The sequence below is a fragment of the Bombina bombina genome, chromosome 9, assembly GCF_027579735.1.
Source record: "Bombina bombina isolate aBomBom1 chromosome 9, aBomBom1.pri, whole genome shotgun sequence".
NCBI lineage: Eukaryota > Metazoa > Chordata > Amphibia > Anura > Bombinatoridae > Bombina > Bombina bombina.
In genome coordinates, this window is record NC_069507.1 from 65,948,823 (window position 1) to 66,053,510 (window position 104,688).

General features: G+C 37.4%; 1 protein-coding gene across 3 annotated transcripts; it reads right to left on the reverse strand.

Annotated features, from left to right (window-relative positions):
• Positions 1-5,373: 5,373 nt before the first annotated feature.
• On the reverse strand, positions 5,374-85,474 carry TMEM273 (transmembrane protein 273). Of its 3 annotated transcripts, none has more exons than XM_053692185.1 (5): positions 84,987-85,473; positions 35,786-35,821; positions 20,910-21,020; positions 20,125-20,151; positions 5,374-8,387 (listed from the first exon to the last, which is right to left on the reverse strand). In XM_053692185.1, exons 1-5 carry the CDS (start codon positions 85,108-85,110, stop codon positions 8,365-8,367), a joined length of 321 nt encoding a protein of 106 aa, XP_053548160.1. In that variant the 5' UTR covers positions 85,111-85,473; the 3' UTR covers positions 5,374-8,364. The 3 variants fall into 3 exon arrangements, with proteins under 3 accessions (XP_053548160.1, XP_053548162.1, XP_053548161.1); XM_053692187.1 differs by lacking the exon at positions 84,987-85,473 and adding an exon at positions 70,497-70,637; XM_053692186.1 differs by lacking the exon at positions 35,786-35,821 and having other exon boundaries at positions 84,987-85,474.
• Between the last annotated feature and the right edge of the window lie 19,214 nt (positions 85,475-104,688).

Consider the following 104,688-nt stretch of genomic DNA (forward strand, 5'->3'; position numbering starts at 1 on the left):
ACATAGTGCAGAATTATATAACATTAGCTTAGCTCCAGATTTAAAAAGTGAATAGTTAAAAAGCTATCACGCAAAGAAAACAGAACGCCGCTCCTGGCTCTAGTGAGCAGGTCTGTTTTCTTCTGCTAAGCGTATCACGGGCACGCTGTCTATTCACAGCGCGCTCGATTGCGCTATTAAAATCAATGTAGCTCGCTCCCGCTCTGGTCTGGTAGCGGGAGGGAGCTACATTGATTTTAATAGCGCGATCAGGCCGGCTGTGATTAGACAGCTTGCCCGCAATGCGCTTAGCAGAAGAAAACAGACCCGCTCAGTAGAGCTAAGAGCGGCGTTCTATTTTCTTTGCGTGATATCTTTTTAACTATTCACTTTTGAAATCTGGAGCTAAGCTAATGTTAAATAATTCTGCACTATGTGCAGAACTATATAACATTATTTCCTAGGTTTACTGGCCCTTTAAGATACAATCAAATCTCCTTGGTCTGTGCCATAAATTACAAGAAAAGAAAGGGTGCTTAACCCTTGAGCTTCCTGCTTCCTTTAAAAAGTGAGCGAACTTTTTGTAAAACAGCATCTAAGTGGAAGCTTCCATGACTAACATGGGGGTACCCAGTACTGCTCAAAACTCTTCCAAAAACACAAATGGAAGCACTTTTCTTCGTTAGTGAGCTTTAAAGGGGCATGGCAGTCAAAAAATAAACTTTTATAATTCAGTTAGAGAATGCAATTTTAAAGGGACAGTCAACACCAGAATTGTTGTTGTTTTAAAAGATAGATAACCCATTAATTACCAATTCCCCAGTTTTGCATAACTAACACAGTTATAATTATACACGTTTTACTTCTGTAATTACCTTGCATCTAAGCCTCAGCAGACTGCCCCTTATTTCAGTTCTTTTGACAGACTTGCAGTTTAGCCAATCAGAGCTGTCTCCATGGTAAATTCACGTGCGTGATCTCAATGTTATCTATATGAAACACGTGAACTAATGCCCTCTAGTGGTGAAAAACTATCAAAATGCATTTAGATTAGAGGCGGCCTTCAAGGTCTAAGAAATTAGCATATGAGCCTCCTAGGTTTAGCTTTCAACTAAGAATACCAAGAGAACAAAGCAAAATGGAAAGCTGTTTAAAATGACATGCCCTATTTGAAACATGAAAGTTTTTTTTGGACTTGACTGTCCCTTTAAGATTTTTTTCAATTTGCTTCTGTTATCACAATAACTTCATTCTCTTGGTATCTTTTGTTAAAAGGCATACATAGGTAGGCTCAGGAGCAGCAATGCACTACTGTGAGCTAGCTGCTCGTTGGTGTTTAAGCACATACGACTCATCATCAGCTCAACAAATGTGTTCAGCTAGTATTGAGACTCTGGAAATGACTATAGAGAGACATTAAAGTAAAACATTTTAATCTATGCATCAGAAATAATTCACTACACTGTAACATATCTGCACAAATGTAATTTTGTAAGGAAAATATAGCTTGTTTTGCAGGCCTGGGATACACCCATTAAAATGACTATTGAATGTTATTAATGTTACTTCCTTTGCTGTAGCCAATTAGGAATAGATATAAATGAACTTGTGTACATATCAGCCAATCATTGTGCAGTATATAGAAGTGTCAGTGTTCTGCATTCTACAGCGTGCTCTCCTCTTTATGTGGGGGAGTGGAAACAATTAGATTAAAGTAAAGACAGGCAAAATAAATAATAAAGTAGATAGGAAAGTTCCTTTTTTTATTGAAATGATACATAATTAAATAATGCAGGGCCTATCACAATGGTTTAGAAAAAAAACATTAAATGATTTATCTATAAATATCCCCATAGAATCCCCGTAGACTTTAATGGTATTTATCTGTTGATAATTATTAGATATACGTTTTTCTGAAGGATTGTGAATGACCCCTTTATGGGAAATGGAATTTTAAGGTCAATCACAATTCTTAGAAAAAAATATCTAATGGTTTTTATTAGAAAAATACCATTTAAAGGGACATGAAACCCAAAAATTTTCTTTCATGATTCAGATAGAGAATACAATTTTAAACAACTTTCTTATTTACTTCTATTATCTAATTTGTTTAATTATCTTGGTATCATTTGTTGAAGAAGCAGCAATGCACTACTGGTTTCTAACAGAACACATGGGTGAGCCAATGACAATCAACATATATATGCAGCCACCAATCAGCAGCTAGAACCTAGGTTCTTTGCTGCTCCTGAGCTTTCTTAGATAAACCTTTCAGCAAAGGATAACAAAAGAAGGAAGCAAATTAAACAATAGAAGTAAATTGGAAAGTTGTTTCAAATTGTATTCTCTATCTGAATCAGGAAAGAAAAATTTTGGGTTTCATGTCCCTTTAAGTATATGAGGATTGCTGTAGATAAATCATTTGATACATTTTTCTAGAGAATTGAGATTGACCTCTTTGAGTCTAATGTCCCTTTAACTATAGGGTTGATCACAATCATTCAGAAAATGTATCTAATGTTTTTCAACAGAAAATCACCATGAAATGGGGATATTTGTAGATAAAACAGTTGATAAGTTTTAGATATAACAAAGAGGTTGATCACAATCCTTTAGAAAAATGTATCGTGTATTTAAATAATATTTGTAGATAAATCAGTTAATAAGTTTTACATATAACAAAGAGGTTGATCACAATCCTTTAGAAAAACGTATCAAATTATTTATCTACAAAAATCCCTGTAGACTTTAATGGTTATTTCTGTTGAAAACCCTTAGATACGTTTTTCTAAAGGATTGTGATCATCCCCAAAATTAGATCATTTTCTTTATGTACTTGTTTGTCCCTTTCATTTGTTTTTATGTTGAGATTTTCTACATACTAATTTTCTAACACATTTAAGCTGTTTGCTTTTATTTCAAGAGAACCATACAAGCACTCTATTTGTGACACAGATTAGAGTCATGAAGAGGTTAATGGGCTTGTTTCATATGTTCACAGCTGCAATAGCACTTAAAGCAAGAGGAATGCCTTGTCCAGCCTGCTCATTAAAACGACTTGGCCCATTTTACATATCATACAATACAATATATAATTGTAGAGATTACAAATTTAAATGTGCTGCTATGCAAAAAAGGGACATTATACACTAGATTTTTATTTTCATAAATGTTTTGTAGATGATCCATTTATATAGCCCATCTAGGAGTGTTTGTAAAAATGTATAGTTTTGCTTATTTTAAAATAACATTGTGCTGATTTTCAGACTCCTATCCAAGCCCCAATGATTTAGATGTATACTGATGTATTCAGACTCCAGCTTGTTCCTGTTTGTATAATGGGTCTTTTCATATGCAGGGGAGTGGGGAGGGCTGAGGGTCTGCTCTAAACTTTTTTCAATGGGTGTCCTATTATTATTATTCTTCTTAATTTATAAAGCACCAACAGATTCCACAGCGCTGTCCATGGGTACAAAAATAAAAGTACAGTACAATACAATATAAAAGACACCAGACAAAGTTTAACAAACAAATACAGGGGGGATTGAGGGCTCTGTTCCCATGGGAACTTACAATCTAGATGGGTAGGAGGATGGGAAACAGGAGGTGGGGACTGAAAAGGTGGGAATTATGTTAGTGTGGAGTTATTTGAGGGCAGCTATTTGGCAAGTGAAATTAATTTGTTACTGATTTAGAAATAGGCTTCCCTGAACAAAAAGGTAAATAGCTTATTTTTTTATTTTGTTACACATAAATACAATACAGTATATCAGTTGCATTCTCAATCGCCTAGATTACAAGTCGTGCGCTGACTGCAGCGCACGTGCGATATGGCTTTTCTTTAGGCTCCCTCGAGCGTCTTCAGCCTCGCTAGCCTCACCAGTTCTAATGTTATTAAATAGTATTTAATAACATAAGGACTGGTGAGGCTAGCGAGACTGAAGATGCTCAAGGGAGCCTTAAGAAGAAACATATTGCACGTGCGCTGCAGTTTGTGCGGAACTTGTATTCTAGCTGAAAGTTTATAGCAATGTTATACATAAAAAACTTTCTCTATGGCAGCATAGTTTGTAACTATGTATAACAGTGTTATAAACATTGTTGCAAACACTGCTGCCAGATGGCTAAATTCATGTCCAAACTCCTGAGCTCACCTAGGATAACGTTTTAACAAAGAATACCAAGAGAACTTAGCAAAATTGATAATAGAAGTAAATTGGAAAGTTGTTTAAAATCACATGCTCTACCTGAATCATGAACATTTAATTTTGATTTCACTGTCCTTTTAGCATTATCTATATGTTGTGCATCTGGCCAGCTGTCTAGTCACAGCCCAGCCCGACCGCGCCATTACACTCAGTACAGCTCGCTCCCGCTGTCAGACAGAGCAGGAGCGAGCTGTACTGAGTGTAATGGCGCGGTCGGGCCGGGCTGTGACTAGACAGCTGGCCAGATGCGCTCAGTGTAAAAAACAGACCCGCTCAGTAGAGAACAGATAGCGGGTCTTGAAAACACTATTTTTTAATAAAAGTTCACAGGCAATATTAGGTTGTATAAAGCTAGCACTAATATAATGTTATATAATTCTGCACTATGTGCAGAATTATATAACATTATTTTCTAGGATTACTGGCCCTTTAAATGTCAAAGAAATTGCTCTCTAAAGACTCTAAACAATTGAAATACAGCCTGTGTGGGTTTTTATTATTGTCCTAATGTACACCTTTCATACATATACAAAACATTTTATTCTTTACATTTTCAGTTAACAATATAAAACAAGTTTACAATATCACATAATAATAAGGTTGTTTTTATTTAAGCCCAAATTTATAGTGGGCCACAATAATGATCCCACTTATGATTCACAGCTCTCTCTGTAAAACATGAAATCCTTTTCAAGCACATGATAGTGTTATATATCTACATATAAAAATCTTCTGGGCAGAGAATGTAATGAATAATATAAACAAGTATCCCCTAAATTGAAAATCAGTTTTTCTGTGTTGTCAAAGCAGGTGAATGTGAAAGGGATTCCAAAATATTCATGTGTTTAATACTGTAAGTATAAGTTTATTTAGCGACACTCATAAACATCTATTGCTTTTGTGCTTTGTCCCATACTACCTAGAAAGGCCACAAAGAAAATCTGTAACACACAAATGCTGCATATCTGATGGTTGCATTAGGTAATTGTAACATTTTTAAACCTAGGTTACAGATTTTTCTTTAGGCTTCTCTAGGGAGCACAAAAGTTGGAACAAAAGCAAGAGGTATGTAATGTCATATTATCTAAGAATTCAATATTCAAAATATTTTATTTTCACCATATTGTATTAAATATGGCATAATATTCAAAATTACCCCAAGGACAATAAAAACCACCATACCACATCGATTTGAAATTCTTTATTCCCAATTTACCCCAAAGAATGCTAAAATACCATTGCACAGACCAGAAACTAATAATTATTTTATAATAAAAGCAACAGTGGAATTTCCAAACTAACAAAATAATGTTCATCATTGGGAGGTACCAAGACAAATTAACAAATGTGGTGGCTGTATAGACTTAACAAACATGCAAAATAAAAAAATATTAAATGGAATAATGTTTTACATAAAATACAGTGTTTTATATCTGTGTTCAGTTACTTAAAACCATTTAGTACAGATAGTTTCTTTAGCTGGCAAGGCATCCAACCATGTACCGTATATTATTATTATTATTATTATTCTTTATTTATAAAGCGCCAACAGATTCCGCAGCGCTGTTCATAGGTAACAAAGATAAAAGGACAGTACAATATGAGACACCAGACAAAATTTAACAAACAAATACAGGAGGAATTGGGAGCCCTGTTCCCGTGGGAACTTACAATCTAAATGGGTAGGAGGGTGAGAAACAGGAGGTGGGGACTGCAAAGGTGGGAGTGATGTTAGTGTGAAGTTAGATGAGGGCAACTATTAGGCAAGTGGAATTCATTAGTTACTGATTTGGTTATAGGCTTCCCTGAACAAGAAGGTCTTTAGGGAGCGTTTAAAGGAGGAGAGGTTGGGGGAAAGTCTGACAGCACGAGGAAGTGCGTTCCAGAGGGTTGGTGCCGCACGAGAGAAGTCCTGTAGTCTAGCATGAGAGGAGGTGATGGTAGAAGAGGCAAGGAGTAGATCGTTGTTGGATCTTAGGGGACGGGCTGGAGTATATTTGTTGATGAGTGAGGACAGGTATGGGGGGGCTGCATTGGTAAGGGCTTTGTAGGTCAAAGTGAGAATTTTGAATTTAATTCTGCTGTGAATGGGGAGCCAGTGAAGGGACTCACAGAGGGGTGCGGCAGATACAGAGCGTCGGGAGAGGTGGATTAGCCTAGCAGAGGCATTTAGGATGGATTGAAGAGGGGAGAGGTGGGAGAGAAGGAGGCCAGTTAGTAGGTTATTACAGTAGTCAAGTCGGGAGATTACAAGGGAATGGATTAGCTGTTTAGTAGTTTCAGCGCTCAGAAAAGGACGGATTTTGGAGATATTGCGTAGGTGGTTGCGACAGGATGAAGAGAGCGATTGGATGTGGGGTATGAAGGACAGATTGGAGTCAAGTGTAACTCCAAGGCAGCGGACTTGTATATGTAAAATATCATGAATCTCAGGGTCTTATATGAAAAAGGTCACAGCTCACTGGATGTTTAGTTAATAATCTTGGATCTTAGCTTTTCTTTCATGATCAACCTAAATAATTTGCACTGGTAATTAATTCCTTCCACAATCAGCCATATGTATTAAGTGATCCGGTAATAATCAAAAGGGCTATTCTCAGATGATTAATTGAGTCCTACAAACTGAAATTCAATTAAAAGTTAGAAGTACTTGAGTTTAGAATTATACAAACAGCCAATAGAGCAAACAAAATGTTATTGTTTACTAAACTAATGTACTTTACTCTCTAAGTCCTAATATTGATTTCTACTGTAGTCTTCTTACACATAGCCCTGTACAATTCTATAACCATTATGTTCTGTCCCAATTGGTCTTCCAATGATCTTCTGTGCTTGTTAACTGGCCTTTAGGTCTAATCTCACTTATTTATCTAGATATGTCTTTTACCTTCAACATGTCCACTGCCACGTTGTTCCAGCCTCTCACATTTTCTACTTTACTTTTGTCTCAACTACTCCTCATTATCTTTAGTATACAAATTTAAAAGATAATCTACTGTGTTGGTAAAGGCGCTATATATTCTAGATGATGGACCCTTTACTCTTTATCTGTGAAATATTTTTTTATCAATTTAACACGTAACTATGAAAACTTTAGTATAGTGTTGATCAACATTTTACATACATAATATAACAAAAAGATAATAATTATGTATCAAGGTTTAAGTTAGTGATTAGCTTCCCAAACATTTGCAATAATTTATTTTCCCCCTATTTTACTCTGATGGTATCTCTAAATGTTCCCAATTAAAACCATAACACTTTTATCTTTTATGTTCTTCCCATTTTAGCAATTGTATGTGGTGGTCCTTTGTATTACCAAACGTTGTGAATGTATAATTCCTTAACAACTCTCCTGCTAGAGTTTATAAACATTTTAGTATTGTTGACAATAATGTGGTAGGAAGTTCCTTACAGAGAGGATTTATCTGTGTTCAAATACAATATCCAAAGACCATTATGCCTCAAAATATAGCTAATATTTTGGTTACTTTTTTTTCTATAACACAATATCAAATGCTTATTTTATTGTGATTGTATTTTAATTTTTTTATGGGAACTAAGGATGGTAAAGACTGCCTTTTAAAGTCCTTTATATTTAAATACATTTCTTCTATCATTATTGGTTTGCTCTTAGGATCTGTGGATGATTACATTTCCTAATGGCCTGACTGTAACTTCTACAAATATTTGTTGATCTGTATTAATATTTATTAGTTGTGCTTCTGATTGCTTACTTATGTGTATTATAAAAATAGTTAAATTATTATTTGCAGAATCTATGAAATTAATTTGTGTTAGAGAACAGTTTAGGTTAAGGTTACTTGTGGGATGGAATGCAATTGAAATTTATCAAGTCACATTGGTTTTAATAGTTCCTATGTATATTTTTTTTTGCAGATGATTTACTAAACCTCACCCAACTTTCTATATTTTTGGAACTCATTTTCATGGAATAACATTGAAGCTGGTAAAGTTGGTGAGGCCACTACGTAGGATTAAGCTTCTTACTCATAAAAATGTTTTAACCATACTAAGCACTGGGTACCACTGGATACCACTATCCATTTCTCGATAAGACACCTAGAAGCTGATCCATGTCTATAGTGGAAATTGCAATGTCCAATATTCAGTGAAGTTCTCTCCTTATCCATCATCTTTTCTCACTGTCAGGATGCTAATGTCTCCTCATGTCCATTTCTGAAATACAAAATGACAGTTGTAGCAATTTTCTATTATATTGACTCATTTAAAAAAACAGATTTCACCTCTTAGTGTGAATGGTCACTTACACTTTCTTGTGTAAAAGCTGAAGAAAATAACCCAAAAACTCATTAATACGACATAACGCTCCCGGAAGGATTTAACCTAAGTCTGCTATATAAATGAAGCAAGAAAAGTACCACAGATAAAGTTATTTTTTGGGGTTCACCATAGGAATAATAAAAACAAATTATGTTTCATGTTCCTGTAATTATGGGTGCCCCCATTTTTTTAACCTTTGTTACACGGCAGGTATCTGAAGGAGAGTTATTGCACATGTGCAAACACATCAGCACTGGAATACAGGGAAAGAGATTTCAAAATGGCTGCACAAATGACTAGAGGGTGGCGGGGAATAACCTCAATAATATGCTTTTAATATGTATTTAGAGTTTTATTTCTCGTTAATATACATAAGATTTATAATATTCAAGGGCTAGTTCTATAGTTTTTATTAATGACCTTGGACCTTATTCTCTAAACCTCTCTGGTCATGTGACATTATCTCAAAAGATCCATCAGTGCTTTGAAATACAGGACAAATTTATATTGAGAGATGTGTATCTACCAAAAAGAGGCATCACATGTGTTAAAGTAACCAATACAAATTCAAGTTTATTGGAACTATGAGATCATAATTAAAGCGACAAAAAACATAAAATTGAAATGTTACAGGATAAGGATGCAAAATTAATAATGAATGCAAATAGCAAAACTGTTTTACTATGCACAATTAAGCTTTTTCATACTTATGATATATTTTATATCTCAAAGTGTTTTTGTCCCTTTAAAGTCCCCTTTTAACACCTGAATTTGAATTGTATTTGCGATAAAACATGTTATATTATCAGTGCTGGGTGCTACCAGCTGTATGTTTTCTCCCCTGCGATATTCTCCATTCCAGATAGCTTAATTACTTTCTAGAGGAGGCAACTCGACCACTCTCCGGGAGCTCTAGTATTTGTCCAAACCCCAACTCCTATAAATATTTCCTTTTTTCACAGAGTACCTATTATTATTATCATCTATTTGAAGAGCGCTAACAGATTCTGCTAATAAAACTGTGAAATGCATAGTATAACTTTCGAGAAAAATGTGTGGGGACTTTATAACTACTTAATCAGCTTCTTATTCATCCTTTGAGATAACAATTGCGATTGGGGTCTCCTCTTACGCTAGCATTTGGTTCATTTCATTCTTGTTTTTTTTCTTTGCAGCAAAACAGATACACTCAAAGTGGACTTGAAATCTAAGGAGGATAAATTACTGCTATCTTGTTACCTTTCTTGATTAGGATTCAGCTGAATACTTCATTGTGCTCAGGGACAGAACTACCGGTGGTGCAGAAGTTGCGACTGCGACCGGGCCCGGCAGGTCCAACCCTCAGGGGGGCTCCAGCTTCATCAGTATAACAATAATTTTTTTTTTTAACAAAAAATTTTTCCACATTTTTTTCCCTCCAACAAACTTGTTTTTTTCACATTTCGCACCTGGGTGACACCCTCCAGAAATACATGTAGAGATGCATAGATTTTTTTTTATTAGAGAGGCCAGCATTTGTGAACATTAGAGGGACTGGGGACTGCTAGCCTAAACCTGCCTGCCTATCTGTGCTCACTGCTCAGTGACGTGTGGAGCAGTGGAGTCACTCACTGCTGTGCTGTCTCTCTAAACGTGAACTGGGAAATCATGAGGGGGGTGCCTGGCACCTGACCGCATGACTGTCTGACACTGTCTCTAAAATGAAGGAGCCACGTATGATGCCCACCAGACCGGTACGGTTACGGTACACTAAGTGCACACTAAAGAGGTAGGAGGGGAGGGTGGGCAGGGGTCCGGGGGTGGACAGAGTGCAGAGGTGATTGGCCATAAGAAGCGGTAGGCACGCTGCCCAGGGCTGTGCACTGACAGACTTGGAACAGAGTCAGAGAGCAGAATTTTCATAGTTTGCGCGCCTAAACCTTTTCTTCAGTGGTTTATTTTAGAGTGCTCTGTTTATGTTTCATTTGATGCTCTGCTGAGCCAGGGAGCAGCTCTAGGCATGAGCTTTATAATTAAGGCAGTGCAGTTTACATATTTTGTATGTGTGTGTGTCTGAGTTTTTGTGTGTGTGTGTCTGAGTGTTTTTGTGTGTGTGTGTGTCTCAGTGTTTTTGTGTGTGTGTTTCTGTGTGTGTGCCTGAGTGTGTTTCCGAGTGTTTGTGTGTGCATCTGAGTGTGCTTTTAAGTGTGTCTGAGTTTTTGTGTGTGTGTGTGTCTCATTGTTTTTGTGTGTGTGTGTGTCTCAGTGTTTTTGTGTGTGTGTTTCTGTGTGTGTGCCTGAGTGTGTTTCCGAGTGTTTGTGTGTGCATCTGAGTGTGCTTTTAAGTGTGTCTGAGTGTTTGTATGTGTGTGTGTCTGTGTTTTTGTGTGTGTCTGCTTTCTGGGGGGGGTGACACCATAACTTACCGCACCGGGTGACACCAACCCTAGTGACGCCACTGAACAGTATTAAATCAAAGCGTTGCCACAGGTTACCACGGCAACACTCTGAAACATTTGCTGCTGAGCGGGAAAGGAGGAGGCAGGAGCTGTCTACGCGAATGCAGCAGTAACCTCCCAGGGACTGTGAAGTGGAAGGAAGAGGTAAGTCCAGGGCCGGCTTAATGATGGGACCAAGTGGGTTCATCGGTCCCAGGCGACACTTCAGTCTGTCATATCTGATCAGACTGCTCCTGTCCTCTCTTGAAGCAGGCAGCCCAACGCCTGTTCTCAATAGAACACACATTCCTTTTAAAAATATTCACAGATCAGAACGTCACCGGAGTTATTTATTTGCAACCAAAAACTTAGAAGAACATTATTTGCAGAGGCAACCTGACTGTGAATTTGTGCTCCTTAAAGGGACAGTCAACACCAGAATTTTTGTTGCCCCTGCAAACTGCCCCCTTATTTCAGTTCTTTTGACAGACTTGCATTTTAGCCAATCAGTGCTCACTCCTCAGTAAATTCACATGCGTGAGCTCAATGTTATCTATATCAAACACATGAACTAATGCCCTCTACTGGCGAAAAACCATTCCAATTAGAGGCGGCCTTCAAGGTCTAAGAAATTAGCATATGAACCTCCTAGGTTTAGCTTTCAACTAAGAATACCAAAAGAACAAAGCAAGAGGAAGGGAAGGAAGAGGAGGAGTCTGTGATTCAAGCAGGTCTGCTCCCCTGCAGCTTCCAGAGGCGGTTGTTCGCGCCAGGAACCCTTACTCCCTAAGGGAAAAAGACACTGCGGCCGGTTTTCTGTTTTAGATCCTGGTAAAGCCTTCCACAGCGTGAGTTGCCATATACGCTGAATAAGACCTTTTTTTTACCCGGAGCTTGCTGAAAGCTGTGAGAGCAAGCTCCCCAAAAGGGTAAATGAACTATCTTTGATAACCCCCCTGTTTTCCCTGCGATGGAGATAGGGGTAGACAGCCAAGACTCTCAGTAACAAACACCACTGAACTTGACAATTCTCCCTCTCCTACCCTGACTCTTACACTATGCGGTGTTCAGCTGAATTTCCTCCTCAATAGAAGCCCAGATTTTACCTGTCTGCTCTCCCCACCCACCGGTGCTGCGAGTGGGGATTAGACAGTGCGGCGGGCTCAAAGGGGTGCACCAACAGGGAACTGCCTTGTGTAACGGCTGGATCCTTCTTACCGCTGCCTTGGAAAGGAGTACACAGTCGCCTGCGCTGTGACAGAGAGGCCGCAAACGCCGGTATTGTCCGCTGTAGAGGAGGGACGCTCAAACGCATCTAGCCAGCAGCAAGTAACCGGCAGTCCCTGGAGAAGTCCCCCACCCGCCTCAAATTTTTACACCTGATCAGGTCCAACTACCTGGGCCCTCTTCTTGGCGGAAGACAAGCTCTCATCTAAGGAGTGACCCTGCCTGCCTGTCCTCCCCACCCACCGGTGCTGCGTGTGGGGAAGTGACGGTGCATTCGTGGGGTCACGCTGTTTGGTAACGCTTGAAAGGGGTTCTGCTTCCCTACACTGGACCTGCGAGGAGGAGCTCCTGGCCGCATACATATTTGAGAAGCGGTGTCCGCCGGAGATTCCCTGCAGCAGCGGTGAGAGTCTGAGCTGTGGGCCTCAAGGACAAAGACCAGACCAGCCTCGCGTAATATCCTTCACTGCTACAACACCCCATGGATGCAAGCGGTGCTCAAGGAGCTATCTCGCTGGAGGGGTGAGTGTCTGGTAAAGACTTTCTGTGTAATATTTTTACTTTGCGCTCTGCAACTTTCAGCCAGCTTGGGGGACATTGAGTATATGCTGGCACATAGCTAAAAAGTACTGTCTCTACCTCTAAATAAACTCCTCTCGAAGGACTGCACCATAATACCCCCCAAACTCAGCTTGGGACTTTTTTTGCTGGCTGAGAAAACCCATAGGGCTAAGGTTATCAAGAAAGGAAATAAATGGGAAGAGGATATAGAGCTAGATAAAAGCCCAAGGGTCTAACAGAGGCTGCTAAAGGAATCCTGAATCTCTCTGATTGCTGTTTGCTTTTTTTTCTTTTTTGGTTCTTCTGTTCTTTTCTCTTCTTCCCTCTCCTGGGTATTCTCTGGGTATATGAATACATATTTGTGGATATCTCATTATCCTGTTTGCTTCATGCTTATGTTACCCAAATAATGCCCTATAGGGGTTTGAAAGTGTGATTTTTCAATGTGTGACTACTCTAACCTTTTAACTATTATGTTATACCAAACCAAAGAGTAACACTGATTGCATAGCTAAATGACAAGTTGATACATTTATCCTGTTAATATTTGTTTCATTGTTATAGACAAGATTGTTACTTTTTATCTCTGTTTTGCACTATACCTCACAAGGGAATTAAGAGTAGATCAATTAGTGCAAGGTAGAGCACACTTAAAATTAATCAGATAAAGTAGACAGTTCTTTGGTCCTATAGACAGTGATATATTTTTTCTGTTTTTGACTTTTCAGAAGGTATTTAGCTTAAACTTAAGAGGCCAGAAGCAAGACCTGCATTAGTCAGTAGGACCAACTGATTTTCTGTGCTGTGGTTCACTGCTTAACTTTGTTTTCTGTAGATGCAATTGTGTGTATGTTACATATGAGATCCACATATAGATTATAGGGTATTCTTTTAGTATACATGGTTCAATGGTTTTACTCCTTCTTACAATAGATTTTCCCACAAAAGAAAAAGGGGAAAAAAGTCTCTTAAATCCACGGGCTCATTTTAAAGAGTATACTTTCGATATTCAAGGCAGAGAACAAAATTATTGATCAAGCAGGGTTTGCATCGCTCAGCGTTGGTTTTTATACCACCCTTTCTAATCGCCATTTCCTGGTCTTCCTATTAATTTAATCACAGGGGTTTTCTTTTTTATATATTTTTTTTTTCTCTCCTCACTTGAGCACTGTCACATTCACATTCCGTCCCTCTTTCAATTCTCCTTTTTTTTTTTTTCTCCCTCTTAGTCTCACTATACCCCAATCCGGGGCTTGATCTCTAACTACTCACAGTATTTAAGCACACTTTGAATCACATTTTTTCATTTTATGGACAAATTTTTCACACCCAAACACAATCCAGGCATGGCGACCAAGAATAGGGAACGCAAGAATAAGAATGCATCGGATGCTTCAGCAGAAAATACCAATGAAGGCACCCCATCAAAAACCCAAAAGATCATGGTATCACAGGATAATCAAGAGTTGGTAGCGAGTATTCTAGAAGCTATTTCACCAAAATTTGAGTCATTAAAGAAAGAAATCAAACAAGACCTCATATCTCTCACAGCAGAAATTAGACAATTTTCTGCAAGATTACAGGAAGTAGAACAGCGAGTTTCTGACTTGGAAGATACCACAAATACATACATCCCCATGATAGAAAGTAATCAAAATGAGATATTGAAATTACAAGATAAGATTGATGATCTAGAGAATAGATCCAGGAGGAATAATCTTAGAATAATCAGATTTCCTGACCCGTTTAAACAAGAAGACCTTATAAATACTGTAACCAAAATATTACCTACTTTGCTAAAAATTCCTCCAACCCACCCACCTATCTTGATTGAAAAAGCCCACCGCTTGGGGAGAGCCACAGAAAATCTAATCAATACAAATCGACCTAGGCCAATCATAACAAGGTTTTTAAACTTTCAAGATAAAATGTTATACCTACAGCATTATCGCAAAAATCAACCAATCATGTTTGAAGGTAACAAAATTCTCCTTTTCCAGGATTTCTCAATTGAGACCTCCAGGAAGAGGAAAGAGCTCTCCCCAATTTGCGGAAAATTGATCAAAGAAGGTTGGCAAGCCACGGTTATATACCCTGCTAGGCTCAAGCTAATTTACAAGGAGCAAACTTATTTTTTTGACTCTGCTGAAGAAGCAGCGAAAAAATTAGCTGAATATGGGATTAAATATTAGTATCATGGCTGGTAACTCAAATCGTTTGTAACTAAAATGTTTTACTACTTCCTGTTTCTTATCCACTCACAAGTTTTTGGTGGTTCAGGGAGCATGGTAGTTGATTATTCAAAATGACTTTGAGGCACAGGTAATATGAGTGATTGTATTTATTCAATAGGTTCATCAGCTAATTAATACAATACTGTCTCTCACAGGCATCATTGAAGGCCCAATTATTTAATATTCAATAATCGCTTAGTCTTGCTAGAATGTATAAATTGTGGCAATTTACACCCAGTTATAGCTTGACATGAATGTCTCTTGTAATTAAAAACTGGGTCTGAGAGTAAGTGAAATTATTATGCTGCAATCTTTTGGGCCTTTGTCTCTTTCTCTATTTTCATATGCAACTCCCGTGTTAGTTAATAAAACCAGCTTATCTATATCTCTTCTGGGTTAACCAATTTATCAATGTATTAGAAAATATGAGGTCGAATGTAATTATTTTTGATAGGCCTGAATTCCTCTGTGAGGCTTTAGGCATGACTTTGTAATCTCATCGAATTGTATGATGTTATTTCTTTTCTATGTTATGTATTGTGCATTTAACCTCAATAAAAAAAAAAAAAATTAAAAAAAAAAAAAAAAGAGAACAAAGCAAAATTGGTTATAAAAGTAAATTGGAAAGTTGTTTAAAATTACAGGCCCTATTTGAATCATGAAAGTTTTTTTGGACTTGACTGGCCCTTTAATATTTCTTCCCAAACATGTATGGAGAGAAAAAATTTCTGTAAGCTAACTATTAGAGTTGTTCTCCAATCAGTGCTCTAGCTACAACAAAAGTGCCATATGGAGAGAGCGCTTATTGGACAACAATTCAAACCCTTAACTCACAGAAAAATGGACTTTTGAAGTGGGTCGTGAAGCGCGGGGTATCTGAATTTCATATCTATATTAAAAAGTAATTTATAGTGCATCTTTGATACAACTGATTAATTAAACTCCATCTAAAATATTGCTAACATTCTGGATCTGTTTTTATAAAGGGGAGAGTTTACCATCACTTTAAGTATATATAAGTGCAACTTTTGCTACCTTGGGTAGTTTTGTATTTAGTTATTTTCCCTAACAATCGGCCAGATTACTTGTTCTGCGTTATGAGCGGCTTGGTAATAACTTGCAAGTTATTTCCACCGCTCACCTTTAATAGCGCTGCTATTACAGGTTTTCCAAAAATCTGCGTTGAGCTCCATGCCGCACACAAATACCATCGCTGCTTTGAGCATAAATGATTTCCCCATAGACATCAATGGAGAGAGCCAGCTAAAAAAAGCCTAACACTTGCAATAAAGGAGCGTAAAGCTCTGTAACGCAACCCCATTGATTCCTATGGGGAAAGAAAATGTATGTTTAAACCTAACACCCTAACATAAACCCCGTCTAAACACACCTAATATGCTGCTCCCAACATCGCCAATGCCTACATTACACTTATTAACCCCTAATCTGCCACCCCCGACATCGCCGACACCTACATTACACTTATTAACCCCTAAACCTCTGGCCTCCCACATCACTAACACTAAATAAATATATTAACCCCTAAACCTAACCCTAAAGTCTAACCCTAACTTTAATATAATTAAAATAAATCTAAATAAAACTTACTATCATTACCTAACTAATTCCTATTTAAAACTAAATACTTTACCTGTAAAATAAACCCTAAGATAGCTACAATATAACTAATAGTTACTTTGTAGCTATCTTAGGTTTAATTTTTATCTCACAGCTAAGTTTGAAGTTATTTTAACTAGGTAAACTAGTTAGTAAATAGTTATTAACTATTTACTATCTAGTTAAAATAAATACAAATTTACCTGTAAAATAAAACCTAACCTGAGTTACACTAACACCTAACATTACACTAAAATTAAAATAAAATTACATTAATTAAATAGAATTAAGTAAATTGCAAAAAAAAAAATAAACACTAAATTACACAAAATAAAAAATAAATGATCAAATATTTAAACTAATTACACCTAATCTAATAGCCCTATCAAAATAAAAAAAGCCCCCACAAAATAAAAAAAACCTAGCCTAAACTAAACTGCCAATAGCCCTTAAAAGGGCCTTTTTGCGGGGCATTGCCCGAAAGAAATCAGCTCTTTTACCTGTAAAAAAAAATACAAACAACCCCCCAACAGTAAAACCCACTACCCACACAACCAAACCCCCCAAATAAAATCTTATCTAAAAAACCTAAGCTCCCCATTACCCTGTAAAGGGCATTTGGATGGGCATTGACCTAAAAAGAGCATTTAGCTCTTTTTCTGTGCCTAAACCCTAATCTAAAAATAAAACCCACCCAATAAACCCTTAATAAAATCTAACACTATCCCCCGAAGATCCACTTACAGTTTTTGAAGACCAGACATCCATCCTCATCAAGCCGGGAGAAGTCTTCATCCAAGCGGGCAGATGTCCTCAACGAAGCCGGGAGAAGTCTTCATCCAAGCGGCAAGAAGTCGTCCTCCAGGTGGGCAGAAGTCTTCATCCAGATGGCATCTTCTATCTTCATCCTTCCGAGGCGGAGCGGCTCCATCTTCAAGACATCTGGCGCGGAGCATCCTCTTTCACTGGATCTTGAAGAATGAAAGTTCCTTTAAATGACGTCATCCAAGATGGCGTCCCTAGAATTCTGATTGGCTGATAGAATTCTATCAGCCAATCGGAATTAAAGGGTAAAAAATCCTATTGGCTGATGCAATCAGCCAATAGAATTGAGCTTCAATCCTATTGATTTATTGGATCAGCCAATAGGATTTTTTACCCTTTAATTCTGATTGGCTGATAGAATTCTATCAGTCAATCGGAATTCAAGGGATACCATCTTGGATGACGTCATTTAAAGGAACCTTCATTCTTCAAGATCCAGTGCAAGGAGAGGATGCTCCATGCTGGATGTCTTGAAGATGGAGCCACTCTGCGTCAGAAGGATGAAGATGCTGTCTGGATGAAGACTTCTGCCCACCTGGAGGATGACTTCTTGCCGCTTGGATGAATACTTCTCCCGGCTTCGTTGAGGACTTCTGCCCGCTTGGATGAAGACTTCTCCCGGCTTCGTTGAGGACTTCTGCCCGCTTGGATGAAGACTTCTCCCGGCTTGATGAGGATGGTTGTCCGGTCTTCAAAAACTGTAAGTGGATCTTTGGGGGTTAGTGTTAGGTTTTATTAAGGGTTTATTGGGTGGGTTTTATTTTTAGCTTAGGGTTTTGGGCACAGACAAAGAGCTAAATGCCATTTTAAGGGTAATGCCCATCCAAATGCCCTTTTCAGGGCAATGGGGAGCTTAGGTTTTTTAGATAGGATTTTATTTGGGGAGTTTGGTTGTGTGGGTGGTGGGTTTTACTGTTGGGGGGTTGTTTGTATTTTGTTTTACAGGTAAAAGAGCCGATTTCTTTGGGGCAATGCATCGCAAAAGGCCCTATAAGGGCTATTGGCAGTTTAGTTTAGGCTAGGGTTTTTTTTTTATTTTGGGGGGGCTTTTTTATTTTGATAGGGCTATTAGATTAGGTGTAATTAGTTTAAATATTTGATAATTTCTTTTTTATTTTGTATAATTTAGTTAATTGTATTTAATTAATGTAATTTATTTAATTTTAGTGTAAAGTTAGGTGTTAGTGTGAGGCAGGTTAGGTTTTATTTTACAGGTAAATTTGTATTTATTTTTACTAGATAGTTAGTAAATAGTTAATAACTATTTACTAACTAGTCTACCTAGTTAAAATAAATACAAACTTAGCTGTGAAATAAAAATAAAACCTAAGATAGCTACAATGTAACTATTAGCCTTGAGGGAGATCTGGGGGAGATCTGGGGGCTCCCACCCTCTCCTGCCCGGCGATCGTGCCTGTAGAGTGACAGGCATCGCCGGGGCATCCTATTTTGCATGGTGACACAGCGCAACTTTATTTATACTTAACAATGTTAAATATAGGAGCAGGGGGCATGCTGCTTAGAAGCCTGTATCTCAGGCATCTAAGCAGCTACAGACCCCCAAGACCCACCATTGGAAAGGTAATCGCCTAACCTTCCTTTCCATCAGTGTAAGTCTTGAAAAAGAAAAAAAAAAGTAAAAAAATTTTGTTCAAAAAATAAAAAAATAAAAATAAAAAAAAATTAAAAAATCTTAGCATCCAGGTGGGAAAGTGCTTAGCACTCAAAGGGTTAAAGTTAGGGGTGTTAGGGTTAGACTTAGGGTTGGGGTTAATAACTTTAGTATAGTGGCGGCGGTGACGTTGGGGGCGGCAGATTAGGGGTTAATAATATTTAACTAGTGTTGGCGATGCGGGAGTGCCGTGGTTTAGGGGTTAATTAAATAATAATAAATATAATGTAGGTTGTGGAGATGTTAGGGGCGGCAGATTAGGGGTTAATATTATTTAACTAGTGTTTGCGAGGCGGGAGTGCGTCGGTTTAGGGGTTAATATGTTTATTATAGTGGCGGCGATGTCCGGAGCGGCAGATTAGGGGTTAATATTTTTATTATAGTGTTTGCGATGCGGGAGGGCCTCGGTTTAGGGGTTAATAGGTTGTTTATGGGTGTTAGTGTACTTTGTAACACTTTAGTTATGAGTTTTATGCTACAGCTTTGTAGCGCAAAACCTATAACTACTGACTTTAGATGGCGGTACGAATCTTGTAGTTATTGGCTGTACCGCTCACTATTTGGCCTCCCAGGCAAAACTCGTAATACTGGCGCTATAGAAGTCCCATTGAAAAAGGACTTTTTGAAAGATGTGGCAGTTACGTTGCGTTAAGGCCAAAAAAGTGTGCGGTACAGCTATACCTACAAGACTCGTAATAGCAGCGGTAGTGAAAAAGCAGCGTTATGAGGCTTTTTCACTCATAACCCAAAACTCGTAATCTAGCCAAATTAGAGGCAGCTGCAATATACCTTTTGGACACTCATATAAAATTATAGATAACACTGTTTATCTCTGGCTGCCAGAAAACAGCTACCATATTTTAACTGTTGACTTGTCTTTTATCATGGGCCAGTCACAATATTCGCTACAGGGTTACCAATAACTAATGGCTCTGTCACAAATAATTGCAACGTTATTAAGTTCTTGCCCAGGACTGATTCCTTGCTACTTTCATAATTAAATAAGTTATCTTCTGAGGAACTTCGTCACCTTAGTACAGTATGTAACAATTTATAATGCACACAAAGATCTGTCTTACCTGCTCGTCTGTTAAATGACTCAGAATCTAGAATGGGAACAAGGAATACATTAATGTTAAAACTGGCCTTGCTGCAAATAATGTAATTTATTTTAGAAGCGTTATTATGTAGAAATAGTAGTATTTTTTTTTGAGAAACAAATACAGCATGTTTCAGTATTTACATATATCTGTGGACTATTTAACAGAAAGACATTGTATGGAGAGCGCTAATATTTAGTTTTGTATTGTGACAGCCAAGGGTTAATAAAACAATGATTTTACTGTAGAACAGAGCCTACCGATGACATTTAAGATGTGGCCAACAAGACAGAGACATGGAAGTTGGTAGAAATTCTTGTTGCAGAAAGCAGCTAACACTTAGGGCTAGATTTATGAAGCCACTACGGCAGCCCTACGGCAGCAAGTTCTCACTAGAACTTGCTCGCCGTGATTTATCAATCAGCGGTCACAAGACCGCTGCTTCCCTAAGCTGTTCGCCACCTCTAAACTGGCGAAATTCAATCTCTTCGGTCGAGTCCGACCGAGGAGATTGACAGCTCCTGCCCGCGTGTGATTGGCTGTGCGCGGGCAGGGGGCGGGATTGCACGCGAGCTCAAAATTGCGCTCGTGTGCAATGCCAAATACCTGTGGGTAATTTCGCCCGACCACAGGCGAACTGAGGCGTATAGAGGCGCTTATACGCGCCCCTGTACGCCTCAGCTATAATAAATATAGCCCTAAGGAATGTCGGTGTAATGGAATAAAGTAAAATGTAATTAAAGAAAAAGCAAAGCTGCCCTCACCTGCAAAGTTATTGTCCAGCATGTGTTTCTTTATCATGTACAGTTTAAGAGCAATAAAAGAAACTGCTAATATTGCCCCGACACAAGCTCCGATTACTGCATATTTTATTTCTGTAAAACAAAGATAGAAAGAATACAGTGGCATCAACACATCCAGTACAGTATAGAATCTAGATGTGTATATGTGTAGTACGTCTTAACAGAGCTGTCTCTCATGACATTCAAAGTAGGGATTCTACTCTACTGATGCTATTTTTTTGTACATGTTTGTGAGTATTCCAATACAATTTGGAATAATTCTATAACAGGCATATGTTCAATACAATCGGAAATGGCCACTGACACCCTTTTAGATTATAGTTTAATATATGGGGGCCGATTAATCATCGGTCTGTCCGACATGATTCGCTCAACGGATCATATCCGACAGACATTGATGAATGCCGACAGCATACGCTGTCGGCATTTATCATTGCACAATCAGTTCTTGTGAACTGCTTGTGCAATGTCGCCCCCTGCAGATTCGCAGCTGATTGGCCGTTAGCAGGGGGTGTCAATCAGCCCGATCATATAGGATCAGGCAGATGGATGTCCGCAGCCTCAGAGCAGGCTGACCAGTTATGGAGCAGCGGTCTTAAGACCGTTGCTTCATGACCGCTGTTTTGGGCGAGCCTGAAGGCTCGCACGGAAACAGGTGCATAAAGCTCCATTCGGAGCTTGATAATTCAGCCCCATAGTCTAAAAATTTTTAACCTATATTTTTCACTGTTGTATAGTCTTTCAGTAGTGGGTGGGATAGGAATGTACATGTGTATATGTATTTAGTAGACATATACTGTATGTGATATACGTGATATCTTACACAGCAAATTAAATCTGTAGGAAACCTGAGGGGAAAAAAGCACAACCACAACATCGTGAAATAGTGTTTAGAAATAATTTTCTTACAATTTTTATTTTTATTTCACATTCACATTTTTTTTCACAGGTTACAGTAATTTCATCTTTTATAAACAGGATTTCAATCTACAATTGTGTCTTTATGATTGGAAATTATGAGTTGCTGTTCCTTCTTGTTTATTGGCAACTGAAACCATTTTAATGGCATTTAAAAGTAAACTGAAGATCCAAATATGTTGTTTGAATAATCCTTTGTTTACAATATGTAGAACCTTGTGTTGTCATATTCTTACAGTAAAAGATATTTACCATCCAAATTTTGGGGTCGATCACAATCCTGTAAAAAACATATCAAATAATGTATCTACAAAGTTCCCCATAAACTTTAATGGTGCTTTTCTGTTGATAGCTTTTCTAAAGGATTATGATTTACCCCCTTGTTTTGTACACTGAGGTTTAGAACTTTTGTAGATGTTTGAAACCTTGGGGCCGATTTATGATGGCCCAAATGGGGCCATATCCCCTGTTTCCGCGCGAACCTTCAGGCTCACCGGAATCCGCAGTTAAGAAGCAGCGGTCTTAAAACCTCTGCTCCTTAACTGTATCTGCCGCCTCTTAGCGGCGTACAGCAATCAACCCGATCTAATACGAGGGCTTTATAAGTCAGAGGGAGAATTTTGTGTTTAATCCTGGAGGCAAGAAGAAGTCAGTGAAGGGATTGGCAGAGAGGTGCGGCAGATGAAGAGCGACGTGTAAGGAAGATGAGCAGAGGCATTCATTATGGATGGTAAAGGAGCTAGGCGGCAGCTAGGGAGACCAGAGAGGATAGTGTTGCAGTTGTCGAGGTGGGAAAGGATGAGAGAGTGGATTAAAATCTTAGTTGTGTCTTGTGTAAGGAAATGTCTGATTTTATCGATGTTTTTAAGGTGGAAGCGGCAGGCTTTAGCCGAGGACTGAATGTGAGGAGTGAAAGATCTGAGTCAAGTGTGACCCCAAGACATCGGGCATATGAGGTTGGGGTAATGATGGAGTTATAAACAGTTATAGAGACATGGGGTGTGGAGATTTTGGAAGAAGTGGGGGGGGGGGAGCTCAGTTTTGGAGAGATTTAGCTTGAGGTAGTGAGAGGACATCCAAGATGAGATATGAGAGAGACAGTTAGTGACACGGGTTAGCAAGGAAGGAGATAGTTCTGCTTCAGAGAGGTAGATTTGGGTATCGTTGGCATACAGATGATAGTGAAACCCGTGGGACTTTATTAAGGAACCTAATGAGGAAGTATAGATTGAGAAGAGAAGGGGACCGAGGACAGAGCCTTGCAGTACCCCAACAGAAAGAGGTAATGGGGCAGAGGATGCCCCAGAGAAGGCTTCACTAAAGGTACGGTTAGATAGGAAGAAAACGAAGAGAGATCCGTGTCGCAGATGCCGAAGGATTGGAGGGTATGGAGCAAAAGAGGGTGGTCGACAGTATCAAAGGCTGCAGACAGATCAAGGAGGATAAGTAGAGAGAAGTGGCCTTTGGATTTTGCTGTAAGTAGGTCGTTGGTAACCTTAATAATTGCTGTCTCTGTTGAGTGAAGGGGCAAAATCCAGATTGCAGTGGCTCAAGGAGAGAGTTTAATGTAAGGAAATGGGATAGACGTGCATATACTAGTTTTTCAAGAAGCTTGAGGCAAGAGGGAGTAGGGAAATAGGGCAGTAGTAGGATAGGGAGGTTGGATCGAGAGAAATTTTTTGAGGATAGGTGTGACTAATGCATGTTTAAGATATTTTGGAACTATACCAGTGCTGAGGGAGAGGTTGAAGATATGTGTGAGTATAGGGGCAAGGGTAGAAGAGAGGGAGGGGAGTAGTTTTGAGGGGATGGGGTTGAGGGGACAGGTAGTGAGGTGAGAGGATAGTATAAGGGCAGAAATGTCTTCCTCTGTAACAGGGGCAAAAAAGTTAAATTTATGGCTAGGTGGGTTTTGGATGATTGTGAGCTTTTGAGGGGGTGGGTGACCATTAGTGTGTTGAGAGCTGATTTCCTTTCTGATGGAGTCGATTTTGTTGTTGAAGTAGCTTGCAAAATCTTGAGTTGAGAGAAAAGTTGTGGTGGGAGGTAGGGGTAGGCAGAGAAGAGTATTAAATGTGGAGAACAGACGTTTTGGGTTTGAAGAAAGAGTAGAGATAAGAGTGGAGAAGTAATGTTGCTTATATAGATTAAGGGCAGAATAGAAGAGTTCAAGATGAATTTATAGTGAAGAAAGTCAGCAGAACTCCGAGATTTCCTCCAGTGTCACTCAGCAGTACGGGAACATCTACGCAGATGCCATGTCAGAGGAAAAACGTATCAAATAGTTTTCAACCGAAAAACAATATTAAAGTCTATGGGGATTTTTGTAGATAAATAATTTGAAAAGCTTTTCTAAAGAATTGTGATCAACTCCAAAGTGTACGGAGAGTTTTGTAAATAGATCTTTTGATAAACTTTTTTACAGGATTGTGATCAACCCTGTAAGGGATTGGAAACTTTTCATGATTCCATACACAAATAATTAATCAAAAAATTAGGGCAGGATTAGAAATGGTGCGCCAACATTAGTGCATGCGCAAAATAAGAATATTACAGGCTCTTTAATTTGTGCATGCATTACAAGTTGAAAGTAAACCGGAATGCAAGAGCACAATTGGGTTTAGGGCGACTGAAAGTGTTGGGGATAAAAAAATAGAAAATACATAAATATATACTGTTACACTCATGTAAACACTATCGGCTAAAAATAATTTCATAAATATTAATAAAAAATATTTATAAGAGTCAAAAGGTAAATGGTTATGTATTTGACTGCAAAAAAAGAAAAATATATATACAGTGGGCTCTATTTATCATTCATTTTAGAATTACGACTTTCAATTCTCCTATGAACTCGCCGCATCTCGCCCTTGCAAAGGCGCACATGTGCGCCAATATTTATCATTAAACCAGTAGTATTTTATCGCTGATTTCCATTGTCGAGATGCGGCGGATTATTGATAAATCTTGCCGCAATTTTTTAAAATGCGCCTTATTTATCATTAAAACAGCTTTCAATGTCGATTATTTCGAGCCAATAATGTTAATATCATTTTTTTTTATTTTATTTTTATCCTTTGTTTTTTAATAACTAATATAATACTTTTCTAAATTTTTTAATCCATTTGAATATTATACTTTTTTTAAAAAATTTTAAATCCATTTTAATATAACCTGCCATTACATCAATATTGACTGCATTACTTCCTCAATATTTAATTGACAAATATTCAATATTGTGTTTTTAAAATATTGATTTTTAAAATATATATATATATATATATATATATATATATATTTATATATATATATGTGCATGTATATTTTTTTAGCTCATAGCTGACATGATCCAAGCCCCCTTGGCATGACCCACATGACTATTTCAAAAGTGTTTCTAGGGACAGTAAACTATTGCCATTGTACCTTTATTAATATTAATACAATTTTACATTTCTTTTCTGGTGAAATTTCTTTTTTGTAAATAATCTTATTTTAAACTAAACATAGTAGTTCATATGCTAATTTCATGGCTGCCTCTTATCACAGGCTTTTGAAATATCTTTTCAAAAGAGTTTGAAATTACACGTTGGCCATATAGATAACACTCTGTTCAGGCACTGGGGTTACTACACAATGCTAATGCAAGAGAATAGATAAGAATCAGTCATAGTCATGTCATCAGTGAGCTGGAAGAAGTCCAAGGTAACCACAGATTTAAAAAAAAGTGTATTAATATAACTGAGTTGTTAATGCTAAACATTAAACTCACAAATAAAGTGAATATCAATCTTTTGCAAACAATAAAAAAATAGATAGTAGACTGTCCCTTATTCAATCTCATACATTGTTATATTGATTTCAGTGTTATGTTTATAATAATTTATCTGGACACCAATACACGGTTAAACATAAATATTTATTTTTTATCACAAAAATAAAAAAAAAATTGGTCACATTATGAAAAATCAAAATGTATTGTTACATTTTTTCTATTTTAAGGCGCATTTCATGCAAACTTGAATAGTTTTCTTTAAGTCCTTTTTCAGCTTTCTTTAATACCTCCAATAACTGTTTCTTGTTAATCAATATGTTTTGATCTTCAGGTACTGTATAAAATAAAGAATAAGGTTATTCTTATGTATTTTTAAATCCATATATAAACACATGTCTGATATACTCACCCCAGTCATAATTAATGGTATCAGAGGAATCATTTGAACTATTTTCCTCATGGACCTCTCTGTCCACCTCTTCTTCTTGCATCACTGTGTAAAATGAAATTTTATATTTTACTCCCCTTTTGTATATTAAAAATAATTCATTATCCTTTTTTTTTTATTTCTCTCTCTCTCTCTCTCTCTCTCTCTCTATCTATATATATATATATATATATATATATATATATATATATATATATATATATATATATATATATAATATTCGGTACAATATATATATAGTACAATATTCTGTTATTACTAGAATTTTTTTAATATATTATTACTTACTATCTTCTAAATCGTCTTCCTGCACAAGCACTTGTTCTATTTCATAATCTTGTACCACTTCTTCTCTCTCCTCATTAATAATATTTCCCTCTCCATCTTGACGGTAATTCTCAACCTGAATTTCTGCATCATCTAAATGTATAACAAAACAAAGGTTTACATTTTAAATGACATTATTTTTTTATTATAAATGCAATAAAAAGTAATAAAATTAAGTTAACCTTCCAAATTCGGATTCTGAAGTTCTTCTTCCTCATTTGACTCATTTTCAATAATAGGCCTTGCCCTACGTTGTTGCCTTCTTATTGCTTAAACACAAAAAATGTTCATTTTATTTCCAACATTGTATGGATCTATATATATATAAATTATTACAATTTATAAATACCTGGGTTATCATTTCCCTCCCTGTCCATAAACACCCTTGGCAAGGGGTCAGATTCTCTACCAGAACTTGAGGAATTGTCATCAATTGGACAGAGATATCTCGGTGCTCTACGGTTTTTAACTATTTAAAAATGTAAACAAATTAGTTGCACTTTTCAGATTATATAATGTAAAATCATATTTAATCCACAATTTAATAGAAAAGAAAAATTATTAATTTGTACATATCTTTTTGAAAAAGACCATATTTCCAATGTTAGAAATAGATTAGATAATCTTTCAAAAATTTTATTTTATTTTATCTAATCGCCTTAATAATAGGATGTGCACAACATACTTTCACACATTCATTTCTTTTACAAACATCAAAACAAAGTTGGCTTATAATTCAGTATAAATAGATAAAAGAAAGAATCAGACATATTTTAAAAACGTGTCATTCTTCAAGGAAGACAGTGTCTACTGTTGAATCCAAAGATTTACATCACTATCTCTTTTTAAACTTGTAAAGTTGAGAACCCAAACAATGTAAGTTAATTAACTTTAGAAACAACACTCAAGATAACTGTGAAAGTAAAATTCTATTAAAATGTGTTAGCCAATCACAATAGACAAATGTACAGCCATAAATCACCAGACTCTGAGCATATCTAGAAATTCTTTTCTCTAAGTGATTTCAAGAGATACAATAAAATTATATAACACAATTAAATTTGATAGTTTTATAAAATAAATGTGTTTTCCAATGCACGTTATGAAATTGTTAAAAATTCAAATGTTATACATACATTTCTGTGTAACATACATTTTAAAAATTAAATCTGGATTATGTCAAAGTCTTACATTTGCGCAGGTAACACCGGATAAGTGTCCTCAATTTAGATTGTCTCCTGTACAAATCATTGTAGCGTTTTAGGCATTGCTTTCTCATTCTCCTCTGTCCAGATATACGCCTCACTCTTCTTACCATTTCACAGAGAATATTATTTCTCCTATCCTGGTCCAAGGTGTAAATTCCCCTTCTTTTTTTTGGAAAATATTTTTCCATTGTATATGAAATTATCAATAGTTCACCTATAGAGAATTTCCTAGATCTTGCCATCTTGCTGTGCTGATTTCTATTTCTAGGGTGTAGCCAAGTAACGGAACTTATTTCAATATAAAAATGCGCAATTACAAGTAATAAAATAATCCAATATTTTAAATCAATATTGATATAGATTTGTATTTGTAAAAGTTTCAATCTATGTTTCAATATGTATTATAAATTTTTAGTAACTTTTAGTTACATCCTAAGCTTTATAATCTTTATTGTATCAATTGTCTCTAATAGTTTCTAAGCAAACATTAACTTTTTACGGTATTGCAACAAATGTATTTTTTTATGCTAGTATCCAGCAAATATAACAATTGTTACTTTTACAGACAAAACTAACATGTAATAAGAATTTATATAAATATTTATTCAAATTACAATATTTACACATAACCAAACACATGACCGTTATTCATTTTAAATTTTTTTTATTTTTAAATACTAATGCGACATAGGGATCTTTCCAGAAAAATAAAGTGCACACCCTTTTTTCTCAACCTTCATGCACAAATTCTTTAAATTAGCTTGTAACGTTAATTTAAGTTTAGTTAAATTGTGGATACCATTTTGCGCACTTTAACTACTCATTTTTAAGATGGCATCATTGCAAGCAGGAAAGACAAAAAGTGGGAGAAGTGTGATGTTCACCCATCGTCAAAATTGTATTTTGGTGGAACAAGTGGTGGAACATTATGAGGAGATCATCGGCTACCAGGCAAGAACTGTTAACCCACAGAGAAAGCGGGCAATATGGACCCAAATTAGCACATCTGTGTCTTCAGAAGGTAGCTTTCCGAAGGATGTAAGGGTTAGCGACATCAGAAAGAACATAAAAAATGTAAGGGTTAGCGACATCAGAAAGAACATAAAAAAAAGGTATGCCAAGCAAAACAATCGGCTAAAGCAACAGGTGGAGGACCAGGATACAGGGCGGAATTGACTGATTTCGAACAAATTCTCTATGCCAGGATGGGGGATGCAGTTGTGGTCGGCCTGGATGTTCCTGGAGACACAATGGACTTTAGAGGTAAACATTTTTTTAAATTATTTATTTGTTTTGTTGGGGGGGGGTGTTCTTACATTTGTAGGTATATTGTGAATTGATAAATTTTTATTTATATTTACAGAACAACATGAGGATGTCTGTGTGGAAGAGGAGGTAAATGCACAGGAGGACCAACCTTTTGTTCATGAAACCACGTCTCAGGAACCTCAAGCTTCAACTTCCCAAACAAATAGAGATCGAGAAGAAAGCGCATGTAAGCAATATAAAAAATAAATTATGTGTATATCATATCGTGAGTTTGTCAGAGGCTTTTCAAGTGCTGTAGAGATAGAAAGATGGATAACACAGGAGGGAAGAGAGATAGAAAGGAGGGGATAGAGATAGAAGGTGAGAGAGATAGAGATCTCAAAAGAGAGGTGTGGGTGATGGAGAAAAAAAGAAAATGGTAGATAGAGAGAGAAAAGAGACTTTGCAGTGTTTGGAGATTGAGATTGCAAAACATAGGGTTAGAGGGGTGGGTGATGTATAGAGCAATGGGTGTGACTACTGTAATACCAGAAATTGCCCTTTTGAACGGGCATAATGAAAAGCAATATTAAGCCCAAATAAATAACCAAACAAAATATATATTCTTAACAAAATTATATAAATATAATGAACCTTGTAAAGGAATTTAATTTGTAATCAAGCAAACAATGTTTGTATGGGTATTGAAATTCTTCGATGTTTGTATGGGTATTGAAATTCTTCGATGTTTGTATGGGTATTGAAAATATTTTATTTTGATATACATATTTTTATTTTGCGAGATTAAGGTTAATCACTATTGTTCAAAACAAATTTGTTGTTCAATGATTGGAAATCTTTTCAAAGAACTGTTAAGTTATGTAAATTTTGAGTATCAACAATAATGTTTTGATACAAACCAATTAAATTTCGTTTGTCAATCAACCAAAAATTAATTTAAACTAGTTTGACCTCAACGATAATTTACATTTTTCCAAGGCGATAGGATTTTAACGTAAAAAAAACACAATAAATTTAAATGATCAATTTGTTAAAAGTTTTATTGATTTTATGTTTTTGGATTCTATCATTCCTATCAAATTACATGGTGCTTGATGCATAAATACCCTAGATTTGTTATCAATCAAAAATATTTTTGAATGAACGCATGTGTACATAGAAATCTCAAAAATTGAAAATATAGTTTGTTAACCCTTTTATTTCTCAACAGGTGTTAGAGCATTGCTTCAAACTATGCAAGATAGTTCAATTGCATTATATGATGGTATGTATGGAAATTGTAAATTTTAAAGGTTAGATATGGTTGTTTTTATTTTATTTAATTTTTTTTTAATTTTATTTTTGTTTTTGAAGAAGAACAGGTCGAATTGACACTGCAACCACTAGTCGAGGACACCATCAATCAAGACGATGATGATGATGAGACACAAATACATGGTCACACACAGGAGGGACCAACACCACCTGATTTAAATACACCTGCTGCGAGTCCAATGGTCAACGAATCTGACATTGAGGAAACAGCCGAAGAAGTCAGACAACCTCCAATTACAGAGCGAACCAATGACATACAGGCACTGACAGATATGGAATCCTCATTTAGACATGAACAAAGTGCATTTTTTAAGGAACTCATTGAATTACAGAAACAAAGGAACAATATTCTGAAACGTGATTCAGAAATAAAAAGTGAATATTATAATTTTTTTTAGAAATTATGAATCGTAGATCTCAGAATTGATACACAGAATCCCAAAAATTAAGTGTATATATTTTCTGGTTTTTCTATTTTGTTGTGCTTTACATTTATTTTCGCTTTGTTTGTTTGACAAGTTTGTATTATTAATATTTATATATATTTTTGATAAATAAGCAAAAGTTTTATTTTTTCAAATGGGTGGAGTTAACTTCAATATCAAAGACTTATGTACATTTCTTATAAAAGAATTCAAACTCAGGGTGATGACATGTATTCTGAAAAAAAATAAAAATAAATATTAGTAATTCAAATACAGAAAATTTAATAAAATAATACACAATGCTAAATAGTTTGCAATAATACTTACATGAAAAATATCTTTCAATAATTTCCAATCGATTTTGTACACCTGCCCTTGTAGTGTGTCTGCCTATAATGTCTTGAGGGATATAAGTGTCATCTGTGGGATCATTGGGACACTCCTCCTCTAAATTGCCTTGGGAAATTGCAATGTTGTGCAACATGCATGCAACTAGAATTTTATCATTACATTTTTCTGGCGAATATTGAAGTGCTCCTCCTCCAGACCTATCCAAAACTCTGAAACGCATTTTTAAAACCCCAAAAGTTCTTTCGATAGCACTTCTTGTGCTACAGTGGGATTCATTAAATTTAATTTCTCCTCGGGTATGTGCCATGGGAACAGGTGTCAACAGCCTAGTTCGGCACGGATAACCACTATCACCTATTTTTTAAAATGAAAAATTGATTAGAGATTATAAATAATATCAACATTACAATTAATCATAATTCATATATATATTTATGACATGTGATATGTAAAAAGTGCAAATCCCAAAAAACATAAAAAAAATACAGAGAACTGATTGCATTATAATTAGATTATATGAAAATAAGTTCATATTTACCTAATAGCCAACCGTGTGGCATGTTGCCCTGTTCAAAAGCAGAAAATAGTGCAGATTGTTTTAGGATGTGGAAATCATGACATGATCCAGGAAACCCAGATCGAACAGCCCAAATTCTAAGGTTTGCATCACACACAGCCTGTATGTTTAGGGAATGAAAGCTTTTCCTGTTCCTATATTGCTCCTCCCTTAGGGATGGTGGTCTAAGAGCAATATGGGTGCAATCTATAGCACCAAGAACATTGGGCATACCGGCTACTTGGTAAAAGGTGGACTTCACTGTATGCCATTCATGCACATTCCTAGGAACATAAATAAATGTTGAAAGATGTTTTAGAATTGCTTTTAAAACAATAGTTAAATGGCGGCAAAATGAAGGCTGACTCATGCCCACAACATCACTGGATACAGCCTGAAAAGATCCGGTTGCCAAAAAATGTAAAACTGCGAGTAATTTCAAAAGTCCAGGTATTGCCCTTGTTCTTCTGGTTCGGGGATCAATGTCATTTTTAATCAGAGAATATAGATTCAGTATGCTTTCTCGGTTTATCCTGAATTTGCGCTTAATTTCACGATCGGATAATGCCTCAAGTCCACAACGGGGCAAAAACAATCGAGGAACTCTTTGCCGTCTCCGGAACATATTTCCATCATTTTCACGATTTTCATGGGACTGAGCAAGAGAAATAGCGGCCAAAATAAAAAAAAACTCCATCTTCTATGAATAAAATATGGGAGTAAATTCAAAGTTCTCCTACTTGGTTATGGAGTATTTTCACGGTCGGATTTATAGGAGAATTATAGGTTCTCCTTTGGCACAAAATAATGATAAATATGATTTTCGGCGATTCGTTGAGAGTATTTCTAAAAATACGACTGAAATCCATTGTTTTTTGGCTGTATTTGGCGCACCTGTGCGCCTTGGCGAGAGCGAAAAACTGGTCGCATTTTTAGGTCGTATTACAGCTTATTTTGGGCGCAAAAGTAGGAGAATTATGATGATAAATAGAGCCCAGTATGTCTAAATAATAATTCTGTAATAATATTTAATGTGTTTTATTGTGTACTAGGCAATAAACCTGCCCAGAGGGCAGTCTATGTTTAAAAAATACAAACCCCCAAGATAATTTTACTAAAAATAAAAAATGTAAAATTACAAAAAAAAATAAACAAAGCTATCCAAAATAAAAAGTTAAACCTAAACTAGGACTCCTATAAAAATAAAAAATCCCACCCAAAATAAAAACACCCCCTAATCTAGTACTAAACTAGCAATAGCCCTTAAAAGGGCCTTTTGTAGGGCATTGCCCTAAGTTAAACAGCTTTCACATAAAAAAATACCAATTACCCCTTAACAGTAAAACCCCCGACCCAACCAACCCCCACAAAATAAAAAACCTAACACTAAAAAAACTAAACTACTCATTGCCCCTATTTTTTTTTTATTTTTTTTAAGATTAGGGATTTAATGGGCTGTAAAAGAGCTGAATGCCCTTAAATAAGATTTCAGTAGCTCACATCCTATTGGCTGATTTCAAAATTTCAGTCAATAGGAATGCAAGGTACCCCAATAAATATGGGGTACCTTGCATTCAATCTTCAGTGTGCGATGGACGATCGCATGAAGAGGAGCCTCCACACAGCTGAGGACCATCACCACTGAGGACCGCCGATGAGAACCGTTGCGGAGTATCCATGCATCGGTGAAGCCAGCTCCGCACCTCCGCTCTGCGCTGCCCTCGCTCTAGATGAAGATAGAAGATGATGGAGCCGCCTGGAAGAAGACCTTCTCCACCGGACTTCAGAAACAGTAAGTACCTATTTGGGGCTTAGTTTTAGGATTTTTTTTTATTCTGTATTTATTTTTTATTTTTAAGATTAGGGATTTTATTAGGGTGTAAAAGAGCTGAATGCCCTTTTAAGGGCAATGCCCATACAAATGCCCCTTTAAGGGCAATGGGTAGTTTAGGTTTTTTTAGCGTTTATTTTTTTTTATTTTGGGGGGTTTGGTGGGTTGGGGGTTTTTACTGTTAGGGGGGACTTAGTATTTTTTAAATGTAAGAGAGCTGTTTAACTTAGGGCAATGCCCTATAAAAGGCCCTTTTAAGGGCTATTAGTAGTTTAGTTTAGATTAAGGGGTGTTTTTATTTTGGGGGCTTTTTTATTTTCATAAGCAATAGGTTTAATTTTTTTAATTTTTGATCATTTTTATTTTTTTCTGTAATGTTAGACTTTTTCATTTTTTGTAATGTTAGATTAATTTTTTGTAATTTAATGTTGTGATTTTTTATTTTAAGTGTAATTTTGTAGTAATTGTGGTTAATTTAGGGGGTGTTAGGTTACGGGGCTTAGTAATTAAATTAGTTATTTGCATTGTGGGGTTTGACGGTTTAGAAGTTAATAGGTTAATTAGGTTTATTGCGATGTGGGGGTTTGGCGGTTTAGGGGTTAATAGGTTAATTGCGGGTTTAGTGGTTAATAGTATAACTAGTTAATTTAGGGTTTGGCGGTTCAGGAGTTAATATTGTAATTTATTTAGTTGCCGTTGTGGGGGTTTGGCGGTGTAATTGTTAGGTAGTTTCTGTTGTGGGAGTTTAGCGATTTAAGGGTTAATTTTTTTTCTTAGTTATTCGTGCGGGCAGTTAGTTTTTTTTCTTAATACTTCATGCGGGCGGTTAGTTTTTTTTAATACTTCATGCGAGCGGTTAGTTTTTTTTTAATACTTCATGCGGGCGGTTTTGTTTTTTTTTAAATTTTATTTCTTGCGGGCGGTTACGTGATTTTTAGTTATTTTTAAGGCTTTGTTTGCCTACGCTGCATCCGCTGCATCCATGTGGATTCCGAAAATGACAGGGTGGTGAAAGAATCCACCACTCTGCCATTTTCGGAATCCACCGGGATGCAGCTTTGCTGCATCCAGGTGGATTCTTTTGGTTGCGCGCACAGCCAACATTCCTTTGAGGATGCATGCGCAACTGGCCACGGCGACGGATGTGTTACAAAGGCGATTATAGTATAGATTTGCTATACATAATTCCCATTCCAATGTTCTTCACATACAGGAATATGTTACTTTTATTGTAAATAAATACATAAATAAATATATATATACTGTATATAATATATATATGTATAATGGTATATTCCTATAGATATATCGATATAGGTATATATTTTACATTAATATTATCAAATATATATATATAGAAATATATATTTAATAATAAAAAGTACATTTTTTTCTATTTGAATAACATAGGAGTGTAAAATATGCATAACGAGATACAGGTTTTAATCTTTTAGGTCTAATGCTGTGTCGAGTTAGCGCATAAGAAAACTTAGTTATCTTAAGGTTCATTATTGAAATATAAAGGGCCAGATTACAAGTGGAGCACAAAATACACTTTGTAATACCAGCGCACGCAAATGTGCACTGGTATTACGAGTTAGGTGCAATGCGAATGCAACCTGGCGCTTCACATTGCATGTAAGCATTGCGCTCCCAAGAGAGCGCTTCCATAGGCTCCAATAGGAGCCTCGTTCTCATGCCGTAAGTAATTTTAATCGACCCCTATGTGTCTCTACAGATCTTTGTTGCTAAATCATTTGATAAGATTTTCTTAAAGAGACAGTCAACACCAGAGTTTTTGTTGTTTAAAAGATAGATAATCCCTTTATTACCCATTCCCCAGTTTTGCATAACCAACACTGTTATAGAAATATACTTTTTACCTCTGTGATTACCTTGTATCTATGCTTCTGCAAACTGCCCCCTTATTTAAGTTCTTTTGACAGACTTGCATTTTAGCCAATCAGTGCTCACTCCAGGCTTACTTTACGTGCATGACTGTTATCTGTATGAAAACACATGAACTAATACCCTCTAGTGGTCAAAATGCATTCAGATTAGAGGCAGTCTTCAAGGTCTAAGAAATTAGCATATGAACCTCCTAGGTTTAGCTTTCAACTAAGAACACAAAGAGAACAAAGCAAAATTGGTGATAAAAGTAAATTGGAAAGTTGTTTAAAATTACATTCCCTATTTAAATCATGAAAGGTTTTTTTGGACTTGACTGTCCCTTTAAGGATAGTAATGAACCCCTACATCTTATATACTTTGCAGAGCTACAATCTCTAAGAATATTTTTCACTAACTGACTCATCTGAACTTGACAGAGTGATAACCTTCAAAAGGAACAGTTCCTGCTCTATTGGATGTGTTTTTTAAAAAGTATACAATATTGTGTGATCTTAGCTGTACACTTACCTGGCTCATCTTCTTTTCCCTCTGCCCACACATGGCCTAGAGAAACATGAAAAAGAAACATAACTTTTACATGTTAGAGTCACACATGATATTAAATATGTATGTGTTAAAGGGAAATGATTCAAACACAGGGGCTGATTTATTATAGTGTGAGCGGACATGATTTGCTGTAGGGGATCATGTCTGCCGCACATCGATACATACCAACAGCATACGCTATCGGCATTTATCATTGCAGAAGCATTTCACTAGAAATGCTTGTGCAATGCTGCCCCCTGCACATTTGCTGCCAATCAGCCTCTAGCAGGGAGTGTCAATCAATATACGATCGGGGCGGATTGCTGTCCGCTGCCACCTCAGAGTTAGCGGACGAGTTAAAGGGACTCTGAACCCAAATGTTTTCTTTCGTGATTCAAATAGAGCATGCAATTTTAAGCAACTTTCTAATTTACCCCTTTTATCAAATTTTCTTCATTCTCTTGGTATCTTTATTTGAAAAGCAAGAATGTAAGTTTTTGGTGAACAATCTGGGTTGTTCTTGTTGATAAATTCACCCACCAATATTCAAGTTCTGAACCAAAAAAATAGCTTAGATACCTTCTTTTTCAAATAAAGATAGCAAGAGAATGAAGAAAAAATGATAATATTAGTAAATTAGAAAGTTGCTTAAAATTGCATGCTCTATCTGAATCACGAAAGAAAAAAAATTGGGTTTGGTGTCCCTTTAAGGAGCAGTGGTCTTAAGACAAACAGCTGCATACAGCTCCAAAAGGAGCTTGATGAATTTTTCCCAAAGTATACAATTTAAAAAAAATCCAATTTACTTTGTTATTATGGTATACTTTGTTGAACTCAAAACAACTCAAAAATATCTGCTTTATGAAAGCAAATTAATTATGGAATTTTCTCTTGGCTTTTAAATTGATTCTGTTTATTCTTTCAAAGTGTGTCAGGAAAGAAGAGTTTTTACTTACCAATAAACATCTTTCTTTATACTGAGTAATGTCATTTTCAAGCTAAACCTAAATCCTTGGTATAAGTGAGAGCAACTTAGAACTTTACAGCGTAAAAAGAAATGATTGACCATTTTACCTTCACACAATATGTCCCTCATGCAGTAGTCAAATTAAACTATTACTGCACATAGCAGTTCACACATGCGCACACTCTAATATATATTGATGGGTTTGAAGAGAAGTAGAAACATGTTTTCCCAATAAGTATTGACCAGGCCTGGCTCTATTTAAAGGGACAGTAAAGTAAAAAAAAATCTTTCATGATTTAAATAGGGCTTGTAATTTTAAACAACTTTCCAATTTACTTTTATTACCAATTTTGCTTTGATCTCTTGGTATTCTTAGTTGAATGCTAAATCTAGGAGGTTCATGTGCTAATTTCTTAGACCTTGAAGACTGCCTATAATTTGAAAGCATTTTGACAGTTTTTCATCACTAGAGGGCGTTAGTTCATGTGTTTCATATAGATAACATTGAGCTCAGGCACGTGAAGCTCCTAGGAGTCAGCACTGATTGGCTAAAAATGCAAGTCTGTCAAAAGAACTGAAATAAGGGGGCAGTTTGCAGAGGCATAGATACAAGGTAATCACAGATGTAAAAAGTATATTATTATAACTGTGTTGGTTATGCAAAATTGGGGAATGGGTAATAAAGGGATTATCTACCTTTTTAAACAACAAAAATTCTGGTGTTTACTGTCCCTTTAACTTCTAAAATCAGACAGGATTGGGTGCATTCAGTATGGCAGTAGGCAGACAAATGTCAGTAGCTAAAACATACAATCCCAGCTAAACTAACTTCAGCTGAACCCAGTTGATAATTACCCACAGGTAACTTGGTTTTCTAAAGTTTCTGACTTGTTTCCTAGGGACAGGAGACTTCTGCAGATTACAGGAAATGTATGAAAAATGTCTCTCTCAAAAACGGTTATAAAACAATTAAAAAATGTATATAAATTTCTTAAAACTAGGTTAATTCTAGGGAGCATTCCAGGATTTCCTCAAACCAATTTAACTGAAGAACCAAAGCTGCCACTTTAAAAGGACAGTAAATTCAAAAATGATTTTTCATGATTCAGATAGAGCATGCATTTTTAAACAACTTTACAATTTACTTATATTATCTAATTTGCTTTGCTCTCTCATGGGATACTTTGTTGAAAAGCATACCTAGGTAGTCTCATTAACAGCAATGCACTATTGGCAGCTGGCTGTTGGTTGGGGGCTGCACATATATACCTATTATATTTGGCTCATCTGAGGTGCTGAAGAGGATAGCTATACATGGCTGGTTAAATACATTTGTGGTTGTATAGATCAATATTTTCACATATGTTTTAAATGGTACAGCTATCTATATGATACATAATTCTGCACACAGTCCAGAATTATGTAACATTTTTTACTTTTTTTGTTTGTTTGCCAGCTCTACATAGATAGACCTTAGAAAATGAGGGTGACTTTCATAAGCTATTTGCTATATATTTTTATCAGTGGTTTAAAATACTATCTTTATAAGTGGAGAAAAAAATATCAATATAAACTACCATATTCTCTGTTAATTAAAGGGTGAGAAATTCTCCTTGTACTAGTGCTCACTAACAGAACTGACAGATCAGTTACAATATGGGTAGACTGAGACCAGCTGAGCTTAAAGGAACGGTAAATACAGTAGATTTGCACAATCAACAAATGCATGCTAAAAATATAATGCAATAGCACTTAATCTGAACTTCAAACGAGAAGTAGATTTTTTTTCTGAAGAATTTTAGTTATGCCTTTTTGCACTCCCCCTCTATCATGTGACAGCCATTAGCCAATCACAAATGCATACACGTTTATTATGTGAATTCTTGCACATGCTCAGTAGGAGCTGGTAACTCAAAAAGTGTAAATATAAAAAGACTGTGCACATTTTGTTAATGGAAGTAAATTAGAAAGCTGTTTAAAATATCATGCTCTATCTGAATCATGTAAGTTTAATTTTGTCTTGAGTGTCCCTTTAAAACTAAAGTAAACGTGAAGTGTAGTCTCTCATTCCCACAATATTATTCTAGCAGCTAAGCACAGTTCTCTGCCCATTCAGCACAAAATGCTTGACTGATTACTAGTTTTGCAAGTTTTTATTAAACTCACTTCCTTCCTTTTTTTTACAACCTTACACAGGAAGAAGAATTAGCAAATAGTTCTAAATATATTTTTTTAAGTAATCCAGAAAAAACAAATTATGTCAATTAGCACAGCAGTTATTAGCATACAGGAATATATTTAAGTATTTGTTTAGAAATACAGAAGACACAATTTAATTAAAACATTTTTTTTAAATAGTGCTTTTTTGTAGCTAGTTGATAATTAATGTGAGAATCAGTATGAATTAACGTCAGCATTCGACAAGCCAAGATGTTAATGGCTTCAATGTAAACTAAGTGAAAATGAATATTTTACAGGTTCCAGCTCTTATTGACTTCAATGGGAACTGAAACCAACCTAACAGCTGTTGTGAGATTGGAGCAAAATATCTGCATGAGCATCCAAAAGTCATATAACATTTCTACAGCCATTTTAATGACTCTCCAAAATAATTACTGACTTCAAGGTAAATTTGGATATTTTGGGATTGACTGATTTATATTTTTGCAAGTGTTTATAAAACCCTCTTCCATTTCAAGATAGCTTCTTACAGGGGGAAAAGTATTACCAAATATTAGTTATAAATATATATTTTTAGAAATCCTAGTAATACGCTCTTCGTACAAGTTGAACGTAAGAAGTTATTGCTCTCCCCATAGGCTTCTATAGGGTGCGCTACAAAACCCTGTACAACCTTTCACGCTTGCTCTAACCAGAAGGTGCGCTAAGCCAAAGTGGAAAAAAACAAACTTTAACCAATTCCCCTAAGAAGCTGCTAAAATTCACTGAACTCCAAAATGGGTGAAACAAAAATGGTGAATACACAATAAATAGGTGGTGCTAAATATCTAAAAGTGGTTACTGTATATAAAATTAATAATACAAATGCAAACAAACAGTGGATGGCACTCAATTAAAAAAATCTAATCTCTGTACATAAAATATATATGAAAATGTATTAAAGCAATAACAATATTACAAATACATATGACACCGGTGTCACTAAAAAGTATTTAAAGAGCACATATTAAAAAATGTCCAAAAGTGTTTGCTATGTTAAACTATTTGGTCTTTTGTTGAGGTTTTGTATATTCGTAAATGTGTATGAGTATCATCCGTTAGAGATGTTTTCTTATGGTCATGTGACTTGGTGGTTCTATAGTTGAACAGATACACAACTTTAAATTGAAAAGTGATCTAAAAAAATGTTGTACATTAAAAGATCTTATCCAAATGTAGGTGCAAAACAAAGAATACATTTTGCTGTTCATAAATAGCAATTTCTTACATCAGTCCACCAAAACTAGATATATGACAATGGTTTGGGTGTAGGTGCTCACAATGGTGCAAAAGAAGATAATGTCTATTTTAAACACATTAACGGGTTGAACTGCTCCTTTGTTTATTTCCATAAAGCATACTCTGAATCTCTCAAAAGATATACAGTATGCACAACATAGGCCTCAGTCTGTGCTAAATTCTCAAAAAGCTACACAGCGGTTATAATGGTACACGCTGACCAGTATCTAGTCTGTCCAGCTCAAAGATAGAGGTAAGAGAATAAAAGTATCTCTTAAAAAAAGGTGTCTATTATAAATTTGTCGGTCTATGCTAGAATCCCAAGCAGCTCTACAGCGGTTACACAAGTACACACCGACTCATCTCCAAACCGCTGTGCTGTCAATCGGCTAGATTACGAGTTTTGCGGTAAGAGGGGTGCATTGCTAACTTGCACGTTATTGTCACCGCTCACTTACCTACAGGGCTGGTATTACAGGTTTTTATAAACCCTGCGTTAAAAGACAAGAAGTGAGCGTAGAGCAAAATTGAGCTCCATACCGCACTCCAATACCAGCGCTGCTTAAGTCAGTGGTGAGATGGTTGTACGTGCTCGTGCACGATTTCCCCATAGGCATCAATAGGTAGAGCCGGCTGAGAAAAAGCCTAACACCTGCATTAAAGCAGCGTAAAGCTCAGTAACGCAGCCCCATTGATTCCTATGGGGAAACACATTTTATGATTACACCTAACACCCTAACATGAACCCCGAGTCTAAACACCCCTAATCTTACACTTATTAACCCCTAATCTGCCACCCCTGACATCGCCGACACCTACATTATACTTATTAACCCCTAATCTGCCGCTCCGGACATCGCCGCCACTATAATAAACATATTAACCCCTAAACCGCCTCACTCCCACCTTGCAAACACTAGTTAAATATTATTAACCCCTAATCTGCCGCCCCTAACATCGCTGCCACCTACCTACATTTATTAACCCCTAATCTGCCGCCCCCAACGTCGCCGCCACTATACTAAATTTATTAACCCCTAAACCTAAGTCTAACCCTAACACCACCTAACTTAAATATAATTAAAATAAATCTAAAGAAAACCTACTATTAATAACTAAATTATTCCTATTTAAAACAAAATACTTACCTGTAAAATAAACCCTAAGCTAGCTACAATATAACTAATAGTTACATTGTAGCTAGCTTAGGGTTTATTTTTATTTTACAGGCTAGTTTGTATTTATTTTAACTAGGTAGAATAGTTACTAAATAGTTAACTATTTAATAACTACCTAGCTAAAATAAATACAAATTTACCTGTAAAATAAAACCTAACCTAAGTTATACTAACACCTAACACTACACTACAATTACATAAATTACCTAAATTAAATACAATTAACTAAATTAAATACAAATACCTAAATTACAAAAAATAACAAACACTAAATTACACAAAATAAAAAACAAATTACAAGATATTTAAACTAATTACACGTAATCTAATAGCCCTATCAAAATAAAAAAAGTCCCCCCAAAATAAAAAAAAACCCTAGCCTAAACTAAACTACCAATAGCACTTAAAAGGGCCTTTTGCAGGGCATTGCCCCAAAGAAATCAGCTCTTTTACCTGTAAAAAAAAATACAAACACCCCCCCAACAGTAAAACCCACCACCCACACAAACAACCCCCTAAAAAAAACCTAAGCTCCCCATTGCCCTGAAAAGGGCATTTGGATGGGCATTGCCCTTAAAAGGGCATTTATCTCTATTGCAGCCCAAAGCCCTAACCTAAAAATAAAACCCACTCAATAAACCCTTAACAAAACCTAACACTAACTCCTGAAGATCCACTTACAGTTTTGAAGAGCCGACATCCATCCTCAACGAAGCCGGGAGAAGTCCTCAACAAAGCCTGGAGAAGTCTTCATCCAAGCTGGTAGAAGTGGTCCTCCCGACGGGCAGAAGTCTTCATCCAGACAGCATCTTCTATCTTCATCCATCCGGCGCGGAGCGGGTCCATCTTCAAGATATCCGGCGTGGAGTATCCTCTTCTTCCGAAAGATGAACTACAAACAGCTGGGCTTGTAGGCTTACATACTATGGGGTTTTAGGGGATAGCAGTGGAGATAGGAAGGTTAGTGTAGGTTGTAAGCATCCCTGAATAGTAGAGTCTTCAGGGAGCACTTGAAGCTTTTAAAACTAGGGGAGATTCTTGTGGAGCAAGACAGAGAGTTCCACAAGATGGGAACCAATCTGGAGAATCTTGTAGACGGGAATGTGAGGAGGTAACAAGAGAGAAGGAGAGTAGGAGATCATGAGCAGAGCAAAGGGGACGGGAGGGAAAGTATCTGGGGACAAGGTCTGAGATGTAGGGGGGAGCAGTGCAATTGAGGGCTTTGTGTGTCAGAGTGAGAATTTTGTGTTTAATCCTTAGAGGCAAGAGGAAGCCAGTGAAGGGATTGGCAGAGAGGTGCGGCAGATGAAGAGCGACGTGCAAGGAAGATGAGGCAGCAGCTAGGGAGACCAGAGAGGATAGAGTTGCAGTAGTCGAGGTGGGAAAGGATGAGACAGTAGATTAAAATCTTTGTTGTGTCTTATGTAAGGAAATGTCTAATTTTAGCAATGTTTTTAAGGTGGAAGTGGCAGGCTTTAGCCAAGGACTGAATGTGAGGAGTGAAAGGAAGATCTGAATCCAGTGTGACCCCAAGACATCGGGCATGTGAGGTTGGGGTAATGATGGAGTTATCAACAGTTATAGAGACATGGGGGGTGGAGATATTCGATGAAGGGAGGAAAATAAGGAGCTCAGGTTTGGAGAGATTTAGCTTGAGGTAGTGAGAGGACATCCAAGATGAGATATGAGAGAGACAGTTAGTGACACGGGTTAGCGAGGAAGGAGATAGTTCTGGTGCAGAGAGGTAGATTTGGGTATCGTCTGCATACAAATGATAATCAATCCCGTGGGACTTTATTAAGGAACCTAGTGAGGACGTGTAGATTGAGGAGAGAAGGGGACCGAGGACAGAGCCTTGCAGTACCCCGACCGAAAGAGGTAACGGGGCAGAGGATGCCCCAGAGAAGGCTACACTAAAGGTACAGTTAGATAGATAGGAAGAGAACCAAGAGAGAGCTGTGTCACAGATGCCAAAGAATTGGAGGGTATGGAGTTCTGATGAGGAGAGCAGTCACCATGGCCCTGGTGTGTAGTGTGCGCACCAGTAAATATTTGTTTATAATGCAAACAAAAGTGGCTCAAAAGGGTGGTCGACAGTATCAAAGGCTGCAGACAGATCAAGGAGGATAAGTAGAGAGAAGTGGCCTTTTGATTTTTCTGTAAGTAGGTCATTGGTAACCTTAACAATTGCTGTCTCAGTTAAGTGAAGGGGGCGACATCCAGATTGCAGTGGGTCAAGGATGGAGTTTAGTGTAAGGAAATGGGATAGACGTGCATATACTAGCTTTTCAAGAAGCTTTGAGGCAAGAGGTAGTAGGGAAATAGGGCGGTAGTTGGATGGGGAGGTTGGATCGAAAGAAGGTTTTTTGAGGATAGATGTGACTAATGCATGCTTAAGAGATGTGGGAACTATACCAGTGCTAAGGGAGAGGTTGAAGATGTGTGTGAGTATAGCGGTAAGGGTAGAAGAGAAGGAGGGGAGTAGTTGTGAGGGGATGGGGTCCAGGGGACAGGTAGTGAGGTGAGAGGATAGTATAAGGGATGAAACGTCATCCTCTGTAACAGGGGCAAAAGAGCTAAATGTATGGCTATGTGGGTTTTGGATGATTGTGAGTTTTTGAAGGGGAGGATGACTGGTAGTATGTTGAGAGCTGATTTCATTTCTGATGGAATCGATTTTGTTGTTGAAGTAGCTGGCAAAATCTTGGGCTGAGAGAAAAGTTGTGGTGGGCGGAGAAGAGTATTGAATGTGGAGAACAGACGTCTAGGGTTTGAAGAAAGAGTAGAGATAAGAGTGGAGAAGTTGCTTATATAGATTAAGGGCAGAATAGTAAGAGTTCAACATCAACTTAGAGTGAAGAAAGTCAGCAGAACTCCGAGATTTCCTCCAGTGTCGCTCAGCAGTACGGGAACATCTGCGTAGGTATCATGTTAGAGGAGTATGCCAGGGCTGAGGATGAGTGTATGTTTTCCGAGTTATGGTAGGTGGGGCCAGGTTATCAAGGACCGATGTATGGTTGGAGTTATAGTGGCAGATGGATTCATCAAGGCAGGGAAAAGGAGGGGATGGAAGAGAGAAGAGGTACGAGAGACCTAGCGAGCTGTTGCTGATCTAATGACTTGATTCTTCTGTGAAGTTTAGTGTGAGGGGTAGAAGGAGGGATATTTGTAGGGAGGGAGGTGATGGTACAAGTGAGGAGGTGGTGGTCAGAAAGAGGAAAAGGTGAGTTTGTGAAGTTTGAGATAGTGCATTGATAATTGAAAATCAGATCAAGTGAGTGACCATCTTTGTGAGTGGGAGAGTCAGTCCATTATGACAGGCCGAAAGAGGAAGTGAGTTGCAGAAGCTGTTTTGCAGAGGAGGCTGTGGGATTATTAACAGGGAGGTTGAAGTCACAGAGAATGAGGGCAGGGGTATCCGAGGAAAGGAAGTAAGGTAGCCAGGCGCCAAAGTGATCTAGAAATTGAGTTGCGGAGCCAGGGGGCGGTATATGACTGCAACACGTATAGAGAGGGGAGAGAATAAGCTAATCATGTGTCTTTCAAATGAAGAAAATGTGAGGGAACAGAAGGGCTGTATTTGTTGAAAGGTTCAACGAGAGGAAAGTAAAATACCAACACCACCTCCTTGTCTATTGTCAGACCTAGGAGTGTGGCTGAAGTGGAGACCCCCATGAACAGTGCAGCAGAGGAAGCAGTGTCTGAAGGAGAGAGCCCCGTTTCTGTGACAGCCAGAAGATTGAGAGAGTGGGAGATAAAGAGGTCATGGATAGAAGTGAGTTTGTTGCAAACAGAGCGAGAGTTCCATAGTGCACAAGTGAAGGGGGTGGTGGCTCCAGATGCAAGAGGAATAAGATTAAGGTTACCAGAGTTTTGTTTTTGAAGTCTATTGAAGGGCACACATGGGTGTGCAGGGCAAGGAAGTTAAGATACAAGAAGAAAGGGCACCTCCTAGTGTAGCCAATATAGAACTGGGCAAATATAATCAAATATAAATTTTATACTCACAAATTGTGAAGGCAAAGGTAATGCCAAGGTAAGCGGTCTGGGAACTCAGCAGTGTCCCAGTTGACTGTGCACCAAATGCCCGGGCAGCACCTGCTAATGAATTATTGTTGTAATCTGTAAAAATGGAAAAAAATACAGAGGGCGACTCCTAGTGCAGATCAGTTAGCGATGAAATCACCCACTCACAACTCCCTTTAGAAGGATACTCACACAGTGGAAAGCACACTATAGTGCTAATGCAGCTTGCTGGGTATATTGCAGTGGCCCAGCGCACATACACACTCTGGCAATGTACAATTCCAAGGTTTCTTTCGGTTTTCAAATGAAAAAATAGGAGACTTCAGTAGATAAAAATAACTTTATATAAAAATCAATAAATGGACAGATAAAATCAGTCAGTAAAACACGCTACGCGTTTCTCAGAGCTAACCACTCTGTTTCCTCAGGCAACTAAGGAAGTTGTGGGGGACCAGGATTGGGGGATATGTCGTCAGCAGCTAGTATGAGCAAGAGGGAGAGTGACATGAGATGAAATGCGGATTTGCAGTAGTGAGACTGTTTTTGTGATGAGTTGCAAGGGGGAGAGAGAGTCGTTAGGAATGTGTGAAGTTCATGAATACAAAAGTAAGGTGAGGTTAAGAGAGATGGGCTAATAAGCAGTGCAGGTGGTGAGGGTTTGGCGATTTTCTCAGTGTCTGCAATGTTTGAAGTTTGGTGCCTTTCTCAGAGGGCCGGAGGAGGTAATCACTGTTTATTTTTTGGCTTATTTAAGAGGGTGTTTCACATTATTTGTTTGTTCTGAAGAAGGGGAGAAATATCCCCCAAAATATCAATTAAACTTGGAACTTTTGAAAAATCCTGAGACTTCACTGTTTATTGTCCTGTATATATATGTATATATATATATATATATATATATATATATATATATATATATATACGGACGGACCTGTATACACTAAGGACATTGTTTTCCATGTTGGTTCCTTAAAGGGACAGTATTCGCCAATTTTCATTTAACTGCATGTAATAGACACTATTATAAGGAATAATATGCACAGATACTGATATAAAAATCCAGTATAAAACTGTTTAAAAACTTACTTAGAAGCTTCCAGTTTAGCACTGTTACAAAGATTTAGCTGGAACACCCACTGCAAGTGGTTCTATAGCAAAAACAGCAGACACTCCCCCCTCCCCCTTCCTCTGCATATGAAAAGACTCTTTATACAAACAGGAGCAAGCTGGAGTAGGTATACATCAGTATTCTCCTAAAACTTTGGGGCTTGGTTAGGAGTCTGAAAATCAACGCAATATTATTTAAAAACAAGCAAAACTATACATTTTTTTAAAAACAAACAACTGTATAGGCTATATAAATGGACCATCTACAAAACATTTAAGTAAAGAAAAATCTAGTGTATAATGTTCCTTTAAATCTCACTCACTAGTGCTCAACCCGGAGTGACTTAAAAATCTTTGTTACTTTGTTTTTAATTTGTTTTAAGAAGTGTATACATTGTGTTGTACAATTTTTTTATAAAAATAAATAATTATTTAGAAGTTGACCCTGTGCTACTGGGTTATTAAAACCCCCCAAAAATCTCTGTAGTATGTGAGTATTATATTGCTACTATTGAAGACATAAATTAGTTGTACAGTGTTACACTATGAACTGTATCTGTTTTCTTTTAAAGCCATCAAATTAAAGTCTATTTGAGAGCTTTAGCGCTGCAGAATCTGTTGGCGCTCTACAAATACCTGATGATAATAATAATAATGATAATCTTTATTCTGGATTTGCTTCCCTCAATACAATATATGTATTTTGATTTAAAGGTGTTTGTTTGTTTACTTTTTATTTTATACACTTTACTGATTTTTCAATCACACATTCACTTTATTTTTATTGTGTTAACTTTTTTTGCTTTCATATTTAATAAAGTTTTATACTGTGTATTTACTGTAAATATTTCACATTCCAATGTTCTACGCATAGCATAGCGTAGTATATCTCAATACCTATATCTAATTATATATATATATATATATTTATATATATTGCAGCAAAAATATATCAGATATATAAAGATAGATAGATAAAAAAAATATAACATATTTTGCTATGTCAAGAACATTGAAATGTGAAATATTAATATTTTTATCTCGTGTTAGACCACTTGAGAATATGTGATCGGAGTTCACACGTGAGTAGGGTGTTAGACCCCCCACACACACACACTTTTTTTGCTCCTTGAGTTCTATGGGGGAATACATTAACGCGGTTGTGATATTCTAACTTCAGCATTTTGAGCGAATAGTGCTAGCGCGCAAGGGAAAACTATTTAATTTCAGCTTGTAATATGAGCGCTACCTAATGCACACAAAAAGCTTACTTCTAGCGCAGTAAGCTCGTGAGTGCAAGCGATAAATACCGCTCCTCTCATAATCTTATCCTACATAGGAAATGTAGAAAACACTGCGTGTGCATAAGGGAGAGCTCACTTCATCTTAAGTTTGATAAAAACATAGCAAAGTTTTTGTAGAATAATATTTTAACATTTAAATTATATTGTAAACCAGGGTGGATAAAAAAGTTGATAACAATCAATAATTTTTTTTATTTTTTTTTAAAAACGGTATGTTTCCAGCAAAGGATAACAAGATAATGAAGCAAATAGGCAATAGAGTTTCCAGCAAAGGATAACAAGATAATGAAGCAAATAGGCAATAGAGTTTCCAGCAAAGGATAACAAGATAATGAAGCCAATAGGCAACAGAAGTACACTAGAAAGTTCTTTAAAAGTGCATGCTCTGTCTGAGTCATGCAAGTATATTTTAACTTTATTGTCCCTTAAATCCCATTGTTGCCCTGCAGTTCTGTGTAAACAGAATCAGCCCCTTAATAAGTTTCAAGAAGCTCAATGAATAGAAGACTGTTTGGAGTAGAATAGATCTGGACAAGGACCTACGTGTGAGAAGGGAGGGGCTGATTAGTGGCTAAATGCAGGCACCAATCAGTAAGCTCTGTCCAGGGTTCTTAACCCAAAATGGGCTGGCTCGTAAGCTTACATTCCTGCTAGGTGAAATAAAGATAGCAAAAGAACGAAGAAAAATTCATAATAGGATTAAATTAGAAAGTTGCTTAAAGGGACATTAAACACTAAATACACGCTAGATAGAATGAAGCATTCAAAGAAAAGATTAGTCCATGACTAACATGTAGATGTATTTTTTAAAGTTTCCTTAGTTTTTTAAAAAGTGACAAAATAAGTGTAAAGTTTTAGTGTGTCTAAAACACTGGGAGCTGCCATGTTGTAACTTGTGTTACCTTCTCGGCTGTAGCCAATTAGTGTCAGTTATAAATAGGTCACTAGAGTGTGCAGCCAATGGTTATGCTTTATTTAACAGTGTTCTGCACTTCCATTTCTAACAGGAACTGAAAAGCTCACAATTTCAGAATGGAATTACAGGCAAAGAGGACAAAATAAATAATGAAAGTATATTGCAGAGTTGTTTTATTATATACAATTTATCATATTATATTACCATCTCAAAGTGTTTAATGTCCCTTTAAAACCGCATGCTCTATCTGAGTCATGAAAGAAAAAATTTGGGTTCAGTTTCCCTTTAATGTAATGATTATTTCTTTACTTAAATCAAAACTATTTAAATTGTTATTATTAAGGCAGTGATTATTTATTCTCATTTTAATAAAGTACAGCTGAAAAGTTGATTAAATATGAATGATTAAACTAGAGATAGTTCACCTCCCAATCATTTTATAATTATCCATGTATTTTTTAACCTCTCCCTATCCATGATTTGCAAAGAGCACTCTACATATAAACAATAATTAGCTTGCAAATAACTTGTATCTTTAACTTTAGCTACAGTTATAAAGGGGATGTCTAGCAGTTTCCCACTACACTATACTAGAAGTGCCACAGCTTGACACCTTAGTTGTCACATGATAAGATAGTAGTTTTTAATCAGTCAGACGCAGGGTTTAGAGTAATAAATGTAAGAGGGCTCTTAACCTCTGCCTCTATGTCAACCAACGATACATCCACTTATGTAAAAGAATCTCTTCTTTCATCTTTCAAATGAGAGGTAACAAGAATATTTAATCAATTAGACATTAATTTAGAGACATAAAATGAATGGGTATTAAAGAGGCAGTCTCATACCCATTACTTTTATTTCTCTAAATTATATGTTAACTATCCATCCATCTATCTATCTATCTATCTATCTATCTATCTATCTATTTATCTATCTATCTATCTATCTATCTATCTATCTATCTATCTCTCTATCTATCTCTCTATCTATCTATCTATCTATCTATCTATCTATCTATCTATCTATCTATCATATATATATTCATATAAAGGGTCATGTGTTCCATAAAATCTGCTTTGTACTTTGTGTACTGGTTTATTTTTGGTATATAAGGTGTGCAGTGCAGTACGCCCTATATACTAAAAATAAACCAGTACGGGGGGACTTCCAGGCGGCGGCCATGACTGGTCGCACTTCTGTGAGCTGCTCCAGCTTCCCTGAGCTTACCACCAAATATAGCCATCTACATGAAGCATCTAATACTAAAGTTGGCATATCTGAAACCTACTATTGAAAGGCTACCTAGCGAGATCATCTTTACCAAGATTGCTGTTAGCTGCAGAGCCCGGAGCTACTTTGAAGGCCAGAACATCGACCACGTGAAATACCCCCCCGGCAGGTTGCTTTACAGCTCCTGTCGTTAGTCTGCACTATAAGTGTATTTGTAATCTCCTATCTAATGTGCTCACCTGCGATCTATTTAAGAGATCACTATGGACAAGACAAGTTCTAATGCTGTTTTACAAGCACTGTGTGAACTCCTCTCCGATCACCATGCGGCCTTGGAAGAAGAGCTGATAGCAGCATATAATTTCGGAGCCTTCATAGCGCCTCAACAAACCACCTCGGCCAGGTCTATTTCAGTGACACAGCTAGATGATAGTGCTCTGGGGCCCCAGCACTATAAACTTACCCTAGCTGGGACGCATAACCCACTCATTACCGCAGGATCTACTGTTGGAGAGGAGGCCTCCGCAGATGTAAAGCCCACACAGCCTACCGTCGGTTATACAGCCGCTGCAAATTACGGCAAAGGGAATGCAGGTGAGACCCAGTCAGCTTCTCTTTTCATCGGGGAACATGCACACAAGAGAGCCCCCGCAAAATGACCACCCCTTGATCGTAGAGGTAAAGGGACACAACCACGGAGACCAGTAGTGACTATACAATTTAGGAAAAGCCCCGGTCTCACTGATGTGCGGCTGTTTAATTGGGACACTGCTCGGACACAGAAACATTGTCTTGCTGCCATGACATATGAAGGGCTTAGACTTTGGGCTACATGGCGAGCAACTAATAAAAATGACTATGCCAGGGAGATCCGCACAGGAGTTGGTTGAGCTGAAGTGTTTAATCAGTACCACGCTAAATATTGTATTTACAGTTACCCAGCTTTGCTTGCAAGTTTTACTTCTATTATTCCTAGTGTTTATAATGTGTGGGGCAATCTGAATTTCTCAGTGGTTCTCTATGTTGTTTTACTTCTGCCTGCATATAAGTCATAGTCTTTTCTCATACTTGTTCTCTAGCATACAAGGGTATGCCTCTCCTCATAAACTTTAACTACTGACATTGTGGCATTAACCTCAAAGTATATGTTTACTCAATGCTTACTTTATTGTATTATACACTTGTTGTGCGGTGGTGCATAGCCTGCGGCCGGGGTCGTACCATAATCAGCTTTTATACTTAGCGGAACAGGCCGAGTAATTCTGGGTCTAAGTTGAGGTTGTCCATATAGGTAACCTCTAAAGATATTGTTATTAATATGGCTGATCCCCGATATCCACAGTTAAGCACAGATTTTAAGTTTGGGAGATCATATCAAAAACCCTTTTTCTCTTTTCCCACCTTGCTCATGCTAAACTGTTACATAAAAAGTCCTGAGATTACTCTTTTTTTTTCTCTCTAAGTGGGTCAGCACAGAAAATTTATATTACATCATATAATACCATTATTCTATCAAGTTGGTAACAAATATTCTAAAACTTAACCTATCTGTTCAAATATTTTACCTACTGTTACCCCCTTAACTATGCCTTGTTACTACAAAACATTCAAATTACTATACGGTAAAATCTTCAGTTATCAGTTATAACATTCTACTACTTTATTAAAAAAAGAGGTTCTCATTTAAAGATCCAAAAGTGGTCTTTTACATTTGAAATAGCCCCCTATATATGATTATATACCACTGGTTGAGGTCCAAGAGTGGCCTCTGTTATCATCTAGGGAGCATACAGAGTACTAGGCATTGTACTTTCACAACGTTATATTGAATTTATTTATTTTTTCAGGTATGCATTGTGTCTCTATTCAAACCTATGTTATAATCTACCTGTTATTTTTTTTTATTGTGATGCTTTGTTTATTATATTCTATGTATGCCTTATTCTGAACCCCAATAAAAATATTATAAAAAAATAAATAAAATAAAATAAAATAAACCAGTACACAAAGCAGATTCTATGGAGCACATGACACTTTATATATATATATATATATATATATATATATATATATATATATATATATATATATATATACATATATATATATATATATATATACATATATATATATATATATATATATATATATATTAGATATATTAGATATAATTAGATAGAAATGATATAGTGATGTTTAGAGTAAATCTAATTGGGTATATTTATCTATATGTTCAGAATATTTTATATTTTTCACACTTTGCCGGCACATGCCCATGCCACAAACAGAAATCTTCTTATGAACGGTTTAAACTAGGGGTGGCAAACATGTGGCACATTTGTGTGGCCCTTCTGTTAAAGGACACAAGTGGGAAGGAGGCAGCAATGAGGACTGAGACAGGACACAATAAATATTTACCATGATATCAAACCCACCGAAACCAATGAAATTGGGGTATTTTGTTTTTTAAAGGGAAAGGTGCCCTCTTACACCAATGAAACAATGGGTTCTCTTGGTTTCTAAAGATAATATATATCCACTGGCATCAAAGTGACTTTTTACATATAAAGCTATACTTGCTGATACCAATGAAAAAAAGGAGCTGTTATTGACACCAATAAAAAGTCATCATTTGTAGTGTTGGAACTTTGAGATTGGCAGGCTGGTTTCTAATAATAGGGTTGGTCATAATCCTTTAGAAAAATTGTATCTGTATCTATAGAAAATCACTAATAAAGTTCAAGGGTATTTTTGTAGATAAATGATTTGATAAGCTTTTCTACATGATTGTGATCAACAATAACATTTGATCCAAACTCAGGGGTTAATCACAATCCGTTAGAAAAGTGTATCAAATTATTTAAAGTATTGTGTTTGACCCCACAGTCTCAATCACTGGCCTATTCATTTACCAAATAAAGGGACTGACCACAATCCATTAGAAAAATGTATTAAATCATTTATCTACAAAAATACCCATGCATTTTAATAAGGAATTTATTAGACAAGTTTTTCTAAAATATTGTGATTGATACCATAGTTTGTAATTGGCTTCACTGAGCAGTGACTTGCATAGGAATGTATGGCTGGCAAAGTTTTATCACTTGACCATCTAGGAAAATGTCCCTCTAAGACAGGGATGTGGAACCTTGGCACTCCTGATTTTTCAGAACTACATTACCCATGATGCTTAGGCAATCTGAAGTTCAAGTTAGCATCATGGGAAATGTAGTGGGAAATGTAGTTCTGAAATATCTGGAGGGCCAAGGTTCCTCAACCCTGATCTAAGATCAGGCAGGCAGTTGTCTATGATGAATAATGAGAAAAATTGTAAATCAATCAGTTGATAAGTTACATCATTTATCAATTCCCTGTGGAATAATTTTAATTTTTATCCAATTTCCCCTAAAGTAGCACAATTATTTTATGTAATTTAGCCTTTGTATTCAGCTTCCATATGGATTAACATTACACTATTTGAATGCTCTATAAATTCTACATTTTATATTTACTTTATTGTATCTGGGCATTTTCAAGATTATTTCCGTATTTTGTAATAGATGATTGGAGACATAAAATGTGTACCGCATATTTTATGCTAGTAGATAAGTATTGTTTATGGCATTTCAAATTAATTCTATTCACAGTCCCTGATTAAAGCAAATATGCCTAAGGGGCCGAATTATCAAGCTCCGAATGTAGCTTGATGCCCCTGTTTCCACGCCCGGAAACAGCAGTTATGAAGCAGCGGTCTAAAGACTGCTGCTCCATAACTGGTCTGCTGCCTCTGAGGCTGCGGCCTGCAATCCACCGATCATATGCGATCGGCTGATTGACACCCCCTGATAGCGGCCGATTGCTGCAGGGGGTGGCACTGCACAAGCAGTTCTGGTGAACTGCTTGTGCAATGTTAAATGCCGACAGCGTATGCTGTCAGCTGTCGGCATTCAATGATGTCTGTCAGACATAATACGCAACAGCGTACCATGTAGGACAGACATTGATAAATAGGCCCCTAAATGTGAACTATAAATAGGCCCCTAAATGTTAACTATAAATAAAGGTAAGTATTGTAGCTACATGTGAACCTTTCACCTGTAGCTTTGAAAAATGTACGTTTAGTTAATGAAAACTAATGTAAATGTTTAATGAAAATTAGATTTTCATTTCCTTTTAAACAAAACAAAAACCAAATAGTGCAGCCAACGAATATTTGAGAAAAAAAAATGAATTTCCATGAATATCTGAAATGAAAATTTTGTCGGAAAATGTTTTTTTCTTCACTGCACATCTCTACTTGATAAAGCCCCGTAGTGGTCTTTTGCACATTTTTGTAACTATTTGAAGACTATTTGGAAACATTCTATTATATTGAAAATGTGCAAGACACTTTGAGATGGTCACAGGAGACATTTTTTTACAATACTTACATTTTACACTATTTCTGGTTTGCATGATCTGACAACAGGAAGAAGATTACGAGTTACTATTACATGGACTTATGATATCTTCTTATACTGGATTTTAATGATACTGGACCCGCTCCATTGTAATATTTGTGACCGGGTTTTTACAGGGAACTCCCTTCATTATTATAAAATTTGCTTTGTTCTGTTATCCTTTGTTGAAAAGTAGGCCCAGGAGCAGAAATGCACTACTGGGAGCTAGCTGAACAAATCTGTTGAGCCAATATGTGTAGCCAACAATTGCCAGATAGCGCCCAGCAGTACACTGCTGCTCCTGAGCTTACCTACTAGGTATGCTCTTCAACAAAAGATACCAAGAGATCAAAGTAAATCTGAATCATGAAAGTTTAATTTTGACTTTACTGCCTCTTTAGGGCCAGATTACAAGTGGAGCGCAAAATATTGCTTACACGAGCATGATATTTGCTCTCCACTCAGTAATACCAGTACTGGTATTACAAGTTGAGCATAATGCTTAATTGCAGGGAAGCTTAAAGCTCACGAAATTGTGCTTTCATAGGCTCTAATGAGAGCCTTGTTTTCATGCCGTGAGACACGGCATGAGAATTTAGCACAGAAAAGGGGGGATAAGTTGCGCACCAATGGGCAGTAGATTTTAAATATATATGTATATTACTATATTCATATATATTTATGTGTTAAAGGGCCAATAAACCAATCAAATCTAGAGCACTATGTGCAGAATTATATAACATTATTTAGTAGGTTTACTGGCCCTTTAATATGTGTATATACAAATATTAACACATAAATATATATGTATATAAGCATTTACATACCGGGTATATATTCATTGGGAACACACAGTTCCCATAGACCACAATGTAAAGGCACCGAACACCGAACACCCACCGATTTTACCCCTAGAAACTGCTCTGTGCAGTATTTTGTTATAAAAAAATAAAAGACTCTTTATTTTGGGTCCAATTGGGGCACTTTTAGAAAATTAACCACTTGTAATGGCTGGTTATTTATCGTACACCCGCAAACAGGCAAATTAACGCTCCACTTGTAATCTGTTCCTCAATGTTTATATTTTAAGGTCACATGCAGGCAAACTAGAATCAGTTACGAACAGTGTTCAGTTTTTCAAGCAATTTGCATTTTTGATTAAAATTAAAACAAATTTTTACAAATTTGCCGGATTAATCAGTATATGCTATCAGTCCTATAACCAAAAATGGAGTTTCAACTTTCAAATATTAGGAAAGATGAAGATAAGAAAAAACAAAGAGTTGGAATAAAGGTTAAGCTGGGACACCCACTGAAAGGGGCCGCAAAGCAAAAAGAGCAAACACTCCCTCCCCTGCATATGAAAAGACCCTATACACAACCAGGAGCAAGCTGGAGTAAGAAGACATCAGTATACATCTAAAACTTTGGGGCTTGGTTAAGAGTTGGAAAATCAGCACAATGCTATTTAAAAACAAGCAAAACTATATTTTTTATGTTTTTAAACCCTCTATGGACTTTACAAATGGATCATCTACAAAAGATTTATGCAAAGAAAAATCTAATGTATAATGTCCCTTTAAAGGGATATGAAAAACAAAATATTTTCTTTCTTGATTCAGATAAAGCATGCAATTGTAAGCAACTTTCTAATTTACTCCTATTATAAATTTTTCATTTAGCCACCAATCAGCAACAGCTACCCAGGTGCTGAACCAAAAATGGGCTGGCACCTAAGCTTTACATTCCTGCCTTTTCAAATTAGGATATCAAGAGAATGAAGAAAAATTGACAATAAGAGTAAATTAGAAAGTTTCTTACAATTGCATGCTCTATCCGAATCATGAAAGAAAAAAAATTGGGTTTAATATCCCTTTAAGAGCCAGCCCATTTCTGGGGCACTATATGGCAGCGGTTTTGCAAGAATGTTATCTATTTGCAAGAGCACTAGAGGGCAGCACTATTTCCTGCCGTGTAGTGTTCCAGATGCCTACCTAGGTATCACTTCAACAATCAAATTTGCAGCAAGCAAACTGGAAACTTTTTTAAAATTGTATGTTCTGCCTGAGATCCTCCATTCTCTATTATATGTTGGGGACATTTCTTGTTAGAAACCCAACACCAGGAAAAGAAATTCAAGAAAGCAGATCCCCCCAGCTGAACATATCACCCCCAAGGAGAAACTGAAACCCCAAAAATGGGAGGAGGATAAAGAGGGGGAGGGAAGGAAGGAAAAAAAAAAAAAGAAGAAGAAAAAGAGAGATTTAGAGGCCTACTTATCAAGCCGTCAACCGCAAATACGCTAGAATTCCGCAGCGTAATTGTGGAAAGCTTGATTCCCCTTAGTTATCAAAGCCTACAGACCGACAAAAGTTGAAATCTGTGACGTAACATACGATCCGCCGGTCTCAGTCCAACACAGATCAATGCTTACGTCATTACAGATGTTCTGAATGCAAATTCGGCACTATCTGACTACTTTTGCTAGTTAACAAATTTCTAACAGGTACGCTCGCCACTATTCTGGCCCAGTGTACCTGCTTTTCAATACGCCGCCTTGGAGGCGGCGGATGCCATAGGAATCAATGGGAGTCTGAAAGCAGCGAAAGCTCATGTTCGCTGCTGCCCGATATCCCATTGATTCCTATGGGAGAATAAAAGTTACGTTTATACCTAACACCCTAACATAACCCCCGAGTCTAAACACTCCTAATCTGCCGCCCCCTACACCGCCACCACCTACATTATACTTATTAACCCCTAATCTGCCGCTCGACACCACCGCCACCTACATTATACTTATTAACCCCTAATCTACCACCCGCCACCGCCGCCACCTACATAAAGTTATTAACCCCTATCCCGCTGCTCACGGACCCCGCCGCCACCTACATAAAGTTATTAACCCCTATCCCGCCGCTCACAGACTCCGCTGTCACCTACATAAAGTTATTAACCCCTATCCCGCCGCTAATGGACCCCGCCGCCACCTACATAAAGTTATTAACCCCTATCCCGCCGCTCACGGACCCCGCCACCACCTACATAAAGTTATTAACCCCTATCCCGCCGCTCCCGGAGCCCACCGCAACTAAATAAATGTATTAACCCCTTAACCCCTGGCCTCCCACATCACTAGCACTTACTAAACCTATTAACCCCTAAACCGCCAGCCCCCACATCGCCATAAACTAAATTAACCTATTAACCCCTAAACCTAACAAACCCTTAACTTTACATTAAATATTAACTCATCCCTATCTTATAATACATTTAAACTTACCTTTAGATTTAAATTAAACTATATTAAACTATTAATTAATCTACCCTAACTGTTATACTAAAATTACATTAAACTATATTAAACTATTAATTAATTAATCTACCCTAACTATTATACTAAATTACATTAAACTATATTAAACTAATAATTAATCTACCCTAACTGTTATACTAAAACTACATTAAACTACAAATTAAATTAACTATATTATATATTTAAGCATCTAACCCTACTCAAATAAATTAAATCTGCAATAAAAAATTACAGTTACAAAAAACTAACAACTAAGTTACAAAAAATAACAAACACTAAGTTACAAAAAAATAAATAAACACTAAGTTACACAAAATAAAAAATAAATTATCAAAGATTTAAACTAATTACACCTAATCTAAGAGCCCTATGAAAATAAAAAGCCCCGCAAAATAAAAAACCCTAACCTACAATAAACTACCAATGGCCCTTAAAAGGGCCTTTTGCGGGGCATTGCCCCAAAGAAATCAGCTCTTTTACCTGTAAATAAAAAATACAATTACCCCCCAACAGTAAAACCCACCACCCACACAACCAACCCCCCAAATAAAAACCTAAGCTCTCCATTGCCCTGAAAAAGGCATTTAGCTCTATTGCTGCCAAAACCCTAACCTAAAAATAAAACCCACCCAATAAACCCTTAAAAAATCCTAACACTAACCCCCGAAGATCCACTTACAGTTTCTGAAGAGCCGACATCCATCCTCAACGAAGCGGCAGAGGTCCTCATCGAAGCCAGCAGAAGTCTTCATCCAAGCAGCCAAAGTCTTCATCCAAGCCCGCAGAAGTCTTCACCCAGACGGCATCTTCTATCTTCATCCATCCGACGTGGAGCAGCTCCATCTTCAAGACATCCGACGCAGAGCATCCTCTTCTTACGACGTCTTCTTTGGAATGAAGGTTCCTTTAAATGACGTCATCCAAGATGGTGTCCCTTAGATTCCGATTGGCTGATAGAATTCTATCAGCCAATCGGAATTAAGGTTGAAAAAATCATATTGGCTGTTGCAGTCAGCCAATAGGATTGAGCTTTCATCCTATTGGCTGATCCAATCAGCCAATAGAATTTAGCTCACATTCTATTGGCTATTCCAATCAGCCAACAGAATGCGAGCTCAATCCTATTGGCTGATTGAATCTTTGGTAGTTTATTGTAGGTTAGGGCTTTTTATTGGGGGGGGGGGGCTTTTTTATTTTCATACGGCTCTTAGATTAGGTATAATTAGTTTAAATCTTTGATAATTTGTTTTTTAGTTTGTGTAAGTTAGTGTTTATTTTTTTTGTAACTTAGTGTTTGTTATTTTTTGTAACTTAGTTGTTAGTTTTTTGTAACTTTGTAATTTTTTATTGTAGATTTTAATTATTTGAGTAGGGTTAGGTGTTTAAATATATAATATAGTTAATTTAATTTGTAGTTTAATGTAGTTTTAATATAACAGTTAGGGTAGATTAATTATTAGTTTAATATAGTTTAATGTAATTTAGTATAATAGTTAGGGTAGATTAATTAATAGTTTAATATAGTTTAATGTAATTTTAGTATAACAGTTAGGGTAGATTAATAGTTTAATATAGTTTAATTTAAATCTAAAGGTAAGTTTAAATGCATTATACGATAGGGATGAGTTAATATTTAATGTAAAGTTAAGGGGTTGTTAGGTTTAGGGGTTAATAGCTGAATTTAGTTTATGGCGATGTGGGGGGCTGGCAGTTTAGGGGTTAATAGATTTAGTAAGTGGTAGTGATGTTGGAGGCCAGATATTTAGGGGTTAAAACCTTTAGTTAGTTGCGGCGGGGGCCGGGAGCGGCGGGATAGTGGTTAATAACTTTATTAGATTTGCGGTGGGGTCAGGAATGGCGGTTTAGGGGTTAATAACTTTATTAGAGTTGTGGTGGGGTCAAGGAGCGGCGGTTTAGGGGTTAATAGCTTTATTAGAGTTGCGGTGGGCTCTGGGAGCGGCGGTTTAGGGGTTAATAACTTTATTTAGTTGCGGCGGGGTCCAGGAGCGGCGGAATAGGGGTTAAACATTTTAGTATAGCGGTGTTTAGTGACAGTATACAAATAAAGCTGTGAAAAAGCTGAATAGCAGCGAGATCGATGACTGTTAGTTAACAACAGTCCGCTGCTCATCGCCCTGTACTTGGCGCACAGCTTTTTGACAGCTTTTTTGTTAAATATGGAGAACGTATTCAGGTCCGCGGCAGGGATGTTAGGCGATGTCAGGCGAGCATATTGGTGCCGTCGAATGCAAGTAAGTTGACGGCTTAATAAATCATTTGAGAAAAATTGTCAAGGCCCAGGGTATGCCATCTCTGGAAAGGTGCGGATTGCAATCCCGCTTGAAATTTGGGATTACCCAGAAATGGCATGTAATCAGAAACACTACAATACCTGGTTAATAACCTGCCTATCTTCCACTAGGCCTGTAAGGGGCACATCAATGTTTGAAATCTTTTTTACTTCCTGAGGTATTGATCTAGGATTACAATGTATTAAAGCCACAGGGAGGAAAGCTTATATTTTTTTAAGTTCATTATCAGTAACGTAATCTTTGTTTAGAATCCAATCGACCACAATTCGAGCAAGAAAGGCCAGATTATATAGCCGTAGGTCAGGTAGTGAAAAAAAACCATATTTTCTAGGTAAAGAAAGTTTCATTAGGGAAATCCTAGGGTTTTTATTCTGCCATATAAAATTTCTCAGCATACTATTAACTTTTTCAATATCCTTTCCCTTAAGTATTATTGAGGTATTCTGCAAAACATAGAGTAATTTCGGGAGAAGAATAATTTTAAACACAGCAATAATATGATCTGAAATTGAGAGCGGAAGATTCTACTACGTTTTCAAACTATCCTTGATTTCTCTCAAGACTGGCAATTAGACGAGATCATAATTCCAAGATATCTAAAAGATTCTGAAACTCTAAAAGGTATATCTAGTGGAGAATCTAAGTTTTTTCCTGACCCAGAGGAGTTCAGATTTTGAAGCATTAATCCTATAACAGGAAAAGGACCCGAACTGTTTTATGATTGAAATAAGTTTAGGTATATTAATATGAGTATTGGAAATATAAAGGAGAATATCGTCGGTGTAACGCAATTTTAAGCTCCTTTTAACCTTCTTTTATACCTTCCATTTGATGTCTGATCATAATTGCCAAAGGTTCAATAGAAATATCAAAAAGTAGAGGAGAGAAAGGGCACCCCTGTCGTGTTCCTCTTTCCAGTAATATCTCAGAGGATAATATATTATTAACAATTATCTTTGTATACAGCTTGTTATAAAGATTCTCCACAAATTTAAGCAGATTACCTCTGAAACCAAACTGAGAGAGAGAAAATAACAAGTGATCATAATGAACTGAATCAAACGCTTTTTCAGCATCAATTGAAATAATTGCTAGATCTAGAGAATTCCCACCCCTCTCCTCTGCTCTGTCCTTTCAATGGACTTGAAATAATCTATTGTAACTAAAACTTCCCTGATTTTAGCTGACGAGTTCTGTTTCTGCAGAAACCCTGCTTGATCTTTATGAATTATTTCGGAGAGTACAGATTGTAGCCTCTTAGCTACAATAGAGGTAAGAATCTTATAGTCTGAATTTAACAATGCTATAGGTCTATATGACTCTCTTTTGGTAGGATCCTTCCATGCCTTAAAGATTTAAGTGGTATAAGATGCAATAAAGTAGGGGGAGACTGAATTGCCATCAACATATATATAATTGAAAAACTTACTTAAGAATGGGACAATAAATGGTGTAAGAATTTTATAAAAATTCATTAGGTAACGCATCTGGTCCTGATGCTTTATTTAATGGGAGATCCTGAATAACTTTCAAAATTTCTGTCTCAGAGATTGGGGAGTTCTCAGCTGCAACTTGTTCAGGATTAAGCAAAGGATAAGTAATTTTACTCCAGAATTCGTCAGACTGAGTTTCTGAAGGAAAAGGTCTCTTGAAAATAATCTGAAAAAATATTTGAGATGACTTTTGAATTTGTATGGGTTTTCCCTTCATGATACAACATATTAATCAGTGGGGATCTTCTCTCCCTTTTTACCAAGTTTGCCAGTAACTTCCCGGCTTTATTGCCATATCGATATAGTCTCGTCTGGAGTTTTAACTCCTTCTGTGTCTCTTGGTAAACTAAAAACGTATCCCTTTAATTTTTTTATCTAGAATACTTGGCCCAGTTTTCCAAGGAACTATCAAGCAAATAGAGATTATATGAGTTAATTACAGTACTGCCTTTGCAGCTTCCCAAAAAGTATCCGGACGATTAACATAAGCTTAATTAAAATAAGCATATTTTTTAAATTTAGATTTAAGCCAATTTTTTAATTTCAGATCATTTGCAAGCCACGTGGGGAAGAAGAAGCGAGAGGCCCTAGGTCTAAATTCATTAAGTTGGAATTCTAATGTGATAGGACTATGATCTGATATACAGATGGGGAGAATTCTAGCTTTAACTCACATTTTACAGAGCCTTTCATCAATAAGAAATAAGTCTATCCTAGATAGTGTTTTATGGGCTCTGGATAAACAGGTAAAGTCTCTTGTATCCAGATTCTGTAATCTCCATATATCCTTGATCATCAGATTTTGATAAAAAAAAATCTTCTTAAACATCTTAGTCTCCAGACTATCTCGCTTCCCCTTCCCCAGCGTGGGCTTCTGTCTTAACCTATCTAAAGGATAGTGTGGTGCCATGTTGAAATCCCCCCTAGGATCACATATCCTTCAGACTCTGTGAGAATTTTTGATTGTAATGTATCCCAAAATATTGGGTCGAACACATTAGGAGCATATATATTACAGAGTGTGTATAAAATGCCAGCTACTTTAAATTTATCTACCTTGTCATTTTTTTAAGGACAACACCAATATGAACCCAAATAAACCCATATTGGCCCCCAAGCCATGAACCAGAACTTGGAGAAAAACTGGAGGATGAAAGAGCAAAGATTCTTCGATCAGCTATTATCCTGATTTTAAAATTCAGCTACAATTTTTTCTGCTTCCTTAGCAGATTCAAAAGAGTACACTTCACTATAACCTTTAACTTAGCAGGGTAAATTAACGTAGCGCGATAACCCCATTTAATACGTTTTGTGCAGATTGGAGACAGTTCCTTCCTTTTCCCTGCAGAAAAATCCTGAAACAAAAGTATATTTAATGCCCCCAATGAAATAGCTTGATTCTTATGGTAATATTGGAACATGATGACTTTGTCTTGAAAATTTAACAATTTAGCTATAATTGGTCTTACTCTCGTATTTCCTTTAACATTGCTTACTTGCCTGCCCAGCCTATGTGCTCTTTCCACCATAATTGGTGGATGAGAAGAAGGAAGTCCTAGAAGTTAAACTAGCGTTCCAGAAATAAATTTATCTAGATCTTCATACTGCTTTCCCTCTGGAACCCCAATTATTCTCAGAATATTTCTCCTAGAACGATTTTCTAGGTCCTCAATTTTAAATTGAATTTTGGACAATATTATATCATTAGCCTCAAGTTTAGAACTATGAATTGCGCTAATATCTTCTAGATCTGACACTCTCTGTTCAGCTTCTTGGAGCCTATTTGAAAATTGTCTAAATTCATTGGTTAAGGATAAAATATCCTGTTTAAGAGAGTCGAATCTAGGCGCCAGGGCCTCTGAGATGCTAGCTACCAATGCTTGGGTATCCGGTAATTCCATTGATATTAGAGGGGTTAATAGAGGCTGGATGAATATCCACCTGAGTCTCTATGCTGTTCTTGTTCTTTCTGTCTCTGTGTCTAGCCGCCATAGCTGGAGAGGGGGTTTTAGCGTGTGTGCTAAGAAATTTATCCATGTGATATGAACACGTGAAGAAGATGCGGAATAAGGATCCCCAACCAAAAAGTGCAGAAGTGACAAGGAGGTAGGGGAATTAACCCCTGCCTTGGTAGTGATAAGTGCAAAAAATGATTACGTGAAGTAGGAGAGAATAAAAAAAAAAGGGGGGGAAGGAGAAAAAAGGGAAAAGAGTGGGGGAACGAGTGCTTAAAGTGAAGGGTGTAATAAGAGAAGGGAAGGGTGATTTACAATAATTTTAAGACCAGCTATAGAGAATAAATTAACTAGGACCTCGAGATAGAAATTACTCTTATAAGTTTAACACTCAGGGCTGGTTGAAAAAGGCTCTAAAAAAGTTTATTACCAAAATTGATTCTTTCTAGATGGGACCCTCTATCCAAGTATAGGACCTATCTGGAACCTTAGTTATTAGGCCATATTACTCAGATCTAGACTCATGATCTCACTGCTGGGTATTTATTCCTTAAAGCCTATGCCTATATGTGTATGCTTATATGCATCACCCCACAACAGGGTTAATGGCACATATATTCAGCAAAATTTTGAACCACAGTTTAACCTTTTAAGCTTTTTGAAGACACAGTATATTCAAAACACATAAATCAAAGGGAGTAACAATTGCTTTACAGCTCCAATAGTTTTGTTAAGAACCAATACCTGCTAATAATATACCATTGTGCATAAAAAAACCCTCTAATACTCTAAATATAAACAGTATAGTAGTGTAGAATCTGAAAAAACTCAATCAGAATATAAGACCTTCTTCTAAATTCTGAAGCAAGGCCCTATCAATCTTGTCCCTAGGAGCTTAGCATGTTATAGCCATGATTTTTAATACCCTATTGAGTGGGCCTATTCAGCAAAAGAAAATTGTAAGACTTCCGCTCTACATTCAGTTTCCCCTTCCCTTCTATCCCTTTTAACTTAATTTTGCATATGTACAAGTATATGAAAAAAGGAGGAGACACAGTGTTCTCAGTTCCTAAGTCATTAGATAAGATTTAACAGAGTATACACTATGTAGTAGCTCCCCTGGGACCTGAGCGTCTTTACCTTTAAACACAACAGTGCTTTGCATATAGAGCAGAAAGAGTTTATTTTGCCGATATAAATAAGCAGAAGCAATGTCCTCTGGTTTTTTTATCTTTTTGCACTAGACACAGTCAAATGATAAAGCAAAGCAGGTAGCAGCGTCCGAGAGAATTAATAGCACATGCAATTAGTAGAAAGAATATAGTTCTCTTCTATTCAAGCTGCCTTTCTCCAGGGTCTGGAAGGGGATCAGCATATAAAGCTCAGCAGGGGAGTACCGCTCTCCTTAAAGCAACCTTTTACATCCCTTAGCGAGGACCCTGTCCTGAAGGAGCTGGATATTTCCTGAGCCTTTTCATTTATTTCCCCTCAAGATAGAATATTTTTAGTAGTCTAAAGGACTGTGCAACAACTCTTCCCCAGAGACTGGGCGATTACACCTTTATAGCAAACAGTAACTTATACCACACAGCTCTGTGCGCTAGAAATGTCAGGGCTTCAGATTCCACACGCCCTCTATGCCGACAGAGAAAAAAAACAGTTTCTATCTTGGCTAGGTATTCTTTCCAGGGATCCAAGACATATGACCAGCTTCCAGTCGCAGGATAAACAGTCGCCTCTTGCCTGACAAATGAGCAGAGCCTCCGCATGCAGCACCGGTGTGCGGAAGGTTGCGACTGTACACCTGTTCCTCCCTCCTCCGTATCAGCAGGAAGCATAGCCCCGGAAAATCAGCATCGCCGAACAGCGTCCCATCCACCCCCTCACGCAGCACCAGTGGGAGGGGGGGCACCCAAACTCTCGCTCCTTCACTCCGACAGAGGAGAACTTTGTATAGCTGAGGGGGTCAAAGCAATGCGGTGCGCTGTAATTACACCATTGAGGAACCGGTATCGAGATTGCCTTCCGATAATCAGCCACCCAGGACAAGGGTTTCGGCGCGAAATTGCCGACCAATGACTAGTATGGGAGTTTCTGAGAGACAGTGTTCACAGCATGTCCTGCATCCGGTCTCCTCCCCCGGAACCACCTAGAACTAACAATTTTAAACAACTTTTCAGTTTACTTCTATAATCAATTTGCTTATTTTTTTAGTATCTTTTCTTGGAGGAGAAGCAATGCACTTTTGAGAGTTAGATGAACACATCTGGTGAGCCATTGACAAGAGGCATATATGTGCAGCCATCTGAGCCTATCTAGGTATGCTTTTCAACAAAGGATACCAAGAGAATCCAGCAAATTAGATGATAGAAGTAAATGTGAACGTTGTTTAAAATTACATGCTCCATCTGAATCATGAAAGTTTAATTTTGACTTTACTGTCCCTTTAAATAAAAAAAGAACAAAAAAACAAGATTTTTAAAATAAATTAGGAATATACAACATTTGCTATCATTATGTGTGGAACGTTTCAAATTAAAGGGACACTGGATAAACACACTGATAATGCTGTCCAATTCAGAAATCATTATCTTCCAAAAACAAGCAGAAGATTTTAATAAATCCCTATCACCTAGATTACGAGTTTTGCGTTAGAGGCTGTGGGGTGCTAACAAGCAGTTTTGTCTCACCGCTCACTTTCCTACAGCGCTGGTATTACGAGTTTTCAGAAACTCGTCGTTAAAAGACAAGAAGTGAGCCTTGAGCAAAATTTTGCTCATTACCGCACTCCAATACCAGTGATGCTTAACTCAGCGGTGAGCTGGTGTAACGTGCTCGTGCACAATTTCCCCATTGGAATTAACGGGGAGAGCCGGCTGAAAAAAAGTCTAACACCTGCAAAAAAGCAGCATAAAACTCACTAACGCAGCCCCATTGATTCCTATGGGGAAATAAAATTTATGTCTATACCTAACACCCTAACATGAACCCCGAGTCTAAACACCCCTAATCTTACACTTATTAACCCCTAATCTGCCGTCCCCGACATCGCAGACACCTACATTATATTATTAACCCCTAATCTGCCGCTCCGGACACCGCCACCACCTACATTATATTTATGAACCCCTAATCTGCTGACCCCAATATTGCCGAGACCTACATTATATTTATTAACCCCTAATCTGCCTTCCCCAATGTCGCCGCAACCTACCTACACTTATTAACCCCTAATCTGCCGCCCCAACGTTGCCGCCACTATAATAAACATATTAACCCCTAAACCGCCGCACTCCCGCCTCGCAGACATTAGTTAAATATTATTAACCCCTAATCTGCCGGCCCTAACATCGCCGCCACCTACCTACATTTATTAACCCCTAATCTGCCGCCCCCAACATCGCCGCCACTATATTAAAGTTATTAACCCGTAAACCTAAGTCTAACCCTAAACCTAACACCCACTAACTTAAATATAATTTAAATAAATCTAAATAAATATTCCTATCATTAACTAAATAATTCCTATTTAAAACTAAATACCTACCTGTAAAATAAACCCTAAGATAGCTACAATATAACTAATAAGTACATTGTAACTATCTTATGATTTATTTTTATTTTACAGGCAAGTTTGTATTTATTTTAACTAGGTAGAATAGTTATTAAATAGTTATTAACTATTTAATAACTACCTAGCTAAAATAAATACAAATTTACCTGTAAAATAAAACCTAACCTAAGTTACACTAACACCTAACACTACACTACAATTAAATAAATTAACTAAATTAAATACAATTACCTAAATTAAATTAAATTAGCTAAAGTACAACCCCCCCACTAAATTACAGAAAATAATAAACAAATTACAGAAATTTAAACTAATTAATTAACTAATAGCCCTGTTAAAATAACAAAAGCCCCCCCAAAATAAAAAAACCCTAGCCTAAACTAAACTACCAATAGCCCTTAAAAGGGCCTTTTTGCAGGGCATTGCCCCAAAGTAATCAGCTCTTTTACCTGAAAAAAAAAATACAAACAACCCCCCCAACAGTAAAACCCACCATGTCTTCATCCAAGCCGGGCGAAGTGGTCCTCCAGACGGGCAGAAATCTTCATCCAAGCCGGGCAGAAGTGGTCCTCCAGACGGGCAGAAGTCTTCATCCAAGCCGGGCAGAAATGGTCCTCCAGACGGGCAGAAGTCTTCATCCAGGCGGCATTTTCTAACTTCTGCCCGTCTGGAGGACCACTTCTCCCTGGCTTGGATGAAGACTTCTGCCCGTCTGGAGGACCACTTCGCCCAGCTTGGATGAAGATGTCTCTCGGTAAGTCGATCTTCAGGGGGTTAGTGTTAGGTTTTTTTAATGGTGTATTGGGTGGGTTTTATTTTTTAGATTAGGGTTTGTGCTTGCAAAAGAGCTAACTGCCCTTTTAAGGGCAATGCCCATCCAAATGCCCTTTTCAGGGCAATGGGGAGCTTAGGTTTTTTTAGATAGTATTTTATTTGGGGGGTTGGTTGTGTGGGTGGTGGGTTTTACTGTTGGGGGGGTTGTTTGTATTATTTTTTTTAGGTAAAACAGCTGATTACTTTGGGGCAATGCCCTGCAAAAGGCCCTTTTAAGGGCTATTGGTAGTTTAGTTTAGGCTAGGGTTTTTTTTATTTTTGGGGGGGGGGGCTTTTTTATTTTAATAGGGCTATTAGATTAGGTGTAATTAGTTTACATTTCTGTAATTTGTTTATTATTTTCTATAATTTAGTGGGGGTTTTTTTTTGTACTTTAGCTAATTTAATTTAATTTTGGTAATTGTATTTAATTTAGTTAATTTATTTAATTGTAGTGTAGTGTTAGGTGTTAGTGTAACTTAGGTTAGGTTTTATTTTACAGGTACATTTGTATTTATTTTAGCTAAGTAGTTATTAGATAGTTAATAACTATTTAATAACTATTCTACCTAGTTAAAATAAATTTGCCTGTAAAATAAAAATAAATCCTAAACTAGATGCAATGTAACTATTAGTTATATTGTAGCTAGCTTAAGGTTTATTTTACAGGTAAGTATTTAGTTTTAAATAGGAATTATTTAGTTAATGATAGGAATATTTATTTAGATTTATTTAAATTATAGTTAAAGGGACATTAAACCCAAATTTTTTCTTTCATGATTCAGATAGAGAATACAATTTTAAACAACTTTCTAATTTACTTCTATTATCTAATTTGCTTCGTTCTCTTGATATTCTTTCCTGAAAAGCATATCTAGATAGGCACAGTAGCTTCTGATTGGTGGCTGCACAAAGATGCCTCATGTGATTGGCTCATCCATGTGCATTGCTATTTCTTTTACTAAGGATATCTAAAGAATGAAGCAAATTAGGTAATAGAAGTAAATTGGAATGTTGTTTAAAAATGTATTCTCTGTCTGAATAATGTAATAAACTTTTTGGGTTTAATGTCCCTTTAAGTTAGTAGGTGTTAGGTTTAGGGTTAGACTTAAGTTTAGGGGTTAATAACTTTAATATAGTGGAGGCGACGTTGGGGGCGACAGATTAGGGATTAATAAATGTAGGTAGGTGGCGGCAATGTTAGGGCCGGCAGATTAGGGGTTAATAATATTTAACTAATGTTTTGCGAGGCGGGAGTGCGGTGGTTTAGGGGTTAATATGTGTATCATAATGGCGGCAATGTTGGGGACGGCAGATTAGGGGTTAATAAGTGTAGGTAGGTTGCGGCGACATTGGGGAAGGCAGATTAGGGGTTAATAAATATAATGTAGGTGTCGGCGATATTGGGGTCAGCAGATTAGGGGTTCATAAATATAATGTAGGTGGTGGCGGTGTCCGGAGCGGCAGATTAGGGGTTACAATATTTATTTCAGTATTTGCGATGCGGGGGGCCTCGGTTTAGGGGTTAATAGGTAGTTTATGGGTGTTAGTGTACTTTTTAGCACTTTAGTTATGAGTTTTATGCTACTACTGACTTTTAAATGCGTTAGGACTCTTGACAGGGTAGGGTATACTGCTCACTTTTTGGCCTCCCAGGACAGACTCGTAATACCGGCGCTATGGAAGTCCCATAGAAAAAAAGACTTTACGAAGTTTACGTAAGTCGTTTTGCGGTAAGGCCAAACAAGTGTGCGGTGACCCTAAACCTGCAAGACTCATAATACCAGCAGGAGTAAAAAAGCAGCGTTAGGACCTCTTAACGCTGCTTTTTTACTCTAACGCACAACTCGTAATCTAGCCGTATGTGTTTAACACCCTGCAAGTGAGTTAAACACATAGGTAAATTCAGATTCATAGCAGTTAGTACACTACTGGGACACAGCTGAACACATCTGGTGAGCCAATTATAAAATGCATATGTGCATAGCCACTAGCTAGCTCCCAGAAGTACATTGCTGCTTCTGAGCTTGCCTACGTATAAAGGATAGCAAGAGAATGAAGCACATTTGATAAAAGAAGTAATCTAAAAAGTCTTATAAAACTGTATTCTCTATCTTTTTTTACTTTCATGTTCTTTTCAGAGGCAAAACTGTAAGATAAACAAGGAAAAAGCTGAGCTGCTGTTTGCCATAAAGCAGATTAGCATTACAAACTAAACATTCTGAAATATTAGCATAAGAATAACAGACTAGATAAAAAGACAAAAGCAGAATTAGTATCGGAAACAGTATCATGGCTATTAAAGAGAGACATATTCATGTTGCAGAGGCAATAAAAGCCAACTCAAATAATACTCATAAAATGTTGGATATGAAAAAGGAAAAATACATAAAATTCTTGATCAGACTAAAGCCCATTTATTTGGATGTGCCTAAAAGGTTATGTCCACTGTAATAACTATAATTGCAGTCTTGTTGCTTAGGGTAATGGCAGGAAGTAAAATAATTTAGAAAGAGATTAAAATGAAACTAATCGTAAACAGCATGTGAAACAAACAAGTTAAAAACCTAATGAAGAGAACCCTTTTTCCCAGAAGACACTCACCTATAGAACAAATGGTAACTGTGAGTGTCAGAAGTCTCCAATTCTGCTGCGAGCCCATGCTGGTACTGCTGTTGTGATACAGTGCACCGAGGTCCGGGAGTCACTAGATGCAGCCAAAAGACTCTGCTGAGTTGTGCAGCATGATTGTGAAACTGTCAGGCACTTCCTTACAGATAACCTGCAGTTCCTAATCGTGTAAACTTTATTCGTGGTTGAAAATAAAACCAATTTCTTTACACATTATGCTTTTCTGCCCCACCATAGTTTCTTCTGCAGTTTTTTACTTATCACACTTCAGTTCTCTATCAAAATAGGCTGTTGCTTTGCCCCGTGCCTTAAAAAAAAACAAAAAACACTAAACAATCTTGTCTGTGTTTCTTTATTGATCTCTGCTTCACAGAGGCTGATTCTCTAAACCTCTCTGGTCTGGAAAGATTATCTGAGAAGTCTTGTCAATGTTGCCAGGTCCCTCAAAGAATTTTATAAAGGCAAATTTTAGCCTGAGAGTTGTTTATCTTGCTAAGTAGAATTTTGGATGTGAAGGAGAGATACCAAGCAGTGGAACTACCATTGGTGCAGCAGGTGCATTGGCACCAGGGCCAAAGTGCTGGGGGGGGCATTGCAGCCAGTCTATACATAGGGGTGTGCAGAATGTGTACAATCCTAATTCAGGGAGCCTTGTATTAGTGCAGGTTGCAGGGCTATCTATTAGTCTATCTATCTATCTGTCTGCTGTTTATCTATCTATCGATTGAGCTATCTATCCTCAAAATCATTATGCAGCGCAGTATGTGTACTATTACTATAGCTTACCAGGCCTCTCAACTGTGCCTGTTTGAGAAGGACAGTCCTTATTTTGAGCTCTGTACCGCAGTCCCTCTGAGACAGTCATATGACCCTATTTTTAGAATTTCCCTTAGCCCCACCCACTGAGCACCCAGACATGCCCATGAACTACTCAGACACACCCACTAACCAACCAGACACACCCACAATTCTGCCCAGACACACCCACTGACTACAATCCAGTCCACTAAAACCTATAATCCCACCCCTCCCTACACAGCTGCACCCACAACCTCCTGTGTCCCTGGTACACAGACATACATGTTGGGAGGTATGACTTAGTACTGAGTTACCGTTGATGGGGCCCAAAAAAGTTTTTTACACCAGGGCGCTCTTTTGAGTAAGTCCACTACTGAGAGAGAACTATATTAAAATATAGGGTTCAATTACAATTCTTCAGTAAGACTGATATAATTTACCTACAAAATTCTCAGTAGACTTTAATGGCGTTTTCCTGTTGAAAATCATTAGAACAGGATTTTGATCAACCCGTAATGCTAAAAGGAAACCCCAAAGATTTTGTGTGATTTTTTTCTCCATGCCTGCAACAAGTTTTTTGATAACAGGATCACAATGACATCACCTTGCAATTTCCCATTTGTAACATCCTGCCCTATTTTAATGTGTCTCTGTGGAATGGACACTCTTCCACAGTAGATGGCCTCTGGAGAAATCCAACATTCCATCCTCCGAGAACTGAAACCTTCTGATTGGTGCAATGTGTCATGTGCTCACTTGCTAGCCAAGTATATGCACAGGGGAATATACCCCACTCTGACACAGCATAAGCTCCCATATCGGCACTGTATTATGTATCATGTGACAATTGCAATGTTAAAAAAGTCTAAGCAGAATATTTTTAGCTAGTATGCTGTTACAATTATAATTTTATTTGTACTATATATATATATACTATACACACACACACACACACACACTTCTGAGCCCTTTCCAGTTAAATACCTTTAAACAAAATATGATCTTTAATCATTTTCAATATGTTTTGAATAGAAATACTTTAAGTCCCAATGTTCTTCACATAGAAAAAATGTCCATTTTATTTTAATATATACAGTATATATATATATATATATATATATATATATATATATATATATATATATATATATATATATATATATATATATATATATATAAATAAAATATATGTGTGTATACATTAGCTATATAGATATACAGGTAACTATATATTTTTTAAAATAATAATCACAAATATATATATATTTATATTTATCTATGTGAAGAACATTGGAATTTAAAATATTCATAAGTACCTTTGGCTTTAGCGCAATAGGTCTTAGAGGTTGGGTTAGTGTGTGCACGATACACGTTAGATATTTTTTTTAACAGTGCGCTCTATTGTAGTCTATCAGGCGAATGCGTTTACATGGCTGCGATATCTAAAGTTAGCAGACTTCAGGTTTCATTGCACTCTAAGGGGCCAATTTATCAAAGCGTCAATCTAGGCGCATTCGCTGGAGTCAATACGCTCGCCAGACATCGCTGCCACAAATCTACATTTGATTGCTTTATTTATCAACAGGTCTGTCAAAAACACGTGCGTTAAGTCTGGCGCAATTATCATCGGACTGTTGATAAATAAGAGTCATCAATGTCGCGGATATCCTTATGTATCAAATGATCTACCCTGAATGTTTATCAAATGAAGACATTTTAGCCTTCTTATTCCAAATTTATTTAAACCATTGTACATATATATTTCTATCTATCTTACTATCTATCTATCTATTATCTATCTATTCTCAAAATAATTATGCGGTGCAGCATGTGTATTATTACTATAGCTTGCCAGACCTCTCAACTGTCCCTATTTGAGAGGGACAGTCCTTGATTCTGAGCTCTGTCCCGCAGTCCCTCTGAGACAGTTATATTACCCTATTTTTGGAATTTTCCTTAACCCCACCCACAGAGCACCCAGACATGCCCATGAACTACCCAGACACACCCACTGTCCACCCAGACACACCCACAGTTCTGTTGAGACACACCCACTGATCACCTAGGCTCACCCACAATCCAGTCCACTAAAACCCATAATCCCACCCCTCCCTACACAGCTGCAAACACAACCTCCTGAGTCCCTGGTACCCAGACACTCATGTTGGGAGGTATAAATAATTACTGAGTTATCATTGATGGGGCCCAAAATAAAAAAAATTGCACCAGGGCCCTCTGTTGAGCAATTCCACTATCAAGAGACAACTATATTAAATTATAGAGTTCAATTACAATTCTTCAGTAAAACCTCAAATAATTTACCTACAAAACTCTCAGTAGACTTTAATGGCATTTCCTATTGAAAATCATTAGAATTTTTTTAAAAGGATTGTGATCAACCTCATAATGCTAAAAGGAAACCCCAAAGTTTTTGTGTGATTTTTTTCTCCATGCCTGCAACAAGTTTTTGATCCAGGCTCACATTGAGATCATCTTGCAATTTCCCATTTGTAACATCCTGCCCTATTTTAATGTGTCTCTGTGGAATGGAAACTCTTCCACAGTAGATGGCCTCTGGAGGAATCCAACATTCCATCCTCGGAGCACTGAAATCTTCTGATTGGTGCATGGTGTCATGTGCTCACTTGCTAGCCAAGTATATGCACAGAGATTATACCCCACTCTGACACAGCATAAGCTCCCATATCGGCACTGTATTATATATAGTGTGACAAATGCAATGTTAAAAATAAGTCTAAGCAGAATATTTTTAGCTAGTATGCTGTTACCATTATAATTTTATTTGTACTGTTGCTTATCCACGTTTAACATTCATTAGTCACAATGTGCCGCACTGTACTCATGTTAAATATCTTGCTGAAATCACACTTGCTTTCATGTCTCCCAATAAAAAGGAAATTAGTTTTAACACTAATGGTTTAAAAACACAAAGGGCTAGATTACAAGTGGCATGCTAATGATACAGCACACACAGCAACCTGTTTAATTTGAACACAAAACTTTGATATTACAAGTCCATGGTAAAGCACGCAAACCAGAGAAGCATTAGTGCAGCCGACTTCGCTCAAGTGCAACCTATACTTTCAATGGATATATCACAAATGTGCTAATCTGCGCTCATATTACAAGTTGAAAGTTATAGGTGGTGTAGTGTTGTGCTTACTTCCTGGTTTGGTTAGATGGCACATTGAGGCTTCCATACAAAGATGATGTCATCAAGTGGGCTGTGTTTAGAATCAGAACAGTTTAGAGAAGCCATCTTGTGACAGTGTGATGCAGTTAAAAAGTACAAGTAACAAGGACTGAACCTCAGGATTAGACAAGTGCTGCTAATAATAATAAGTGTAGTGTCAGCTACAGATCACTGCAGAGGATACAGCATCAGCCAGTCAGGAAGAGTAAGAACTGTCAGTTACACATTATAAGTTATATTGCAGTTATACAGTTAACAGTTATACAGTTATAAATTACCCTGGATTAATATAGTGCTGCATACACAGTGTACAGGACTGCTAATATAAGGTGTGCAGCAGCCATTCATTATAAAGGACTTTATATGTGTATCTATCCATATTACTGTGTGCAAATCTACAGGAGCCACCTTGTTATGTAATCCAGTAAATATAGTGCCAGTTTACATTTAGAAGTTGCAAGTGCATCATTCATATAAAGAGTTAATGTTTGCTATGTAAGGACATTACATCTGGCGACGAGTACTACCACAAACTCAAGCTATAATGGCTGTATTTGGAGCATTGAAAGAATTTGACCCTGACACAGATAAATGGGTTTCCTGGACTGAAAGGCTACAGCAGTATTTACTTGCCAATGACACTGGAGATACTAAGTCTGTTGCTGTCTGTCTGACAACTATTGGTGCTAAAACATATGATATTCTAAAAGATCTGCTACACCCAGAAAAGCCAGCCACCAATTCTTTGTCTGAAATAATACAGATCTTAACACAATATTTTCAACCACGGCCATTAGAGATTGCTGAGCAGTTCAAGTTTTATAGCAGGCGCCAAGGGGTACAAGAGACTGTATCTACATTTGCAATCAGTTTAAAGAAATTGGCTAGCACCTGTGCTTTTGGGGATTATCTGCATATGACCCTTAGAGATCAGTTCATTATGGGTATCAGTACAGAATCTATTCAAAGTTGACTTTTGACAGAGGAGAGCCTGACCTTCCATAAAGCACTAGATATTGCTTCTGTTTTGGAACAGGCCACACGAGACACTAGTTTATTGCAAAAGCATTCCCACACTAAGGAAGAACAGGTATTTTTCTCCAATGTGAAGCAACAGACTAAACCAGCCAGTAAATATTCAGCAAAGGCAGTATCGCCTATTAACTGTTACAGATGTAGAGCACAGAATCATGTAGCTTCTGAATGCAGATTTAAAAATGCTCATTGTCATGGCTGTGGTAAAATAGGACACTTAAAGAAGGCTTGCAGAGGATCTCAGCAGAGTGTCTCAAGCAAAACACAAATTCCAGTATTGCTGAAAACCACTACCTTGAAGCTACAAACATACTCAAGAGAAGTTTTGACGCCACTGGGTTGTGCATCTGTATCTGTTTGTACAAACAGTAAAACTGCCAATCTTACACTATATATACTAAAATCAGGTGGCCCACCTCTTTATGGAAGGGACTGGATACGGGCCCTTGGCATGCCTGCCTCAGAAACAGTGAAGTTATTCATATTGGAGTTGATCGTGCCCTGTGGATTCAGAACATTAAGACCAAATATGCCCCGGTGTTTGAAAATGTTCTGGGAAAAGTTAAGAACAAAAGGGTACGGTTACAGTTAAAACCTGGAGCTAGGCCAAAGTTTTTCAAAGCATGAACTGTGCCATTTACTTTAAGGGCAGGAGTTGATGCTGAACGGAGGTGGTTAGAAGAGTTAAAGATTATAACCCCAGTGCATCGTAGTGAGTGGGCTTCTCCTATTGTACCGGTAAGAAAGAAAGATGGACAGATCTGAATATGTGGAGACTTTAGGATGGTATTGAATGAACAGTTAGCAGTGGATAAGTATCCATTACCCAGGACAGAAGAGATTTTTGCTAACTTAGCTGGGGGACAACATTTCACAAAGATTGGTTTAAAAAATGCTTACCTTCAACTTGAAGTACATCCAGATTCCCACAAGTTACTTACCATCAATACTCACCGTGGTTTATTTCAATATAATCGTATGGTCTTTGGCATTGCTCCTGCACCAGCCATCTGGCAACGCACCATGGAAGAACTGTTAAATGGACTACATCATGTCCAATGCCTTTTAGATGACATTTTAATCACTGGCAGAATGGAGGAAGAACATCGACACAATATAGAGAGGGTACTGCAGCGGCTAATGACCTACGGGTTGAAGGTCAACTTGGAGAAGTGTGCTTTCATGCGTGACAAATTAGGATTTTGTGGCCATGTTATAGATTGTCATGGTCTACACACTGCTGATGACAAAGTCAAGGCCTTGAAAGAAGCTCCTATACCACAGAATGCATCACAACTACGATCATACCTTGGTCTCCTTAACTATTACCACCATTTTCTTCCCCAGCTAGCCCATACGTTACACCCACTACATCAGCTTCTTGAGACAAATCGACCCTGGTTGTGGAGCAGTGAATGAAATCAAGCCTTCCAGGAATCCGAGAACCTACTCCTGTGTTCCCACATGTTAATGCACTATGATCTTCAGAAACCACTCATGATAGCATGTGATGCTTTGCCTTATGGTTTATAGGCTGTCTTGTCACACACAATGCCAGATGGGACAGACCGACCGGTAGTCTTTGCTTCCCGTTCTCTAACGTTGGCAGAGAAGAACTATTCCCAATTAGACAATGAAGCATTGGCCATTGTATGGGCTGTTAAGAAGTTCCATAACTATATTTATGGTAGACAATTTACTCTTTTTACTGACCATAAGCCACTGCTGACCATCTTTAATCCAAGGAAAGGAATTTCAACCACTACAGTGGCTAGATTGCAAAGATATGCTCTAACTTTGGGAGCATATCATTACTCCATAAAATACCGGGCCCATGATTCCCATGGCAATGCTGATGCCATGCCCAGGCTCCTACTAATTAATTCCTCACTAGTTGTTCAAGAAAGCCTTCCAAGTATGTGTTTTACAGGTATAGTACATGCCAAACAAATTGCAAAGGAGACAGCTTTTGATACTGAATTACAACTTCTAGCAAAGTATTTGAGAGATGGCTGGCCAAGAACTGGCTGTGATGTGCAGCGAGCATACATACTACAAGAAAAATAACACACTCAGAAATGGATGTATTTTATGGGGTGAGAGAGTTATGGTTCCTAACGGGCTATGGCAAGCTACGTTAAAACTCCTTCATGAAGGACACCCAGGCATTGTCAGAATGAAAGAGAAGGCTAGAGGTCATGTTTGGTGGCCAGCCATTGATAAGGACATTGAGAACTATGTTATGGAATGCAAAGGGTGTGTTCAAGCTCAAGGACAGCTTCTATGAGGAGCTGTAGAACCATTGGACTGGCCTACTACTCCTTGGGAGAGACTACATTTGGACTTTGCCGGTCCTATTGATGGAATCTCATACTTAATCATAATTGATGCACAATCTAAGTGGCCAGAAGTAATTCCAATGACAAGGACTACAACTACTGAAGTCATATCAGCATTAGAAAGACTGTTTTCAGTATTTGGGTTTGCCAAGAAAACTGGTCACAGACAATGGCCCCCAGTTTGTGTCACAAGACTTCCAGAATTTTTTACATACGAATGGAATTCACCATCATCGGACAGCACCATATCACCCAGCCACCAATGGGCAAGTAGAGAGATTTGTCCAAACCTTTAAAAGGGCACTGAAAGCTCTAAAAGCAGAGAAGCAGGTTAATACTTAAAACATTTTACACTTTTTGCAACAATATAGGGTTACTTAACACCCCACCATGGGAGTTGCCCCAGCTCAACTATTGTTTGGCAGGAAGATCCGTACAAAGCTGGATTTAATCACACTTGATGTAGCAGAAACAGTCTGCATCATGCAAGATAAAATGAGAGTGGGAAAACCTTCACAAACCTACACAGAAGGAGACTTTGTTTGGTATAGGGTGTACCATACAGAGGAAAAATGGGCACCAGGTGTTGTTGCCCAGGTTGAGGGCCCAAAGATGTATGTGATAACCACTCAATCAGGTGTCTGTTGCCGCCATGTGAACCAACTATGACCACGGCTAGAGAGGAGAGAACAGGCTCTTGAGGACCATCACATACAAATGCAATCAGACAATGACTTTGATATCTGGGATGGTGTTTGGCATGATCCAAACACAGGCTCTGACTCAGCTACAGAAGGTAACTCAGAAATACCAGCCTCAATAGAAGAACCTTGTAATGATGAGTCAGGAAATTCTATCCAGGACCACAATAGTCATGCTCGTACTCCCAGACAACGAATACCTGGGGCTCGATCCAATATGCAGCGTCGCCCGCAAAAGCCGGCGACACCGGTTTTTACACTGTTTTGGTATCACATATACGGCGTAACATACAAGTTACGCGTATATATATCACCCGTCGCCTGCAATTTTTACTCCCATAAGCTAACAAAGAACTGCGTCGCAAATCGGTATCCAATATCCAGCGCAGGGACTTACGTGGCAAAAATTGAGAAATCTTACTCCATTTTCACCTCACCATAAAAGGCAGCCATAGCAAGCCTTGCGCTGAGTATGGGAGCACCGTAACTCCCGAAAATGCCTGCAAAAATAAACTAACACCTAACGCATGCGCAATGTCTATCTACCTGTCAACCACTATCCCCCATCGTAATAACTATTAAAGTCTATTAACCCCATATATCCGCCATCAAACCCACACTGCAAGTAATAACTAAATTATTAACCCCTAAATCCGCCAACCCCAACATTGCAAACTACCTATTAAAACTATTAACCCTTAATCTGTCATTAACCCACAACGCAATAAACTTATCCAAGTATTAACCTCTAAATCGCCATAGCCCACAACGCAATAAACTTATCCAAGCATTAACCTCTAAACCGCCATAGCCCACAACGCAATAAACCTATTCAAGTATTAACCTCTAAACCGACATAGCCCACAATGCAATACACCTATTAAAGTATTAACCTCTAAACCGCCATAGCCCACAACGCAATAAACCTAACCCCTAACCTAACCCCCCCTAACCTAACCCCCCTAACCTAACACCGCCTAACCTAACACCCCCTAAATGAACCAAAATTACCTAATTTTCAAAATACTAAAGTTACTCTTAAATTACAAAAAAATAACACTACTTTAAAAATACAAATAAACTAAGTATAAATTAAAGGGCCAGTCTAATAACAATTCTGGAGTAGACTGTCCCTTTAAAATAGAATTACAGAAAATAAAAAAATCTAAGATTACAGAAAATAATAAAGAAAATTAAAACATTTAAAAAAAATTATACCTAATCCCTATGAAAATAAAAAAGCCCCCCAAAATAAAAACACCCCCTAATCTAATAAACTACCAGTAGCTCTTAAAAGGGCTTTTTGCAGGGCATTGCCCCAAGATAATCAGTTCTTTTTGTAAAAAATACACAAAGCCCCCCCAACAGTAAAAAACCCCTCCCACCAAACCCCCCCAAAAAAAACCTAACACTAAAAACCCTAAACTACCCATTGCCCTGAAAAGGGCATTTGTTGGGCATTGCCCTTAAAAGGGCATTCAGCTCTATTGCTGCCCACCCTATCTAAATAAAATAACCCCCCCCCCCAAAAAAACCTAAGTATAACCCCCAAGTGGTCCTCACCTGTCCTGAAGACAGGCGGAGTAGGTCCTGTTCCAGGCAGTGAAGTCTTCTTCCAAGTGGCGACCTCTTCTTCTTCCAGGAACCAGCCGACGCGGAGTGGAGGGTGGAGTTGAAGACCGATGACCGCGGAGCTGAAGACCGGCGAGCCTGGAAGTGAATACCGGCGACTTAAGCAGAGCTGGTATTGGAGTGCGGTATGGAGCTCAATTTTGCTCTGCGCTAACATCTTGCCTTTTAACGCCGGGTTTACAAAAACCTGTAATACCAGCGCTTTAGGGAAGTGAGCAGTGACAATAACGTGCAAATTAGCACCGCACCCCTCATAACGCAAAACTCGTAATCTAGCCGTATGATTCCTTGCTGAGAAGATAGGGGTGGCCATTTTTATCTTGATGCAATTACAATCAGATATCTTCTTTGTTTATCTGAAGCACTTTTTAGATTATTAGTTGTCACGTGAAAAATGGCCCTGTACTTAACAAATGCCAGCCCTGTTTCACTGATCACTATCCATATTCTTAAAACTTAAAAAACACATTTAAAGGCCCATTTTTAACTTTTCAAATACACAGCTAAAATTACTTAATAAACTTATTTTCCCTATTGTTACGCTGAAATTACCCCTGCCATATTGCATGACATAAGGAAGCTCTCCATCACCAAAAATATACTAATTCTGCAGGCTCAGTCAATAAAACTTAGAATAACTAATAATAATAAGCACTTAATAAATGGAGCCCCAAGTGTAAAGAATAGATATGTGCATGATCGAAAAATTTGTTTCGGTTCAGTTAGGATCGATTCAGAGGTTTTCGAATTTAGTTTCGGATCGATTCGGATTCGGAAAACTTTGAATGAATTTGTTTCGGATTCGTTTCGGATTCATTTGGATTCGAAAAAATTCGGCTGGATTTGGTTCTGAAATTCGGAATTTCGGTATGTGTGCTGTGTATTAGACTAGTATTATGTACTGTATATTAGGTGTAACCCATAGCAGAGTCATATAACCTAATATACTGTACAATACTAGTGTAATCCATGTCCATCCGAATTTACCGAATAAATCCAAACTAATTCGGATTTATTCGGTAAATTCGGCAGTATTTTAATTCGGAAATTCGGTTCGATCCAAATCTCCGAATTTGCCGAATTTTCCGAATTTCCGTATCGAACCGAACCGAATTGCACGTCTAGTAAAGAACAATATATTATGTCATTTAGACAATACATGTTATAATACAGCTTATACTGTACATGTAACCTAAAGGTAGTTTTATATCATTTTTATACACAGCACCCTCAGACAGACAGTACAGTAATCAGACAGGTAATATTTATATTATATAATACAGCTTATACTGTACATGTAACCTAAAGGTAGTTTTATATCATTGTTATACACAGTACCCTCAGACAGACAGCACAGTACAGTAATCAGACAGGTAATATTTATATGTAATAATACAGATTATACATGTAACCTAAAGGTAGTTTTATATCATTTTATACACAGCACCCTCAGACAGACAGTACAGTACTGTAATCAGACAGGTAATACTTATATTATATAATACAGCTTATACATGTAACCTAAAGGTAGTTTTATATCATTGTTATACACAGCACCCTCAGACAGACAGTACAGTACTGTAATCAGACAGGTAATACTTATATTATATAATACAGCTTATACATGTAACCTAAAAGTAGTTTTATATCATTGTTATACACAGCACCCTCAGACAGACAGTACTGTAATCAGACAGGTAATATTTATATTATATAATACAGCTTATACATATAACCTAAAGGTAGTTTTATATCATTGTTATACACAGCACCCTCAGACAGTACTGTAATCAGACAGATAATATTTATATAATATAATACAGCTTATACATGTGACCTAAAGGTAGTTTTATATCACTTTTATACACAGCACCCTCAGACAGACAGACAGTGCTGTAATCAGACAGGTAATATTTATATTATATAATACAGCTTATACATGTAACCTAAAGGTAGTTTTATATCATTTTTATACACGGCACCCTCAGACAGACAGTACAGTAATCAGACAGGTAATATTTATATTATATAATACAGCTTATACATGTAACCTAAAGGTAGTTTTATATCATTGTTATACACAGCACCCTCAGACAGACAGTACTGTAATCAGACAGGTAATATTTATATTATATAATACAGCTTATACATGTAACCTAAAGGTAGTTTTATATCATTTTTATACACAGCACCCTCAGACAGACAGTACAGTACTGTAATCAGACAGGTAATATTTATATTATATAATACAGCTTATACATGTAACTTAAAGGTAGTTTTATATCATTTTTATACATAGCACCCTCAGACAGACAGTACTGTAATCAGACAGGTAATATTTATATTATATAATACAGCTTATACATGTAACCTAAAGGTAGTTTTATATCATTTTATACACAGCACCCTCAGACAGACAGTATAGTACTGTAATCAGAAAGGTAATATTTATATTATATAATACAGCTTAAACATGTAACCTAAAGGAAGTTTTATATCATTTGTATACACAGCACCCTCTGACAGAGAGTACAGTACTGTAATCAGACAGTAATATTTATATTATATAATACAGCTTATACATGTAACCTAAAGGTAGTTTTATATCATTTTTATATACAGCACCCCCAGACAGACATTACAGAACTGTAATCAGACAGGTAATATTTATAGGTTATAGAATACAGCTTATACATGTAACCTAAAGGTAGCTTTATATCAAATGTATGCACAGCACCCTCAGACAGACAGTACAGTAATCAGACAGGTAATATTTATATTATATAATACAGCTTATACATGTAACCTAAAGGTAGTTTTTTATCATTGTTATACACAGCACCCCCAGACAGACAATACTGTAATCAGACAGGTAATATTTATATTATATAATACAGCTTATACATGTAACCTAAAGGTAGTTTTATATCATTGTTCTACACAGCACCCTCAGACAGTACAGTACTGTAATCAGACCGGTAATATTTATATTATATAATACAGCTTATACATGTAACCTAAAGGTAGTTTTATATCATTTTTATACGCAGCACCCTTAGACAGACAGTACAGTAATCAGACAAGTAATATTTATATTATATAATACAGCTTATACATGTAACCTAAAGGTAGTTTTATATCATTGTTATACACAGCACCCTCAGACAGACAGTACTGTAACCAGTCAGGTAATATTTATATTATATAATACAGCTTATACATGTAACGTAAAGGTAGTTTTATATCATTTTTATACACAGCACCCTCAGACAGACAGTACAGTAATCAGACAGGTAATATTTATATTATATAATACAGCTTATACATGTAACGTAAAGGTAGTTTTATATCATTTTTATACACAGCACCCTCAGACAGACAGTACTGTAATCAGTCAGGTAATATTTATATTATATAATACAGCTTATACATGTAACGTAAAGGTAGTTTTATATCATTTTTATACACAGCACCCTCAGACAGTACAGTACTGTAATCAGACAGGTAATATTTATATTATATAATACAGCTTATACATATAACCTAAAGGTAGTTTTATATCATTTTTATACACAGCACCCCCAGACTGACAGTACTGTAATCAGACAGGTAATATTTATATTATATAATACAGCTTATACATGTAACCTAAAGGTAGTTTTATATCATTGTTATACACAGCACCCTCAGACAGTACAGTACTGTAATCATACAGGTAATATTTATATTATATAATACAGCTTATACATGTAACCTAAAGGTAGTTTTATATCATTGTTATACACAGCACCCTCAGACAGTACAGTATTGTAATCAGACAGGTAATATTTATATTATATAATACAGCTTATACATGTAACCTAAAGGTAGTTTTATATCATTTTTATACACAGCACCCTCCGACAGTACAGTACTGTAATCAGACAGGTAATATTTATATTATATAATACAGCTTATACATGTAACCTAAAGGTAGTTTTATATCATTGTTATACACAGCACCCTCAGACAGACAGTACAGTACTGCAATCAGACAGGTAATATTTATATTATATAATACAGCTTATACATGTAACCTAAAGGTAGTTTTATATCATTGCTATACACAGCACCCTCAGACAGTACAGTACTGTAATCAGACAGGTAATATTTATATTATATAATACAGCTTATACATGTAACCTAAAGGTAATTTTATATCATTGTTATACACAGCACCCTCAGACAGTACAGTACTGTAATCAGACAGGTAATATTTATATTATATAATACAGCTTATACATGTAACCTTAAGGTAGTTTTATATCAGACAGCACAGTACTGTACCCTCAGACAGTACAGTACTGTAATCAGACAGGTAATATTTATATTATATTATACTAAAGGTAGTTTTATATAATTTTAATAATTTTGTAGACATAGTAAACTCACAAATATAGTAGAGTATTGTAATCACAAAGGTAATAGTTGCTGTTTTAAATACATATAGACTATTATTTTCATTTTAAATCACAAAAACCAAACCAAAGACGTAGGCAGAGAAGATTGTGACCTACAGGCAGGAAAAAAAATCATAATTTTTGATAATTATTTTAAAATGTTTGGGTTTTAAGTATAAGTTTGGATTTTGGAATTCCGGATTTGGGGATTTGTACCTGTTTTGATAAACAATATGCATAACATATGCATAACATTAAGCTATTAATGCATGTAAAAGACATCAGTTTGGCATGTAGCCACTCACCTATAGAACAAATGGTAGCTGTGAGTGACAGGAGTGTCCAGGTCTGCTGCAAGACCATGCTGGTTCTGCTGTTGTCACACTGAGTGCACAGAGGTCTGGGTGACACTAGATGCTGCCAAAACATTCAGACTCTGCTGAGATGAGCATCATCATGGGACTGCCTGGCACTTTTGTACAGATAACTTGCAGTTCCTTTATCTTGTAATTGTGATTCTTAGCTGAGAATAAAATCTGGCATTGTGGTTTTCTACTATCTCATAGTTTTATTCTGTCATTTTCCACTCATCATACTACAGTCTTCCTGTGTTGTCTATCAAAACTGTCTGTTGCTTTTACTGTTTGTTTCTGAATCACCCAGCAATCCTCTCCTCTGTGACACAGGGCTCCTAAATGAACTCTAATGCACAGTGAAATCACCTAACAATTTTACTTTTTTTTTAATATCCTGCCCTCTACTGATTCATCTCTGTGGGCACAAAAGTATAATCCTGCACGTTCATGGTTGTTCCTCTGAGAAGAATGCAACAGAGACAAAAGGTTGAGTTGTGTTAGTATTATAATGTGTTTAACAAGCTTGTGCCAGATGTTCAGCCAAATAGGGTGAAATGTGTATGGTATTTTAAGGAACCTATAAGTGCTAAAAAGAAAATGCTCTTGTGTGACAGTAAAAGCTATCAATGAAACAGTGACATATAATAAAAGTATTTTGCTAATAGCATATTGTAGAAATGCTTATTTTCAAAATAGAAACTTGCATTTCAGTTTTGGTTTGGATGTCCCATTAGTAAACATGCTGGCTTTGTTTACTTTAAAAAACATACGGCTAGATTACGAATTTTGCGTTATGAGTAAAAAAGCAGCGTTAAGCGTCATAACGCTGCTTTTTTACTACCGCTGGTATTACGAGTCTTGCAGATTTAGGGGCACCGCACACATTTTTGGCCTTACCGCAAATCAACTTACGCAAATTGCGTATAGTCTTTTTTCTATGGGACTTCCATAGCGCCGGTATTATGAGCATGTCCTGGGAGGCCAAAAAGTAAGCGGTACAGCCTATCCCGTCAAGATTTGTACCACATTTTAAAGTCAGTAGTTATGAGTTTTACACTACAAAGCTGTAGCATAAAACTCATAACTAAAGTGCTAAAAAGTACACTAACACCCATAAATTACCTATTAACCCCTAAACCGCCGTACTCCCGCCTAGCAAACACTAGTTAAATATTATTAACCCCTAATCTGCTGTCCCTAACATCGCCACCACCTACCTACATTTATTTACCCCTAATCTCCCATCCCTAACGTCGCCGCCACTATATTAAATTTATTAACCCCTAAATCTAACTCTAACCCTAACCCTAACACACCCTAACTTGAATATAATTAAAATAAATCTAAATAAAACCAACTATTAATAACTAAATAATTCCTAATTAAAAATACTTACCTGTAAAATAAATCCTAAGCTAGCTACAATATAACTAATAGTTACATTGTTTATCTATCTTAGGGTTTATTTTTATTTTACAGGCAAGTTTGTATTTATTTTAACTAGGTAGAATAGTTACTAAATATTTATTACCTGTTTAATAACTACCTAGCTAAAATAAATACAAATTTAACTGTAAAATAAAACCTAAGTTACACTAACACCTAACACTACACTACAATTAAATAAATTACCTAAATTAAATACAATTAAATACAATTAAATAAATTAAATACAATTAGCTAAATTACCAAAAAATGAAAAACAAATTACAAGATCTTTAAACTAATTACACCTAATCTAATAGCCCAATCAAAATAAAAAGCCCCCCCCCCAAATAAAAAAGAACCCTAGCCTAAACTAAACTACCAATATCCCTTAAAATTGCCTTTTGCAGGGCATTGCCCCAAAGAAATCAGCTCTTTTACCTGTAAAACAAAATACAAACAACCTCCCAAACAGTAAAACACACCACCCACACAACCAACTCCCCAAATAAAACCCTAACTAAAAAGATCTAAGCTCCCCATTGCCCTGAAAAGGGCATTTGGATGGGCATTGCCCTTAAAAGGGCATTTAGCTCTATTGCGGCCCAAACCCCTAATCTAAAAATAAAACCCACCCAATACACCCTTAAAAAATCCTAACACTAATCCCCTGAAGATCCACTTACAGTTTTGAAGAGCCGACATCCATCCTCAACGAAGCCGGGAGAAGTCTTCATCCAAGCGGCAAGATGTCCTCAATGAAGCCGGCAGAAGTGGTCCTCCAGATGGGCAGAAGTCTTCACCCAGACGGCATCTTCTATCTTCATCCTTCCGACGTGGAGCGGGTCCATCTTAAAGACATCCGGCGTGGAGCATCTTCTTCAATCGATGGCTTCTTGCTGAATGAAGGTTCCTTTAAATGACGTCATTCAAGATGGCGTCCCTTAGATTTCGATTGGCTGATAGAATTCTATCAGCCAATCGGAATTAAGGTAGAAAAAATCCTATTGGCTGATGCAATCAGCCAATAGGATTGAACTTCAATCCTATTGGCTGTTCCAATCAGCCAATAGGATTGAGCTCATATTCTATTGGCTGTTCAAATCAGATTAAAAAAATATTGCATAAAAAAAGTTATAAGGGGTCAAGATATGAGGTCTCAGGTGTTAGAGAGAAAAAAGGCATGCAAAGGGATTTAACATAGAGATACTTACATATACATGTCTAAATATATATATGTATGCACAGTATATATGTTTATATGTGTGTACATATGTATTTATGTGTATATATGTATTTACAGACATTTATAAATATTGAAATATATATATGTGCTGTCACAGATACTGGGCTCCAGAGGTTAAACTCCTACCCCCTACCGACCCTCTTGTTTCTCAGCAGTTTTGGGCTCCTCAGAGCAACCTCGATCTCCCAGAGCTTTGGTTTTCCTTGTTTTCATCTGTCAACCTGATCTTGAAAGAGCTGGTCTCTGACTGACCTATTCCTCTCTGGCCGGCCGGGCTCCTGGAAATACCGACTGGCCACCGCATCCAGCATGCTCTGGGCACCTTTACCTCCAGCTGTTTCAGAGGCCCATTGTCCCAGAGCTCCGCTCTCTTGGGGATTGGAACCCCTTGGGGCGGGCAAGAGATGGGACAGTTGCCGGAGGTGAGCTTCATCTACCACCCAACTCAATAATAAATTAACTTCACTTACCTAACATTTCCCTCATCTAACTCTGTATTAACATCTTTCCAAATCTTGCAGTCCTCACCTCCTGTTTCTCAACCTCCTACCCTTCTAGATTGTAAGTTCCCACTGGAATAGGGCCCTCAATCCCGCCTGTATGTGTTTGTAAATTTTGTCCTGTCTTTTACAAGTCTTGTATTGTTTTATTTAAATGAATTGTATCCATGGACAGCGCTGCGGAATATGTTGGCGCTTCATAAATAAAGTATAATAATAATAATCTATTTATAGGTATAAATATATTTTTACCAAAAAAAATCATATATATATATATATATATATATATATGTGTCTTTATGAATAAATAGAACATATTCTTCTATGTGAAGAACATTTGGAATGTGAAATATTCATATTTCATGTCAAGTTTGTTCACTTGGTTAAACGCTATCGGGTTTCTGCGACTTGCTGGGTTTAGTTTTTTTCCCCACTTTTCAGACTCTATTGACTTCTATGGAGAAATACGTTAACACTGTCACAATATTCTAACTTCGTCTTTTTGCGCACATTGGGTTATAGTTTATATGGACAAACCTCCTTACTGTAATGCTCGTGGGATATTCCACTATCAGATCAAACTTGGCCAGTAGTCTTCTTATCCCGGCGTCAAGTGGAATTATAGGAAATATCCCAGAGCAGAGAGAGAGTTTGTAAAATGAGATAAGCAGTACTCACAGCAGGCAGCGCAGTACTCAGCGGCAACAAGAAGGTAATCCAGAAGTATGGCAGTTTAGGGGTAACCCAATAGAAGGACCGGGAACAGGCAGGAGTCAGCAACAAAAGGATATCCAGCAGTATAACAGTTCAGGGTTAAACCAATAGAAGGACCGGGAACAGTCAGGAGTCAGCAACAAAAAGATATCTAGCAGTATAGTAGTTCAGTGGTAAACCAACAGAATGGTCAGACTGGCAGAGTTCAGCAACAAAGTAGTAATCCAGTAGTTCAAGGGTTAAGCAAGCAGAGTAGTCAAACAAGCAGAGTTCAGTATCAGTATAACAATCCAGTAGTTCAGGGGTTAAGGCAAGCAGAGTAGTCAAACAAGCAGAGTTCAGTATCAGTATAGCAATCCAGTAGTTCAGGAGTTAAGGCAAGCAGAGTAGTCAAACAGGCAGAGTTCATCAACAGAGTATCAATATAGCAATCCAGTAAACAGAAATACAGCACCCAGGAGAACACGAAGTAGCACCTATACTTGGGCCCAGGTGAGAGAGATTGAGGCACTTACATAGGGAAGACAGGGCTGGCGGTGATGATGTCATCACCGTCCTGCAGTTACACTGCCGCATCCCTAGCAACAGGAGGACTGTCTGCATCCATGGCAATGGCCACAGCAGAGCGGAGGAGCAGCATGTCACTTACATAAAGTATTGGCTGTTTTGTGAGCTATTTCAATATGCAATATACCTGGTCTAAGTTTTGTTTTGAAAACATAAATTGGTGTATGAGTTAGAACCCGCAATGCTGGACCCTGGGTAGCCACAATGTGTAGCGCCAATTAGTCCAGAAGTATAGCTAAGTGTTTAGAAACAACTGTGTAAAGCTCAGTAAAGGCAAGAAAACAGAAGCAGAGAAGGGTTAGATCATGTTACAGGCTATGGGCTAATTTTAAGAAGCTGTGAATGTAGCTTCAGAGCGCATTCGGCTGCAGGCTCGCACAATTGGCTAGTCGCAAGCAGGGGATGGGGTTGCACATGTGGCAGATTGTGCAATAGTACATGCGGGCAGCGTATTGCTGCCTGCTAGCCGTGATGCAGGATGGCCAGCGGAAAAGATGTCTGCCTCTGTCCAGCCCTTCTTAAATGAAGCCTTATCTGTCAATTGGAACTGGAGAAAAATCAATTAATACGGGAGAAAAACAGTTATCATGGGAAAAAGAACAGTTAAATGCAGAAGTGCAGGTGCAGAAGTGGGTAACTAAAGTGCAGGGAACAAGGGGGGAACTCTAATTCAGAGACCTCTAGCTGTAGGGCTGTGAAATCTAAGAAACACAGGGAATCTAATAAGCAATCTCAAGTGAAAACATACAAATATATAATGTGACGTATCATGAATGTAGATGATAGAGAAAATGAACTTGTGGTATTAGATGATATAGGATGGCAGTGACATTGCTGAATGTTAAGCACAGCCTATGACTAAAAAAACAACAGAAACTGCAACATAACTAAATAGACCATGCAGACAGGCATGTAGAATAGGGACACCTGACAGACCAAGAGAGAGGAAGTGAGGGAGTATACCCAGAGAGACTTAACTGATTTGTCTAAACAGTTTAAACAATGGGATAGGGAAATATTTTTGGAGTGGTTGTTGAGACTAAGGGATAGATTTATCATAGTGCGAGTGGACATGATACAATTTAGCATATCATGTCCGCTGCAGATTGATAAATGCTGACAGCATACACTGTCAGCATTTATCATTCACAAGAACTGCTGGTGCAATGCCGCCCCCTGCAGATTTGAGGCCCATTGGCAGCTAGCAGGGGGTGTCAATCAACCCGATCGTATTTGACCGAGTTGATTTCTGTCTGCTGCCTCAGAGCAGGTGGACAAGTTATGCAGCAGTGGTCTTTAGACCACTGCTTCATAACTTCTGTTTCCGGCGATCCTGAAGGCTTGTGCCGAAACAGGGGCATCAAGTCATCATCAATTCGGAGCATGATAATTCATCCCCTATGGGGTCAATTTACCAAGTGCCGGGCGGACATGATTCACTGTAGCTGTCTGCATTTAACAGTGCACAAGAATTTCTAGTGAAATGCTTGTGTAATGCCACCCCCTGCTCACCGGCCGCTAGCAGGGGGTGTCAATCATCCCAACCGCTTCGGGATTATTGCAGTCTGCCACCTAAAAGGTGGCGGAGAAGTTAAGGAGCAGCGGTCGTACGACCGATACTTCTTAACTTCCATTTCAGGTGAGCCTGGAATGTTGGGCGTAGAAAGCAGCATCCACTGCTTGTTAAATATACCCCTGAGTAATGATGAAGGCAATAACATAATTCTCTCTCTCTCTCTCAAAGACTTGTGATGCAAATTTTAGCCTGCTATATTTGCTAAAGGATGGGATAGCAAATGCTCATCCAGATATAGGTCTGTTAGAAACACATGAGCTTTTGAAAACAATAGTTGATGTATAACATGTTTGAATGTGCTAGTTTACATGCAAAGTTTGCAGACAGCAGACTGGCAGGGACCGGCCATTGAAATCCTGAGACTGATTTAAACTTCCCCACCAGTGTACAGAGCACCATTATTGTCTATGAGGATTGTTGGGAGATTTTCAAATAAACTAGGCATTTAATCTAATGTCACAACTGGGCGAATCAGAGGCACACCCTACACCCCACATTGAAGCCAGAACAACAAAGGAAGAAAAAGTCACTGAGGAAGTAAAGGTATCCAGAAAACTAATGTGGGTAGATCTGATCATGGCTGGAGTGGTCAGTGAGAAAACAAATATCTGAGTTTGAAAAGGCACAGAGAGTGTTAAATCAAAACCAGAAATTTACTGGGACAGGCAGGCACACAGAATGTACATAAAACAGAAAGTGGGAATCATGTAGAGAAAGTGATAGATCCAACCACATAAGCACCCACAGCCACGCCCTTACTTTGACTCTGGGATGAGCTTTGGAAAGTTACCATTGAAAAAACTGATACTAAACTTGGGGTGGTCTCTTCCCTGTTAGACTGAGATTTTGTTCCTGTAACCAACACCCACCATTTTTGTGAGATTAGTTCTTAGGGACAGACCCATTTGTGCAGCTTAGGGTGGGGTGGGGAAAGTAGAAAAGACTGCAAAAATTGCTATCTCTTGTGGACACAATTCTTTCAGTAGGCACACAAATACACAATGGGAAAGTTACAGAAGTCATTCTTGTGAACCCAGCGCTATTGAATTTGGCACGTTTGGTGCATGTAAAAGCTGGACAGAGGGGAGTCAAAGCTAGCTACCTATGAGCACAGCAGATAGGAATTCCAGTGACTCAAGCACAGCTGCAGACAATCCAAGACCAATGCTCTTATTGTGATGTTCTTAAGAAATGGCCTCTGCAGAAGAAGATGACAGGGATGATGCGACATGAAGAACCTTCTCAAGTGTAGCAAATTAATTTTATAGGCCCTGCCAACAGGATGGAACTGGAGTAATAGTATTCTGCAGTAAACTTACACTCTAGGTTAATGCAAGTGTATCCATCAAAAGTTACAAATCAAGAAGCCACTGTGAACGCCTTAAAATTGTGGCTCATTATGGAGTGCAAGAAGAAATTTAATCAGATCATGGAACACACTTTATTGGTGTCCTGATGGAGTCATAGGGCCAAAGACTGTGAAATGTCTTGGATCTTACATATTCCACATTCCCTCAGGCTGCTGACCTGGTTGAAAGGTACACTGGATTGCTGAAACGTCCAATCCATTTTTTGTGTCATTTGCTGGTGACTCCTCCTCTCCAATGCCTCTGTCTGTTGGAGTACCTCAAAGATCTGTTCTGGGTCCTCTACTTTTCTCCATTTATACTTCTTCACTGGGTAAACTTATCAAGAGTTATGGTTCTTAAATATCACCTCTATGCTGATGACACCCATATCTTCCTCTTCACCCCCGCTTTCTCTCCCTCTGTCCTTTTGTGACTGCTTATCTGGTATTTCTGCTTGGATGGCCTCTCACCACCTAAAGATTAACATGTCCAATAATGAGCTCCTTCTAATCCCCCCCCTCAAGCTCTACGCCGCTTTCTGATTTTTCTATCCCTGATGACGGCATCACCATTTCCCCATTGACCCAAGTCCGCTGCCTCAGAGTTACACTTGACTCAAATCTATCCTTCATCCCCCACATCCTATCGCTTTCTTCATCCTGCCACAACCACCTACACAATATTACCAAGATGTACCCTTTTCTGAACATTGACACTACAAAGCAAATAATCCACTACCTTGTTATTTCCCGACTTGACTACTGCAATAACCTTCTTACTAGCCTTCCTCTTTCCCACCTCTCCCCCCCTTCAACCATCCTAAATGCCTCTACCAGGCTAATCCACCTTTCCCGTCGCTCTGTATCTGCTGCCACTGTTTGCGAGTCCCTTCATTGGCTCCCTATTCAAAACAGAATTAAATTCAAAATTTTAACCCTTACATACAAAGCTCTCACCAATGCTGCTCCCCACTACCTATCCTCTCTAATCATCAAGTATACTCCAGTCCTCCCACTAAGATCCAATAATGACCTGCTTCTTGTATCTTTATCTATCACCTCTTCCCATGCTAGACTGTAGGACTTCTGTAGTGCAGAGCCTACCCTCTGGAACACTCTCCCTCGTGCTGTCAGGCTTTTTAATCTTTCTTCTTTTAAATGCTGAGTTGGGTGGTTCAGAGAAGCCTACCACCCAACTCAGTAATAAATTTATTTCACTTACCTAACATTTCCCTCATCTAACTCTGCATTAACATCTTTCTCAATCTTGCAAACCTCACCTACTGTTTCTCAACATCCTACCCTTTTGGATTGTAAGTTCCCACAGGAAAATAGCCTTCAATTCCTCCTGTATGTGTTTGTAAAATGTTGTCTTGCCTCTTACAAGTTTTATATCATTGTTTTATTTAAATGAATTGTACCCATGGACAGGGCTGCAGAATATGTTGGTGCTTCATAAATAAAGTATAATAATAAAATAATAATAACATCCAGAAAATTACCCCAAGCTGTACTCTGAGGGCAAGGTTCTTACTCAAGCATTGCTAGCATTTGATAGAGGGGGATGAGGAAGCTTGCCTAGTACAACACTAAGACTAACAAACGGGGAGGAACCCATTAAGCCAACATTGATTTCCTGTAGCAAATTTTTATTGACATTGGGCAAAGCCTTGAAACAAGCTGAGGGATAATATGAACTTAATATAGGGATACAGGGGGTCCTGCCCAATGATAATATTTTGATGGGTATCATAGAAGATGCAGTGGAATCACATGGGTGGAATATTATTGTTGTGTTTGTAACAGATAACTTACAGTGGATTATGAAGGTACATGTTTTTTAAGGTGGGGCTAAACATTTTAAGGTGGGGCAAGGAGTGTGGTCCCATACCAACATGTATGCCAAAACAAAGATTATGGGGCCTACCTATCAAGCTCCGTATGGAGCTTGAGGGCCGTGTTTCTGGCGAGCCTGCAGTTATGAAGCAGTGGTCTAAAGACCGCTGTTCCATAACCCTGTCCGCCTGCTCTGATGAGGCGGACAGGAATCGCCGCAATTCAACCCGATCGAGTACGATCAGGTTGATTGACACCCCCTGCTGGCGGCCGATTGGCCGCGAGTCTGCACGGGGCGGCGTTGCACCAGCAGCTCACAAGAGCTGCTGGTGCAATGCTGAATACGGAGAGCGTATTGCTCTCTGCATTCAGCGATGTCTGTCGGACCTGATCCGCACTGTCGGATCAGGTACGACAGACATTTGTTAAATAGGCCTCTATATCTAAACTTATGGAAATGTGGTCATGTTCCAGAAGCAGTTGAATATAATTTTCCATTAATTGGAGTTCCATTCCAGACAGTCTGCACTGGACCTGAGTATCACCAATACTACTGCAATACCACCTCCTAGACGTAGCCTAGGAGCCTTGCTCAGTGAGGGATTGCTATGCATCCAATGTAACTAAAATGTCATTAATTGTCTTGCTGTACCAATTGGGAAATCTGCTACTGATGCAGATATATAGTCTTCTACTAATTTAGTAAACTAGACTTGTAAATGGGCTGGGGGCAATTGTTCTCAGTGTGTAAATCTTACAAATGTATTCAATAATTTGTATGAGCATTTGTCTTGGCAAATGAAAAATTGCTAACCCCTTGTGGGCTCTATTGGTTATATGGAAATTTGGCCTACAGGTTGTTACCAGCAGGATGGAAGGGCCAATGTTATTTTAGATTAGTTTTACCAGCCATCAGACACTGGTACACCCTACCTCAAAGGCATATCAGAAATCAAAATTCTTTTACAGGAGTGCCAAAGAAAGTATTAGGCTTTATTTCCCTGGTTTGAGCACATATGTGATTCAGGCAAAGTAGTTTGGTGAGCAGGGCAGACTAAAAACGGGATAAGATTTATATATTTCAGGAAAGTTCTCTGTGAAAAGCACAACTGAACTAAAAGTGGTAACACCATAAAACAAGCTAGCTGTTGTATGTTCCTGGTTCAGCAATTCTCTTTCTTTGTTCAGCTTGGTATTTGCTTAAATCTGATGCAACAAAATCACAAAAGTGTGCTGGTAGCCCATTAAAGATCACTTGAGAATTGTTAGCATGTTTAGTGGCCTTTCATATTATGAGATGGGGGGAGCATAAAAGGAATGTAACCAAAAACTCGATCAAACATAGTGTCTCTAGGCACAAGTGCACCAAAACCACACAAGGTGGATGCCAATTTAGTATTACGCCACTAGAAAGCATCCCAATTAGTCATTATTATAACAGATTTACCCGCTTGAGACAAAGGGAAACATATTGGATATTTAAATTCCAAACATTGTTTCCCACGGGGCTCAATGAAGTCATTGACTCCATAGCATTTGTTTAGTCGCACTTATGCCCTATCCATTCCCAATTATCAATTATCAATCTCCATTAGTAGGGATCCTAGTTTTTGGCCATCATCATGTTTCGTGTAATTTGTCTAATATGTCGTATTCCACATTCCAACTGCCCCTAGATGAGTATTGTCCATTCCCATGTAGTAATTTAATTTTAATTTTATTTATCATAACACTGTGTACCAGGATTAATATCACTTTCTAAATTTATGCATCACTATTAGTCTTGATTCACACTAACACTTTAGACAAGGGAGTTGTGGTCATTTTTATTTTTATTTTCAATTTTAGACACATACTCACATTCCTCCAAAGGGAGTCTTTGCACAGTATTGTAATATTACAACACTGTATACCAGGATCAAGATCACTTGCTATTTTTATGCATTATTATTAGTCTTCATCCACACTGATACTCCAGATAAGGAGGTCATTGTTATTATTATCTTTAGACACACACTCACGCTCCGTAAAAGGGAGTCATCGTATAGCATTATCATGTAACCTAGGCACACTGCCCCTATATAGAGAGAACATATTATTCACTATTGGATTCACATTCACTATTTTATAATTATCATATAGCACCTCTCCTAATTATTGGAGATTGGGCTTTAGAATTGCACTAGAATATTCTATAGATATACTTTTTCTATCACACTTGGTATTTGAATTTATTACATGTGCCTTTGTGTGTATATAAGAACATATACAGGCACTGAGATATATATAAATATATACCTATTATATCTGACATATATACCTATTACATCTGACATATATACCTATTACATCTGATATATGTCAATATGGCAAAAAATTATTTGTCCATTTGGGAATTGGTATTCCTTTCAAGTGGGTGTTTCACTGTGTGGTTAGTCCTCATGATCGCAATAACGCCATGCAGCGGAATAATTGTACCTAGAGCAATCGGGTCCAACTATGGTACATATCCTGGTTTTGGCTTTTCCCCCCACGGACCAATAGTCACAGTCTGTCCAACACGAACACAGGCAGGACCAATGGGAGGTTTTGTTTACGATTGGCCGCTACCAATCATTATACTTCCCCAAGTCACAACAACAGCCTATAATACCAGTAGTAGAGATACGGGCACTCCCACCATGTGACCACAGGCAAGACCAATGGGAGACTTTGTTTACCATTGTCCGTAATTTAGCATGATACACTGCCAGATTTCAGTGTATGCTAATCACGGTACATAACGTCACGCATTGGTAATGGAGGCGCGCCCCCAGTCAGTGCTCTGATTGGACATGCGCACTCCGAATGACAATATAGAAATAGGTAGAATAGTAATAGGAGATTGAGCGCGAACATTTGATTTGATTGACAGTCATATAGACAAATTAACGGGTTGATCTTGTAAGCTATCTGACTATAGAGTGATTGACAGCCTAGCCACCCTATGAGATTTTAGGAATTACGAACAGCATAGATTACAAATTGTCGACTACAAAATGTTAGGTTCTTGGAAAATACAAACATATATAAAAACACCAATTTAGAAACATTCAGTTTATTCACTTGTTTGAAAGGTTACTAGAGCATACATAGAGAATTTATGCAGTATATTGTAACAGGGGCGGCGTCATTGTCAAATGATGGCCCTTGATTGGTTTGAATTTTGACAATTGGTGGGGGTGGGTTGTGGGTGTATTCCTAGTAGCATAGCCCTATATAAGGAGGTTAAGAATTGTGTAATAACATGCCTGAGGAAACAGTATATCTGAGAAACGCGTCGCATGTATTCCTTATGTATAAGATACATTTTTAACACTGAGATGAGTGGTATTATTATTATTTTTTATACTTTTTAAATAAATTTACTTTTTATCAAATCCACTCCTAGTGTTACAATTGATACTTCCTGTTGCTATGCTACTTTAGAGTACTAACACTCTGACACCCACCCATCTGTTACCCCACCTTGGAACAGCCAGCTGGATTGCTGTGAAATCCAGCCTGTCTCTATGGGCAAAATTGATTGCCTTCACCACATGTGAGTATCCTGTGCATATTGGGGTGTTGTTGTGCCTTATATCACCATTGATCTGCACCATTGGCGCCTCTGTACTTTGTCTCACTTCTCTAGCCTTTCATATTATTCTGATGCGGAGGATTTTTCTAAGACATCTTTAATGTGTTCTCTACTACTGTTCTCTACTAAGGTGCTCGTTACATACTTCTATGTAAAGTCAGAGGCAAGGGGAGGGAGATGCCAGGAACAGGAGAGTACTCCAGAGTATTTCTGTTATAATGTATTGCTGTTGTGAAAATGTTCTGTCAAATGCTGACACAATCACTTTGACCATAATTGTCAGATGTTATAAAGTATAGCAGCACTCTTTAAATCATTGTTGAACAGTAAAGACGCAGATATGAAAGAGACTTGAAAGTCAAACTTTCATATTTCAATTAGAGCATGCAATTTTAGGAGACTATTCAGTTTACTTGTATTATGCAATTTGCAATTTCTACGGGAAACTAGTGGTGTGTTCAGCTAGCTCCCAGTAGCACATTGCTGCTCAGAAGCTGTATTTAACTATAAAGTCTATAACAATCTTTCATAAAAATGTATAAAATGATTTATCAACAAAAATTCCCATAGATGTAATAGTGGTTTTCTGTAGAAAAACCTTAGATACATTTTCCAAAGAGCCTGGGATTGACCCCTTTGACCTCGATCACAATCTATTGGCTAAGGCCTTTTGGGCTATTTTTCTGTCCGAAAATGCCACCTTTAGATGCTACAGTGTGTTTTTAGCTCTAGAACAAGCCATAGGACAAGCAAGCGAGCTGTTGTTTATTCCTAGCAGATTACTTACAGTATAATATAATTTTTATTGTAAATACATATTTCTACATATATCTGCATGTACCTGTGTATCTATTCCTATAGATATATAAGTATAGATATCTATTTTACATTAACATTATCAAATATTTAGAAATTTATATTTAATAATAATACAAATTAAAAAAAATCTATGTGAAGAACATAGGAATGTAAAATATGCATAACTCACATCGAGGTTTGCGTTTTAGACTCAACGTGGTGCATTGTTAGTACCCATGAAGAATGATTAATCTTACATTGCGTTATTGAAATATTAAAGGCATATTAAACCCACTTTTTTTCTTTCATGATTCAGATAGAGCATGCAATTTTAAGCAACTTTCTATTTCACTACTATTATCAATTTTTCTTTGTTCTCTTGCTATCTTTATTTAAAAACCAGGAATGTTAAAGGGCCATAATACCCAAATGTATAAACACTGGAAAGTGATGCAGTATAGCTGTAAAAAGCTGACTAGAAAATATCACCTGAACATCTCTATGTAAAAAAAGAAAGATATTTTACCTAAACGTTTCTCAGTAGCCACATCCCATTGTAAAGGACTTCTAAGCAACAAATCAGTATGTCTGTCCCGGGACAGCAGAAGGAGTGAGCTTATGTGCACACTCATCTTATTTCCCTATTCAGCTTAAGGAAGTTTACAATGAAATCTCATGACAGTTAAGTCAAATCTCATGAAATCACAGTAAAAGAGTGCATGACCTCAGCACTGTTGATGCTGATTGGCTGCTGTTCATTTCTTCATTTATTTATTTTTTTACCTGCAGCTGAGCAGCAGTTGAAGTATAACTTTTTACACAGAACTTACTCTGGTGAGCTGAGGAGATTGTGAGGTAAAATATCTTCCTTTTTTACATAGAGATGCTCAGGTGATATTTTCCTGTCAGCTTTTTACAGTTATACTGCATCAGTTTCAAGTAATTTACCATATTATGTCCCTTCAAGTTTTAGAGCCGGCCTATCTTTGGTTTAGAACCTGGGTTACCCCTGCTTATTGGTGGCTAAATGTAGCCACCAATAAGCAAGTGCTATCCAGGGTGCTGAACCTAAAACGGGACAGCTCCTAAGCTTTACATTCCTGCTTTTTAAATAAAGATAGCAAGATAATGAAGAAAATTTGATAATAGGAGTAAATTAGAAAGTTGCTTAAAATTGCATGCTCTGCTGATTTAACAATGTGCGGGTGGACATGATCCACTATAGCGGATCATGTCCGCCCCACATCGATAAATGCAGACAGCATACGCTTTCGCGATTTATCATTGCACAAGTATTCCTTTTGAAATGCTTGTGCAATGGCGCCCCCTGCAGATTCGAGGCCAATCAGCCTCAGAGGTGGCGGATGAGTTAAGAAGCAGCGGTCTAAAAGCTCACACAGAAACGACTGCATTTGCAGTTTAATAATTCGGCCCCTTAATCTGAATCATGAAAGAAAAAATGTGGGTTTAGTATCTCTTTAACCATTTGAATGCTAAGCGCTTTTCCACCTGGGTGCTAAGCTGATTTGAGGGTTTTTTAATATTAAATTTTTTTAAATATATATTTTTTTAACTTTTTTTTTCAGATCCCCAAGACTTATATAGTGAGAAAGGTTAAACAATTACCTTTCCAACTGTCTTGGGTGTCTGTAGCTGCTTAGATGATGAAATACAGGCTTCTAAGCAGCATGCCCCCTTTCCCTATACTTATTGTGATTTTTAAATAAAGTTGTGCAGTGACGTCATCACGTCATTGAGCATGACGTCACCGCGCAAAACGTGAAGCCCCAGTGGTGCCTGTCACTATACAGGCCTGATTGCCGGGGTAGGAGCGGGTGGGAGCCCCCAGATCTCCCTCAAGGTGGGAGAGTGCTAGTGACTACAGGTCAGTAATGCGATTTATTGAAGATACATTCAATACATTTTTGGGGGCAGGTGAATTACACAAAACGACTATAATGCCCCATTAAGGTCAAAGCCAGAGAAAAATATACTGTTGGTGGTTTGAGAAGTTTTCTCCAGTCTGGAAACAAAATATACTGAATTGATTCACTTCAATTTACTATAATGCTAGACAGTAAAGGCTTCTGGTGTCTTTAAAAAGGAAGCAAATCAATCCATTAGGCATATTTCTGTTTGCACGGTCCATTCAAAACCTTAAAAAATCATAATCTAATGAATGAGCAATAACATTTTGCTGAAAGACCATAAATGCTGTTATGATTTGAATGATATTGCTTTAAGAATAATTAAACCACGTTTGCAGTAATTTATAAACACTAGTACATATATTTTAGGTAACCATGATGTAGCCACTTGCTTCAGTTACCCCCAACTCGAAGCCAAAAAGGTGCTAGTATAAACCCTAATAATATTTACAGTATACAACATTTATCAAAAATGCTTTTAAACAAAATCACTTGAATCTAAACATTAGAAAGTACATTTAGATGTAATTAACTTTTGCACATAGTGCATTTTTTTCTCAACCTGCTATGGTACATGAATCCCTGGGGGTACCTAGGGCATTGGCAAAGGGTACTCCAGCAGTTGTCTTTTCATTATTTTTTGCCTTGATGCAGCTAATGTAAACATTCAGGCCTAGATTACAAGTGGAGCACAAAAACATTAGTGCTGTTGAAAGGCAACACCACACAAGTTAAATCAATTGGGGTACTATTATTGAGCTCGTATTAGAAGTTGAAAGTAAAAAGTTTTTTCACAAGCGAATAGACTCAAGCGAGCTAACATTTGGAAGTTGGATGGATCTAACTCCTTTTAGACAGTATCCACTACTTTACAGTTTTACATAACTGCATTTCTTTACCTTTGCAATGCTCAACATACTGCAGTTATATAAAAGTTAAGACTACTGTCTTCTATAACATATTAATATCTCGAAAGAAATTAATTAAACATGACAAAAAAAAAAAAAAAACCTTTTTTAAAATCACTACAATACTTACATATATATATATATATATATATATATATGTGTAGTATTGCATTATACAGTAAGATACATATAAATGAAACATTGTATATAAATTTATCCACACAGCTCCTATAGGTTTAATAGAATGGTTTTTTGTGTGTGCGTGTCCTATATTAGCGAGGTAGATTGGAGACATAGGGATAAATTTATTATATGCCGGGCGACATGATTCGCTGTAGCGAATCATTTCCGCCCAACATTGCTAAATGCCGACAGCATACACTGTCGGTATTTAACATTGCACAAGCATTTCGTGTGATATGCTTGTGAAATGCCGCCCCCTGCACATTCGCGGTCAACCATCTTGATGGTATCGGATCAGGATGTTTGCAGTCCGCCACCTAAAAGGTCGCAGACAAGTTAAGGAGCAGCGGTCTTACGACCACTGCTTCCTAAATGTAGTTTCCGGCGAGCTGGAAACTTCGGCCGGAGACAGCAGCGCCCGCTGATTGTTAAATCCAACCCATAAAGTAGATATAGGTGATCTATAGAAGTTTAATAGTTGTTCCATGGGAGTAACCTGTATTTTAATGGGGAAATATTGCAGTAAGGTTGTAATATTCAATACAAAAACATTGCTGAAGCTTTTCTAAATTTTGAGTTCTTATTTTCCTTAACCCTGTATTATTATGAGGAAGCTCAGTACATTTAAAACATTTCCATCTTCATTGTATACAAACTTAAAATAAAAACTTATGAAGTAAGTACACTCAAATGTATCACGTTGTATCCCAGTCATCTGACATATTTCACTTAACCGCTATCTCAAAGACAGCTGTTGAGCAAAAAGAGGCTGCTCCTTGGGTGGTAACTAGCCATAGAACAAGCTATTATGCTATTATTAGTTCCCAGGTTGAGTGCTTCTCTCTTTTTATTTATGTAGATTATGACCCTGAGGGAAGTTTTTCTAAGTGTGATGTGGGAAACCAGATGTGGAGGCGTTGCTCAGTGTGCCTAGAGGAATATGGCTGCACCTCACTGATGAGACCCACACTAGGCTGAAACGTGCATCTGGGGTTTTGCAGTTTCTTTCGTTGAGAAAAGGATTGACTGGTATTTTGAAACTGGACTGCACTGTTTAGTCAGGATCAGACTGATATACTAAAGGAAAGTTCTTCTCTGTGAAAGGCACATGTTGAGGAAAAAGAGGCTGCTACTTAGATGATAATTAGCCTTAGAACAAGCTATTATGCTATTGTTCGTTCCCAGGTTGAGCACTTCTCTCTTTTTGTATATGAATGTGCCATATGTGCCCAGGGACATCCTAATGTCAGGACAACACCAAACAAAAGCCTTGCCTCAGTAGAAATGCAGTGATTTTTTTTTCTTTTATTATTTTTGCTGTCACAAACGTTGGTTGTATAGTGTGTGATGACATTACATTGTATATCCCCCTATTCTATCCTCACTTTGGTGCTGAGCTGGTCATGTGATTCAGCATAGTTCACCGCAGGGGACTGAGAACAGGAAAGCCTGCAATGCCTGACCAGTGAGTAACATAATAAGTAGATGGAACACTCTTCTAATCTTATTTTAAACTGTCATATAACTAATCAATGCTGTTTTTGTACAGCACCCTTTCAGACAATCATTATGTTTTTGTAATCACTCCTAGGAGTGTTGTAAGGGTTATGAGGATCTATATTTCAACTGGCCAGCACAGACTTTTACAACAAAAAAAAAAATACAAGGAAACTGCCAAGTCTGAATCTGAGCTTGCACTGCGCTCTGTCACACTGGCATGACATGTAGCAGCATGCACTGGTGACACAATGCAGTGCATAGAGTTTCTAGATAATAATCTGTTTAATTTTTATTTGCTTTCTGTCATAGCTCCTCAAGGAAGCTGGGGTCTCTACAGAAAGACAAAGGATTAAGGAATAATATTTCCTTTGAAGTGTCACTAGGAGACACTATAAAATAGCTCCAGTCAGTTTATTGCCCATATTCAGTAGAAGACTACTACTGCAAAAATCAGGTGACAGTAGAACTAAGGCTTTGCAATGTCTCCTTGTTTATCTAGCTGTAGCCATTGGCTTCAGGGAAAATTTCTAAGTGCTCATTTTGCAAGAAAACAAATGAGTTGTCTGTTTATTTGTAGGTTTACTTTAAAGTTATTATTTTTTTACTAAAGAAGAACTGTTTCATATCCCTTTAAATACAAACATAATACTGTAAAGGGAAGCACAAACTTATAACTCTAAGTATATAGCTTTAAAGGATACTGTGGTGATACTCAGTGCAAAGCGGAACTCAGTACAGGATAATCTAGCATGATATGTTATTACATAATATTGTATAGTGTGGTGCATCATATTACAAGGTAGAATTGCTCAGTATAGACTGTTGAAGCATGATAGAATAAAGACTGGTGTCTCTTATTACAAACTGGAATAGCTCAATATGGTGTGAAAATACTGTATTGTGTGGCACAACTAAATGCAATGTATGGCAGCAAAGTACAGATAGTACAATATTGTATAGTGTGGCACAGCTTACAGAGTGGAATAGTGCTGTGTATTCCAGCATGGCACTGTATTTGATCCAGTATCACAAAGCACTGCATGATGTTGTAGAGAACCTTATAAAGGGTTTCATATTGGAGCACATTGTATAGTGAGCTACAGTTCAATACAGTATGGGAACCACTCGTGTGATTTTGCTCCTCTGCCAATGAGCCTTGCTCCTCCCCCTTCAGCTCAGGGTAAACAAGAACCATCACACCACACGTTGCATCACTCACTCCTGTCACTCAGACTGTCATCACTGCACCACCACATTTAGCCGCATCTCCTTCCCCTGATGATGATGACATCAGTCTACTGTTTAAGCTCTCCATGTGCCTCTCCATAGGCCTGTTATAAATAAACCTCAAAGTGCCCATGTGGTCTGAGAAAGATAGAGAATAGAGATAGGCAAACTGTTTCATACACATTTGTATTCAGAGATACAACAAGATCCCCAGAAAAAAAAACATCTAAAAAACACCTCAATGACTTACTTAGTGAAATTACACTTTGTAATGAT

Coding starts and splice junctions, on each gene's coding strand:
- TMEM273 (XM_053692185.1), bottom strand. CDS start 85,110: ATGTTTTGGCAGCATCTAGTGTCACCCAGACCTCTGTGCACTCAGTGT. Junction 35,822..84,986: donor AGCTACCATTTGTTCTATAG/GTGAGTGGCTAC, acceptor ATGTTTCTCTAG/GCCATGTGTGGGCAGAGGGA. Junction 20,152..20,909: donor GCTGGACAATAACTTTGCAG/GTGAGGGCAGCT, acceptor TTCCCATTCTAG/ATTCTGAGTCATTTAACAGA.